This window comes from Rhinichthys klamathensis, unplaced genomic scaffold (assembly GCF_029890125.1).
Source record: "Rhinichthys klamathensis goyatoka isolate OS25496 unplaced genomic scaffold, OSU_Roscu_1.1 h1tg000433l_1, whole genome shotgun sequence".
Taxonomy (NCBI): Eukaryota; Metazoa; Chordata; class Actinopteri; order Cypriniformes; family Leuciscidae; genus Rhinichthys; species Rhinichthys klamathensis.
Window position 1 is genome coordinate 663,183 of NW_026606929.1, and position 144,179 is coordinate 807,361.

Here is a 144,179-nt window from a genome sequence, read left to right on the forward strand (position 1 = left end):
AGGGAGTGGTAGGAACCTTGGGCACATATCCGGGCCGGGGTCTCAATATCACGCGAGAAAGGCCCGGCCCGAACTCTGGGCACGATTCGTCGACCGAAAAAGCCTGCAGATCCCCAACCCTCTTAAAAGAGGCCAATGCCAACAGGAGCGCTGTCTTAATGGACAAGATATTCAGCTCCACTGTCAGCAAGGGCTCAAAGGGAGGACTTTGAAGAGCTCTCAGTACCAGAGCTAGGTCCCAAGAGGGTACAGAGCGCAAAACACGAGGTGGATTTAACCTCCTAGCACCCTTGAGGAATCTGATGATCAGGTCGTGCTTCCCCACGGACTTACCTTCTACTACATCGTGATGTGCGGCTATTGCGGCAACATACACTTTGAGGGTGGAGGGAGACAGCCTTCGCTCCAACCCATCTTGTAGGAAGGAAAGCACGACTCTAATCGGGCAAGTTCGGGGGTCCTCCTGGTGAGAGGAACACCACTCGACGAATAGGTTCCACTTCAACGCATAGAGGCGCCTCGTAGAGGGGGCTCTAGCAGAAGTGATGGTGTTTACCACTGCCTGTGGTAGATCACCTAGAACCTCCGCGTCCCGTCCAGGGACCAGACATGGAGTTTCCAGAGGTCTGGACACGGGTGCCATAGAGTGCCCCGTCTCTGAGAAAGGAGGTCCTTCCTCAGAGGAATCAGCCAAGGAGGGGCTGTCGTGAGGAGCATGAGTTCCGTGAACCAAGTCCTGGTGGGCCAATACGGCGCCACTAACAGGACCTGCTCCTCGTCCTCCCTGACCTTGCACAGTGTCTGTGCAAGAAGGCTCACTGGGGGAAACGCATACTTGCGCAGGCCCCGGGGCCAGCTGTGAGCCAGGGCGTCCGTGCCGAGGGTCCCCTCGGACAGGGAGTAAAACCACTGGCAATTTGTCGTGTCCGGAGAGGCAAACAGGTCTACCTGTGCGACTCCGAAAACACTCCAGATCAGCTGAACCGCCTGGGGATGGAGTCGCCATACTCCTGGCAGGGGAGGCAACCGTGAAAGCTCGTCCGCCACACGGTTGAGCTCCCCTGGAACATGAGTGGCACGAAGCGACCTCAGACGCTTCTGACTCCATAGGAGGAGGTGGGAGGCGAGTCGCGACATGCGGCGGGAGCGTAGACCACCTTGTCTGTTGATGTACGCAACGGTCGCAGTGCTGTCCGTACGGACCAGTACGTGCTTGTCTTTGAGAAGCCCCTTGAGGCGGCACAAAGCCAAGCGTACTGCTTGCAACCCTAGGCAGTTGATATGCCAATGCAGCTGGGGCCCCGTCCACAGACCCGAGACTGCATGCCCTTTGTACGTGGCCCCCCACCCCATGGCAGAGGCATCTGTGAAAACCACAGCATGCCTGGAAACCTGGACTAGGGGCACTCCGGCCCGTAGAAACGCAGGATCCGACCACGGGGAGAAGGTTTGGCGACAGTGCGGGGTTACTTTCACCCGGAACGTGCCGCTCTGCCACGCCCACCTCGGGACTCGATCGTGAAGCCAGTGCTGGAGCGGTCTCATATGTAACAGGCCGAGCGGCGTTACTGCGGCTGCGGCTGCCACATGCCCCAGGAGCCTCTGAAATTGTTTCAGTGGAACCGCTGTCCTGCCTCGAAAAGACCCGAGGCAGGTGAGCACTGACTGGACGCGCTCCTCCGTGAGGCGCGCAGTCTGGGCGACCTAGTCCAACTCCATACCGAGATAAGAGATCCTCTGCACGGGGCAGAGTTTGCTCTTGTCCCAGTTGACCTGAAGCCCCAACCGGCTGAGGTGCCGAAGCACCATGTCCCTGTGATCGCACAACACATCTCGCGAGAGCCAGAATGAGACAGTCGTCGAGATAGTTGAGAATGCGAACGCCTTGTTCTCTCATGGGAACAATGGCCGCCTCCGCGACTTTCGTGAAGACACGGGGCGACAGGGCCAGCCCGAAGAGTAGGACCTTGTACTGATACGCTCGACCCTCGAAAGCAAACCGTAGAAACGGTCTGTGACGAGGAAAAATCGAGACGTGAAAGTACGCGTCCTTCAGGTCGATCGCTGCAGACCAATCCTGGGGACGGATGCACTCGAAAATGCGCTTCTGCGTGAACATTTTGAAACGGGAGTTTGTGCAGGGCCCGATTCAAAACTCGCAGATCCAGGATTGGCCGTAACCCACCGCCTTTCTTGGGTACACTGAAGTAGGGGCTGTAAAACCCGGACCTCATCTCGGCAGGAGGGACCGGCTCGATCGCGTCCTTCGCCAGCAGGACATCGATCTCTTTCCGCAGGACAGGGACATCCACTGACCGCACACGGGTGAAGTGGATGCCCCTGAACCTGGGAGGCCGGCGTGCAAACTGAATTGCATAGCCGAACCGAATGGTGCGGACGAGCCATCGAGACGGACCCGGAAGCGCTAGCCAGGCTTCCAGGTACCGAGCCAATAAGCCCACCCGAACCACCGGCGTACCCGCGTAGGGGCAGCGAGGTTTGAAGGCCGGGACCCGGCTCCAGTGACAATGTAGCCACTGGAAGCGGGGTCTGGGCGCTCCACCGTGGGGCAGACGGCAGAGAGAGCTCGTAGGCTTTCTGCTGCGGGCTGCCCGGTGGCGAAGGGAGGGGGAGAGACGAAGAACGAGGCCCTGACTCCTCATGTCCTGGTCTCTGCGCCTCCGGGCCCAGCTGCAGACCGGAGCGACGCAGCCGAGGCTGCGTCACTGCTATCTGCAAGCTGGGTAGAGGGGAACGGGAGTGGTGCAGCTTGGGGGCGGCACGCACTGCCATCCTGACCCTCTCGGACGGAGGAAACTGGTCTTATTATACTGCCAGTCTCGACCGTGAGGGGAAACGAGGAACGAGGCCCGGGGGCATCGAGTCCTGGTTTCCCCTCACCCAGCGAGAGACGAGAGTGACAAGGCCGCAGCCCTCACTGCCATCTGAGCGCTGGGGCCCGTGAACGACTCAGAGGAAGTGGACTGCTCATGGGTACCGCTGATTACAGGATAACCAGCGGCGGAACAGAAACTAAATTCTCCACCCGGCCCTCCCCCGGGGGAAGGAGTGGTGATGACACGCACTCCCAAAGAGCAGAACGTCACAAACTCTGGGTCGCTCCTCTCAGGGTTGTTTCCCTTCCCTTTGCTGGGGGAAAACAAACTCCGAGCGGGCTGACTTTGAGGTGCTTCTGGACCACCAGTGTGGACATCGTCTAACCGAGGGCCAGCGCTGTGACTAATCACGGTCAGTCACTAAGCACAGCTCAACCCCGAGTTAGAACTACGCACGTGCAGTGGTAGTGAGAGAGGAAAAACTTCTGCAGATTTAGGCATGTTTGGCTTGCCATATTGGCACCAAAATGCTTCCATACTGCCAAAATTCTTCACACACATCCAGGCGCTTTAGAACAGCCCAGGAAAGTGTGGCCGTTAAGTCTGAATCTTCAGCATGAGAACACACCATTATAGTAGGAACTCAGCATCATTTTCAGAGTATAACCGCCCTCTCTCCGATGTAGCGATCGACATCTGTCCTCCCTGGGGCCCTGAATGAAATGCCTGGTCCCTCATGAGAAGGACCAGAAACCCATTCCAAAGCCTCGATGGCACACGGCACGCTGAGCTGCTCCAACCTTTACGAGAAAGGGGAGGCGAACAACGTGCCGACGTGGTCATGCACTCCTTAGAGAACATGAACCACCCACGAACGCAGTCTCAACACACTGATTAGGCATGTGAAACCGTGATCGTGGCCGTCAACCAGGCATGCAAGATAGTGAACGTGCCTGGTTGACGTGACAACCCGCGCTGTCAGCCGGCGCTCGACGGCACACGGCACGCTGAGCTGCTCCAACCTTTACGAGAAAGGGGAGGCGAACAACGTGCCGACTAGGGGTGTAAATCACAGTTAATCACGATACGATACGATATCGATTCTCTCAGCCAGCGATACGATATTTGCAGATACCTCAAAAAATTCTACGATTCGATTACGATTCGATTCGATTCAGGGCTATATCGATCGATTAATCGATATTTAGATATTATGTGCTAAGTGTACACAACCGGTTACGTTTATTAACTCACAATACATCCAAATATATATAACATGAAAGTTTAATTAAACTCTTTGAAAATTGCACACCCTCTCCCAATTGGGACATTTACAAGTAGTTTGTTACAAGTTAAAAAAAATGATATATGAAAATGAACAAGAACGCAGTTATCTGTTTTTGCAAATGAACTCTTCTGTTTCAGAGTTAAACAAAGCCAAGTATTTGCTATGATACATAATAAAACACTTGGTTAATCTTTGTAACACCAATCTCCTCAGCTGATATAGACGCCTGTCAAACTTTGTTGTTGTGATTAACGTACACGCAATACAGAGAGCCTTTCACTTACCACTAAACGTGCTGTTTTAGCAAGATTCCGTGACAAAGTTTCAGCTTTTATTTTACTTTTATGCCCCGAAGAAGATATCACGAGTTCATCAAGTTCGCTGAAATCCATCCTCGATCACTCGATCACAACTCCTCTCAGCTAGCGCGTCTTTTCAAAGTGACAAGCAGCCTTGTCACCTGACCTGAATACTGCGCACTGATTTGCTAAAACAAACTTTTCGGGGCTTGTTGTTTCTGCTGTGAACTCGCGATGACAGCGCGATGACATGAACTCGCGATGACAGTGGAAAATACTGGCTTTTGTGACAAAGGGTTCAGTCAATCTTGTCAGGCGTCTATTTCAGCGGAAAAAGTTTACGTGAGGATGTGGAGCGTGTCAAAATAAAGGTACCGTACATCGATATTTTATGTGTGGTATCGATGCATCGTATCGTTAGACGTTTGATCGATGCATCGATCCATATCGATGTATTGTTACACCCCTAGTGCCGACGTGGTCATGCATTCCTAAGAGAACATGAACCACCCACGAACATAGTCTCACACACTGATTAGGCATGTGAAACAATGAACGTGGCCGTCAAATAAGGACAGGAAACGATCGCATCCAGAAACACACAAGTGAAACGTCATCCTGAAAAGGACGCGATCTTCACTCGTGTTGCTCTTTCAGGAAGAAAGTACTCTCTCTATTGTGCTGAAGCACACAGGGACCCAACGCGGCAACACAGCGGGGAAACTGCAAGCCCGCTGTGCGCACTCAACCGTTTACCAGCTGTGAAAACAGCTTTTTGAATTAACAGCATATAGACGCAGCCGGCAGACAGGAAACCGCGCGGTCGCTGAAACGCCATCTCACCAACACAGAGAGATCCCCTCCCGAAACAGCAGACTCGTAGTTGTAAGAAAGATACATTTCTTAAAGCTCACTCACTCAGAGAGGACACAATCGGACGGCTCCGAAGCTAAAAGCATTGCGCAATGTTTACTTCCGCCCTTTATACCCGCGTTGGTAGGCGGGTCACGGAATGCAAACCTTGCATGCCAATTTTCATTGGCTCGTTTTAATTCACTCGAAGGCAATTGGTCTCCCTAGCGTGATCCCAATTCGTCAGGGAACTCCCCGACGACACGTCGGAGTTCCCAGGACGAAAGGGAACACGGGTTACAGGTTGCCTGGAACACGGCATAAGTTACCCATTATCAATCGCTGTTTACATTGAATGTAATAAAATCACAATCATTCTTGCGTTTCGATACTTCCCTGGTTATTTTTTGTCACTAAAATTAAGCTAGCCTACTTGTCCGGTCGGGCAAGTAAAATTATCTTTCACTTGCCCCTTCAAAAAATGTCGAGCCCTGAGTTCATTCATGATTTTTTGTCGTGCTGTAAAGCGGAACAGGTGATCGGTTCACAGCGATCTGAGTGACTGTCACGCTCACGCATCATTAGAGCGCCAAAAAAGATCACAACAGCTCGAAAGACGTCTATGCTCTCACTCCAGTCTATTTAGCACATTCCCATTTATTATTGTGAAAAGTGACTAGTTTGCAGGTATGTACGTAGGCCTACATATGATTATCCCATCCAAGGAGCACCTCAAGCAAACATTTTGAGTCCTGGAAGTGCTCCTCTACATACATTTGATAAACGCACATTATTATTATTATTTTTTAAGTGATCCATGAACAGGAGTTCTGTATGATGCATGTGTGAATATTATGTGTTTTTTCTGTAATGAGGAAGCAACTTTCAATCGCTTTACCCGAAGGCCCACCCCTAAACCAAACGCTCAGTGGATTAGAACAAAGGTAACAAAATACCCATCATGGTTTGAAAACGCCTCACTGATTGGGTAACACCCACTAGCATTAGCTTTCATGATTCTACAATCCACAACTAATCAATATTAGTTCAATGTCACAGTCACCACCCATGCTGTCAGCTTTCATCAAAACTTCAATGTTGATCTAGTGTAATGGGTCAAATATGTGTAACGTGAGGGTTCGGTATGTGGTGGTGGATCACTCGGATAATAAACAGCAGAATGGAGACAGATGACTTTCTCAAGTGATACTTTACTGAACACCGCTAACAACAACCACACTTCCTCGTTCGGACTTTTCACGTGACCCCGTAACCAAACAGAAGCAAGAACTTTCAAATATGAAATATTTCTAAACCTTACACATGTGTTTCCACTTGCTACATTTATTTTCATGTATATCCCCTTTAAATCACACTCTCCGCCCAGATCTGGTAGTAGGATGAACTGGTTCCGGTAGGGTCAATCCCCAGATAGCATGTAGTAATCGGCCCTAGCTCGGCATCGGCGTTTGTTAACTGGGCCGAGTGTGGCCCGCAGCTCACTCTGGCACATGCATTTTTGTTACAGCTGTAAACCACTGGGCCGATTCATGTTCACCGTATCTGGCTGTAGAGATCCGGGCCACTTCTGGAAATGACTCGGCTTATCAAGGATGGTTTTAATGAAGCAATAATTAACATACACATTAAATAAAAAAATTCACATAAATTCCTGAACGCATCTGATAATGTGCTATCTACTCGTCGAATGTCGTGAACTTGTCCAAAACAAAATCTGCAGTAAAACTTAAATTAAACTATAATAATAATATAGTGTTGTTTTGCACAGCATTCTTTAATATTTATAACCATAGCAAACAATTTGTTTTGTGATGAAGCATGCAGATCATTATTTACATATATTTTAAACATGTATGCGCGCACAGGTGACATCATCCCTCGCACAGCAGTGGGAGGGGTCTCATTGTACCTGTGGTGATCACCATGTTTTTGCAGTTTGGACAACTACAAAAAACAATGGATTATTTAGCAAGACATACGAAAACGGGATCATCTAAGAAAAAATGGGTAAGCATCGATGCACTTTTATTTTCTAGTATTTTATGTAGCAGACGCTCTGAAAGGGACTAAGTTAAAGGCCAGGTGAGACTGTAGCTAACCACATACAGCTGCTTGCGCAACTTGCATAGAAATTCTCCTACCACCTAAATCGCCGAATTAGTTATAAGATGTGATAAGATGTGCTCATTAATACCATACAAACAGTACAGTTCTTTTAAAATTTGTTTTTAAAATTATTCCAATCCAATAGTCATATGCAGAGAATGTTGTCACTCATTGGTTTTTAAAAGTAACTGGGTAAATGCCATATTCAAATAGCCTAGCCTATAGCATTTAGCTGAGCTCGAACAATGCATGGCAAATTTCAAATCTTGCATAATGAATAACGTATTTCCGTAGCCTATACTGATTGGACGAAAGTCATTGAATCGACGATAAAGGTGTAACGTACAAGATAAGAGATTCAGTTTCACAAAAGTTTGACAACATTTCGACGTTGGATTTCAATTCCAAAGGTAAGATTTTTACTACTCGATGCTGTTGGACTCGGACTCTTATTTTAAAACATTCACAATGTTAAATTGTAACAGTGATTAGTAGGCTAACTTTATTTTAGATAAAGTTATTTTAAGAAATGAAACTAAACAAATTAGTTTAAAGTACACATGAATTCAAAATTGACCATATTTACTTTATTAGCGCAAATTGTTGGTTTTGTGGTGACCAATTCATCCATGCAAGTCAATCCACACACAAAAAAAATGTGGCTTTGGAATCTTTAATCAAGATCTGAAAATGCTCCTCCCTGTGACATGTATTTATTATGTATTATATTGATTTTAACAAAGATAAACATTGTTTATGCATCTTTTTTTGACAGACCACAACAAGATCATTGCCAAGCTCAACACAGAAGAAGCCATTATATGTCATTAAGTATATGTATACTATACATATAAGTCATGGCTGAAAACTATGAGTTTTATACTATGAATTCTAACATTCAAAAAAGGCAAGGGCAAGTGTTGCTCAGATTTTTAAGTCTTTGCAAACTCATAACTCTAAGACTAGTAATGACACTCCTCATAATCAACAGTGTGAAACGAGGCCCTTTTCGCATACAGCATACACAAAAAGAAAGAACAGGTCTGTTTGTATTTTTACCACAGTTGTTTTTCATATTACTGGTGTAGGGCAATTCCAACGTTATGGACGTGACATTTGCAGTCAAAACTTGAAATATAAATTCTCAGTAAATGCATTTAATACCAGCCACTCCGTGAATAATAAAGACCTACCTGGACAACTTAAAAAGGGTATGGTTCATTTGGTAAACTTATATATTTTTTTCATAGTAAAGATGACCTTTGCATGAAATTGCCCTGTGGATAACCCCAAAATGAAAATTCTGCAACATCATGAGGGAATAGATTACAGAACTTTCATTTTGGGTAGCTATGTCTTGTATGTAAATTGTACATATATTGTATTCATTCGTGAATGCAAGTTTTGCTATGGCACTATTTTAATTTTATCCCCCATTTATCTGTTCAGGGGGAATAAAAGAAACCACTCAAGTGAGAGTGATGAAGATAATTTCTTTGCCAGCAAGAGACTGGAAAAAAACGGCAGAATTCAGGATCATTCAGAAGTTGTTGCTGCACCGCAAATACCGTCACCACCACTGACTATGGTAGACGTCCTGAGAACTCCATCCAGACACGCAAATGCTATTACAAGTCCCAACACCTCTAGGAATAATTTAAGTCCATGTACCAGTGCAGTTGGAGATGGGGACAGCCGTTGCTGAAGCCAGCACACGGCGGTCTTTCTCTGAATTTTTAGACCTGATTCCAGTTTCACTGGAGGGCCAGCCTCCATTAAAGAGGCAGCGCACTGACTGTGGGTTCCCGGGAGTCCGATTTTATTATGACAAGTGGCGTCTCTCCTAGTATGGCCAAAGGAAGGAATATCTTCTTGGCAAGTCTCCAAATCCATCAATACAGCATTGGCACCCAACTCGACATTAATTCACTGTGACAAATGACTTGCATGAGTAAAGTCTCGTCATTCTGTCTTTCAGGTTATTTCAGTCCCCGCAGGCCTTTAGCTGCAAAAGTGGCAAGGGTGATTGGCCAGGAGGGGTGGAATTGCCCCAAACCAGAGGAGATCATGAAGTTGTGGAAGCAGTCCTCCAAACAGAGGGTTGAGAGAGTTTCGCTAAGAAAACATTTCAGTTTTTTAAGGCCAGAAAATACAAAAATGTAAATTGTACCTTCTAACAGCCATTAACTGCACCAAGAACTGGAATTAAATCCTGAAACGTTTGTCTACATGCAAAGTATATTCAGTAACTCAAAATGTAATGTTTTCCTAATTACAGGAGTGGTTGCAACCCGAAACTTTTTTAAAGGTGACATTGTCTGTGATTATCATGGAAAGGTCATCACAGCTTCTGAAGGGAGAGCCATGATGGAGGACCTGCATGACGAGGCAGGGTACCTGTTTTTGTTTTAAATCAGCGGAAAAACGACTCTGTCTTGATGCACAGACATTCCCGTGCAAGTGTCACCCCCAAGCAGACACGTTTGGCCGCAGTATCAATCACTCTGCAAAGTCGGCAAATGTCAAACCGTTCAGCAGCACAATGAAGGTTGATGGAGAAGACCAGGAATGTAATTATTCAAACGTTAGTATACATACACGTTTTGGATTGTCTTTAGCATATTCTTTCATATCAACACAAAGGTGATTACATGGGTTATTCAAGAAACATCAAATAAAGGTAGTCATAATAACATGGCAAGATTGAATCGCGCCAGCTCCGGGTTGATTGCGGCAGTGTTGGCAAGTTAACGGCTGCCGCATCTGGGCCGATTGATTCGGGCCGGAATCGGCCAGTGGGTAAACAGGCATCCGGCACGAGTGCGGGAGACGGAAGCGGGCCGACGGGTAAGTCTCCGGCAGGTGAGAATCTAACCGGAACTGGCCCGAGTGTATTTTGCTATCTGGGTTAGATTCGCGCCAGCCAAGAGAGTGAATGGCTGCAAATGTGCACGAGGGTGATTGCTGAATCTGATCACCGCTTTTCTATGTTATTCAACAGAATAAAAATCCATCATAAAGCGCGATTTGGTGTCCATCGTGAATTAACACACAACACAACGCAGAGACAGCACTGTTACACTAGCATACTTTAAAGGTACACTGTGTAGTTTTTTAAGTATTTTAGCTAAAATCAATGTCTTTATTCATAAATATGTCCTCATTGGTGTAAAATTACCTCTGCCAATGATCTGACTTATCCTTGTAAGCGAAGAATTTCTTATCTTTAACTACATGGGACGGTGTCCTCCATGTCGTTCCGCCATCTTGAAAACCTATAATAGCAGAGATGGACCAAATGCACTAGCCTACCTAAACGCGTTTCCACTCTGAGCCAGCGTCACGTGACTAAAACCAGCTGAAACCAAACAGACAAGGAGGAGATCAGTGAGAGGCGCTTGTCACTGCTCCGGCAAATTTGAAAGGCTGCACTGCACGGTACTTCATAATGCAGGATCTACTTATGCCCAGCCACAGGAGAAGGAATCTTTGTTGCTAGTGATGGCAAAATGAGGCTTCCTGAACCACTGAGACCTCGCAGCCTATTGCTTCACCCAAAGGTTCATTACTCGAAGCTTCATTCAGCATTGCTCACTAGTGACACCTAGCTACTGTACAAATAAGTAACAGACAAATTAAAGCTGCAGTCCATAGCTTTTTTGGGTTCAAAATTATCCACAATACATATTTGAGAAAATACATAACCAGCCAGTGTTCAAAACTATCTGCTTGCCTTAGCTCGATTCAAAACGGTAAGCTTGTAATAATGTTTTTAATTCCAGTGGTACTGGTGGATTTCCGCGGGAGATTCGAGCATGTCTTTGCGTCATTACGTCACATCTGTACACATAAAGAAGAGTCTCGGCTAGTAGGCTATATTGCGTGTGAGGATGTTGGAGGTGGAGATTTATAGCCTTTTCTCACAGCACTTGATATATCATATATCAATTTGATGTTGGATCGTGAAAGGTTCAAACGACAATCACCAGTGACAACAGATTCACCCGCTGTAAAATGCAAAAGACTTCGTTCGGACTTCGGAGCGGCTACAGAAAAAAAGAGACCGCAACCGGACTCATGCGAAAACAAGGATACATATCGGAAGGACATTACATGTAGTCATGCAATGCTTGCTTACGTTCTTAACATTAACAATTTGAGAACAAAGTATAATTTGCACGGTTTTGCGTGATATAACTTACAAGCGATTGTTAGATTTAATCAGCACGATTTACTGCAATGTCAGAACCAGAACAAAAGTGGATGTTTCTTATTAGTTCAGATGACATTTTCTTTGGTGAAAATTCTTATGTTGTTCATACTTCCAAAAAGAATAATCTGTGATTCTGAATGCGAGTATCCACACCGGCGCGGTGACTGACAGCTGCACACTCTCCTCAAACATTGTATTCATCCGCGCTGTCGTGTCGAGGGTGTTGAAGTACAACTCACGTAAAGTTGATAATTCCGCGAATGACTGCAATTGCAGATTTCGAACAGAGATGGCGACAAAGAGGAAAAACGCCGGACTGCAGCTTTAATTAATTCTGAACCAATGACCTGAGCAGACTTATGATTGTTTCTGGTCTGTTTTGTGCTGTGAACTGTTACTAGTTTGAGTGCAGTGTTGTGCTTATGGGACTGGGGATAGAGGAGCAAACTGCAACACGGCAGTTTGGGGTGGGAGAAGGAAGGATTACAAAAGATTTTTATTGAGAAACAAAAAATATTTATAATGTAATAATAACACATATATATGACACTAACAACAATGCCAATTAGATTTCACTAACTCTCTGACTCTCTGACACTACTACAACTGCTTCTACTCCTGCAACACCCAGAAGGTGGCGCGAGTTTCGAACCCTCTTTATCCGGAAGCAACACTCAAGGTGTGTTCGACATCGGCTGCGACTGGATGTAACCAAAGCCCGTCTACGGAAAGCCTGGCCACTCCCTATTAAGTCCTATTGTACCGAATTTTGGTTGTAGTTTCACCGGAGTTCCACTGTGGGCGATCGTTCGAGTGCAAAATGAATGGGAGTCTATGGAGCTATATGGCTAAATTTGTCTCTTTCACCCGATTGCCGTTGAGAAATCTCAGATTTGATTCTAGGTTTTGCAAGTTCAACATGGGTTATAGGTCGAAAGTTGAATGAACGAGTACTTATGTCCTTTCGATTTCTTACAGGTTGAGTTGTTGTTCCCCATAACTAGGGGTGGAACGGTACATGTATTCGTACCGAACCGAAACGGTACGGGCGTCACGGTTCGGTGCACGAATTTACACGGAGAATACACGGTATAAAAATAAATAAAACTCGCGTGGAAATTAATTAATGTAATGCGGAACTACTGTTAGATACGCGGGTTCTTTAGGGACACATAATCTGTACCATCGGCTTAGCTCTGAACGCGCGTTCACTTCAAACGTTGGCTTTATACGCGCGTCCAATTCGCTTTGGACTAGCGTCGAACAAGACGCGATAGACGCGAATTTAACGCTCTATTCGCGTTTGGTGTGACCATATAATGAACAGGCTGTGATGTCAAGATTGCAATGCTGGAGTGTGTGTGTTTATGTGTGTGTGTGAGAGAGAGGCGCGGCCGCGATCGAACAGTGGAAACATAAAAAACATACTCCGTCATTTTGTTCATACAGATCATTAAACCTGCAAAGTGTTTACTTATATTTGTGTACACTCGCAATAAAACACAACATTGTCCTTTTGTCACACTGTAACCTACAACTGTCACCAAAATCACTCACTCACTCACTCACTCACTCACTCACTCACTCACTCACTCACTCACTCTCTCACTCTCTCACCCACACACACACACACACACACACACTGTTTTAAAAGCAAAACATATTTATCCAACTCCATTTCAAAACAGTCTGTGGGTCCCATCTTTTAGACATTCATCATATCGCATTGGTTTTCATCTCTTGTCCTCGGAGCACTAATCTTAAACATTCTACATTGATTAAAAAAGAAAATCGAATGCGTTTTTAATGGTAGTATTATTTTATACAGTAATCAATTATAATTCAGATGAGAATAATGTTACATTGTTAATTAATAATGTTAATTAAAATTAAGGAAAACAAATATATTGATCTGAAATATAGCAAATTAATTTTAAATTAATTCAGGTACAATTACCAAACATATCGCAAGGTCTTTTTGTCTTTTTATTAATTTAATTAATAAACTAATTATATAAAACTATTGTCAGTGCACTACAAATAAACTGGTTCTATGCCTTTATTAATAAAACGTATTTAAAAAATACAATGCCTTCTGCATTTTTGTTTTGCTTTTCCCTCCATTGTACCGAAATCGTACCGAACCGTGATGTCTGAACCGAGGTATGAACCGAACCGTGACTTCTGTGTACCGTTCCACCCCTACCCATAACACGCTAGCATTCTGCTAATCGGACGCTGATTGGTCAGTGAAGGCCTGATTACGACCAGAGACACCGCTTGATGGCATCGAGGCATCCGAAGTGGGACCAATGTTAAGGCGGACTTAACTCTTCTAACACATGTATTTACCTGTGTCAGCTGTGTTGTCGATGCCTCGAGAGAAAAGAAAGTGCAGAGCGCAAAAGCATACACATAATAAATACATAGACGCCCTATTGGCAATAAATACATAGACGCCCTATTGGCCGTTTTGGAACGTTGCTGCGATTGTGGAAAAAGCATTTTCTGTGATTGACCCGATTTTAGCAATAACAAAGATAACTGATGGATCCTTTTATCTATGGTAATACGATATGGTACAACTACAGTGCAATGCAAATAGTAAATAAGATAAAGTGAGAAGTAATAGTAAATAGTTTAGTCAATAAAATAAACAAACAGTATACAGCAAATAAAATAGTAATGAAAAGGCTATATAAAATATAGGCTATATAAAATAAACTGACACAACCCTGTCTATTTTTGTTAAATTTCTGTTTTATTGATCAGTAATAGCTAGCCTGGGAAAACCCAGACAACTTCCGGCAAATTTAGATTTGCTCTGAAAGTTAGTCTGGCAAAGAGCTCATTCAAACTCATTTCCAATCCGCCGAAATCAAGGCACCAATCAGAAACGTTGGGGCGGGCTTTACATGATGACGACAGCGCTGGGATTTTGAAGCAGATTTTGTAGCCTACATTACAAAGATGGAATCACTCGTTCGAATCACCTATCGCGTGTGTTTTAAGCGATTTGAACGTTTCCCTTTTGTTAAAAACTGAGCAAAGAACAACACTCGGAGATGTTTCTGCCGCTCTGCATACGTCATCTCCTTCATCGCTCTGATTGGGTTTAGGTCTATCCGCGACGTCCATTGGTGACGCCCCTCTGGAAATGATTTGTCTATGACGGTTTGCCAGACCATAACTCAGTTACAACTGAGAATGGTCTGGTTTTAACCAGGCTAATTAATAGCCATTATAACAGTATAAGTAGCCTAAAGGGTATAAGAAGTTATACAAGACAATAAATAAAGTAAACGATTCAGACAAACATACAGCAGGATACAACGTTAAAATAGCCTAAATATAAAGTTATGAAACTTAACTTTGCCCTCAGCCAAAACGATTTGCCAGGGTCGGGGAACAAATGATAGATTAATGAGACCAAAGATCGCCCGTTAGATATACACAAGACGAATTATATCTCATGTTTAACCACTAGACTAGAGACATCAGAGCCAGCGGCAAACGTCAGAATGACTAGCCGAGGTAAGGCTGTTCCAGACGGGGTACATGAGCGCTGAGCGCCCGGTGATCGCATGGAGCTCACAACTCCGAAAACGTCAGATACAATTTTTAAATAGGCGCTATTTTTATAAATAAATCACAGATTTGAGCTTTAAACAACTACATTGTCGACTGAAAAACTATTAAAACTACATATCGTGACATAACAGTGGTATTTTTAAATTTCGCGGCTTTTCTTGTCTGTCTATGCGCGAAAGCACCTAAGTGACTGAAGGATTGCCGTAAAGCAGGTCTCTGGTCGTACGATGTGTATGACGTCATTGACATTTTAAAAGACTTTTTAAAGCAAATAAGTGACTCTAAAAAATCTAACACCCAGTAATGTGTAATTTCTTTGCATCTCCTTTCGAATACAACATTCAAATTACTAGACAAAAAAATTATATCCTGAGAAAAGTGGATTTTTAGGGGTATATTTCCATAGACCTCTATTCATTCTGCACTCGTCCTGTGAGCACCCTCATATGGACCTAGAGTGGAATTGCAACCAGTTCAGAACCCGGAAGTTTAATGTGAGTGGGAGTTCCCCCCCATATTAGACATTCTTGCTGCGTCCCAATTCGCATAATATCTGTCCTAAATAGTATTCGAAAATAGAATTAGTACGTCCCAAATCGTAGTATGTTGAAATGAGTGTTCCAAAGAGACCCGGATGGTCTACTATATCCAGTCAGAATCCGAAGTGCAGATCGATGCACACTAATGGCTGATATTGCCCACAACCCATCGCGCGTTGGACGAGGATTCGGTTAGAACTACAAACACGAGTGAAAAGTGTTAAACAACTACAGACATGGAGGACGCGCGAGTTCGGCGGTTGTGTAGAGAGGTTTAGATAAAGGGGTTTAAGTGATTAATTTTCAGTATCTAACCTGACGAAAATTTATTTATTCAGTGTTGTCTACATTTTATTGCATCTGCAGCAGCATTGTGAACTTTTGTAAAGATACGTAAAGATACATTAACTTTTAAATGCATCATTACATTCAAATTGCAAACACATGAGGAGAGTTTCCGCATGGAAGACCCACGACTAACAGGATCGGCGTTCGTAGATCGACTGGTAGAGACTGTTTTTCAAAGATGGCTCCTGTCTGTATACGTGTGTTTAAAATATCTTCTTATTAAACTGTCTGGACACTGACAAAGTTCTCAATGCTTCGGTTTGAAGGTAGGGACCCTCATTATGCTACCGTGTTAGTGTGGGGCTATTTTGAGCCTTGTTAGTTAACAAGCGATTTTTATTTGTCATTTCTCTATGCCCAATATGCTAGCGTTATACTAGCTTTATAGGCTAAACTGTTTTTAGAGATAAAACTATTTGCATTCGATAATCATGAAAACAAATCTCAGATAACGGTTGACTAGGTAACAATGTGTAATTAGACCAAAGGTTCATTTTGCGCCGGCGTTCTTCTTTAAGTCTACCGTGTATGGTTACGTTTAAATGGCTTATACCCCAACTGTCAATGGAGAAATTGTATTGAATTATTACTTCCGGCACCGGCTGTGGGCGGGACTGTGATGCTCTATAGAGAGCCTAAGTCCCACCCCTTCCAGTCGATCACCATGGGACCTTATTTCGGAAAAATATTGTATGGTAGTCAAAGGTGAGAGACAACAAATATTTTGATCTCGTTTGAATTGTGCCCTGAATTACACATTTGATGTTTGGCAATTTAAAAGATACATTTTAAAGTCAAGAAAGTCGCAGTTTGATGTAAAACTGTTGAGGTATAAGACTGTGAAAATACGTAATTACAAAGACTACAAACCCAAAAGGTGCACATTTTCTCTTAATGAATGAATCTAACTTTACTGAAGCTAACGTCTGTCATGCTTTCTATAGTCTTACCACGTTATAATCGTAACGTTACGCTGTCATGCCTGAGTGTTTTGCACCAGACTGCACACATACGAGCAGCGGATCTTGCTCGTTGTTTCGCTTCCCGGGAGATGTAGTTCATTGAGAGATTTTCACATAGAACTAAATGTTACTCTTCTGTTTTATGACAAACTGCGGCTTTCTCGACTTTCATAATTATCTTTTAAATTGACAAACATCATATGTGTAATTCAGGGCACAGTTCAGACGGAATAAAAAGATAAGTTGTCTCTCGCCATTGACTACCATATTTTTTCCGAAATAAGGTCCCATGAGCCAGAAAGCGGAGGGGAGGGACTTAGGCTCTCTATAGATATTGAGAGAAAATGTGCGCCTTTTGGGGTTGTAGTCTTTGTAATTACGTATTTTCACAGTCTTATCCCAGGTAGCAAACAGACGTTGGGCCAACGTCAATATCGGTTGGTTACGTTGGCCCAACCTATACGACCGAAATACAACGTTGGGCCAACATTGGCATGGTCAGCTGCGATGGCCCAACCTATACGCCCGAAATACAACGTTGGGCCAACATTGGCATGGTCAGCTGCAATGGCCCACACTTCCCTCAAATAGAAGCATGCAGCATTTCATGTTTTACCATTCTTCCCAGTAAACATGGGGAAAAGAGTGTCTGGCTCCTTTTTATGACGTTGGTTCCAACCATAGGCCTACCATAAATGCATTTAATTAAATTATACTACTATTTTTCACAGACATCTTTTTACTTTAAGCTAGGGGTAAAAGCAATTTACACTTACCAGGAGTAGGCTAGGCTTTAGCAAAAATAACTATTGACTAATGTCAAAAGTTTTTTTTTTTTTTTTTTTTTTTTTTTTTTTTTGTGTGACTGCGTTTGTTATATTATGTGTGGGCATAGGCCATTAAATGTAATATTTGTAAATGCTGCATGCTTTTTACCTATGCTTTTAACGTGGTTTAATCAATGAATGGCCGTGCGCGTGAACTTTCGAGTCGCTTTCAAACACTACTGGAGCGGCGCAGAGTGCCATGGAAACGGCGCGGGACCACTGCGACTGACAAGCAGCAAAACTATCTCTTCTCGCTGTTGTTTTCACTGCTTTCAGGTGAGATTAGTCTCTAAAATCACACGAATAATACACACAACTGTTCTTGACACTTCTCTTACTTGTAATTGACACGCTTCTGTTGAATATTTACTTTATAGACATGGTTTAGTGTCTTCGGAAAAAGTCCGTTAGCATCTCAACCGTTTTCAGAAGAGGTAACGTTAGCAGCTAACGTTAAATTAAGCTAACTTAACTTTTTAACTCGGTTGAGCGTTTGTTTATGAAAGTTTGGGATTTTAATCACCTCTTATGTGTAGATGAGAGTTTTTGTAAAGATTTTACTTGGAAGTGAGCTAATTTATTTAACATCAACGTAAACATAAACGTGTGTACTTTTAATCGGTGACGTCACTTACATGGAGCTGCGCAATGGTAAACAAATATTGATAAAAAAAATGTTCTGTGATTTCAGCAGCAACAAAATAACCCCTCTAAAACAGGGAAAGCTCCACGAGCTCAACATTTCTGAAGACAGCTGCTGCCAGAGATGTAGAAAACACAGGTGAACCGAGGAAGCTCATTACATAACTTCATATCCATTTTGTCACAATATTTTTCACCTAGCCTATATCACGCATCTGTCATTTTCTTTTCTTTTTTTAATTTCTCAAATTTACATTTTTAATTTATTTTAAGAAGGTTTTGACATCCACAGGTAAGTGACACTGTATGAGCAATATTAAATGATTAGCAAACCTAAAAACACATTTATCCTAATTTATCCTGTTATCCTAATTAAAAAAAATATTTTCTTTATATTCTTTCTCTTTTCTGCATTTCCCCTCTGCTGTAATTTCTTTCCTTTTAATAAACCTGGCATTGTATAATAATATTGTTGGCTCTGTGACAAATGGTTCCTAGATCCTTCAATGTTGATGCCCTGCACCGTAGCAGATGAGTTGTTGTCCTGGGGCCGTATTCACAAAGAATTTTGTCTTACCACTAGGAGTACTCCTAAATCGCACTCAAATATTTTAGCTAGGAGTTTTCTCTTAAAAGTTATTCACAACGCCTTTCAGACCTACTCTTAGTAAGGAAAAATGACAACTCCTAAACTAAGAGTGAGTCTTCGTTGCTATAGATGACGTCACTTCTCATGCACGAGCTTCCTCGCAATGATCATGGTGATTGGTTGTTAGATGACAGGGCCATCATGCGGAGCATAACACAGACGCAACAAATCATGGAATTACGACATCTAAATATGTCTGTGTCCTACTGTCACGAACACACACAGGACGAGGGAAAATCCAAGTGCAGTAATTTATTAAGAGGGCAATCCAATATCGTTGTAATCCATGCAGAGGTCAAATATCCAGAGAAGCAATCCAAAAACAAGAACGGGTATAAACAGACAAGAAGTGTGGGGACACCAAACAACGACTCCGTGACACATAAAGACACAGACAGGGAATATATACACAAGATCTAACAAGGACTAACAAGAAACAGCTGGTTACAATGAACGGGGAACAGGTGAGTGCAATAACAGTGATGGGTACAGACTAGGATTGTGGGGAATGTAGTTCAAGAAGGGATGACACCGTGGGGAAGAGGACCTCTAGAGGATACCCGGGGAAACACACCCAGACACTGTGACATAACCCCCCCTCTACGGAGCGGCTACCAGACGCTCCACGACATTGTACAAGATAACACAAAACTTCAGGAGGGAGGTGGAACGGTGGAGGATCAGGGGGAGGGATGGTGGGCCAGGTCCATGAAGGGAAACAGGAACAGGGGGTGAGGGTTTAACCGGGAACCAGGGTGAAACAGAAAGTCCATCGGGCGGCCAGGGCGAAACAGAGAGTCCATCGGGCGGCCAGGGCGAAACAGACAGCCCATCGGGCGGCCAGGGCGGTGAAGGCCCCTCGGGCGGCCAGGGCGGAGACGGCCCATCGGGCGGCCAGGGCGGTGAAGGCCCCTCGGGCGGCCAGGGCGGTGAAGGCCCCTCGGGCGGCCAGGGCGGTGAAGGCCCCTCGGGCGGCCAGGGCGGAGACGGCCCCTCGGGCGGCCAGGGCGGTGAAGGCCCCTGCAGCCTGCACCAACTGCAGCAGGCACCGGCTCAGGAACTGCAGCAGGCACCGGCTCAGGAACTGCAGCAGGCACCGGCTCAGGAACTGCAGCAGGCACCGGCTCAGGAACTGCAGCAGGCACCGGCTCAGGAACTGCAGCAGGCACCGGCTCAGGAACTGCAGCAGGCACCGGCTCAGGAACTGCAGCAGGCACCGGCTCAGGAACTGCAGCAGGCACCGGCTCAGGTACTGCAGCAGGCACCGGCTCAGGAACTGCAGCAGGCACCGGCTCAGGAACTGCAGCAGGCACCGGCTCAGGTACTGCAGCAGGCACCGGCTCAGGAACTGCAGCAGGCACCGGCTCAGGAACTGCAGCAGGCACCGGCTCAGGTACTGCAGCAGGCACCGGCTCCGGCTCAGGAGCAGCAGCAGGCACCGGCTCAGGAACTGCAGCAGGCACCGGCTCAGGAACTGCAGCAGGCACCGGCTCAGGAACTGCAGCACTGGCTCCGGCTCGGGAACAGCAGACACTGGCATGTCCAGTATCCGAGCCAGACGCTCCAAATAATCCATCATAGCCCTCGTGGCCACGCTAATAGGCATCTCCTGATCTGTCTCAGACCGGGTAGATGTGTCGTGATCCGTCTCTGGCTGTGCAGACGGGACGTGAACAGTCTCTGGCTGGGCAGACGGGACGTGAACAGTCTCTGGCTGGGCAGACGGGACGTGAACAGTCTCTGGCTGGCCAGACGGGACGTGAACAGTCTCTGGCTGGGCAGACGGGACGTGAACAGTCTCTGACTGGGCAGACGGGACGTGAACAGTCTCTGACTGGGCAGACGGGACGGGAACAGTCTCTGACTGGGCAGACGCAGGTCTCCTCCTCCTCCGTCCTTTCTGACGGATGTGTGCCGACTCTGAACTGGACGAAACCATCGATGAAGTCCCAGCGCTCGATGAGACCCGTGGTGAAGCTTCAACTGTCCTGATTTCCTCATGCCTTTGTGCACATCTAGAAAAATACTCTAGTAAAGAGATCCCATTCTCTCTCTCTGCAGGAGAAAGTTCGCTACGTGGAATCCACATAGTGACTGGGGACGAGATTTACAAAAAAAATAAAAAATAAAAAATGAAAATTACTGCTGGATTTAAGTGACGGAGTCGTTCTGTCACGAACACACACAGGACGAGGGAAAATCCAAGTGCAGTAATTTATTAAGAGGGCAATCCAATATCGTTGTAATCCATGCAGAGGTCAAATATCCAGAGAAGCAATCCAAAAACAAGAACGGGTATAAACAGACAAGAAGTGTGGGGACACCAAACAACGACTCCGTGACACATAAAGACACAGACAGGGAATATATACACAAGATCTAACAAGGACTAACAAGAAACAGCTGGTTACAATGAACGGGGAACAGGTGAGTGCAATAACAGTGATGGGTACAGACTAGGATTGTGGGGAATGTATTCAATTCAATTCAATTCAAATTTATTTGTATAGCGCTTTTCACAATACATATTGTTTCAAAGCAGCTTTACAGAAAGTGCATTTCAGAAATGTACATAGAATAATATAGTTAGTTAATCATCATGTATTAATTTAGGGCATAACATATCGCCGGCGTTGAGTCGTCTCTTCACAGGCGTCGAGTCGTCTCTTCATAGGCGTCGAGTCGTCTCATCGCAGGTGTTGGAGCGTCTGAAGTCTCCGTGAGAGGCTGGATACAAACTGGAGCTGACGAACGCTATTTACCTCGGGACTAGCTGCCCGAGATAACAGCAGAAAAGCAGATGGGAAATAATTAGCGTAGCTGCTGTTCATAATATTAATGCAGTCGATCTGATTCAACAGTGGTATAAAAGGTAAGCATTATGTGAATGCTTGGCTGAAGAGATGCGTCTTTAATCTAGTTTTGAACTGGGAGAGCGAGTCTGAGCCACGAACAGTATCAGGAAGGCTATTCCAGAGTTTAGGAGCTAAATGTGAGAACGCCCTCCCTCCTTTAGTGGACTTAGATATCCTAGGAATGACCAGAAGCCTCGAATTTCGGGATCTTAAAGAACGCGATGGATTGTAGGGCGATAGAAGGTCCATTAAATACACAGGAGCTAAACCATTTAGGGCTTTATAGGTCAGTAGTAGTACTTTGTAATTGATACGGAACTTGATAGGTAACCAGTGCAGTGATGATAGAATCGGTGTTATATGATCATATTTTCTTGACCTAGTAAGAACTCTAGCGGCTGCATTTTGGACTAACTGTAGCTTGTTTATTGAAGATGCAGGACAACCAGCTAATAAAGCATTACAATAATCTAGTCTCGAGGTCATGAATGCATGAACTAACTTTTCTGCATCAGAAACAGATAGCATGTTACGTAATTTAGCAATGTTTCTAAGGTGGAAAAAGGCTGTTCTTGTAACATACGAAATATGATTTTCGAAAGACAAGTTGCGGTCTAGTATAACACCCAGGTCTTTTACTGTAGTCGATAAGGTAACAGGACATCCTTCTAAATTAAAGTTGTATTGTAAGAGATTTTGTGGGTAGTTTTTTGGACCAATAAGTAATACCTCAGTTTTATCTGGATTTAGTAGCAGGAAATTACACGTCATCCAGCATTTTATATCTTTAAGACATTCTGTCAATTTAGATAAGTTAGTGTATTCATCTGGTCGTGATGAAATATATAATTGAGTGTCATCAGCATAGCAGTGGAAATTAATTCCATGTTTTCTTATAATATTACCAAGTGGCAGCATATATATTGAGAATAGCAGAGGGCCTAACACCGATCCTTGCGGCACTCCATAGTCTACTGACGTTATCTTCGATTTTTCCCCATTTAAACAGACAAAATGGTAACGGTCCGATAAGTACGATCTGAACCAGCTTAATGCCTGTCCCTGAACACCAGTGTAGTTTTGTAGTCGATCCAGGAGTATTTTATGATCTATAGTGTCGAACGCAGCGCTAAGATCGAGCAGAACTAGTATTGAGATACAGCCTTGGTCAGAAGCTAAAAGTAAATCATTTGTAATTTTAACTAGCGCAGTTTCTGTGCTATGATGCGGTCTGAATCCTGACTGAAATTTTTCATATATCTCATTTTCTTGCAAGAAAGAACACAATTGAGCGGACACAATTTTTTCTAGTATTTTAGACATAAATGGAAGATTTGAAATGGGTCTGTAATTTGCTAAGTTATTTTGATCTAATTGCGGTTTCTTAATAAGAGGTTTTATTACTGCCAGCTTGAATATTTTTGGAACATGACCTAAAAATAAAGACGAGTTAATAATATTAAGAAGAGGCTCTTCCACTACAGGTAACACTTCTTTCAGAAGTTTAGTGGGTATTGGATCTAATAAACATGTTGTTGGTTTAGATGCAATGATAAGTTTATTTAGCTCTTCCTGTCCTACAGTTGTAAAGCGGTGTAGTTGTTCTTGAGGGACGATAATTGAGGCTGAATCACAAGACACCATAGAGGATTGTACATTTACAATTGTATTTCGGATGCTTTCTATTTTCTCATTGAAGTAATTCATAAAATCATTACAACTATACTGTAACGGAATATTTTGCTCTGGTGATGTCTGTTTATTTGTTAGTCTAGCCACGGTGTTAAATAAAAACCTTGGATTATTTTGGTTATTTTCTATTAGTTTGCGGAGATGCTCTGCCCTGGCTGCTTTTAGAGCCTTTTTATAACGTGACACACTGTCTTTCCACGCGATTCTAAAGACCTCTAAATTAGTTTGTTTCCATTTACGCTCTAAGTTACGAGTTTCTCTCTTGATAGCATGTGTAGTACTATTGTACCATGGTGCTTTAGTTTTCTCTCTAACCTTTTTCAATCTAATTGGTGCAACAATATCTAATGTACTAGAGAAAATGGTGCTCAAACTGCTGGTCATTTCCTCTAGTTCATCTGTTTGTTTGGGTTCACTGAGCAGCTGAGATAGATCAGGTAAGCTATTTGAGAATCTATCTATAGTGATTGGAAGGATTGTTCTGCCTGGTCGATAACGATAACGCGGCGCAACATGACAAATTTCAGCAGTGCGTATTATACAAGTTACCATGTGATGATCAGTGAGATCGTCACTTTGCGGTATAATATCTATATCGGTTGGATCGGTTCCATATGATATAATTAAGTCTAGTGTATGATTTAGACGATGAGTGGGACCACTGACGTTTTGCTTGACCCCAAAGGAATTTAATAAATCTGTAAACGCAGTCCCTAACGCATCATTTGTGTTATCTACGTGTATGTTAAAATCTCCAACAATTATTGCTTTATCGACATTGACCAATAGATCTGAGAGAAAGTCTGCAAACTCTTTTAGGAAATCAGTGTAGGGCCCTGGAGGTCTATATACAGTAGCCAAGGCTAGAGATAATAGGGATTTCTTTCTTACATCTAAGAGCGTAACATTTAGCACAAGTACTTCAAACGAATTAAACCTGTGACCTGTTTTCTGAGTAACATTAAGAATATCTCTATAGATTGTTGCAACACCGCCGCCACGACCGATCAGACGGGGCTCATGCTTATAACAATATCCTGACGGAGTAGACTCATTTAGACCGAAATACTCATTTGGTTTAAGCCAGGTTTCAGTAAGGCAAAGTACATCGAAGCTATTATCTGTGACCATTTCATTTACAATAACCGCCTTAGGTGTGAGCGATCTAATGTTTAGAAGACCTAGTTTTAGAAATTGTTTTTGTTCACTGATATTTAGATTTTCTGGTTTAATTACAATAAGATTTTTCCTAGATCCTACACTAGCTTTATTGTTTGGCCTCACTACACGAGGAATAGACACAGTTTCTATATAATGTTCTACACTACTTATATCAATTAAGTTGGGACAGCAAAGACTGTGAATTGGACTTTGACTTACTAGTCAGATGGTGTGCAACGTCTTGGAGATGTTGTCCGACAGCACAGCCGCTCCGATTCTGCTGGGGTGCAGGCCATCAGCACGGTAGAGCCTAGGTCGCTCCCAGAACAGATTCCAATTATTTACAAAGGGCAGTTTCTGTTCATTACACCATGACATTAATCATTCATTTAGAGCAAATAGTCTACTGAACCTTTCTTGTCCTAGTCGGTACGTGGGAAGCGGTCCAGACACGATGATCGTTGCCTCAGGCGCTGTGCTGCGTACCGCCTCGATCAGGCTCCTGTAGTCCTTCTTCAGAACCTCCGTCTGCCGCAGCCTGATGTCGTTCGTTCCCGCATGGAGGACAACGGCTCCGACGCGCTCGTCACCGTTCAGAATCTCGGGAACCTGTGCGGCGACATCAAGAACACGAGCACCAGGAAAGCAGTGAGTGCGCACCTTACCCTTACCTGAGGTAGCGCGGACATGACGGACCATGGAAGTGCCGATGATCACGGCGTCGTCGCGTTCCGACTCGTGAAGAGGGGAGAAGCGGTTCCGGGTGGAGATCTCGAAGACCGGGAGGGGCGGAGAGGTTCTTGCTCTGGTCCTGGCTCGTGTCTTCCGCTGTGGGATCACCCAGGGTCCATGGTGTTGTGTAGGTGCCGGAGTGAATGAAGCCAGAGATGATCGCGTCCTCCTGGGCAGAGAAACACACGGAGTAGAGGAAGTCGGAGTCAAAAAGTTACTAACCACTGACTTGTGAGCATCGGCGCGTGACGTTTCAAGCGCTGATCGCCGATCCCGCAGCTCGGCTTGCCTCTCCAGCAGACCACGGATCTGCTTCTCCACGGACTCCAGTTCCAATCGTACTGAGATCAGCTCGAATGTATCCTCACCTGCACTCAGAGGTAACGTTAGACACACATCCGATATGTTCGCCATTATAACAGATGAACAGTAAATTAACAGTGATACTACCAATATCACTACTAATTTAGGACTGGAATGCTGGATATAACCTGTATCCTTTCAGTGAAACGGGTGTAAAATCAGACGGTCAATAGGCGCGAGCCCACGCGTGAAATGCTAGCGGGCTAAAGGCTAGTAGCCGAGATTCGCAAAGTTGGATCTAAGTAGCGATATCAAAGCAATCCGATTGTTTTTTTATAGGGAATAGTATCGAGGATAGGTTCACACGATATAAAAATAGAAAGTGCTTGTTAATAAATGAGTGGTAAAGAAGAAAATCAAGGATTAATGAATCAATTCGACGGAGCTCTAAACACAAACAAACACCGCCCGCGCATGCGCGATGTAGTTTCAAGAAGGGATGACACCGTGGGGAAGAGGACCTCTAGAGGATACCCGGGGAAACACACCCAGACACTGTGACACCTACACAAAATAATAATAGTAATGACATCGAAATGCATATATAATGACATGTTTGTGCAGGCCCCAGTGAAGTGTAATTCTAAAAAGGCAGAGAGAGAGAGAGAAAAGTCGTGAATTCAATTAAATCAAGGTAATACCCTAATGAAAACCGCCACTTGCCTAATAATGAAAAAATGACACTTGCATTAACACTTGCTTGGTTAATTGACATCCTATTAGCCTAAATAGAAAAATAAACTTAAAGCAAGGAAATGTTGCTCCTATTGAAGTAATGTAATAGTTGATTTACGGTGGATTATGAACTTGCCAAAACTTAAAAGAAAGCCCAACTGGACGCAGGATCAGTTACTGCTGCTGGCCCAGTTGGTGGCTTGGTGCTCAAAAAAAGTAATAATGATACAAGTGAAATTCGGCACTGGGATATCAAGCAAAACTAAGCGTGAGAATGGGAGAGGATTTGTTCGCAGATCGATGCAGAATTTCCCGCTTGTGTCGCGGACCCCGGACGACTGCGAGAGGCGGTGGTGTGCGCTACAATCCTTTGTGAATAGGTCTAAGTGAGTTAGGAGTCCTCTCGACTTCTTTTAAGCTGTCCCAGACTTAGGTGCTACTTTTAGGGCTAAAATGCTTCGTGAATTACTCTTAGTGAAAAAAATTAGGAGTCCTAAAGTTAGGAGTGACACGCCCATTATTTTTAGGAGTTGCTCCTAAATTCGCCAGTTAGGAGCTACTTTTAGCCTTAAAATTCTTTGTGAATACGGCCCCGGATCATCATCTCTAAGACGCTATGAACCATTTGACTAGTAAATAAAACTTCAAACATACACTAATGTCAAACATACACTAATTGTGTTGGTACAAATTTTAATGTTTTTAAAGAAGTTTCTTGTGTTCACCAAGACAGCATTAAAAACAATAATATTGTGAAATAATATAATAATATTGCTAGCAAAAGTTGTCATAGGTGATATGTTTTAAAAAACATTCAAAACTTAGACATAAACTTTGAAATAGCAAAAGAGGAAACAACCCCTTACAGTTTCACATAATGTGTCATTGAATGAAATACAATGCAAGTCAATGAAAGAATGCCAATTAATCCACTAATCATACAGAACTCTACAAAATACACCTCAGTCAGATATGATCTTTCTGCTTACCCTTTCTCTGTTTAATTTTCTTTAATTTCATGCTGACAGATGCAGCCAAAAAACAAGGAGCAAAAGTGGTGGAAGCCGAGGAAAAAATAAAAACCTGGCTGAAGTATAGTGGAGACCGAAATGGAGGAAGAAAAAAAAGAGCAACAGAAAAAGGTACACAAGGCCTTTTTAAGGCTGATCAAATATGTTATTAATTATTATATATATTAATATATAAGTTGTAAGTAATTTACATTTTGATAATTACTATATTTTTTCTTTAACACAGAAAAGCAGATGCCTCCCCCTCAAGCAGATTCCAGCAGCTGTGAAAGTGAATGTAAGTGTCTTCCAATGATTGTTTTTTCTTCCTCTGTCTAAACCCTCCACTAAACAGAGGTGTATTTCATCTTTACTAGGCGTACACTGCATTAAGATGTATAATTAATTTGCTACCCCAACATGATGAAAATCTCTTGCAGGTGGGAAATACATACTACTGTTCCCCCATAAAACTATACACTCAACTACTAACACCATATTTTTTCAGTTACACAATATATACCTTAGGTCTAAAAAAACACACAAAAAAAAAAAACACACAACATACACTAAATCACTAAATTAATGGTTAAAATCCATAATGCACCAGAAAAGAAAATTATGGTATTTTAATGGGCATTTTGAGGTAAGTTCTAAGAGTCAAATGTGTAATTTTCAACGTTTGATATGTTGACTATGTCCTTTTCGCAAATGATCACATTCTGCTTTTCTGTTTGCTGTTTGTATATTTTACACAACACCCCAACTTTTTTTTCTGTTTTGGGTTGTGTAATTAAAATAGGACGACACATCTTAAATGTTCTAAAAAGTTGTTTGTATGTTTGTTGTTTTTTACAGGAGTGTATGCTGCTACTTCTCCTCCTCCGCTCCGTCTTCATCATCAGAGCCACACACAATCTCTAATTCGCTTCAAATCTGCAGAATACGGAAGAGAATCTGCACATTTTCTCAGTTTTCAGCAGGTTTTTTTTTTTTTTGCTCTTCTTCCGCATTTTCTTTGCCGCCTTTTTTGTGACTTTTTGGTTCCTTGTTGATTTCTTTGACTTTATGTTTTACTTTTTTTGCCGCTGCCTTTGGGTAGTTTTTTTTTCTACTTTTTTGTCGATCGACTCATCGTTGCAAATCCAGAATGAAAATCTGCAGAATGTATCTGTATAAAATGTCTATATAATGGACTGTGGAGATGTTTTAACCAATAAATAGGTTCATTTTTTATAAACAATTCAGTTTGTCTGTTGTGCCGTCTCTTAATGCAATTCAACACTGAATAGGCCATGCATGGCACAATCTTAAAATTTTAGTTTAAGGTAGGTAAAGCCTATTTATTTATTTATTTACTATTTATGAAGTTGGCAGATGGTTAAAATAGGCTATATTTTTAAATTTGTTTGAAGGTCTGCTGGTTGTCCAATGACATGGTTGGCCCAACGTTGGCCCAATGTTGTTTTAGTTGTTTTTAAGTTGGCAGAAGGTTGGTAAGGTATTTTTAGGTTGGCAGAAGGTCTGCTGGCCGTCCAATGACATGGTTGGCCCAACGTTGGCCCAATGTTGTTTTAGTGGCTTTTAGGTTGGCAGAAGGTCTGCTGGCCGTCCAATGACATGGTTGGCCCAACGTTGGCCCAACGGACAAAATTACGTTGGGCCAACGTCAGCACCCAACGTTGGCCCAACACAACAACAGACGTTGGGCCAACGTTGGGCCATCGTCTGTTTGCTACCTGGGATTCCTCAACAGTTTTACATCAAACTGCGACTTCATGACTTTAAAATGTATCTTTTAAATTGACAAACATCATATGTGTAATTCAGGGCACAATTCAAACGAGATCAAAATATTTGTTGTCTCTCGCCATTGACTACCATACAATATTTTTCCGAAATAAGGTCCCATGGTGGTCGACCGGAAAGGGAGGGACATAGGCTCTCTATTGTTGTTTTTAATGTAGAAATTAGTTATTCTAAAACTGTACATACATTTCTTTCATACTTTAGACTATATACAGTGAAATTCATTTATAAAAAACAAAACAAATTATAGCCTATATTATTCAGAAAGTAAAAAAAGAAGCAGGAACATACATATCCTATATTGGATATTAACATTCAGTAGTGTAAATCGCGGCAGCAGCTTCAGGTTGGTAGTCCAAGGCATTGTTGTTTATCTTTACTTCCGGGGTTCTTCCCACCGGAGCCTCGCTTTCGATTTCAAAATGGCGGCTGCGTGAAATCAGCGTATTCGTTTGAATGCAAAATACAATTTCACCGCTAGATGGCAGAAATTCCTACACAGTGTACCTTTCAAACTTGAAATGTCAATCTCAACCAAAATTATGGTTTGGATACACCTTGCTATCTAGGCATTTAGTTTTGATCACAGTCTGATCTGTATTATCTTAGAACTGTACATTTCTGACATATGGACATTACTTGGACAGTCACCTCTGATAACAGATTAGCCTACTCTAAATTGTAATGTGAACATGCATTTTCTGTAAAGATGCTTTGAAATGATATATGTATTTTGAAAAGCGCATTATACAAAAAACCGTGAATTGAATTGAGTCTCTGAATTGTACAAATCTTTAAAAAAAATTATATTAGGCTACTATAAAAAAGTTATTTTTTATGACTAAATCATCAAAGGACACTATCCTTCCGCAAACAGATCGTATATGTATATAAACGGTGCGGATTCATCAGGGCGTTGCTTCTCATAGCCTACATAACACCTGGTTTTAAATTTCACGTGCAACTTGTTTGGTTCTTTGTTCTCTTCCTCCTGTCAGGCATGTTTTTTCTATTGGCTATTTCTTGACTCTTTTGAGTTGACTCCTGAGGTTGGTTTCACCTTAACTCAGTTCTACAACAAATATTTCATTTTCAAGAGAATTCACACATTTTTATTTTGTTTACTACAGCCACACATTTTTATTTTGTTTACTACTTTCAATGAGTTAAAAATCCATACTGAATATTTATTTCACAGTATATATGCTCAAATAGTAAAATAGAGTTTCAATAGTCCTGTCCCTGTGAAGACTTTGGGGATTATTATAATGTTATCATGGACTAATGGCTTTGAGATTGTCAGAGAGTGTTTGCTATTTGAGCATTATTTTTACCTGTGCTCTTAGCCAGGTCCCCACCATGGTGTCTATTGGATTCTGACATCACAATGGCAACACACTCCTCCTTCCTTGTTCTAAATCTCTCTTGGTTTATTCCTCTCGCTTATCCAGTTTAGTCTATAACTTCGTGTCATTGTGGACACAAGTAATCCAGGAATAATGCCACACCATCAGAATCTTGTTTTTATGACTCTTGTAGTCTTTGGGATTGTACTGATTGGGTATGTAATTACTCTTTATTACTATTTGTTGGTTTGACTTTCTATTAGGTTTGTGAATTGATGTGATAATACCTCAGTATTAATGCAAACTTTTAATTAAGTGTCTAGAAGCACTTGAGTCATTTTTCAGAAGTTGAGAAAAGCTCTATGCAAAAGCTCTATGTTCTTTGTTCTCTTCCTCCTGTCAGGCATGTTTTTTCTATTGGCTATTTCTTGACTCTTTTGAGTTGACTCCTGAGGTTGGTTTCACCTTAACTCAGTTCTACAACAAATATTTCATTTTCAAGAGAATTCACGCATTTTTATTTTGTTTACTACATCCACACATTTTTATTTTGTTTACTACTTTCAATGAGTTAAAAATCCATACTGAATATTTATTTCACAGTATATATGCTCAAATAGTAAAATAGAGTTTTAATAGTCCTGTCCCTGTGAAGACTTTGGGGATTATTATAATGTTATCATGGACTAATGGCTTTGAGATTGTCAGAGAGTGTTTGCTATTTGAGCATTATTTTTACCTGTGCTCTTAGCCAGGTCCCCACCATGGTGTCTATTGGATTCTGAAATCACAATGGCAACACACTCCTCCTTCCTTGTTCTAAATCTCTCTTGGTTTATTCCTCTCGCTTAGCCAGTTTAGTCTATAACTTCGTGTCATTGTGGACACAAGTAATCCAGGAATAATGCCACACCATCAGAATCTTGTTTTTATGACTCTTGTAGTCTTTGGGATTGTACTGATTGGGTATGTAATTACTCTTTATTACTATTTGTTGGTTTGACTTTCTATTAGGTTTGTGAATTGATGTGATAATACCTCAGTATTAATGCAAACTTTTAATTAAGTGTCTAGAAGCACTTGAGTCATTTTTCAGAAGTTGAGAAAAGCTCTATGCAAAAGCTCTATGTTCTTTGTTCTCTTCCTCCTGTCAGGCATGTTTTTTCTATTGGCTATTTCTTGACTCTTTTGAGTTGACTCCTGAGGTTGGTTTCACCTTAACTCAGTTCTACAACAAATATTTCATTTTCAAGAGAATTCACACATTTTTATTTTGTTTACTACATCCACACATTTTTATTTTGTTTACTACTTTCAATGAGTTAAAAATCCATACTGAATATTTATTTAACAGTATATATGCTCAAATAGTAAAATAGAGTTTTAACAGTCCTGTCCCTGTGAAGACTTTGGGGATTATTATAATGTTATCATGGACTAATGGCTTTGAGATTGTCAGAGAGTGTTTGCTATTTGAGCATTATTTTTACCTGTGCTCTTAGCCAGGTCCCCACCATGGTGTCTATTGGATTCTGAAATCACAATGGCAACACACTCCTCCTTCCTTGTTCTAAATCTCTCTTGGTTTATTCCTCTCGCTTAGCCAGTTTAGTCTATAACTTCGTGTCATTGTGGACACAAGTAATCCAGGAATAATGCCACACCATCAGAATCTTGTTTTTATGACTCTTGTAGTCTTTGGGATTGTACTGATTGGGTATGTAATTACTCTTTATTACTATTTGTTGGTTTGACTTTCTATTAGGTTTGTGAATTGATGTGATAATACCTCAGTATTAATGCAAACTTTTAATTAAGTGTCTAGAAGCACTTGAGTCATTTTTCAGAAGTTGAGAAAAGCTCTATGCACAATATTAAATTGCATTTCTTTGAATTTGTTGAGACTGAAATATTCTAGTCTGATAATATCTTTCCAGACATTTTCGTCAATGTCACATTATAAGTTCTTACTCCATGCCTTCTGCAACAAAATCAGATGGTCTGCTTTGTGATGGCTTATCATAGAGTAAAATTGGGATATGACGTTTTTAACTTCAGTATCCTTAAGAAAAAATCTATCCAAAAAGAAATCAGAGCTATTCAGGGTAAGACTAGCATGTATAATCTGAACCAGAGCCGGACAGCAACGGAGTACATTTACTTGAGTACAGTACTTAAGTACAATTTTGAGGGATCTGTACTTTACTCGATTATCATTTTTGGGGATTACTCATGACTTTACTCAAGTACGTTTGAGAGGCAAATATTGTACTCTTTACTCCAATACATTTCTATCCATAACCGTGAGTACCCGAGTAAAAAAAAAAAAGAAAAAGAAAAATCTCGGAAACCCTCAATTTGTTGTTTCCCTCTCAAACGTGATTGGATTGTGCAGGTGCCACTGATTGGGACAGCCTATCAGCAATCACTTTCAGCTTTCCGCCAAAGTCAACTCCATGGTCAGATTTTATATTACACATTAATGTAAGCCTTAGCCAAGCATTTGGTTTGAAGTTCCATTTATGAGGGAAAAACAATGTTATGGACGTGTTCTCCGTTACGGACGTGAGCGCTCTGAAAGCGGCATAAAAAATGCTTTAAAACTTTCACAGAGACATCAAACAGAAAACACAAAACCTTTCTTTAACCTGAATTTCGTTTTGCATTAATTGTATCTTAATTTTAATCAATGTTTCATCAACCAATTGCCTGGGTTTAATAAATAAGAAGTAAATAGCAGACGATAGATAAGAAACGGAGGCGCTGGCACATGAACTGGATCTCGTCTCATAAATGAACCGAAACACAGTGTATAAGGTAGCCTACTTGCCTCTCACAGACATGTCTACTTTTAAACAGAAAAATTTAAAACGAAAGAAAACAGACTACAGACTGTTCTCTGCTTATGTAATCCGTATGAAATGTGCATTTCTCTCTGGCGCGTTCACTACTGAAGATCGCGAGTCAGCATCGTCAACTTCATCTAGCCGACACTGACAAAGAAAACACTTGTTAATTAACAAGTGTTTATTAATAAACAATTAAAATATCTCCTTGCTATATTTTACATATTCATAATCATTCCTTTTGCCGGTTCTTTGTGACAGCTTTTAGGTGCTTTATTGGCAGCGCCACCCTTACATGTGGTGTGTGTGTGTGGGTTGTCCCCGCATTTAAAGATGGGACCCCCCAAAAATTAAATTAAATTAAATAAAGCAACATGGTAAAAAGATGAAAATGACTTGATTTTACTTTCAATTCCTTTTACATTCTCCAAGGTATTAACATTAACATTTTTCATAACTCCATGTAGGACGTTTCTGTGCATAAATGTAAGCACTGTGGCAGTAGATTAGTAATGCAATATTTAGAAAATCTACTCTTGTACTCTTGATACTCAAGTACTTTTAAAAACAAGTACTTTAGTACTTTTACTTAAGTAGACATCTGAATGTAGTACTTTTACTTGTACTTGAGTAAAATTTACCAAGGCGTATCTATACTTTTACTCAAGTAACAAAGCTCTGTACTCTGTCCGCCTCTGATCTGAACGAAATGTTTATCTGCAAATATTTAAAGAAATCCTTTTTGGGGCTATTATGCTTTACATGTTCATCAAATGACATAAAAACACAATTATGGAATAAGTCATATATCCTGTATATTCCCACATCAATCTAGCTAACAAACTGAAAGAGCCCATACTAGTATGGTGAAAATTTATGTTACCAGTCATCCGTGAGCATGTATACATGCACACCACTAACTCACAAAAATCAGCTTACTGAAATAACCTGTTGGCTGAGTTTACATGCAAACCATCTCATTTACAAGCCTTTATCAATAGGCTACATCAGGCTGGCAGTGACATCAAAACGTACTCGGTTAGAGAGTAGGGAACGAGTATTGCGTAGCTAATACGCAGTGGGGAAACTCCTTTTCCTCTAAATAATAGGCTTGTTTGAGATGCGCCTTAAAAAGTGCAGGCAAGCCGGACAGTTCTCTCTTCTCGCAGTGGATCAGACACCTGTGAGATCAAAGGCAGATATTGCGGGATTCACACCCGTGCACGGTGTTGCTAATAAACTATATGTAATTTAAGTTCTGTTGCTTTTATATGAAAATAAATATAATGAACAAGACACCCAAAGTACTTTAATTCCATTTTAAATAGACATATGTGTTTATCAATCATTTTTTTTAATAAAGACATGTGTTTTTATTTAAAAAAAATAATAAAAAAATTACATCACATAACCCATATAGAGTTGCACTGTCAGAGAGTTTGGGAATATCCACACATAATTTATACACATAAAACATGATATCAGAGTTTTAAAATCAAACATTTTAAAAGAGAACAATACATCACGGTTGTTTAAACCAATGAGCATTAAGCTGTGTCGTCAGTAAGTCGTTTCCCATCATGCTTTTGATCAGCGCAGTCGGTGGAGAGCAACTGTGTGCGACTGCAGAATCAGACACATGCGCCTTGCGGTCGCGAAAGTTTTTTGACATACGTCGGCATGACATCAGAGCAAGGCGGACCGCACTCAGACACATTTCTAACCGCTATGCCTCTCGCGGTGATCACCGGTGATCGGTTCTGCCAGAGCCCATCTACGGAGAGCCTTAAAGTTGGCACTTCCTATTAGCCCCATTGTATTGTAGCGATTTTAGCTCAAATAAAGGGAATGTAATTTTAATAACTGGTCATGAATATGTCCAGTAATCGCCAGACCACAACTGGCCAACAAATAAGTCTAAAAATGAATTATGCTTCTTAAGAAATGTACCAAAAATGTATAAATAATAATAAAAAAATATACATACACTCTTTGTAGTGCAAATTAAAATGATAAAACTGCCACACAACTTCACAACTGGTAGCCTAAGTATTTTCTTCCTCACAAAAGTAAACAGTTTAACAAGAAGTGCTCCCAGAACCTTCCCAGAACGTTCCCTGCAGGATATTTTTTAGATTTTATTTGTATAACCATGTAAATGAATTAAAACGTTGCAGATGATACCAATAGGCTATATATTACTACATAACTATATAATGTTCGGACACACTCGGTCTCTCTCACGCACCGTTGAGCGTGCTCTCGGACACACTCGGTCTCTCTCGCGCACTGTCGAGCGCGCTCTCGGACACACTCTGTTTCTCTCGCGCACTGTCGAGCGCGCTCGTGGCGTTCGCTTTGCTTTTGTCTAGTCCGGTGCCTCATAAACACACCAACACACACCAGAGAAAAAACTTTGCAGGTCCTATGGCGGAGAGAGAGCCTACTCGGATGAAAACCGCTTCAGTGAGCTCAATTAGGCTATAGTAACGCCACATTTTATTGTCAGTAACGGTAACGGCGTTGTAACGGGGGAAACAGTAATTAGTTTGATTACTCGTTACTGAAAAAGATAACGCCGTTATTAACGCCATTTATTTATAATTCCCATCACTGGTTGGAGGCGTCTGTGAAAATGACTTTTCTCCTGGAGGCCACATCGATAATTACACCCGACTGGTACCAGTTCTGGGCTTTCCAAGGGACCAGAGCCTTCACACAGCGCTGGTTCACCATAATGTGCAGGCGGCCTGACAGCCATGCATGGGCGCATGTATGCAGTAGCCCCAGTTGGAGTACTGACGATGCGGCAGCCATGATACCGAGAATCCTCTGAAACTTCCTGAGGGGTGCGTGCGCACCTGCTCTGAAGGAGGCTATCAGCTGTTGGATGGAGAGAGCGCGCTCTGGTGTGAGCTGCGCTCTCATCGTTACAGAGTCTATAACTATGCCCAAAAAGATTACATTCTGGCTGGGTGCCTAATACATGGGGACCGGGGACCTGGGTGTTGTGTGTTTGAAACATACACTTTTTGTGCTTTATTTGGGTCGCTGTAAAAACAGCGTTTGTTTGTAGGGGCGCGTGCAGTGCAACATTGACTACATTGTGAAAAACTCCAGCCGCTTGAGCTGAACAGGGAGCTGTGTGTTTCAGATGAGCTCTTTTTGAGGCCGGTCCGGCTAGCGTGAGACTCAGACCCATCCTTGTATATACCCATCCTTCTCATATCCTTTCTCCGCTGCACCCTCGTGCAAGCTGAGTATGACGCACCATGACTGCGCGAATTCGTCGTGAACATCCGGGAAGAAGGGCGCTGGTTTGTGGTTTGGGCCCTGCTGACGCCCTGGCAGAAACCAACCATCCAGGCAGCTCCTCGGGTGAGGCCCATTCGAGACCGAGGTCTGAAACAGCCGCAGTGAGGATGCGCACAATTTCGGCATCTGAATTAGTCCTCGTGGCGTTAGCTGTAGCACTAGCACAGGACTGTGAGAGGGCGGGGTCCACTGAGCCCGACCACTCTTCCTCAGACGCAGCAATGGAGAGGCTGTCGTGTTCTTCATCCAATCCGCCGAATGCGACGAGGCCTGTCGCATGAGGGGAGGGGCGTTGGTCTGCCTGAGTGAACAGGACCGGAGAAGACTGTGATGGAGAAAGTGAAGCACGTGGAGACGTGGCCGGCGTGGGCTCGCTTAACTCCATGTGCTTGGGCTGCCGTTGGCTGCGGCACTTCTTTTTCCGTGGCTGAAGTAGCGCCGGGAGAATAGGAAGAGTGGTGTCGCCATCTTGGAAGAGAGCTAACCGCATCCGCAGAGTTGAGATGGGCAGGCTCTCGCAGTGAGAACAGCAGAGAGTGCAGCTTCAGGGTGGGCGGGTCCCATGCACCTGCCGCACTCCGCGTGCCCGTCATCCTCGTGTAGATGAGCTCCGCACGAGGTGCAAGAAGAACAAGGCATTTGAAACAACGCCTCATTAGAAATTTGCTCTTTTACAAAAAGCTGAGTGTCGCAGCGCGAGCACAACAGCAGCAGTAAAAGGATATATGTAGCGCTGTCTCGCCGGATGGCCACAGGAGAGCAGCGACAGAAGAGGAGCGACTTCCGGGTAAGCTGTTTTTAATGCTTTCTCGAGCTGATTCTGGCTTGGTTTGATGGCGAAAAGCTACGGTGAGGCCTCAGAGACGTGAAGTTTCGCTGAAGTTGAGTAAATCTGGTATTTTGGCCGAAATGAGCGATATTTATAGGCTTTGGCCACGCCCATTTAGGGGCGCTCTGACGCCAAGTCGGTTGATTGGTCGCGCGTTCAGAGGCGCTCGGCCATTGGATGTGCAGTTGCCGCAGCACAGTTTCCTGAAAACTGCAGTTGTCAAGCCCCTCCTGAAAAAGAGCAATCTGGATAAGACCATATTAAGCAACTATAGACCGATCTCAAATCTTCCTTTCATAGGCAAGATCATTGAAAAAGCTGTCTTCAATCAGCTGAACCAAATTCTTAAAGGGTAACTAAACACTGAAACAACTTTTTTTAGTTAATGATCTGTAAGAATGGAGCTTCATAAATGCTGTTCTTTGATTCGAGTACATTTTTTGACATTTGGGTATAAAGTGTTTTAATTTTCAAATATATGGTGTAAAAACGTATGAGTGCTGCCCTCTTCAGGTTAAACGGAAAGCTCCTGCAGTAGGGGTACTCTCTGACGTAGGATACTCTCTGACGTAACTCTGTCACGCCTATAAAAGCATCTGGTTCCGTCAAAACTAACTTACTGTAGCGAGTCAGGAGTTGGAGTATTGAAAACGATCAGGATAGTTTTACATTTGAAAATCAACAAACAACAAATAAAAAAAGCAGCTCTATGCACTTTTTAAGGCAAGATTCTATTCTGTGGCATTTCCTTCTGACCGTCGTCAATAGCAACGCATTATAAACACAGTGCAAATCCATGCATCACAACAGACACGCTCTCTCGTTTCATTCAAATACAATTTGCCGTCTTGCGTCTCCGTTTTTGATTGTATTGAAAATAAAATCAGAGTTAATTTATTGTTTACAGAGTTTGATAATATTGTTGTGATCATCTTGTCTGGACGATTGTTTTGTGCGCTGTACAAAATGGATTTATAAACAGGTAAGATTTAAAAAATTAATGCGAACTTTTCTTCGTGGAAGCTTCACGTTTATTTCAAGTGAGTGAGATAAAATATTTCAACTCAAAACAACATTTTGAAGTGTATTGCAGCGACTTTTTTGTGCATGTTCTGCAGACAGGGTGACCATCATCGATTAAGTTTCCCTCAGGACTTTTGTAAAAGCCAAAATATGACCACACACCTCAGATTTGGCCCTCTTAAAAGGCAGAAAAAATCAGATGAAGGTGGGGAAGAAAATACTTCAAATGACCGCTCTGTTGCAAAGCTACTTGCGTCACTCCAGTCGGTCTCCATTTTAGCGAGTTTGACAGCAGCTGTCAATCAATCCCTCACTGCGGTCTCAGTTCGTCCCCTCTATCTCCGCTGGGCTCTGCCCACTTTTCCAGCATTTTTCAAATATTGCCAGTGGGTGGAGTCAGGCTCTGACCAGGGATTTAGTTACCCTTTAAGCTCGAATGGATACTTTGACAATTTTCAATCTGGTTTCCGATCGCATCACAGCACAGAGACAGTAATAATAAACGATATTCGCTTAAATATTGATACAGGCAAATTATCAGTACTGGTACTACTCAACCTCAGTGCTGCATTTGACATTGTCAATCACAACATACTTCTGGAAAACTGGTTGGGGCTTTCTGGGATAGTCCTAAAATGGTTCAGGTCATACTTCGAAGGGAGAGGTTATTATGTGAGTTTAGGAGACCATAAGTCTGAGAGGACATCCATGACATGCGGAGTCCCTCAAGGTTCACCATAATGTGCAGGCGGCCTGACAGCCATGCATGGGCGCATGTATGCAGTAGCCCCAGTTGGAGTACTGACGATGCGGCAGCCATGATACCGAGAATCCTCTGAAACTTCCTGAGGGGTGCGTGCGCACCTGCTCTGAAGGAGGCTATCAGCTGTTGGATGGAGAGAGCGCGCTCTGGTGTGAGCTGCGCTCTCATCGTTACAGAGTCTATAACTATGCCCAAAAAGATTACATTCTGGCTGGGTGCCTAATACATGGGGACCGGGGACCTGGGTGTTGTGTGTTTGAAACATACACTTTTTGTGCTTTATTTGGGTCGCTGTAAAAACAGCGTTTGTTTGTAGGGGCGCGTGCAGTGCAACATTGACTACATTGTGAAAAACTCCAGCCGCTTGAGCTGAACAGGGAGCTGTGTGTTTCAGATGAGCTCTTTTTGAGGCCGGTCCGGCTAGCGTGAGACTCAGACCCATCCTTGTATATACCCATCCTTCTCATATCCTTTCTCCGCTGCACCCTCGTGCAAGCTGAGTATGACGCACCATGACTTCGCGAATTCGTCGTGAACATCCGGGAAGAAGGGCGCTGGTTTGTGGTTTGGGCCCTGCTGACGCCCTGGCAGAAACCAACCATCCAGGCAGCTCCTCGGGTGAGGCCCATTCGAGACCGAGGTCTGAAACAGCCGCAGTGAGGATGCGCACAATTTCGGCATCTGAATTAGTCCTCGTGGCGTTAGCTGTAGCACTAGCACAGGACTGTGAGAGGGCGGGGTCCACTGAGCCCGACCACTCTTCCTCAGACGCAGCAATGGAGAGGCTGTCGTGTTCTTCATCCAATCCGCCGAATGCGACGAGGCCTGTCGCATGAGGGGAGGGGCGTTGGTCTGCCTGAGTGAACAGGACCGGAGAAGACTGTGATGGAGAAAGTGAAGCACGTGGAGACGTGGCCGGCGTGGGCTCGCTTAACTCCATGTGCTTGGGCTGCCGTTGGCTGCGGCACTTCTTTTTCCGTGGCTGAAGTAGCGCCGGGAGAATAGGAAGAGTGGTGTCGCCATCTTGGAAGAGAGCTAACCGCATCCGCAGAGTTGAGATGGGCAGGCTCTCGCAGTGAGAACAGCAGAGAGTGCAGCTTCAGGGTGGGCGGGTCCCATGCACCTGCCGCACTCCGCGTGCCCGTCATCCTCGTGTAGATGAGCTCCGCACGAGGTGCAAGAAGAACAAGGCATTTGAAACAACGCCTCATTAGAAATTTGCTCTTTTACAAAAAGCTGAGTGTCGCAGCGCGAGCACAACAGCAGCAGTAAAAGGATATATGTAGCGCTGTCTCGCCGGATGGCCACAGGAGAGCAGCGACAGAAGAGGAGCGACTTCCGGGTAAGCTGTTTTTAATGCTTTCTCGAGCTGATTCTGGCTTGGTTTGATGGCGAAAAGCTACGGTGAGGCCTCAGAGACGTGAAGTTTCGCTGAAGTTGAGTAAATCTGGTATTTTGGCCGAAATGAGCGATATTTATAGGCTTTGGCCACGCCCATTTAGGGGCGCTCTGACGCCAAGTCGGTTGATTGGTCGCGCGTTCAGAGGCGCTCGGTCATTGGATGTGCAGTTGCCGCAGCACAGTTTCCTGAAAACTGCAGTTGTCAAGCCCCTCCTGAAAAAGAGCAATCTGGATAAGACCATATTAAGCAACTATAGACCGATCTCAAATCTTCCTTTCATAGGCAAGATCATTGAAAAAGCTGTCTTCAATCAGCTGAACCAAATTCTTAAAGGGTAACTAAACACTGAAACAACTTTTTTTAGTTAATGATCTGTAAGAATGGAGCTTCATAAATGCTGTTCTTTGATTCGAGTACATTTTTTGACATTTGGGTATAAAGTGTTTTAATTTTCAAATATATGGTGTAAAAACGTATGAGTGCTGCCCTCTTCAGGTTAAACGGAAAGCTCCTGCAGTAGGGGTACTCTCTGACGTAGGATACTCTCTGACGTAACTCTGTCACGCCTATAAAAGCATCTGGTTCCGTCAAAACTAACTTACTGTAGCGAGTCAGGAGTTGGAGTATTGAAAACGATCAGGATAGTTTTACATTTGAAAATCAACAAACAACAAATAAAAAAAGCAGCTCTATGCACTTTTTAAGGCAAGATTCTATTCTGTGGCATTTCCTTCTGACCGTCGTCAATAGCAACGCATTATAAACACAGTGCAAATCCATGCATCACAACAGACGCGCTCTCTCGTTTCATTCAAATACAATTTGCCGTCTTGCGTCTCCGTTTTTGATTGTTTTGAAAATAAAATCAGAGTTAATTTATTGTTTACAGAGTTTGATAATATTGTTGTGATCATCTTGTCTGGACGATTGTTTTGTGCGCTGTACAAAATGGATTTATAAACAGGTAAGATTTAAAACATTAATGCGAACTTTTCTTCGTGGAAGCTTCACGTTTATTTCAAGTGAGTGAGATAAAATATTTCAACTCAAAACAACATTTTGAAGTGTATTGCAGCGACTTTTTTGTGCATGTTCTGCAGACAGGGTGACCATCATCGATTAAGTTTCCCTCAGGACTTTTGTAAAAGCCAAAATATGACCACACACCTCAGATTTGGCCCTCTTAAAAGGCAGAAAAAATCAGATGAAGGTGGGGAAGAAAATACTTCAAATGACCGCTCTGTTGCAAAGCTACTTGCGTCACTCCAGTCGGTCTCCATTTTAGCGAGTTTGACAGCAGCTGTCAATCAATCCCTCACTGCGGTCTCAGTTCGTCCCCTCTATCTCCGCTGGGCTCTGCCCACTTTTCCAGCATTTTTCAAATATTGCCAGTGGGTGGAGTCAGGCTCTGACCAGGGATTTAGTTACCCTTTAAGCTCGAATGGATACTTTGACAATTTTCAATCTGGTTTCCGATCGCATCACAGCACAGAGACAGTAATAATAAACGATATTCGCTTAAATATTGATACAGGCAAATTATCAGTACTGGTACTACTCAACCTCAGTGCTGCATTTGACATTGTCAATCACAACATACTTCTGGAAAACTGGTTGGGGCTTTCTGGGATAGTCCTAAAATGGTTCAGGTCATACTTCGAAGGGAGAGGTTATTATGTGAGTTTAGGAGACCATAAGTCTGAGAGGACATCCATGACATGCGGAGTCCCTCAAGGCTCAATTCTTGCGCCACTCCTATTCAACCTGTATGCTCCCAATGAGCCAAATAACGAGAAAGAACCAAATTGCTTACCACAGCTATGCAGATGACACACAGCTCTACTTAGCCCTATCACCTAACGATTACAGCCCCATTGACTCCCTGTGCCAATGCATTGATGAAGTAAACAGTTGGATGTGCCAAAACTTTCTTCAGTTAAACAAAGACAAAACTGAAGTCATTGCGTTTGGAAACAAAGATGAAGTTCTCAAGGTGAATGCATATCTTCACTCTAGGGGTCAAACAACTATAAATAAAGTCAGGAATCTTGGTGTGTCTCCAGAGTCAGACCTAAGTTTCAGTAGTCATGTCAAAGCAATAACTAAATCAGCATACTATCATCTGAAAAATATTGCAAGAATTAGATGCTTTGTTTCCAGTCAAGACTTAGAGAAACTTGTGCATGCTTTCATCACCAGCAGGGTGGATTTTTGTAATGGACTCCTCACTGGCCTTCCTAAAAAGACCATAAGACAGTTGCAGCTCATACAGAACGCAGCTGCCAGGATTCTGAGGAGAACCAGAAAAAAATTAACATAGCACATCAGTCCTCATGTCTTTACACTGGCTCCCAGTTACATTTAGGATTGATTTTAAAGTATTATTACTGGTATATAAATCATTCAATTTGCTAGGACCTCAATATATTGCAGATATGCTCACTGAATATAAACCTAACAGATCACTCAGAATATTAGGATCACATCAGCTAGAAATACCAAGGGTTCACTCTAAGCATGGATAGTCTGCTTTTAGCTATTATGCCAGCCACAGCTGGAACCAGCTTCCAGAGGAGATCAGATGTGCTCCTACAGTAGTCACATTCAAATCCAGACTCAAAATACATCTGTTTAGCTGTGCATTTACTGAATGAGCACTGTGCCACTGTTCGTCCGACTGTTTGTACTGTATTTTTTTCTAAACTGTTTTAATTATTCTTATTTCTTTTGATTATTTTAATTTCTTCTATGTAAAGCACTTTGCATTACCATTGTGTATGAAATGTGCTATATAAATAAACTTGCCTTGCCTTGCCTAGATCCCTATCATTTAATCCCTTTCATTACCTATCATTTAGCTAACTCTTCCTCACACTCATCACATTGAAGAGTTAATTCTGCCCTCTTCCTATTGCCCTTTCCGTAAAATATTACTGTATTCATTTTCTGAAATCAAGGAAATCAATTTGTTATTTATACATAAATACAACTATTCTACAATAAACACATAAATAAAATGCATAATAAAATAAATAAATAACTGCAATCATATTGTTGATGCTACTATCTATATAAAGTCCCAATGGGGAAATACATTACTGTAATTCCACTGTGGTACAGCGTTGCCATATGGCAACATTGATATTTTCTCAATTTACAGTAAAACTATGTTAGACAAAGTTGATTTGTGAATAAAAATATCTAATTTACTTATCAAAGATGCTGCAAAAAAAATAGAAATGTGGTTAATAGAGCAATTTCTGGAGCACTTCAACAGGTGTCTTCCGTGTGAGGGTGACTGGGAAAGAGAGTTTCGGAGGGACATTCAAATGTCATGTGATTTAAAAACAGCACATCATTGGCTACCTTATGGCCTGCCCTTTTAATTCCCATAGTGCAATATATTGTTTTATTTTTCTGAATAAAAAGGAAATGAGTAGAAATTAATTGTTAAATTGTTCATTAAAAATCCCACATGGCACGTCATACCATAGAGGGTTAAATAAAGCAAAAAAAAAAAAAAAAAAAAAAAAACCATGACGAGTATTGCAACATGTCAGCGGCTTATATGCTATTATGAGCAGTTACAGATGCAGTACCGCTTCTTCTGCTTCTGGACGAGATGAGAGCACTTTTATCATTTTTTGGGTCAAGAAAGAATCTAAGTTTGCGGCTTACATTCCTGGGGCCCAGAATATAGGAGCAGACATTCTGCCGAGACAGGGGCTGAGGCCCGGGGAATGGAGGCTCCACCCCGAGGTGATGGAGCAGGTATGGAGGGTCTTTGGCCAGGCACAAGTAGATCTGTTTGCATCTCGAGAGATGTCTCACTGTCCACTTTGGTTCTCTGGATGCTATGGTACAGATGTGGCCGAGGCTACGTTTGTATGCTTTTCCCCCGATCGCTCTGCTCCCGGGAGTTCTGGAGAGAGTTCACAGGGACCAGGTTCGCCTACATCTTATAGCCCCGCGGTGGCCGGGCCGAGTATGGTTTTCCGATCTAGTGTCTCTCCTCGATGGCCCTCCACTGGAGTTACCCGTCAGGAGGGACCTTTTGTCCCAAGCAGGGGGCTCAATTGTTGAAAACAAACAAAACCTGTGAGCTTGGCCTCTGATGGGGCCCAGCTCATAGGGACAGGTCTCTCAACTGAGATTGTAGAGACCATTCTCCATTCCAGAGCTCCCTCCACGAAGAAACTTTATGCCTTGAAATGGGAGAGTATTCACTTCATGGTGTAGTGACAGTCAGTTGGACCCAGTTAACTGCCCGGTTGGTACAGTGCTGGAGTTCCTGCAGGAGCGGTACTCTGCAGGTTTATCCCCGTCCACTTTGAAGGTTTATGTGGCGGCCATAGGTGCTTACCACATTGTGGAATGTCTTTGGGTAAAGATCCGTTGGTATCTCATTTCCTTCATGGTACTCTGAGGGTGAAGCCTGCAGCTCGTACCAGGGTGCCTACATGGGATCTGGCCATATTCTTTCAAGGCCTTTCCCTGGCTCCCTTCGAGCCACTGGAGGAGGTTCCGGCTAAGTTCCTGACATTAAAAACTTTGTTCCTCCTCGCTATCACTTCTCTTAAAAGGATAGGAGATTTGCAAGCACTGTCGGTTGCACCCTCGTGCTTGGAATTTGCACCTGGCGTGGTTAAAGCGCTCCTTCATCCTAGACCAGGTTATGTTCCAAAGGTCCCCACCAATGTGGAATATAATAAATAATAATAAAATAATAATCTGCTATGCCTATGTCCACAGAGCTGCCCTGTGGCGTAAATCTGAATAGTTGTTTGTATGTTTTGGGCCCCCTAACAAAGGGTCCCCTGCATCTAAGCAGAGAATGAGGAAGTGGGTGGTCAAGGCTATCTCACTTGCTTATGGATCGGTCGGACAGCCTTCACCTATGGCTGTCCGTTCCGTTTCTACTAGGAGTATGGCAGCCTCCAAGGCCCTTGTGACAGGAGTTGCTCTTCAAGATGTTTGTGATGCGGCAGGGTGGTCCTCACCGCACATATTTGTAAAAACATAATATAAAATAAAACAACAACTTCAAAAACAAACATACCGGAGGGTCACGGGAAAACAGGAGATGTATACAAGACAATGATCCGACACAGACTGTCTTCTTCTTCTTCTTCTTCTTCTTCCTTGGTGTGTTAGGGCAGTTAGCATCCAAAAAGTTGCATTACTGCCATCTGCTGTTTATTATCACTTATTGTCACTTCATACTTATATTCGTCTTTCCATTCCAGTCCTCTTTAGAAAATAAAATAAATATTTATTTCCGTGTTCACTGTTCCCATATTCTAATATATTTTTTACATTATATTGTCCTATACCAATTTCTTGTAAATTATGTTTCAACTCTTGCCTTTCTTGTGTAAATTTCCTGCATGACATAACAATGTGACTGACTGTTTCCTCCTCTTGACATTCATTACATTGACCTGTGGGATGTTTTCCTGGTAACACTTTATTTTAAGGTGCTTGTAATAAGCAGTAATTAACAGTTAATAAGACACTTATAAGACCTTATAAGATGCATATAAGATGCATATAAGCATTAACTAATGATAATAAATAAATTAAATTAAATAATACATTTCTCAAGTATCAATACATTGCACTTTTAGAACAGCCGAACAAACATAAATGGTAACACAAACTCCCATTCACTTAAAAATTGACCTTCCCAAGAGGGAGTAGTTTCCCTGATCTCTTCAGGGCCTGGACCTTTAATTAACCCTTATATGAAGTAGTTAATGCTTATATGCATCTTATATGCATATTATATGCATCTTATAAGGTCTTATAAGTTTCTTATTAACTGTTAATTACTGCTTATTACAAGCACCTTAAAATAAAGTGTTACCGTTTTGCTAAAATACAAAGAGTTCCATTTAACTTACTATGTCCAATCCTAAGTCTTGTTAATACAACTCGCTTTTTCCTTCTATTTGACATCTCTCTTATAATACCTACTTTATTTTGAATCATGTATAGATGTCTTCCTTTACTTTCATGATCCCATTGGTATTGCCATATTTCCTTTACCTTTTTCCACACTAGACTCTTACCTTCTGATTTTGACTATTTAATTTCAATGTCAACACGCTCTTTTTTTTATGCCTTTTTTGCCAATCTATCAACTTTCTCATTTCCCTGTATGCCCACATGTGCTGGTATCCACATATATATAATATTTTTCCCTTGCCTACATACCCTTGAATTTATAAACAAGATTTCATATAATATTTCTTGATGACTACTAGCTTTTCCAGTCTTCATACTCATAAGAGCTGATACAGTTGTTTGCTTCGAGGTTGTAAGCTCCGCCTGAGCCTCGTATTTCTTTCTGTTTTGAGCCATCATTTATCTTTTACTATCATTTCTAGTTGTTTATACTACTAAATACAGCTTACCCAACATCTGAGATTAACCTTACATCTCTAGCTACCGTTATTGTTAACACAGCACGCTAACTCGCTAACGTTAGCCTTTTAACGTGCCACCCGTGCGATTTATTTATTTATTTTCTCTCGCGTGCCCGCGCCTTTGAGTTCATAAGTCCAGGTAAGTAAGAATCATTCAACAAACACGGTGAGTACTGTCTTCTTGTCCTGTTATTGTCCTGTTATTGTCACCTGTGTCACGTGTCATATGTTTAGTATAGCCTTCTCCGATGGCAATATAGGATTTCTATGTGATAAATGCAAGGAGACAGTCAGGCTAACAGAGAAGATTTCTGTACTAGAGACACGCATCCAAACTTTAATTGAGGATGGTAAGAATGCTAGATCTTTAGATAGTGTTTTGGATGCGCCTAGCATAGTGAACTCTTTACATGATTCGGTTCCGGCTGAAGTAGAGCCCGTGCAGCAGGGCAGATGGGTGACTGTGAGAGATCACCGCTCTAGTCGCGGATCAAAGAACCACTCTTCCGTTCCGATTCCCATAACAAATCGATTTGCCCCACTCAGTGAAACACCCACTGAGAATTCTGTTGATTGTGCCCTGGTAATTGGTGATTCGATCACACGGAACGTGAAAATAGAGACCCCAGCCACCATAGTCACATGTTTGCCGGGAGCCAGAGCGCCTGACATCAAAGCAAATTTAAAAGTGCTGGCTAATGCTAATCGTAAATTCTCTAAGATCATTATCAATGTCGGCACTAATGATGTTCGACTCCGCCAGTCGGACATCACCAAAATTAATATTAAAGAGGTGTGTGAACTCGCAAGTATGATGTCAGGCACTGTAATTTGCTCTGGCCCCCTTCCTGTTCGCAGGAGTGATGAGATAGTTAGTAGATTGGCCTCACTGAATCGCTGGCTGTCTGAGTGGTGTCCGCAAAATAATGTAGAATTCATAGACAATTGGAAAAGTTTTTGGGGCAAGCCTGACCTGTTGAAAAGAGATGGTATTCATCTCTCCTGGGATGGTGCTGCTCTTCTCTCTAGTAATTTGGCTCATAGTCTTAGAGCTAAAACATGACAATCTGGGGCTCAGGTCAGGAAGCAGACAGACTGGCTAAACCGACCGTCTGCTAGCGGCCTCACGTCACCAAGGTCAGATAAATCCCATCACATAGAGCCTCTTTCACCTAGATATCATCATATAGAGACTGTGTCTGTTCCCCGAATTTGGAAATCCAAAAAACGTCAGGTTAAAAATGTAATTGATGTTCAACAAATAAAAAACAGATATAATACAGATGAGCAAATGATAAAGCTTGGGTTGCTGAATATTCGATCCCTTACTCCAAAATCACTCATAGTTAATGATATGATTTCAGATTATAATCTAGATGTGCTGTGTTTGACAGAAACCTGGTTAAAACCAAATGATTATATTACTTTAAGTGAGTCAACCCCACAAGATTACAGTTATAAACATGAACCTCGTCTGAAAGGCAAAGGGGGAGGTGTTGCTGTAATTTATAGTAATATTTTCAAAACCACGGAAATCTAGTTTAAAATATACTTCTTTTGAAGTGTTGGTTCTTAATGTAAAAATATATAGTGTAAACGATAAATCACATTTGAGAATTCTGCTGGCTACTGTATACAGGCCACCAGGGCACCATAAAGATTTTATCAAAGAATTTGCTGACTTTCTATCAGAATTAGTATTGGCTGCAGATAAAGTACTAATTGTTGGTGATTTTAATATACATGTAGATAATGAAAAAGATGCATTGGGATTGGCATATAAAGATATTGTAAACTCAATTGGAGTTAGACAACACGTGTCAGGACCTACTCATTGTCGTAATCATACTCTAGATCTAATACTATCACATGGAATAGATATTGATGCCGTTGAAATTCTGCAGCAGAGCGATGACATCTCAGATCATTATCTAGTCTCATGTAAATTACATTTAGCCAAGGCTGCAAAGCCGACTCCGTGTTATAAATACGTTAGACCTATAACTTCTACCACTAAAGATTGCTTTATCAATAATCTTCCTAATCAGTTTAATCATCTCAGCATCCCAGATAGCTTAGAAGAACTCGATATTGCAACAGAAACTTTTAACTCTCTCTTTTCCAGCACTTTAGACGCAGTTGCTCCATTGCGCTTAAAGAAGATTAAAGAAGTCCAACTCCGGGGGGTTGGGCGAGACGATTGAGATGTGTTGACGGGGGGGATTGCGGGAGATTTTTAACGAATTTGCGGTATAACTAGTCGATCACGAGTGGCTCAACAGGTAGATCTGTAGATAAACTCATCTTTCAGGCATTTGACCGGCCGGGTTGACACTTCAGCGTGAGAAATCGGGAGTGTGGCGTGTGAGCGTGTGAAACCAATCAAATGCGTGTGTCTCACGGCCAATGCGTGAGAGTTGGCAGCAACATATTAAGAAGCTCATCCATATTTACTACATTAGCAAGATAATCCAAAGAAAGCAAATCACAGGCCTCATTTAATGCTGCCGAAAAATTATCCACAGAGGTTGGAGCAAAAAGACAAGTCATCTTAATTTATATAGCGCTTTTGACAATGTAGATTGTTCCAAAGCGGCTTTAGAAATTAATTTTTAAATTATTCGTTAAAAATCCCACCTGGCAACGCCATACCATAGAGGGTTAAATAAAGCAATAAAAAACAAAGAAGAGTATTACAACATGTCAGCGACTTATATGCTATTATGAGCAGTTGCAGATGCAGTACAGCTTCTGCACGAGATGAGAGCACTTATAATTTTTTGGGTCAAGAAAGGTCAAACTTTGGGTCTGAGTTTGCGATATAGCCTATTTCTTCCTCCCTTACAGCAAAACGCTCGCTCTGTCTGTGCTTAAATCCACAGCAAGGACGCGTTCCTGTCACATTGGGTGCAATAGGGCTAAAGAAACTATTTGCTTTTCACTCCTCCTAAAGTTCAAGATTGCAGAAAAAATATATGTTTGTATTGAACATTGATGGAGCAACAAACTTTGTGTGAAAATAAATCATAAAAGTGGTTCATTTTGTTTAAAAATCATATAAATGTATGAGGTGGCGAAGAGGGGCCTTTTACCTCACACTCAAGGCACACATTGATTCAAATACTTTAGATAAAAAAATATGTTTTTAATAATGTCTAAGTTAATACTTGTTCAAAACAATCACTTTATAGTAAGGTGTGTGCTATTTTCAGTTTATTTTAATAAATTAAATAATTCTTGTTAAATAAATATACTGTAATTAAAATATGTTAATATAAACATTTATTTTAAAAATACAGAAACAAAATTATTTTAAAAAAGTAAAGATTATGAAAGCATTGATGGAGATCCCATAATAATTTAATATAGATGTACAGTAGTAACAAAAAATATTTTTTATATTAATATCATATTTTTAAATATGATTGTTTCATTAGAAATAGGCTATGGGTATAATCTCTAAGGTGGACACAACTTAAAGCTGTAGTCCGCAGATTTTCCTCTTTGTCGCCATCTCTGTTCGAAATCTGCAATTGCAGTCATTCGCGGAATTATCAACTTTACGTGAGTTGTACTTCAACACCCTCGACACGGCACAGCGCGGATGAACACAGTGTTTGAGGAGAGTGTGCAGCTGTGAGTCACCGGCATTCAGAATCACAGTTTATTCTTTTGGAAATATGACCAACATAATCATTTTCACCGGAAAATGTCATCTGAACAAGTAACATCCACTTTTGTTCTGACATTGCAGTAAATCGCGCTGATTAAATCTAAAAATCGCTTATCATTTCACGCAAAACCGTGCAAATTATACTTTGTTCTCAAATTGTTAATGTTAACAACGTCACCATTGCGTGACTACATGTAATGTACTTCCGATATGTATTGTTTTCGCATGGTCCGGTTGCAGTCTCTTTTTTTCTGTAGCCACTCCGAAGTCCGAACAAAGTCTTTTGCATTTTACAGCGGGTGAATCTGTTGTCACTGGTGATTGTCGTTTGAACCTTTCACGATCCAACATCAAATTGATAAGTTTAATTATATCAAGTGCTGTGAGAAAAGGCTATACATCTCCACCTCCAACATCCTCACACGCAATATAGCCTACTAGCCGAGACTCTTCTTTATGTGTAGAGGTGTGACGTAATGACGCAAAGTCATGCTCGAATCTCCCGTGGAAATCCACCAGTACCACTGGAACTAAAAACATTATTACAAGCTTACCGTTTTGAATCGAGCTACGGCAACCAGATAGTTTTGAACACTGGCTGGTTATGTATTTTCTCAAATATGTATTTTGGATCATTTTTAACCCAAAAAAAGCTCCGGACTGCTGCTTTAATATATGATATTACCATCTGAATCTAACCATGTCATGTCAGCTAATGGAAAAGTCAGCCAGGGGTGCGTTTCCCATACAACGACGCAACTCGCTGCTTCACTACCATAGTACGATGCATTGTTGGTGAAATCAACTTGCTAGTCACGACCGTTTCCCGAAACCATATTGTCGCAAATGTTTTGTTTAATACTTTCTTAAAATTAGAATTAGTAGATTAAACAATCTACAGTGCAGTAACAAGTGTCTCTTTATTTCTACATGTGCTCAGTTTCTTCTGTATCTCTCATTGTATGTTACAACACACATCACATAGCACACAGTCACCTTTAGTGGTTTTCTCAGACAACAACATAACCTGATCTAATTACATCCCCCTTTCTTTAAAGAAAACATTAAACAGTAAACATAATGTTATTCTATGATATATCTAAATTTGCAATCAGTATTACATCTTAACTCAATGTTTGTATACACTTATTAAACTAATGATATACTTGTAAGGCCTGGCTCGATCGGCCCAATGGAGGCATCCGATCAGCGGGTGAAGGTCTCTGCGCGTTACTGTCTTTCGCAAAGGGATTTGATTAAATTAAATACATTTTCTCATGTATTATCTCGTTATTTCATCTGACTCCATAAATGAAAAGGTTTTTAATGATATACTGTATGTGCATCATTAAATGTGAGAGAATGTTTGACTATTCTTTTTAACTTTTTACTGGAAATAATGTCAGTCGATTAGAATAAAATCAAATATTTCCAATTTATTATGTCAGGTAAATGTATCATGCGAATTTCATAATCAATGCAAAGATAATCAATACAAAACATCAAATGCTCTGGAATAAAGAGAAGAGATGCGAACCCGACTTATAAGAAATACATGAAGCTGAGAGACTCGGCCACTCCCAGCCTCACGGGCTCATCTGAAGTACAGAAGGCCCTGAACCATTTGCTGCATTTCTTTATATAGATAGAAACTTCTTTCACATGGAAATATGTGCTAACAATGGTCATTTGCATTCGGAGGTTACACCTTTTGAGAACAGGAGGGTTTTACCATCCCACCCTCCTATGTAATCTCTAAACCCTTAACCTTATTACCTTTTGCAGAAATGGTAATTTCCAGCAAGGTCCTTTGTCTTCTCGAGGTGTGGTTGTTCCTCAACCAGTTTTTCCAGTCTTACAGCTCCCTCCTTGATCCGTTGGGTCAAATTCGGATGAACACTTACTGGGTCACAGTAAGACGTTTGTTGTTTGAGATGTAACTCAAAGAATGTCGTTGCAATGTGAGAATCTGTAGAAGCTCAGAGGGCTGTGTTCACCTGCAGAACACCTGGTCTCACCAGGTGTATATACAGTGCACAAGTGAACACACCCATGCTAAAGTTGACTAAAAAGAGGAATAAAAAATCATCTATTGGAAATTGATCTTAATGCCTTAAATGAAATAAAAAAGAGAAAAAACTCCAACCTTTAAGGACACCAATTTTCTTTGTGAATGAATAATGAATCGTAAATAAATAAATGTCCTTCCTTAAAATACAGGGTGCATAAGTCAGGACACATATGTTAAATTCCCATAGAGGCAGGCAGATTTTTTATTTTTAAAGGCCAGTTATTTCATGGATCCAGCATACTATGCATTCTGATAAAGTTCCCTTGGCCTTCGGAATTAAAATAGTCCCACACCATCACACACCTAGAGATTACTAGTACATTTACATTTACATTTATCTGACGCTTTTATCCAAAGCGACTTACAATTGCTATATATGTCAGAGGTCGCACGCCTCTGGAGCAACTAGGGGTTAAGTGTCTTGCTCAGGGACACATTGGTGTCTCACAGTGGATTCAAACCTGGGTCTCTCACACCAAAGGCATGTGTCTTATCCACTGCGCCATCACCACCCACAGTACTTAAGTACTTAATAGAATTATGGAATAGATACTAGTATCTAAAAAAATAAGTACTAGTAGCATGAAAATAGAGACTAGTAGGCTTAAATGATTAAATGTTAAACGGATTGCCATACGCGGATGCGGTACAGCTATCCGTTCCAGGTGCATATAGAGCAATGCAGAGATCGTTTACGCACCGAGTCTACTTTTGCTGTGCTGCACGCGCTGAATTAAAGTGACAGGGCATGGTTCGTGTTGAAAATGAACACAGATTGACATGACAATGAATTTAATTAAATACTACTATTTTTCACAATCATCTTTTTACTTTAAGACCGGGGTAAAGGAAGGAAAACTACACTTTACTTCAACAAGGACATAATGAACGACACTCATTCGTGGAGATGGAAAAACAAGTTATTTGTTACATGCAAGATTTATTATATAAATATTTAAATTATGCAAAAGAAAAGGTATGAGTCTGCTGTTTTTGTCAATTTTAAGTTTTAATTTAAAATGTTTGCGATTTTAATATAAGTACATGGTTAAATATTTGACCACTTGCTTGAGCAACTTAATATATAATCTAGAAGTAATGCATTGAATAATACGTTGTTTAAATTGTGTTTAAGAAATGCATTACTTTACACGGATACCTGTGTAGTATTATAAAATGAGTTTCCTTGACCTTGTAAACCACGGCTAGATCGGCCCAAAGTCCGGCATCCGATCAGCGGGTGAAGGTCTCTGCGTGTTACAGTCTTTTCTCGTGGCAAAGTATTTTTGATTAAATGCAATGCATTTCTCATATGTATTCTCTCATTATTTCTTCTGACTCCATAAATGAAAAGGTTTTTTAATGATATCTGTGCATCATTAAATATAAGCGAAAGTTTGACTATTACTATAATGAAATAATAATAAAGTCAGTTAGAATAATCAAATGTAAGAATTTATTATGTCAGGTAAATTTATCATTCCAATTTCATAATCAGTTCAAAGACAATCAATACAAAACATAAAATGCTCTGGAATAAAGATAGGATGAACCCGACATTTAAGAAATACATGAAGCTGCAGAGACTCGTCTGAAGTACAGAAAAGGGCCACGAGCTCCTTGCTGCATGTCATTATATAGGCTAACAATGGATATTTGCATTCAGAAGTTTACACCTTTTGGGGGTAGGACCATGTCTAGAGACCACATTCCTTTGTGTGCCAGTTATCCCTAAGCCCTTAAAAAACTTATTACCTTTTGTTTTACTTATTTGGAAATGAGACATTTGTACCAGTTGCACTGAGACATTTCGAATGATACTAAACATCTATAATACTCGATGATAATCATTCACATTAAACCATTTAGATTCTTGGGTGAGTTTGGGTGATCTTCGCATGGGGGATGAGGGGGAGTGTCACGACACACACACAAGACACGTAGGGGCTGTTTACACCTGGCCACTTCATGCGTTTTCTCAGATCGGATAGCTATCTGATTTATCAAAACGATTCCATTTACACCTGGTCACATAAATGTGTTTTTGCAAAACGGATATAAATCCGATCTTCAATTCCCGCGCTATAAGCAGATTTAATGGAGTGCACGTCACCGAAAGCAACAGATAAGCGCTGCATTTTATTGATCATCAGCTAATTTCAAAATCAAAGACCGCAATAAGAGAGAGCGGCAACAGCCCTGGTAAGATCATTTCGTTTCTTTACTTTTAATGAAGGTGATTAGTGTGTTAAGCGTCTGCGACTTACTTTCACTTTGATTTGCGATAGTTTGCACGTTGGCTTGATGAAGAGATCGATGCTCAGCTGCTCCTCTGCGGTAATGCGTGTTGCAGTAGCGACGTCATATCTGACTATAACATGACATATAGCCTATAACACGCTCTCACACGTTTATTTTTTAGGATTTTTGGGAGGAGTAAAATTTACATATGTGGTTTCAACAACCAGATGCATTTACACTTGTCCAGTTTCATCTGGAATGCGGCCCAGACCACCTCCTGAAGTGGTTTGAGCGATCGGATTTAAATCCGTCTCGAATGCGTTTCAGAGGGCATTTACACCTGGTCTTTTCACGATCGGATAGCTATCCGATCACAGAAAACGCATGAAGTGGCCAGGTGTAAACAGCCCCGTAGATCCAAGTGCAGTATATTTTAATGGGTAATCCGTACTCACAATCAGTCCAGGCAAAGGTCAAAATCCATACAAAGGCAATCCGAGAAACAAGAAACCGAACCAACATCCGAAGTGTGGGACATAAAACAAGGACTCCGTGACAAACACTAAGACAGACAGGGTATAAATACACAGACACCAATGATCTAGACAAGAACCAGCTGGGACAAATGATGACAGGGAACAGCTGAGTGTAATGAACCGTGATAAGTGCAGATGGGGATTATGGGGAATGTAGTTCCTAATGAGAATGACACCGTGGGGAAAGGAGACCTCAAGTGGACACCAGGGAACATAACACAACACTGTGACATAACCCCCCCTCTACGGAGCGGCTACCAGACGCTCCAAGACTAGACATCAACAACACAAGAGTCCAGGCGGGGGATGGAATGGTGGAGGACCAAGGGGAGGGATGGGGGACCAGGTCCATGGAGGGGAACAGAAACAGGGGGTGAGGGTTTAACCGGGAACCAGGGTGAAACAGAAAGTTCATCGGGCGGCCAGGGTGAAACAGAAAGTTCATCAGGCGGCCAGAGCGAAACAGAAAGTTCATCAGGCGGCCAGGGCGAAACAGACAGCCCCTCGGGCGACCAGGGCGGTGAAGACCCCTCGGGCGGCCAGGGCGAAACAGACAGCCCCTCGGGCGACCAGGGCGGTGAAGACCCCTCGGGCGGCCAGGGCGGTGAAGACCCCTCGGGCGGCCAGGGCGGTGAAGACCCCTCGGGCGGCCGTGGCGGTGAAGACCCCTCGGGCGGCCAGGGCGATGAAGACCCCTCGGGCGGCCAGGGCGGTGAAGACCCCTCGGGCGGCCAGGGCGGTGAAGACCCCTCGGGCGGCCAGGGCGGTGAAGACCCCTCGGGCGGCCAGGGCGGTGAAGACCCCTCGGGCGGCCAGGGCGGTGAAGACCCCTCGGGCGGCCAGGGCGGTGAAGACCCCTCGGGCGGCCAGGGCGGTGAAGACCCCTCGGGCGGCCAGGGCGGTGAAGACCCCTCGGGCGGCCAGGGCGGTGAAGACCCCTCGGGCGGCCGTGGCGGTGAAGACCCCTCGGGCGGCCGTGGCGGTGAAGACCCCTCGGGCGGCCGTGGCGGTGAGAACCCTTCGGGCGGCCGTGGCGGTGAGAACCCTTCGGGCGGCCGTGGCGGTGACTCCGGCTCAGGAACCGCGGACACCGGCTAAGGAACCGCGGACACCGGCTCAGGAACAGTGGACACCGGCTCAGGAACAGCGGACACCGGCTCAGGAACAGCGGACACCGGCTCAGGAACAGCGGACACCGGCTCAGGAACAGCGGACACCGGCTCAGGAACAGCCACAAGAACTGAAACAGATACAAGAACAGACACAAACACAGACACAAACACTGGGTCCGGAACCGACATGGGGTCCAGCTCTGGAACAGGCACTGGCTCTGCCTCTGGCTCTGGAACAGGGACAGGCACTGGCTCCGCCTCTGGGACAGGCACTGGCTCCGCCTCTGGGACAGGCACTGGCTCCGGCTCAGCAGATACTGACATGTCCAGGATCCGAGCCATACGTTCCAAATAGTCCATAAGTATACCCCCGGCTGCGAGAATGGGTCTCTCCTGATCCGTCTCTGGCTGGGCAGACGTGACGTGAACAGTCTCTGGCTGGGCAGACGTGACGTGAACAGTCTCTGGCTGGGCAGACGTGACGTGAACAGTGTCTGGCTGGGCAGACGTGACGTGAACAGTCTCTGCCTGGGCAGACGTGACGTGAACAGTCTCAGGATCGGCAGCAGGTTGTTCGGGAATGACCACCGGGGCGGTGGGGAGGTAAGAAGTCCTTCTCCTCCTCCTCCGTCCTTGATGGCGAGGTGCCGACTCAGTACTGGATGAGACCAGCGGCTCCGGATCAGGAACATGGCAAGGCGGAGGACGATGTCGTGGAATTTGTCGACCACCTCCTCCCCTGCAACCTCCCCGAGCTCCGGAGAACTTGGCCAGACGAGTCCCCTCGAACGACTCACCATCTCTAATGGACGTGGTCACTGGAGATCTTGCCGCCGCTTCCTATGACGGGCCCATAAAGCGAAACATTGAAAGATGTTTAACCGGGGCGCTTCCTCCCCGGTCTGTGAACCTCCTCTCTGTGGTCCCCTTCCTCCCCCATTCATAGGAGGAGGGTTACGGAATCCCGAACTGCTGGATCTATACATTTGTGACGGAGTCCTTCTGTCACGACACACACACAAGACACGTAGATCCAAGTGCAGTATATTTTAATGGGTAATCCGTACTCACAATCAGTCCAGGCAAAGGTCAAAATCCATACAAAGGCAATCCGAGAAACAAGAAACCGAACCAACATCCGAAGTGTGGGACATAAAACAAGGACTCCGTGACAAACACTAAGACAGACAGGGTATAAATACACAGACACCAATGATCTAGACAAGAACCAGCTGGGACAAATGATGACAGGGAACAGCTGAGTGTAATGAACCGTGATAAGTGCAGATGGGGATTATGGGGAATGTAGTTCCTAATGAGAATGACACCGTGGGGAAAGGAGACCAGGGGACATAACACACTCAAGTGGACACCAGGGAACATAACACAACACTGTGAGATTGGGAATGTAGATTAGGATGAGGGAGGTGAGACCTTCGTCTCAATAGTGCACGAGGGGGAGTTCAAATGTTAATTTTCAGCAAGGTCCTTTGTCCACTCGAGGAGTGGTAGTTCCTCAAGCAGTTTTTCCAGTCTTACAACCTTATTTGGCAGTAAAAATGTATTACTTGCTGACCAGATTATCTCAATTGAGGGTATAGAAGAAAAAAATAGTTTCCATTTCAGAATTGCTTTTGGGTGACAGATGATATCTTGATTAAGACACTTTCTGATGTAAGAGTTATTACACTTCATCCAAAATATTAACACCTCCTCCAAATAACAAGTTTAGGAGTCTGCCGGAACACTGAGTCTGAGTTGTAACTGATATGCGCTTGAACAAGCTGAAGCAATTTAATGGAGATGTTTTTAACAATATGGTAATCTCTACATGTAGATTCAATCCCCGAGAGAGCAAGAAATTGTTGATAAGTATAAATCTCACCATTACAATTTAGTAAGTCGGAAATAAAAATAATTCCCTTATCAAACCATTCTTTTATATATATACTTTTTCTTTTAGATAATACATGTTGGTTATTCCAGATTATACATGATGTGTGTGGGGAGAACTAAAGGCTATTTTCCATGCATCCAGTGATTGCTTGTGAAAATTTTATAATTTGATGGGAAGTTTACTACATTTGAAGTCACATGATAATAAAAAGTTCAACCCACCACAATTTTCAAAAAACAAATTGGGGATATAAAACCATTTAGAATTATTTTGGGCCAAGCAATGTTTTATCCAGTTGATTTTAAAAAATGGTATTAAGAGTACTGAAATCAAGAACGTTAAGCCCTCCCTCTGAAAGAGTTCTAATAGTCGTTTTTCGCTTTATATATTCAGTCCTGTTTTCCCAAATGAACTTAAATATGGCCCTGTCAATATCTGGGCACATGAGTTAACATACAAGGAGAGAGCAGGATATACCAGCCTCGAAATTCACTCAGCCTTGGAAAGCAAAACACGTCCATGGACAGGCTTCTCTGAGACCAGCAATTAAAAACCATTTTTGCTTTATGTAAACACGTAGAAAAATTATTTTCAACTCTTTCATGTGGACATTTATTGATTATAATGCCAAGATACCTAACCTTTTCTTTTACCTTAACTCCACATATATCTGGGATAGCATGATGAATTGTCATCTCTGATTTACTCTGATTAACAGAAAGGCCAGAGGCATGTGAAAAAAAGTTGTAATGCCTCTAATATAATGGGGATTTCTTTTATCCTTCAGGAAGATACATGTATCATCTGCCAGTTGACTGGTTAAAATAGTGTGGTCTGCTATTTGGATGCCTTCAATATTCGAACAATTCACTATAAAGGTTAAAGAAGCTCTGCAACCAGCAGAAACAAAAAAATAGGGCAGTTTTGCCTGATGCCTCTCTCAATGACAAACCGTGGTGAAGTCCCACTAGACAAGGATACATTCCTATTGATGTCTTTATACAGGGTCTGTACAGTTTTCATAAATTTTGGACCAAAGCCAAATCGTCCTAAAGCATCATACATAAAGGTATGCTCTAGTCCAGCGGTTTTCAATAGGTGAGGCCTCCTCCCCTGGGGGGCGCCAAAGAGCCACAGGGGAGGCGCGACACGCGAAGAAAAAATAACTGTATGCAGTCTATGTGCAGCTCTATTAATATCGCAGGGCTTAAAATATTCCGGCAACGCATGCGATACATTTTTTTATATGAGAGAGAGCGCTCTTATTCACGCAAATGCTTTTAAACCATTCACAAGACAAAAGAGAACGCGCTGTCAGTGAATGTCCTCCTGACACACACAGACACACAGACACACACACACACACACACACGCACGCATGACAGAAAGACGCGCGCCAGTATCGAGTTCTCTTTCGTGTCTGAACGAACAATAACCCACACATTTATGCCAAAATGTCCGTTTTGTCGAGTATCCTCACAAGAACAGTCTTAAATGAGTTAAATAAAATCTTAAATAGAAGTAAAGAGTAGTGAGAGAATGAGATGCGGCAGATCTTAGTGACAGCAGCCACTCATTCTCTCTGTCAGTAAAGTTAACCAAAGAACAAAGGTGAAAAGCTCTGAAAAGCTCTTGACTAAAGAACGCTTGTAGCTTTAATAAGGATTAATCTATATTTAATTTATGATTTATGTAGGGCTGGTCCGAATACCATTTTTTGAGCTTCGAAGCTTCGGTAGCCAATAATGAACATCGAATATTCGAAGCTTCGGAATCTCTATATATCTGTCTGTCCATTTGCATTTTGATTATTTCGAGAACCGTTCATCCAAACGACTTCACAAGGAGTGCAGTGTGTATTTGGTGCAATATAGATATAAACAGGCGAGACGCGACACGTTCAGAATTAATAAACTTTTAATAAACTAGGCTACAGAACAGTGCAAGCGGGAAGTGCGCGCGCCTCACGCGAACAGAGCTTATATGCTCCGAGAACGGACACTGCTAGTGATATAAAACACAAACAGGTCTGTTAACTTAAGCAATAGTCTTCTAATATTTTTCTCACTAACAAATTACTGACAAAGTAGGGTAGATTTAAATAAAGAAGCGGCGCGCCTCACGCGAGCAGGGCTTATATGTTCCGAGAATGGACACTGCATATAAAACACACACATGAGGTCTTTTAACTTAAGCAATATTTTGAATAAGGTATAGTCTTATAATATTCTCACTGACAAAGTCGGGTAGATTTAAATAAATAAAAACGAAATTTAAATAAATAAAAACGAAATTTAAATAAAGACAAACGAAAAATAAATGAACGAACTAATAGCCTAAATAAAGAACACGGTAGCATAACAATTTCAATAACAACATCACAAATTTCTATTAATATTTTGCAGTAGATTAATTTAGATTGATAATAACGGGTAAAAAGGATAATACATTTTGTTTCTATTATTCTATTTTCCACAATGTCAAAGCAACGCAGCTTACCCAAAACACAAGCTCAGGCATGCACTTCTGTGCATACAAACGCCGCTGTTCTGCGCTCTAGCCAGAGAATAGACCTACTCTATGGGATGATTTTAGTATCAAAATGATTAACACGTGCAAGCACACTTATCAATGAACTTGATACATGTTGCAGAAATGTTTTATCCATGCCTTTCAACTTGTGTGTGCAAAATTCAAAATTGAATGAATGTGAAGCAATTTGTACAAATAGAGACATTTTTGTGAATACAAATGTTTTCCTTTGTATTAGTGTATCATAATTTGCACATGCAACACAGAAGACGTGCATGTGTGGATCAGGTGACGCGCGTGCATTCATTGACTCGATTCATTGAGTCGATCCTATTTGATTCATTTGGATTTTGAGACTTTCATTTCGCGGGTTTCGCCTTGCACGATCCACACACAGCTGTCTGAGAAAAGCTGCTACCACTAGATGGCAGTATTCTGCTAAAACAGACAACGGCAGCATAATCAAGCGTTCTTCCGCATTTAAGACGCTTAATGAGAGTGATATTGAAGCACCAAATTTAGTACACAATAATATAGGCCTACCCTATTAATAAAGCATACTTTATAGAGGCAAACATTACGTCAGATTATGAACAACACCCATAGAAAACCATTATAAAACGCTTAACGTGCAATCGCGCGTTGCATGTTCAGTAAGGTGTATTGGCTACTGAGTTTAAATATCACCGTCTTACTGCATTGACGTTAAGCTTTTTCTTTATAATATGCTCTATGGGAGGAAAACTATATAGCCTACAGACAAGAGACTACATGAACGCAATGTACGGCGTTTCAAGTTAATAACATTTCCTTCCCGAGCCTGTTAAAAAGAAAAAGCTTAACATGAAATAAAAATTCTGCAGTTGCGTTTAACTTTGCATGTGAATGGGAGAGCAACCGGTCCGAGAGTGCAGTGAAGTAAGTTTTAGGTTTGATATTCGCCTCATTTTATAAAGGGACCATCTGCAAACTCCACTCACAGTCAAAAAAATATAAACGTCCAGTCATTCATTCAAATGAACATATTTCCAAGGTTATATTATAACCTTGGAAGTCTAGTGGGCAGACTGACTTAGCCTACTGTTACTGTACTATGTCCAGCCAATATCTCGATTGAACAGTAGCCTACAATTTTTTAATTTACTGTAAATTGTTTTTCTATTCATGTTCCAAAGGTTGTAGTACGTTCCTAGTGACAAGTCAGGTGAAATTTTACATTATTCACTTGTAGTAAGTCACCAAAAACCCGTTTGGTTAATTACAGTAATTTTTTTATAAAATAATAATTGTTTACTAAATAGGCTACATGAAGGGAGTTATTGGGGCAATTTCACCTGTAGTAAGCCAGTCTAGTCACTGAACATACTACAACCATTTTGAACATGAAAAAACCCTTTTGGTGAATTACAGTATTTTTCTGCAGAATACAGGCTACATGAAGGGAAGTATTGTCCAAATTTTACTTGTAAGTCAGTCTTACAGAAACCTTCTACGAGCTTTGGAATTTGAAAATGTCTGTTATTAAATTTAAAAAGTAATTTGAATTAAAACAAATTATACGTTTTAACCACTGATCTATATAGAATGACATTATAGATCAGTGGTTTTAACGCAGTTAGTGGAATTGGCAGACGTTCCCTTGTGCATCATGAGCTGTGGTTAGCGCGTCAAAGCATTCTCATGTAGAAATATGCAGCTACAGGCCCGCTACGCCAGTTGATTTTCAATTAATATTTCATGTCGATATACAATGGTTGCATATTGTTAAAACTCATCGTGCTATAGTAAGACTATAGCCTATGGCTTAAGGGTCAAGGGAAAACAAATGTAGCCTACTGCGAAAATCGTCTTTAATATTTAAAAACAGACATTTTCAAATTCCTGCTTGTATACTATGTACACAATGTGTAGTCAGATAAAAATAAGCATATAATATGAACGCAACTGCGAAATTTCACCTTTTTTTCAACAGGAAGGAAAATTGTATTAACTTGAAACGCCGTGCGTTGCGTTCATGTAGTCTCTTGTCTGTAGGCTATATAGTTTTCCTCCCATAGAGCATATTATAAAGAAAAAGCTTAACGTCAATGCAGTAAGACGGTGATATTTAAACTCAGTTGCCAATATACCGTAGGCTATTGAACATGCAACTAATGGTTTTCTATGGGTGTTGTTCATAATCTGATGTTATCTGTTTACCTCTATAAAGTATGCTTTATTAATAGGGTAGGCCTATATTATTGTGTACTAAATTTGGTGCTTCAATATCACTCTCTCATTAAGCGTCTTAAATGCGGAAGAACGCTTGATTATGCTGCCGTTGTCTGTTTTAGCAGAATACTGCCATCTAGTGGTAGCAGCTTTTCTCAGACAGCTGTGTGTGGATCGTGCAAGGCGAAACCCGCGAAATGAAAGTCTCAAAATCCAAATGAATCAAATAGGATCGACTCAATGAATCGAGTCAATGAATGCACGCGCGTCACCTGATCCACACATGCACGTCTTCTGTGTTGCATGTGCAAATTATGATACACTAATACAAAGGAAAACATTTGTATTCACAAAAATGTCTCTATTTGTACAAATTGCTTCACATTCATTCAATTTTGAATTTTGCACACACAAGTTGAAAGGCATGGATAAAACATTTCTGCAACATGTATCAAGTTCATTGATAAGTGTGCTTGCACGTGTTAATCATTTTGATACTAAAATCATCCCATACTACTCCCGTTGCAGGAACACTTTTAGTAGTCCAAGAAGCAGCAAATATATTTATTAAGTAGGTATAACGAAGTTATATGTTAAGTATTATATTTCACCAGATTCTATAGTGTAAAACATATTCAAGCGCGAATGAGAACCGTTTCGAGGGGGTTGCCAGGTGTGCAAAAAACACAAAAAAAAAACGAATATTCGAATATCACATTTTCAAATCGAATACCAACCCACCGAACGAATATTCGAATATTTGGGTCCAGCCCTCATACTGTTAGTCAGAAAAGGTACAGGTAAATATGTAATTTATTATGGGTTTAAGTGAGGATTGTTTTAAAGGGTCATGAAACCCTAAACCAAATTTTCTGAGATTTTATCAGAGGTATGTGTGTAGAACACCATTGAAGACAATGTTAGCATCTGTTAGATTTAGTAGTAGGGTGAAAATGGTTAAATTTTAGTTCCCTTTCGTAGTCACTCCGAGTTACGTCGGATGACGGAGAATGGGGGTTTCGCCAGAAAGCCTATCATCTTCGAGTATTAAAAAACGAGCCTATGGCAATGAAATGCCATGGGTCTGCGGAATTTGCATAATGTATCTCCGCCCCACCGCCTGGGTATTTAAGGAGAGACACCTGCAACAGCAGATCATGTTTTCGCTTCGGAGCCAAGAGCATCTCTTCACTCCACAAGCCAAATTCTGAGTTTTCTCAGTGACTACATCTCTTCGAGACGAGCGAACTCTCCGGTGTTGGTGTGACGGCGGTATCCAGCAAGTTTCACATTGCCTGCGAGCTGAGCAGTGGTCTGCCAGTCTGTGTGTTCTCCCTGGTCGACTCGCTTCAACATCCGCGGAGTTTTTCCTCTCACTAAAGAGCTGCACGCGGCACGTCTTTTTAAAGACGCGTCTTTCTAAAGACGATCTGCCCATGTTTTTCTGAGTGTGGTATTCTGATAGGTTCAGCTGATGGGCGCGAGCGCTGTTTTGAGTGTTTGAGCTTTGATCGCGCTCAGACAGCGCTCGTGGGTGTGTCACGTTCTCTCACTGGGAACGTGACCATCGCAATGTAACGGTCGAGACTCGATGAGCTCAGTGAGTGAGAGTCCCCTCATCCACACCCCGATCTATTTTTCTCCACGTGAGAATACTTCGGCTGGTGGCCAGGGTGACCTAAGACGGCAGGTTTGGAACTAAACCGACGAAAAATTCCTCGGTCCACACCCCGTCTTTCACATTGCAACCTGCGTGGTCCCAGGTGAGTTCGCCGGCCCGCCCGCGGGCCCGCGGTCTCATTCGGTCCCCCGGCTGATGAAATCATGTATCACCGCATCACAAGGTGAGCTGGAGTCCTCTAGAGATGATGGCTCGTCTGTGCTGCCGTCCTCGGATGTGCTAGCATAACGAGTTTGATCCAGAGTGCACAGCTATGCTTCCCGGGCTGCCGCGAGTATCGGGCTTGTGTGGAACCTTCTGCCATGTCCCGAGCACTTAAGGCTGTTGATTGGTTTTTGGGGGTGGCGAACCCAAATCCTTTCTACCCGGACGTGCATGAAGAGATCATGAGATCGTGGAACTCTCCTTGACTTTTCGCGACTGCTCAGTGGCCTCTTCCGCCTTCTCTGCCCTTGTAGAGGCCGCGGCCTAGGGTGCACTGGGGTTCCCCCTGTGGAGTGTTCTGTGGCAACACTTATGTGTCCCCACAGCGCCTCCACCTGGCGTGGCGACTCTTAAGCACCCCTCCAATGCCTGTAGGTTCTTGTCTACTCCGGTGGCGGGGACCTATAGAGCTGCGGGGCAGGCTGCCACCTCACTGCGTGTTATTGCCATCCTCCTGGGTGTTCAATGACATGCACGAGGGTAGGGCTGATTCAGGGCTCATCCTTGAGCTGCCTGCCTTCACCGACCTTGCTCTCCGAGCGACGTAGGTGACCGCACGCTCCCTGAGTCAGGTGATGTCCACATAGGTGGTCAGACACCTCTGGCTAACCTGGTTGATGTGCGCGAGGCTGAGTGATTTCGTTTCCTCAACTCCCCCATATCCCAGGCTGGCCTCTTCGGCGGCGCGGTCGAGGACTTTGCCCAACAGTTCTCGGCCGCCCAGAAGTGGACTGTGGCTATTTTGTCTGACCCCGCGGCTTTGCTGCCTCCAGCTGCCGGCTCAGACGCCTCAGCCCGCTTGCTGCCGAATGCGCCCTCCTGCGACTTCCGCCCCCTCCCGCCCGGCCCCCAGCAGCACCGGGCCACGCCGTGGAGGTGGTCGCAGGAAGGCGCCCCTGCCCGTACCGGTCCCGCAGCCCCGCCAAGGCCAGGCTTGTGGCGCTCCCGTTACGGGCAGCTCAGATGTGGGTTGCAGTTCTTCAGGGAGTGGTTGCAGGGCCACTCCTTCCCCCGGTGGAAGGCTGGGGGAGAATCTTTCTAAACCAAAGAGCTGCATCCCATCTCTGAGCCCTCAGAGGGCCGGACGACAGTGCGCGACGCTCCCGGGCCTTGCCGCTCTCGTCCCCCTCTGTCTCTGAGGGCGCGGATGACAGTGTGTGCTGTCTCCGGACCACACCACTCTCGTCCCCCTCTGTCGCCAGACCCCTGGCAGAGCAGACCCCCGTGGAACGCTGGTCCTTCCCTGGTCTCCTCTGTCAGGACGGGGAGCATGACCGTGCCCCCGCACCGGGCCGCTATGCCACCCACGCCTGGGCCGGTCACTCCGCTTCGCTGCCCCTCCGGGGGGACGTCTGTCGTTCGGATGTTTCCGCTGGTTCAGTTCTTGGGAGCTTGGTTAGAGCTTCCCTACCTGTCCCGCTGGGTCGCCCGAACTATCAGGTAGGCTATGCGATCCAATTCGCACGGTCTCCTCCCCGCTTCAGGGGAGTCCGTTTACTTTGGTCGGTGGCAATGCCCCGATCATGAGAGCGGAGGTTGCCACCCTGCTGGCGAAGGGTGCAATCGAGACTGTCCCTCCAGCCGGAATGAGGTCAGGGTTTTACAGCCCGTACTTCATTGTCCCCAAGAAGACCGGTGGGTTACGGCCAATCCTGGATCTGCGCGTCTTGAGCCGCTCCCTTCACAGGCTGCCGTTCAGGATGCTCACGACCAAACGCATTTTCGAATGCGTGCGGCCACAGGATTGGTTTGCAGCGATAGACCTGAAGGACGCCTACTTTCATGTCTCCATTTTACCTCGACACAGACCGTTTCTTCGGTTTCCTTTCGAGGGGCAGGCATACCAGTACGCAGTTCTCCCATTCGGGTTGGCTCTGTCTCCTCGCGTCTTTACGAAGGTCGTCGAGGCAGCCCTTGTTCCCCTGCGTGAACACGGGGTTCGCATCCTGAATTACCTCGACGACTGGCTAATATTAGCTCACTCTCGAGTCCAGGTTTGCGAACACAGAGACCTAGTGCTCCGGCACCTAGCCCGTCTGGGCCTTCGGGTCAACTGGGAGAAGAGCAAACTTTGCCCCGTGCAGAGGATCTCTTTTCTCGGTATGGAGATAGACTCGGTCGCCATGTCCGCGCAGCTTACGAGCGAGTGCGCGCGCACACTCACTGCTGACTTGTCTTCGACAGTTCGAGGGCAAGAGTGCGGTCCCACTGAAACTTTTTCAGAGGTTCCTGGGGCATATGGCATCCGCAGCCGCGGCAACGCCACTCGGATTGCTTCATATGAGACCGCTTCAGCTGTGGCTTCGCGATCGGGTCCCGAGGTGGGCATGGCATCGCGGTACGCTCAGAGTTCCAATAACTCTGACCTGCCGTCAGTCCTTCACCCCGTGGCGGAACCTCAGCTTTCTACGGGCCGGAGCTCCCCTAGAACGAGTTTCCAGGCATGTTGTTGTCTCCACAGATGCCTCTGCCACGGGCTGGGGCGCCATGTGCAATGGACATGCAGCCGCGGGCTCCTGGACAGGACCCCAGCGCCTCATGCATGTCAATTGCCTCGAGTTGCTGGCAGTACGCCTTGCCCTGCACCGCTTCCACGCGCTGCTCCAGGGTCAACACGTAGTTGTCCGTTCGGACAATACCGCGACAGTAGCGTACATCAACCATCAGGGTGGTCTACGCTCTCGCCGTATGTCGCAACTCGCACGCCACCTCCTCTTATGGAGTCAGACGCACCTGAGGTCCCTTCGTGCTATTTACATTCCAGGAGAGCGGAACCTTGCAGCCGACGAGCTGTCACGGCTCTGGCCAACCTCTGGCGAATGGCGACTCCATCCCCAGTCGGTCCAGCTGATATGGGACTAGTTCGGGGACGCACAGATAGATCTGTTTGCCTCCCACGACTCATCCCATTGCGCCCTGTATTACTCCCTGACCGAGGGCACGCTCGGCACGGATGCACTGGCGCACCGCTGGCCGCAGGGCCTACGCAAGTATGCGTTTCCCCCAGTGAGCCTTCTCGCACGTACTCTGTGCAAGATCAAGGAGGACGAGGAGCAGGTCATTTTGGTCGCCCCGTACTGGCCCACCAAGACCTGGTTCTCCGAACTGATACTCCTCGCGACAGCACCTCCTTGGCCAATTCCTCTGAGGAAGGACCTCCTTTCTCAGAGACGGGACACCCTATGGCACCCTCGTCCCGATCTTTGGAGACTCCACGTGTGGCTCCTGGACGGGACGAGGCAGGTTTGAGTACCCTGCCACCTGCGGTGGCGGCTACCATCACTTCCGCTAGAGCGTTGTCCACGAGACACGTCTACGCGTTGAAGTGGAACCTCTTTGTCAACTGGTGCTCTTCTCGGCGAGAAGACCCCAGGAGATGCTCGATCGGTGTCGTGCTTTCCTTTCTGCAAGACGGGCTGGAGCGAAGGCTGTCTCCCTCCACCCTGAAGGTGTATGTGGCCGCTATCGCCGCTTATCACGATGCAGTTGAAGGTAAGTCTCTGGAAAAGCACGACCTGATCATCAGGTTCCTGAGAGGAGCGAGGAGACTGAATCCTCCTCGCCCTCCTCTCGTACCCTCTTGGGACCTCTCAGTGGTCTTATATGCCCTCCCTTTGAGCCTCTGCAATCAGTGGAGATTAAGTTCCTGTCAATGAAGACCGCGCTCCTGGTTGCACTGGCCTCCATCAAGAGGGTGGGGGATCTGCACGCACTCTCCGTTGACAAAGCGTGCCTGGAATTCGGGCCGGCCTGCTCTCACGTGATCCTGAGACCCCGGCCTGGATATGTGCCCAAGGTTCCCACCACTCCCTTCCGGGACCAGGTGGTGAACCTGCAAGCGCTGCCCCTGGAGGAGGCACACCCAGCCTTGGCACTGCTCTGTCCAGTACGCGCCCTCCGTGCTTACGTAGACTGGACGCAGTGTTTCAGGACCTCAGACCAGCTCTTTGTCTGTTATGGTGGGAAGCTGAAGGGAAAGGCTCTCTCCAAGCAAATGTTATCCCACTGGATAGCAGACGCTATTGCTTTGGCATACCAGCAGCAAGGTCGACCGTGCCTTGGTGTGACCGCCCACTCCACCCGGAGTGTGGCGTCCTCTTGGGCTTTAGCGCGTGGCGCCTCGCTAACAGACATCTGCAGAGCTGCAGGCTGGGCGACACCCAACACATTCGCCAGATTTTACAATCTCCGAGTGGAGCCAGTCTCCGCCCATGTACTGTCTTTTTCAAGCTAACATGGGAGCCGTTAGGTGTCTCGCTTGCTCGCCATTCCAATCCACGGACTGGATACGTGCGATATTTCCTCAGGTAGCCTTCCTCTCTGAAACCCTGAGTTCCTCCAGCACTGTTGACGCTGGCGCCAGTGTCTATTGCATGTGCGTCGGCTAGGTGCCTCCGTGTGCATGGTTCCTCCTCTGAGTAACCCCCACATGTGTATTTCCACTGTAAGCCTCTTTGAGCATGTGTCTTTCCCTCGGCAAGCCACCTTGCCACTCCTGGAGTTGAAAGTTGCCACCCCACGGGCTGGTCACTCCAGTGTTCCTCCATATGAAGCCCCCTCGGCCATATGTGTATTCTTAAGTCCTCCCTATGGGTAGGCATGCTGCGGCATATCTCCCCTGAGATATGCTTCCCAGTGTACCTTGGTATTCCTGTGTTAAGTAGGACTCCTTCGTCCGTGCCTATATCACGACAGGGAGGTCAGACTTCGCAGGGCACTGGAAGACAGCTGTGAAGGTGGCATGATTACACGGGGACCCTCATTCTCCGTCATCCGACGTAACTCGGAGTGACTTCGACGTTACGTCTCCCTGCCACTTCCGCTGTACCGCTGGGTAGACGCCTGAGTTCAGTCTCGGCTCCTCAGCGAAGACATGATCTGCTGTTGCAGGTGTCTCTCCTTAAATACCCACGCGGTGGGGCGGAGATACATTATGTAAATTCCGCAGACCCATGGCATTTCATTGCCATAGGCTCGTTTTTTAATACTCGAAGATGATAGGCTTTCTGGCGAAACCCCCATTCTCCGTCATCCGACGTAACGTCTCCGTTCCCTACTCAGGGAACGAGGGTTACATCCGTAACCGAGACGTTTCTTTCCGCTATTTTCGTCTTCCGGGTTTAAAACCTTCATCGCAGGCTGTGACGTGGCAGAGCACAGTATAGTGCGTTGAAGACTCATCGGTGTCTCAAAATTATTAATGAGACTGAGTTTTCATATCCTATGAGAAGACACGGTCTCTTAATTATTCATGACACCACGTGGATCTTTCCAATGACAGACATGTCAAACTGTGATATTGCGTAGTAGATGAGAGAGGCAATCATGGGACGCACGCAAGTGTTTGTTTTCGTGGTGCAAAAGTCCAAGTGGGTTGAATATGTTTCCCCGCGATGCTGCCCGAGCTAGACTCTGGCTCCGGGCGGTTGGTTTTAACTTGGTTTTAAAGATTACATCTAAACGTGTGTGCCGCAAACATTTTTGAGCTGTGAGAATTGGAGAATGGACTTCGCCTTGTTGACAACCAATGCAGGTTGCGTCTTGCGAGTGATGCGGTACCAAGTCCCGAGGACTTTTCTATCCCTTCAGAGGTGTGTGTGTGTGTGTGTCTAAAATGAGAAGTCATCCACCTCCACAGAGCCATCTTTATTATGGGGGTTCAGGGGGCGCGTAGATCTAGGCTATCCACGGAATGTTTTTTTTTAAGCGGAAAATTTATAATTTTCAAATATATGTATAGTGTCTATAAACATCTATATATTTTATAATGACATTATAATTATACATGTAGCCTACATTAATATGTTCTCAATAGAATTACGATTACTGTAGGCTAATATAGCAGGGCATTCAGTTACTTTTGAAAGTACAATAATAAAGTGTCGTATTTCATAAGACTTTAACTTTGCCAGCTATAAAAAAAAAATCTAGCATTTCCTCACGTTTTACCACTGCTTTTAGTGACAGTCGATATGCATGGGATACTGGCGATGACAGTGATTGCCATACCACACCCCTTCTCACAGCCATCCACGCCCATTTAAGTTGCATTTTTCAAAAAGATTAGCTAGACTTGAGCTGAAAGAGGGGGGTTTCATGACCCTTTAAGCTAACTTAAATTAAAAGTTGTTATATTTTTTGAAGCCTAATAAATGTTTAAAATTTTTGGGAAAATCATTTTCATTGAGACATCAGTAGCTATCAGTGATACTGGCCTTCATTCATAAAAAGATGCCATAAAACAATTCAGACTCAGGACTTTAGCCCCTGATATCGGTAATTGTGTGTGCATGCATTATTAGCTTTAAAATGCATTGTTTCCTTGTCCCAAGTCAACAAAAGTCAGCATTAAGGGAGGAGTCAGAACCCATCAAAAAACTTAGGAAATATGATCCTGAGTAGTCGTGTGTGTCAGTGGCGCCTCCAGAAATTTTTCATAGGGGTGGCCAGATGGGGCCACTTAAAATCTTGGGGTGGCACACCAAAACTATAAACCATAATTTCAGAATTTTATTCTACTGTTGTAGTAAACCGGCCTGTAGAAAACTATCAGAAAGACTTAAGGAAACTCCTACTGATATACTTTGGTTTATTGTGTTATATTCAATGTTAGCTTACTAATGATATTAGTAGGGCCCTACTAATATATATTATATTATATATAATGATATATATTATGTATATATATGATATATATATATATATATATATATGATATATATATATATATATATATATATATAAGGGCCCTTGCCCCGTGGCACATTTCCAGATACTTACATAATTGTGATGAATTTAATCCTTTTTAAGTTATTATTTTGCAGTGTAAGATTACAGTTAACACCTTTAAATATTACATAAATGTACTATGATTGTTTTAATAAAGTGTATAAATCAGCAGCAAAAAGTAATTCTTGAAAAAATCTGCACAGTAATTTTATAAAATCTAAATATGTTAATAAAAACAAATTACTATTAGTCCTCTTATAAAATTCAATCAGGCAATCATACATTTCACAATTTTATATTGATATATTAATGTCAAGAATTCAGAAGTGCATATATAGCCTACACTACAAAGAAATAATATACAATTAAATTATGCTTATTTCAAATGTATTGAGCAGGCTAGGTATAACAAAATATATTGGCTTTTAATAATATTTCAGTGAGCAAACCCATGATAACATGAAAAACAGAGCGCACACAGCGTGTATGCGCATCACGGGTGCAGAATGATGTGCTCAAAGCAACATGGTGACTCTATGTGTGCAGCGCTGCATAAGTGCGTATTTAAAAGTTCACGTCACAAAGCGAAGAAATGTCGAGCGCACAAATCCTAGTGCGATTTGTCCCTTTGTTTCAGTTTTATATTCCAGTTATTGTGCGTTTGATGCCGATTCATAGTCCTTGTGATGTGTGTGTGATGATCTAGCAAGCACACGGTAGTGAGTCGTTTAAAAACAACAAACTCCAACAAAATAAAGTAATTTTATGCAAATCTATAGCCTTTTATCTACAGATCATGCATTATAATGTGAATATATAATTTGTAGAGAGTTTTACCGTGCATCCAAGAGGCGCGCGCGCTGTTTGAATATGAATGGAGAATGATTGACAGCCGCAGAGGAGGGAAAACGAGTTTCCGTATACTTTAATGATGTAAATAGACTTCTGTCCCTCACATAAAGCTATGGAATGACTTCAAATGACTTTGTCACCCAAACTGACGTAAAAAAAGCGGGAGGCGCCGAAAAGCGCGTTGTTTGCATCCCTGCTTGTCAAAACGTGGCAAAGACACATCAAAAAGCTGCTGTAACAGTAGCTATACTGTAACCATTTGGCACTTAAAAAGCACGTCACGACACATAATGCCCCGTCTTCTTTTACTAAAGAATATTTTTGACTTATTTATGAAATGCATAACTGATGCTACTAAAATTTATTCTCGCCGTTGGGGTGGCCGTGGCCCCTGGCGGCGCCATTGGTTGGGGTGGCCAGGAGTCGGCCACGCCATTGGTGTGTGTGTGTGTGTGTGTGTGTGTGTTCGTGTTCTGCAAGGAGGTGCTAGCAAATGATAGCATGAGACCATGCAAACTTCGGCGTCACATTGAAACTATGCACACAAATTTAGTGAACAAGCCAGTTGACTGTTTTGAGAGGAAGCGTGATGATTTGCAGTCACAAAAAAAGCATAGTAGGGTTGTTTGGCACTATTAACATGAAGACGACAGAAGCATCTTATTATGTCACGTATGAGGCAAACGCAAACCCCATAACATCGGCGAAACACTGCTACTCATTGCATTACACATGTTAAGCATGTTTTGTTGACTTGTGGTTAGGCCTACTGATGTTCAGTGATTTTAAAAGTAAGTAGCCTCAATTAGGCCTGCATAAAGTTGGAAATGATTTGATGTTGCAAAGAATAGTTTATGAATGCACTTTTAAAAAAGTTGTGGAAATAAAATGTCTTCAAATACAATATTAAAAAATATTTACATTTTATCAGTTTTTATTGAAACTCATCATTGCCTGGAACACACAAAAGATGGCATTTACTGCAGAGGCGTGTGTGGGTTAGGGCAGGCGGGCGGGATTTTGGGGAAGAGGGGGCTCGGCTGTCCTAACCTACTGTAAGGGGAGGCTCACATTCACCCAATTTGAAAACCCCTGCTCTAGTCTACTGTATCAAATGCCTTGTAGAAATCTAAGAAAAAGATAAGTGCATCATCCTTAACCAACTCAGAGTAGGCCTAATCTAAAAGATCTTAACCGAGACAAATATTATTTGAAATGTGTCGACCTTTCATGAAGCCAGATTGTGTGAGTGAGAACTTCTTGCATGGCGTTTCACTTTCAACAACAGGTCGTTTATCAATCATAAAGATAACTAGATCAATGTTGTTTCAATGTTGTTGCCATCAACATAACGTCAGGTTTCATCGATATGGTAATGGTGATTTAACATTTATTTTGCATTGAAATTTCAGTATCAACCATAATGATGATTCAGATGGAAAATCAATATTTATGTTGGCTTGCTGTCTGAGTTCATTAGTTTTAGCTCCAGCCCTCTCCGTTTTGTCGGTGTAGCACTTGTCTGAATTATTAGCAGTAATTTAGTAGATTTCCTTTTTTACTTTAGTTTTATAATACAAATAAGGTTTGAATTCCGTCAGAAGAATTAGGGATCGCTAAGGAGACAGCGGGTTAACATGAGAAGTACCCGACAGACACAAGATTGAATTAGAAATATAATTGGTTTTACTTGAAAGAAAAAATAGAAAATTTATAAATGTAAATTACAAGATCACATAAACAATAAACAATAAAATTGACAATGAAAATTTCCACCACGAGTGCACTCTTGTCGGTGTTCTCAAATATATACCCACATAAGTAGTAAACAGAGAATAAACAAATAGGACACAACAAACGAGAGAATAATCTCTCTCTCAAGACCTTCGAGTATCTCTCGTAAAAGTTCCAATGTCTCTCAAATCTGGGTTGTGGTTGACCATAAACCCTCAAAAAGAAAATAGTTCTTAAATGTCAAATTTGTCGTGCTTCAACGAGTAGCACTGGAAACTCAAGGAAAGGATATCGGCCTCCTCTCCACGAAGTGATGTCTTCTGCCTTTCTCTAAACTTTGTTGGCTCACCATCAAACACAGAATCTACAGGATGTCACAGAAGGTCGTGCAGTCATCATGTCTCCACGAAATCAAGCAGAAAAAAAAAGAAAAGAAAAAACAAAGGAGAGAGAAAAAACCTGGCCTGATCACAGACCAGAACATTCATTTAGTACATTTCAAAATAAGTTCCACATTAAAGATCCAGAATAATATCTAATACACAGTTACAATTACCATTTCTTCATGAAATAATATAATCACATTCGTTTACCTCTGAATCAATAGCTCTTTTTCTTATACAGACATGTGGCCAACAATGGCGACGGTGAACTCTGAAATGAACAAATAATAACCCCGCGGTTCACTATAACCGCTCAAACTGAAGTAATCACATAACCAGTAACATACAAATATCTTTTTCACAGAATTGATTGATTAATTATTTACCTTTGTGATCGATCTTTTTCGTTTGCTCTCACACAGCGCACCTCAACTACAGACGTGCGCGATCAGAAAATGGCGTCGGTGAACTGCAATGTATAATGAGCACGCGGTTCACTTTAGACATTTATGACTACTCGGATCAAAATACAATCTTTACGAGAAAAACCCAGTCCACAGCAACTAATTTACGGTTTAGTAGCAGTAATTTTATCTTATTATGAGGTAATACAGTCTTTGTATCATTAATTATATGATACTAACTCACCAAGTAGAATGTATTCCTCAATTCAGTCGGCTTCTTATTCAGAATGAATCAAACTAATTAATTCTCAAGGTTTCTCGTATTATTTCAAAGATTTTCAATCAAAGATTTATAAAAACGGATCACGACGATCAGATTGCGTCTGCTCTTCTCAATCAAGCTCGTCTCTTCTGTCATCGCGCATGCTCGTTGACGCCCATGGCGCAAATGACAAAGAGCTCTCATTGGTTGATCACTAAGCTTTTATCTAAAATGAATTCGCAAATATATTTATTTTATATTCGTAACTTTTTACATCTCTTATCGACTTTTATTAAGGGAACAGGACATCACTAAATTGTGTATAAATTAAATAATTACTTTTATTTAACCTGTGTTACATCGGCAACTGAATCAACTTTGGTGGTGAGTTGGGATATCAGGGTCGAATTGGATGCAACAGACCTTTCAATTTCCAGTAACTTCTCTATGAAATCATCTTGCTTTTTTCCCAGCCTCTCAATCGCCTTCAGGCTATCATTTTGTATATCCGTATTTAAGGGCTCAGATACCTGCCGTCGTATCTTCGGGAGAGGGATGTTGGTCGGGGTGTCTGAAGATGGTAAACAATCCATACTTAAATCCTCTTCGACCCCTGTGGCTGAGTTTAGCATAACCATGCACACGCTTCACACTTTCCGCCATTCCTTCCATTTGTCTCAGGTTATGTTTCGGCAGCGTGAGTTTCAATCAACGCATTCGGCAGGCCGCGGCACACTTTCAATTCTAACAGTGCCAAAAGGCAAATATTCTCAATTCCTGCTTAAAAACGTTGTAGAATCATTCAAAACATAAATACACTTGCAGAAGTAACGCAACAAATCAAGGAAGGAAAAAATAGATTGTTTTGCACAAAGTTTATGCGAGACAGAAACGGTTCAGCTACACAGACGCCATCTTGGCGCGAACCTCTACATCAGTAGTTTTTGAGCATTTCTCCGCATTATTCATAAGAATGGACTCTTTTAACCCAATCACTGCACGCATGAGGTCGCATTACAGCGGATAATTCAAACGTCACAAAAGACCATTTCAGCGCTGTTCCTTCACCTCTGCCTGCCCTATACCTCAGCGTTGCGTTTGGACACGTACTGTACATGGATGTTTCCTCAGCACAGTAGCACAAAAGTGTTGCTTCATTTTCTTCATGATGCTGTCAGAAGTATGCATATTATGGAAAATATGACTGTAACAGGGTCATTGACAAATAAAGCTTAAAAAATGTGGGGTTTTTTATCTTTTCAAAACTGATGTAATGCAATTTTTGAGTCATGCATTATGAGTAATGCATTATCATGTTTACTGTCATTACCTTGTCAATTCATACTAAAAGAGCAATGTGTGCAGTTGTGCCACCCTGACATTTGAGAATATACAAATTGCTGGACAACAGTTTTCCAATTATCTTAACAGCTTTAAAACTACTGATATTTATCAAATTTGTTTATATGAAAGGTTTTAAACCTAAAATGATGGCATAGTATTTAGTTTATAATTTTTTATTATTTAATAAATATTTGTATTTATTTAAAGGTGCCCTAGAATGTGAAATTGAATTTATTTTGGCATAGTTAAATAACAAGAGTTCAGTACATGGACATGACACAAAGTGAGTCTCAAACACCATTGTTTTCTCCTTCTTATTTAAATCTCGTTTTTGAAAAACACCCCTGAAAAATAGGCGAATCTCCACATAACACTGACTGTGACGCAACAGTCGGGATCATTAATATGTACGCCTCCAAACATTTGCATATGCCAGCCCATGTTCAATGACAGCCGAAGCATAGCAGTTGCTCAGTGTTTGGAGGTACACATTAACACAAAAGTATTCTTTAGTTCCTTCATCCGAAACAATGGCTTAATTTTATTTTCTCTGGAAATGCGCCGACACATATTCCCAAAGTTGTGTATGGTCCAAACATTTCACCGACGACTGTTTCCTCAACTTGGGTAAGGAGCTAGAAATGTGTCTTTATTATATGTGAGAAAATAAATAATAATAATAATAATAATAAATTTTATTTGTATTGCACTTTACATTTTAGCAATCTCAAAGTGCTACAGAGCATATAGTAATATAATTAAAAACTCAAAATCAATAATAAGCTTAAAGGAGTAGGGGGGGGGGGGGGGGTCTCTAAAAATACATTTATGATCTGATCATTTATGATTTATGAAATGATCTGAGAGAGAGAAAAAAGTTTGAGAGAAAAAGTTATCACACTGATAGCAAAAAAGCATTTCATGAGAGAAAAAATAATATTTGAGAGAAAAAGTTTTCATACCAATAGCAAAAAATAATATTTGAGACTAAAAAAAGTTTTGAGAGAAAGTATTTTCTCATAGAACATAAACAAATATAAATTTGAATTTTTTTTTATTATTTCTGAGAGAAAAAATCTCTCAAAATACTTTGAAAAAAATCTGAAATATATATTTTTTGCTATCAGTGTGAAAACATTTTCTCTAAAAAAAAAGTGCTTCTCTCAAAACGCTTTTCTTTGCTCTCGATGCAATTTTTTGCTCTCGTGCCAGGATTTTGCTTTAGCTGTGAAAATTGTGTCATGGGCGGGACCACGTTCTTTTTTTCCTATTGGAACGTTCCTATTGGCCAGTCGGTTTGAGCATCGTCTTGTCTTGGGAGTCGAACTGAATCATTACACCATTGTTCGCGTTCGGTTCACCTAGATAGATGCTGCCTCTGCCTTAGAGTTTAGATTCTCTGCCCGAGCCCGAGCCGATATTTCCCGTCACTATCCTCGGGTCGGGCCGGGCCTTTGATCTAGAGACGTGCACTCCCGAGTCCCAACGCAAAAGAGTGCGGCGCGGGACTAGATTTGATGGCCGAGTGCGAGCGCGGGCGCGGGCGGTAATGCTCTCTGTGTGTGAGGGTTCAGGGAGAATAAAACGATTCGTGGGACTCCCGCAAACTAGAAATATCTATGGATAAAACATATAAAAACGAATACATTTTTATTCATCTGTTGCAGAAAAGCAACAAGAACAACTAAAACAAATTACAAATGATTTACAGGCCAGTTTTATAACATGTTTGCAGCGTTGAGCGATGTAGCCAATCACAGACATATGTGTTGATTTCTTGAACGCAATGGCCAATCACAAGCATTCAAGATAGACTTCCCTCAGCGCTCAAAACAGACTTTTTGTTCAGAGCTGAATTCTGTATGCTGGCAAATCCTCTAATTATAACAAACAAAGTGTATATATTATGAAAGATTCATTGTGCAGTCAGCTTCATTGATAATAACAGAGATGTGTGAGATCGCGGTGAACTGATGTCAGCTTTAGGAATTTTTAAGGGAGCGCACTTTGCGCGCATTCAGTCATCCCAAACAATGCACGCAGTCAAGGCCGGACTTACCATTGGGCTTGACTGGGCTGCAGCCCATGGGCCCCGCCCAGTAGGGGGCCCCCTCCCTTACCCGTTTTCGTTCATTTGTTTTGTTCAGTTAAAGGCACACTGCGGAACTTTTGGCCACTAGTGGCGCTCGACCTGTAACTTTCACGTCTAGCGTCCCTAGAGGCCACAAGCTCCGCAGAACTGTCGCAAAAGTCAACAAAAAGTCAACCGGTCCGCCCATAGACAGTGGGTCAGCTTCCCGTGTCTTTAGATTGTGTGTGCTTGCAGTGTTTGAGGCGGGCAGCCTGGCCGCGCTCGATTCCCTTATAGCAGTCTGCTGAGAGAGAGCGAGCGGCTTAGTGCTAACATGTCTGTGAGTGAATGTGGGCGCGGGACGGCGGGCCGGGCACATTTACTGCACTAAAATCACCGTCGGCCTGAGCTGACTGTAACTTATGTGTGTTGGTTTCGTTTTACAGAAACCGTGGGACATGTTGTGTGTAGTGTTTGTGGGCACTGAGTCGTGGGAACGTTCACTACATTTAATGTACATTTGACATGAGTCGATTTTATTTGTGCGAGCCCTGCACTGTGGCGGGCTGTGTTTGTGTGTAGAAATGAACAATGGGCTGTGGGCATTTTATTACACTCATAGCACCATCGGCTGTGGCCGGAATACCAGAAAATACTACACTGCTTATTTGATTTATCTGTGTCACCTTGGAAACGGCATTTGTGTGCAGGCAAGCGTTAGCATCGGTCGGGCACCCATCCTCCTCCTGTAGCTCACGCCAGCGAGCGAACGCTGGACCAATGGTGATCCTCGTCCTGGCTTTTCATTTGTCACTATGCCTTTTTCTTTTTTTTAGTGTCCTCTGACAAAACCTTTGCCTTCTTCCTTGTAGCTGTTGGTTCGGCCATGACGAAAACATACAGACGGCAATCAAACGCGAGTTGAGCACTCACGTCAGAATCTGAGGAAGTTGTGGGTGGTGGGGGAAGTGACGTATGCCGTAAAGCGGTCGAATTTTGTAGTTCTTTTTGTGCTCTGGTTCCGACCCGAACCCCGAAGTTACATAGTGCTAGGAAAAGCGATACAGACACCTTCAGGCTTCGGCAGACGTGTCATTCAACCTATTGTAAGTCGATGTACCATCTCAATGGGTTTTGGTAATATATTATAAAGGGTTGAAAAGTTCCACAGTGTGCCTTTAAACTTGTATATGCCAGATATCCCGAAATTATTAGCCGTATTTCCACTGTCTGGCCATGTGCAAGCGAGGGCTATAATCAGCCCAAAGTAGTGACTTGAGTGCTTGAAAACAAAATCCAATACACTATAGTGCGCGCGCACGTGCCGAACGCGTCTTTCCGCACTCACGGAGTAGAAAGGCTATAGTTTGAAAGACGGAGGGAAGCACGGAATAAAATACCCGGGCCTTAATATCCTCCGACTGAGAGCTTCGAGGCTATAATCAAACGGCGCAACCTGATATTTATCACAAAGAATAACACGCGTGTTAATCTGCATCTGCTCCATTGCGATCGGCTTAAACAGCTTCAATTGGGCTTTTAGTCCAAAAGAGCGCACATTTAGAAAAATCTTGATAAATTCTCATATGTTCACGTCTCGTTGCTTTAAAGAGAATGATAATTTCTATTTATTTTTTTCCACAAAATTATGTGCTCTGGAGAATTTGTGAGCGCTCTCCACTGCCATCACAATATAGGAATATGTCATCAAAATGATTTAAAAAAAAACACAAAAAAAAACATTTAGGCCTAACGAGTTCCCGTTTAATATATTTAAAACACGAGCCTATGATATGTGAGTTATCACACCAGCAAGAGCGCTGATTTTCCGAACATCTGCACAATCGCAAATGTGGCATCAGTTCAATCAAAGAAAACAGAACAAACGCCTCCGAGTAACACGTGTTTTGTTCCTCAAAAAAATCTTAATTTTTGACAGAATCAGACAAGTAAATGATTCAATTAGGCTACCCATTCATACACATACAGTCGTTTGCTAGGTTAAACGAATTAGGATTTTTGAACGAATCGGTTGAATCAATTGGATCCTTTATTATTCAAAGAAGGATCCAACTCCCTCATTAAGATGGAGACTTGCCGCCACCTACTGGCGGTGTTAGTTTGATAGTTAAAATGGTTTCATAGTTAATTTTCTCAATCATTTCATATTTCTACATTTAAATTTTTGCATTTAAAACATTAATCTCTTAACATAATTTATGCAATTATAATTTGCTGTGTAAATCCATAGGCTACATGCCATGTCTAAACAGCCTGTGTCAATCCAAAAATGGATTTTATTGATACCAACTTCCTTTTATTTGGTCACAATAAGCCATACACAGTGTCTTTGCATTCTGATTGAATTTGTTGACTAAATTTAAGAATCTGACAGATAGCTATGACAATGAATTAAAAAAATACTGGTTTCTCTTGGCTTTATTATTAGAGTTTTGATCTTATCTCAACCTAGAGGGCACATCCTGCATTATATTGTATTATAATGACTATTTAAAATTAGCCTACTGCTACGTTCACACCGGACGCGAAAAGCGCGTCAGGCGCGAGTGATTTCAATGTTAAGTCAATGCAAAGACGCGTTACGCGCGTAAAAAATTCCTGCGGCGCGAATGAGGCGTAGAGCGCGGCGCGGTAGACGCGAATACGCCTCATTCGCGCGTCAAGTTCGCGCGAATTAAGCGTCTGGCGCGTTAGGCGCGTTACGCGCGAATGATTTAGTTAGTGCTATTTGTGCATTCACGCGTTTGACGCGAATTCGCGTCTGCCGCCCGAGTTGAAAAATCTGAACTTCTGCGCCGCGTAAACCAATCAGGAGCCTGCTTGCTGCTGTCATGTGGTGAAGTGACAGTTTATAATGTTATTTTATGTTTGGCCTCAATAAACTATTTTGTAATATGACAAAAATACTTGGTGTGCAAAGCAAATCTTTCACATAAAAACTCGATTTCAATATATGAGAGATAATCATTTTGTATTGAATGCTATTTATTCCATATCTATTCTATGAAACATTATTATTCTAATGTAAAGACAACAAACACAATTTAGTGTATAAAAACTTTTTAAAAAATCACAGGACAGGTTTCACTTTTGGAGGCTCCATTTATTATCAAAACAAAAATAAATGACAGATTAGGTGTGTGCGGGCGAGGGTGAACCTCGCGCCGGGCTGTAGAGCGCAGGCTCGACAGGCATAGACCACTCGAGGCCGAGGCCTTATACGGCCTACGCTGTCCTCGTCAGCGTCCTCACCGTTAGGTCCACCAAACCTAGCTCCTGGCAAATTGTGAAACTCCTGAAACCCTCCGGAGGGTCTGGTGGACCCGAGTACAGCGACGATGTCCCCTACGCAGCTGTTTCTGCTCTCCAGAGCATATACCAGCGGTGACTCTCTCGAATAATGCTAAAACTAATGCTCGATAAACATCTAAAAAGATGGCCGCCAAAGGGTGCCGCCTCTGACGCGCGTAAATTTCGCTTCAAACTTTTGTTTTTACGCGCGTCAATTTCGCAATTGACACGCGAATTAACACAAAGTGGTCAAGCGTCAAACTAGACGCGGTAGACGCGAATTTGACGCGCTATTCGCGTCCGGTGTGAACGTAGCATACCACTAAACTTTGCCTATAGGCATATTGCATATTAATTGTTCTAGGAACCTCAAAGCATATTTAAATTTTTGTGTAATTTGTGCTACTCCATAATGATGTTTGTAGCGTATAGGGCCCAAACATAAACTCAAGCCCAGGGGCCCCCAGCCCCCTAAGTCCTGCCCTGCACGCAGTAGCCGGTTTGATTTTATGTTATAACAGGGGTTTGTGTGTTAATGCTTTAATAACACATAATTTATCAGGATCATTTATGCTGATGTGTATGATGGCCACACGTAGGCTAACTTGAAAGTATTTGGAGGTGCAGAACAGAGGAGGACGAGGAGGAGAGAAAGTAACATAGAAAGTAGTTGAGAACGAAAGTTATAACGACCCACGTATTAAAATGGTCGGTTTAAATCGGGCTCGGGCTCATAATTATAGTTAATGTGTCGGGCCGGGCTCGGACACAACGTGCACGGGCTTGGGTAGGGTCGGGCTTGATTTTTTGGGCCCGATCTAAGCTCTAATGTTAAGTTGAGCACGGACACTCCAATGTTTGGGTAAAATGATGACACACACAACTGGATGTTAGCTGGCTGAGCAAATTCAGCATCACTGAAGATTAAACATTAAAAATAGCACTCATATTCATGAATGAATGTGTATTAATTTATATTATTAGCTTGCTAATCGCTAGTAAAGCTAATTATTAATTAGCCATCATGCTAGGTAAACTTGCATGAGTGCTCTTTTTTTAATGTTTAATCTTTAGTGATGCTGAACTTGCTCAGCCAGCTACCCATCGAGGCAGAGGAGGCATCTATCTAGGTGAACCGAACGCGAACAATGGTATAATGATTCAGTTCAACTCCCAAGACAAGATGATGCTCACCCGACTGGCCAATAGCAACGTGGCCCCGCCCATGACACAATTTTCACAGCTAAAGCAAAATCCTGACAGAAGAGCAAAAAATTGCATCGAGAGCAAAGAAAAGCGTTTTGAGAGAAACACTTTTTTTTTTTTTTGAGAAAATGTTTTCACACTGATAGCAAAAAATATATATTTAAGATTTTTTTTAAAGTATTTTGAGAGTTTTTTTTTCTCAGAAATAATTTTAAAAATTTCAAATTTATATTTTTTTTATGTTCTATGAGAAAACACTTTCAACTTTTTTTCTCTCAAATATTATTTTTTCTCTCATGAAATGCTTTTTTGCTATCAGTGTGATAACTTTTTCTCTCAAACTTTTTTTTCTTCTCTCAGATCATTTATTTTTTCGCACGTAATAAAGACTAATTTCTAGCTCCATACTTGGGCCAATACAGAGCTGGCCTCGATGAACGTCTGAAAATAAATCGGTCAAGCTACAAAGCAACAATTTCTGATGTGTAGCCCTGGTGTAGCCTAATTGTTCAAGTTCAGACAGGTAAGTTAATCTTTCTCTCAAAATCGTTCAATACTGTTTATGCATCAAGTCAAGCCAGTGACTAAAATCAACTTCACATCGTTTATTTTTGTAGGATGAAAACTTCAAACCCTGAGGGGGTTTATGCCCGCCTAGCACTATGTTGATATTTTGGCTTCTGGAATGGTCAATTTTCATAGCAGAGTGAAGAGAGTCATATTTCTGGATTCTATAGACTCTCAGCTACAATGTGGATGCATTTACAATACACTTCTTAAGACACTTGTATGTCTTCTGCTGTGATATATCACCAAGAAATACAAAAACAAAAGTTCAATTTTTTTGTTTTTATTATAGAAAAATATTAAACCATAGATGATTAAGGGATTTTACAACAAATATTGATTCGTCAAAGGCTTTAGAAAAAAAATAAAAAAAAATGGGTGAAAAAATATAAAGAAACAAATGAACTATTTACATTTTTGTGACTGTAGTCACCATACTTTTTGTTTTGTTTTGAAAAACACAGCAATTATAAGAAAATGTAAAGGGAACACAAATATTAATTTTGAATTGAATATTGTCTACACATCCAAAAACAACCTCTAGATGTCACTGTGCACTGCATTTGCACATCAGTCCATCCTGGGCGCGGGCGCGTTCAGAGTCCTGGGTTGCGCAATGATGCAATCGGCTGTTCTGGGGCTGTTCTAAAACACACAATGTGGTAAATAAAGATTAGCTATTCATCATCATGCGTGTATTTTTCCATCCAAGTCATAGAACTTCTAACTACAATAATCTAACTATTATTACAGGAGCGTTCATCATTACGCACCGAGTATACAATGTCTTCCAAACACCCTCCTATGTAGACAAATAGTACAGGCCTTAGAATAAGGCTTATTTCTGAAAAGCTACAATAAAATTTCCCTAAAAAAACATTACAATAAAATAGACAAGCAAAGTAAACGAAATAGCTTGCAAATGAAGAGGGACTAGCTGCTAGCAGCTAAGTTACATGCGGCCAAAACGCGCACATTACTTGATGGCGCACATTATTTGATTAGCCTACTGCTCCGTTATTTCTGAAAAGCTAAAATAATTTTGCTAAAAAAACTGATACAATATATATTAGAAAAGACATTATCAGCAATATTGCATTCATTACTTACTCCTCAAATGGATCGATTCCGTCCAGAACTTGATCATCTTCATCCGAATCAAATCGATCTGGATCAGATCCGTTCTGACTCTCATCGCTCTCGGCAAAAATCATTTCAGCAGCTTGCTCGGCAGTGAATCCGTTTGGCCATGTTTTCTTTGAAAAGAATCTAGTACAAATACGTGTATCTCCAAATGTGTTGTGTTCAAAGACCGTTGCGAATCCCACGTGGGATTGATTCCAAACCCCTCCCCTTTTTTACGTTCCTGAAAACGTCATTTTTTGTTTTTGGTCTGTGATTGGTTCACACACAGGTCTGTCATTGGTTCACACACAGGTCTGTCATTGGTTCACACACAGATCTGTCATTGGTTCACACACACACACCCACAACAGATCTTTATAACAATAGATAGGATTAAGTACAATTTCTCCGTTTTGCGGTAAAATGCTATAGATTTGCACTCAAATACGGAAGGCTTTTCATTCGCGGAAGTCAACAAAGTCAGGGTCCTTTTACGCAGACGAATGTCAGCTTTTTAATAAAAAAAAAAGTAAGTTAATACCTTGATCCATTCCGAAGTTATTAATAGATTTGTAAGGGGAGTGCATCTTGACGCTCTAGAGCGTCAATCGGGTTTGAAGGGTTAAATTGTGAATAAATTATATACAGAAAGCATCAAAGAACAATTTTTCCACACTGCTCGAGTTTATCTGGACAACTTTCGTTATGAAATCAATGACGTACGTTACACTGCACAACTAAGCTTTGCATTGGTGAAAGCATTTAGAGAGAGTGCAGAAACTGCGTTGCAATGATAAGATCTTCATTCTCGCGATCAACAGACTGTCATCTGATTGCTCAATGCTCATCACGGCAACATTTTATGTGATGGGAAATTGGGAATAGATCTAAATACTTTAAAAACATCTCACGATTCGTTAATCTCGATAGCTGTAATAGTAAAAACGTATAATAGCTGTAGTAAAACTAAGTATTCGAGAGAGTTTCACATGTAATGCGTAGCTATTTCATATGCAAGCATGTCAGCCAATCACAGCAGTGGGCGGTTGCACTGAATCCCACAGCAGACACGGCCCTTCAAACAGAGCGTTCAAATCAGAGGCTAAAATCAGGCTAGGAAGAATGCCTTTTATTTCTAAAAATTATGACTATTTTTGATCTAAAAAAAATACTAACATTATAAGGGCAACCCAGGAAACATTATAAAATAATAAAATAACCCCATTCTAGGGCACCTTTAATAGTTTTCTTATTCTGTACATTTGTTCTGACAGTTGCACCGCCTGACATTTTGGGGATTAAAGATCAAAACTTAAAATAATATGTATTATTATTTAAATGTACTAAAAATGAATTTAAACTTAACAGGTTTTATAGAATAAAGTGATATATGTCATGAATTTATCAAATTATTTTAAAAGGAAATAATGCACTTGGACACAAAAATATGCACGTCATGTCATTGACCCAACAATAGTATGTAATGTAACAACATGCTCTAAACATGAACCAGCTGTATGCGCACATATTTAATCATGACTTCTTAAAATGAAATATATTTCTCTCCTCATGAAGTAATGTCTTTTTTCACAGGTTCATTTACATAAGCACCAACCAGAACAGGTGAGTTTAGTACAGACATATCCACTACAAAAACAGTGCAGATGCAGATGTGTTTTACGCTTGATTTATTTATATATATATAAATAAATAAAAACTTTTTTTTTTACTGTTTTAGTTGCAAACAACAGATGATAGAAAAAGTATTCAGAAAGTAAGTAATGATGTAATGCATACATACATCTGATCTCTCTCTTCAACACACACACAAAAAACTAATAAACACATGCGCACTTTGTACTTACTTACTATGTATATTCTTATGTACACCAAAGCGCACACCATCATAATTCAAATGAGTATTAGATTGATTCTGTTATTATCAGGTCAGAAGAGAAGCTTGAGAACTTTGGATTGCGCTCATCTCCGGGGTCTGTAAAACTTTATTTATGCTCTGATTATACTTGGTATCTTTGTTATGGACACACAATCAAAAGGAATAATTAGGAATAAATAAATAAAACTTTCTTTCTTTTCTCAAAAGAGTTTCTTTTTTCTTAGCAAGTTTCTTGGGAGTAAAAAAAAAAGTCAAATCTTGTTCAAGTAAACAGACTCTCATCCAATGAGCTGATAAATGTGAATTTGATCGGTAGTTACTGACTACTGCTCAGTTCAGAAACATTCTTGGTTCATGGCTGTTTTTATGGCTCTGATCAGATGACCAGATGAAATGTAATTTGTCTTACAGGTTTCTGTACAACCAACCCAGCGCCTTGATAGGGTGAGTATTATATTTTTAGTATTAACTTGTTTTTGCCCATTTCCACCCATGAATGGAATGATAACAGTGCTGTGTATGTTTTGTGTTTTTAATACAGTCGGACAGATGTTGTCTCTATGACACCATGGTTATCCCCAATCATTTGGGAAGGAACCTTTGACCCAACACTGATTGATTCTATCTACAAACAACATAATCTCACCATAGCGACCACTGTCTTCGCTTTGGGAAAGTGAGCTCCTCATGATTCCTCTCATGTTTCAATATTTCTAATTCCTATCCCCTCCTCTGTATTTCTTTCTTTGTTTATGAAAATAGAAATGAGTAAAGGATAAAGTGATAAGCTAACCATGATATATCTCGCTGTGCCTGTTTGTTAGATACACACGTTTCCTCAAAGATTTTCTGGAGTCAGCGGAGGAGCATTACTTTGTTGGATTTCGAGTGCATTACTACTTGTTTACGGATCAACCAGAAGCAGTTCCTGAAGTAAAGATGGGTGAAAATCATCATTTGACAGTTCGGAGGGTTCCGAGTTTGGACCGATGGCAGGACATAAGTATGGGCAGGATGGAAATACTTGAAAAACTAATAAAGAACGAACTGGCCAATGAAGCTGACTATATTTTTTGCCTGGACGTGGATACAAAGTTCTATGGCCGCTGGGGGGCGGAGTCTTTGGGTCGCCTGGTCGCTGTGATACATCCTTGGTTCTTTGATTATCCAAGAGATCAGTTCTCATATGAGCGTAGACCAGAGTCTCAGGCATTCATTCCAGCTGGGGAAGGTGATTATTATTACACTGCTGCTGCATTTGGTGGCTCATTGGATGATGTACATCATCTCACCAAAACCTGCTGGGAACAGCTGAACATTGATGCTGCAAACTCCATTGAGGCGATATGGCACGAGGAGTCTCACTTGAACAAGTATTTCCTTTATAACAAACCCAGTAAACTTCTCTCTCCTGAATATCTGTGGCGGGACATCAATGCTGGTGTGGGCCAAGTGAAAATAATTCGCTTCTCTCATGTAGCTAAAAACAATGCAGAAGTTCGCCCAAACGTGTAGCAGCTGTTGCCAGCATTCAGCTGACATGCTGTGTTCTCAATGGCCTACCGAAAGACATTGAGAATCTCAAGTCTTGCCACAAGTAATAGTGATATGAGGGAAGTTGATTTCTGCCACCAATATCGACATGAGCATAATGTTGGTATGTGGCACCATGAACAAAATCTGCCTAAATCTTGTTGAACTGATATAAACGTATCTTTCTACAGAACTCTTCAGTTTATTGTGCAATCAAAAAAAAAATCAAACCTCTTTTTTAAAAGGATTTGAGGGAGGAGGTTTAGCTACAGTAAACTGATCTGAAGCTGAACCAATTGTGAACTTGAAAGAAATTTAAATTTCTTTTCTGGGTACTACTGCATAAATATAATATAAATTTACTTTTCAGCATGATCTCATTAATATTCATAGTTATTTGCATGCAAGGTTGCACCTGCATTTTGGGGAGGCCTAAATCTAAAGACAAATTTTCATATTCATATTCTTTATATAAATATACTATTAATTATTTGAATATACATTTATTGAAATGTAATATTATAAATATACAATTATAACATAAATAAACTCTTTACTATATATTTTGAGCCATTGACATTAACATTATACAGTATATACAGTAGACCACCTATATATATATATATAAATAATGGGTAGATAAATGTACAGTGACAATTAAGAATGCTGATTTTTGTTAAATAAAAGCGACGAGACTGAACATATTTGATGTCAATAATTAAATATGTTAATAATGTCTGCAAATGTACAAAGTCTATGCAAATGTACAAAAATGTATGCGTTCTATTTTGTTTATGAATACTGACATTACTAATGGATCACATGGCATTTTTTTGAGGTTGATGGGTTTTTGGATGTTACTAGCAAATTCTGAATATATGTATACTTTTGTTTGTTTGATTGTTTGTTTTAAGAAAAGCACATGTTTGCATATTGGTAATCAGGCAAATAAATAAAAAATAATAATAATAATAATAATATTTGGGATAACAAATATGAGCATTGATTGTTTGTTCTATTGATGGCCTCTTTAAAGAAAATATACCTAGGCTATACTATTCTGACCAATTGCGTAGCTTGAGCAAAGGCTTAAGAGATAGTGTACAATTTGAAAAACTCCAGAAAGCAGTCTTCATAACTTTAGTTACATTACTGGTGATTGTTCTTCTCAATATTTTTTTTTTTTAACTACTAACAAGAGGAGAAAATATGTATGAGTATTATCATAAACGTTGTGTCACTTTTTGATTTATGATGTGATTTATGGCCGTATGTCGGTACAGGGTTTTGTGCCTGTCACCCCATGACTGACATGTGTCAGTCACGACTGTCGTAGTGTTCTTGTATCAAGTAAACAGTGTTTCTGATTTACGACGCGTGTGCTGGCGGCAGCGTGTCTAGTCAGCTTGGCTCCGCAATGTGGTGGCATCCGGGAGGGGATATTTAAGGTGTTTGGCCATATGTTTCCGTGCTCTATTGTATCTTTAGGTATTGGCTATAGGTGTTATAAATGTGTGTTAATTATGTCGGCGGCTGCGGGTCTCGCCGGAGTTCACACTTATGCCACTTTTCAAAACCGTATAAAGCCATGTAGCGCAACAACGCTTAAACTGATCTGACCAGCGCTGCATCACGCGTCTCTGGGTTTTTTTTTCTCCTCGTTCTCAAACGTGAGTGCAAGAAAGATGGATGCCTGTCTTAACAGTAAGTTTTGTTTAATTTATTTAGTAATATTATTACGAAGCTTTATCTGTTTATAATATGAGTCATTTGTTCTATTGCGTTACTTAAGGTTTCTCTGCGCTGCAGGTGGCGTCAGTCTCACAGCAGGGCTTATTGATGAAATTAATTTCCTGAATCAAGCTAGTGGTATGTATAATTACGTTTTATGTTTAAATGTTACATAGTGTATGTGTGTTGTGGATAACCGTGTTTTTGTTTGTTTTTGTTTCACAGGACCGGTGTTGTGCCGTGCAACTGCTGCGCCACTCAACACTGTCGCATCACGAGAGAGTGTGGGCACGCTTGTGCCCGGTAATTTTAAATGTTGCTACACTCTGTGTTTTAAAAGGGTGTTTTGGATGTGTAAAAATACCTTATCTTCTTTGTGTTTTTTTACCAGGGCCGAAACGGAAAACTATCACTGCGTTAGTACACACCTCCTCCGTGTGACAGCGCGAGCGCTAACGTTACGCCCCTTGGTAAGTGCCTTGTAATTCGACTTTATCAAACATTATATTAGTATATGCTGCTATGGTTTTGTTGATTTTATTTTAATGTGTATTTCCAGAAGGATTATCAAACGTAGTGAGTGCGGTTGGTAACGTTACGCCTGAATATACGAATGATAAGGGTAGCTTCAGTGGAATAACGGCAAAACCGAAAAATACGCTGAACGTAAAGCTACGGTTGACTCGCGGGCTTCGAGAGACGTGGATTTCGTACCATCGACATCTGCCCCGAAGAAACCAAGACGAGCAGCAGTTAAAAGTATGTAACAAACAAAAAGATGTTGGGTTGTTTGCGGCATATCTGCATCTGATTCAGATTCAACAGAAGAGTAGCCTACAATGTTTTTATTTGGCTGTATTGAGAGGTTAAGTGTAACGTCCCTATAAAAATGACTATGTGATAGTTTTTAGATGTGTGTTTGTGAACGTATACTGTGTCAATACGTTAGTTTAGTAATTAACATACGCATTTAATTGTTGAAAACCCTGACTCCAATGAACTGTGTGTAATGGTGCGTTCACACCGGACGCGAATAGCGCGTCAAATTCGCGTCTACCGCGTCTAGTTTGACACTTGACCACTTTGTGTTAATTCGCGCAAGAGTGAAACTGACGCGCGTAAAAACAAAAGTTTGAAGCAAAATTTACGCGCGTCAGAAGCGAAATCTGGAGGCGGCCATCTTTTTTAGATGTTTATCGAGCATTGGCATTAGCATTAATCGAGAGAGTCACCAGCCGTTTCTCAATGTCAAGGAAGGATCCTCGGAAGCCGGAATTTTGAGGATGCTACGTCATCGACATCCGTCGAAGGACTGTTCCAATGTCGAGGATCCTCAGAATTTCAACCAAGGACTGAGTCCTTCGTTCGGAAAATATCCCATACACAGGAAAGGATGCATATGTGTAGACTTCGCGCTCTTCGCGCTCTCAAATCGCCCACAATCCTATGCCCGCTTTGCTATCTTGTTAAAAAAATACACAATGTCGGACGTTAGCGGAGTCGGAGCAATAACGGGGCAATATGCTTTCAAATGTAAATATTTACGTTACCATACATTTGTTATAACCGTCATATAAGTAAAGTTTAACGTTTAAATGCCAGTACAAATTACTACCATATTGATATTACAAATTATACAAATACATACTAATTTAATACGTTATTATTGATGGCTAACTGAACCGGACCTGTCATTTTAACAATTGTTAGCTTGTTTGCTGTCACCGGCATTTCTTTTATAAATAACTACTTGTACAAAGTAGGCTAATGTAACGTTAATATTATACCATTCAGAGCGTTATTCATAGCTTTCTCGTCTTTTTTAGCAGGGACCAACGGACCTTTTCACTGACATAATGACGCAATCAGGGGCGGATTGGCCATCGGGAATACCGGGAACAATCCCGAACGGCCGGTCCATTTCAGGCCTAAGACCGGCCGGTGGTCAAAGAGCATTGTTTTTTTTTTTTTTTTTTTTTTTAATGATACGCGACAGGTGTAGCAGTCGATTCGGTTCCCTACCGGAATTCCTGTTCCCCCTGACAACGCATGCGTAGCAGTTGCAACGAAGCTCAGCTGGATGTACGGAAAGCGAAAAAGGCCAAAAGCATTGGCGCAACATTTAAATGTCTTGATACACTGTCTGCAGCATAATAAAATGGTTCTCGCACTCCAATCATATTTCTGTGAATTAATTTAATTAATTTAGCACTTGTTCATAGTTTTTGTATTATGTCTGAATATATTCAGTTGAATTGTGCCCATACAAATCGCCTTATGTGTCCATGTTGACATCCAAACTCAATGCCTCATATTATTGTCTTATTATTATTTATAAAGATTGCAAAACGTCAGAGATGACAGGTTTATGATATACAACTTTGTAAACAATATAAAAATATATTAACAACAAGTTCAATGTCACCAAAATACACACGTGTATTTGTGTATGAGAAAAATAGTTCCTCAGTTCCATTATAGTTCCATTATTGTCACAAGGGAAACACATTTTCAGGTGACACCTTTTGTTCCCTGTATGAAATAAAAATAATGAAATAAATATGAATAAAACCATATATTGCTATTACTACCTTTATTATTATTTTTGACATGCAAGATATAGGCTATGGGTGCAACATAACAGTCTAATCATAATTAATTCAATTTCAGAGGGCACTAATTAAATGAATAAATTACCCATATTAATAAATGGTGTTCTAAATTGGGGAGATGACCACACAACATTGTCTCCTGAATTTTTATTCTTGCTGGCACATTCCAACAATGGATCCAAAAATGTATGGGGAAATCATGAACTACAAAACTCAAGGCACATACCCATTTGCATTAAAAAGACCATAAATATGTAATTCTCAGACGTTCCTCCAATTTCCAAATTGATGGCAATTAATTCCAAATGATAATTATTCTACACAGTGGAGACAGCTCTAGATAACTCTACAGACAGGACTCAGGAGTGAGGTATAGTGATACAACAAGACTTGATACAAACAAAAAGCCCATACTTGTCCATGGACTATAGCCTTCTTATAATTAACTTGCCAGGAACTAGAACATCAAAAATAACCTATCCTGCAATTTCAGTTTAAATTAGCCTATTTCTTTCATTGGGCCTTTGTAAAGGGGCCATCTAAATTGTTGTTTAGATTTATTTTACTAAAGCTAATAAAGCTATTTCAATAGATGGCCAACTTTACTACCTCTCCTCAAAAAATGGAATATATGTGTTTCTTGCAATAAATAACAATATCAGTCTTTCAAAACAAGCATTATTTATTTTATAATATGAGACATTAAAAGCACCTGTGAAGTGATTGTGATTCAAATAGTCCTGCACTAGAGGCTTATCTGTATTTTACAGTCTATGGTATTAACCAGAGCCTTAATAAAACATCACATTGAAATTGGTAATACGTTTTAAATTTGAAAATAACCTGGATTGAATTGACAGATGGGAAAACTCAATTAGGGCTACAAGTTTCGGAAATAAAATACAATACTTTTTTAACCTTTTGGCTTCCCGTACATCTTGTTGTGCTTCTTGCTCGTCATAGATATGCTTGCTCGTATTCAGTTCTGATGGTACGCAGTGGTGGAGGAAGTACTGAATCTCAGTACTTAAGTAGAAGTACAAATAACATCTCGGTTACATATGGTAACCCTCGTTCCCTGAGGGAGGGAACGGAGACGTAGGTCAGACTGACCAATAGGAATCTCGCTAGAGAGGCCAATCTACTTCGAGTGAAACTAAAACAAGCCAATGCACATTGGCATGCAATCATTTGCATCAGCTGCGCGTCCTCGTCAGCGCGGGTATTTAACAGCAGCTGTTATGATTGCACACTAGTTTTTTGCTGAGGAGCCAAACCTGAAAAAGCTGGCCGCCCCAGCGGGCGGCAGCAGATGTGGCGACGGGACCTACGTCTCCGTTCCCTCCCTCAGGGAACGAGGGTTACCATATGTAACCGAGACGTTCCCTATCGGTCAGTCACTACAACGTAGGTCAGACTGACCAATAGGAATCCCTACCAAAGCGTCGCAGCTGCTGCACCCCATCCAGCGCCCCATGCAAGCCTCTACACCTTCTTGCCTAGAAGGACGATAGGAGGAGGCTACACACAGAGTGTATCTGTCACTGTTGTTCCGTAATAACCCATACAGTGAGATTATTGGATAACACTGGGAAGCGTGCCCTTCAGTTAGGAAGGGAGACGCTGCGGAAGCCACTTACTTCAAGGAGTTATGTGGGGAATACATATGGACTAGCCCGAAGGCTGTACTACATATGAGATAGTGGGTGACTTAGCCCAAGGGAAAGACACGGGCTTCCGTTAGGAGCAGCCGTGGAAAATATACACATATGGGATCCCCGTAGGGTCACACATATGGAACCCAGCCCAGATCCGGTTCTCAAGGATTCAGCGGATAAAGGCCTGGCACCTGGACGCTCCGCCATGTCCGGGCCGAGGGGTTTTTGGAGGACTCAACAGGTTTTTCACTCTGGAGCAATAAGGGTGCACAGTAGGGTGCAGCAAGCCGACAGAGCCGGGCCTCTCGGTGCTTCTACCCGTTTAGGGTGAGAACACGGGAGGAGACCGGCTCTACACGTAGGCTATAATATCTAGCGAACGTGTTAGGTGTCGCCCAGCCCGCAGCTCTACAGATATCTGTTAGTGAGGAGCCACGTGCCAGCGCCCAGGAGGATGCAACGCCTCTCGTGGAGTGTGCATGCAACCTGAGCGGGCAGGGCACGCCTTGAGCTTGGTAAGCCAAGGCGATGGCATCCACTATCCAGTGGGCCATCCTCTGCTTGGAGACAGCCTTTCCCCTCTGCTGGCCTCCGTAACAGACAAAGAGCTGGTCTGAGGTCCTGATGCTTTGAGTTCTGTCCACGTACATACGCAGAGCGCGAACGGGACAGAGCAAAGCCAGGGCTGGGTCTGCCTCCTCCAAAGGCAGCGCTTGCAGGTTCACTACCTGGTCTTTGAAGGGAGTGGTAGGAACCTTGGGCACATAGCCAGGCCGGGGTCTTAGTACCACATGGTTGTCACCCGGCCCGAACTCTAGGCACGATTCGTCGACCGAAAATGCGTGCAGGTCTCCTACCCTCTTGACAGAGGCCAGTGCAACCAGCAGCAAAGTCTTCATGGAAAGAAGCTTTAAGTCTACTGACTGCAGAGGCTCAAAGGGAACATCCTGAAGTGCTCGAAGCACCAGGGAAAGATCCCAAGAGGGTATGGAGGGGGGTCGAGGAGGATTTAATCGTCTCGCCCCCCTAAGAAACCTGACGACCAGGTCGTGCTTCCCCACTGTTTTGCCATCTATGTGGTCGTGATAAGCTGAAATAGCGGCAGCATGTACTTTGAGGGTGGAGGGAGACAGCCTTCGCTCCAACCCTTGCTGCAAGAAGGAAAGCACAGACCCTATCGAACATCTCCGGGGGTCTTCTCGGCGAGAAGAACACCACTCGACGAACAGGTTCCACTTCAGGGCGTAAACACGTCTCGTGGACGGCGCCCGTGCTGAAGTGATGGTGTTAAGTACCTCAGGGGGTAAGTCACCTAGAACCTCCGCGTCCCGTCCAGGGACCAGACATGGAGTTTCCAGAGGTCTGGACGCGGGTGCCATAGGGTGCCCCGTCTCTGAGTCAGAAGATCCTTCCTTAGAGGAATGGGCCAGGGAGGGACTGTTCCAAGGAGCATGAGTTCTGGGAACCAAGTCCGGGTGGGCCAATAGGGAGCCACCAGAAGGACCTGCTCCTCGTCCTCCCTGACTTTGCACAGTGTCTGTGCAAGTAGGCTCACTGGGGGAAACGCATATTTGCGGAGGCCCCGGGGCCAGCTGTGTGCCAGTGCGTCCGTGCCGAGTGTTCCCTCGGTCAGGGAGTAAAACAGCTGGCAGTGGGAGGTCTCTGAAGAGGCAAACAGGTCTACCTGAGCCTCTCCGAACTCTCTCCAGATCAGCTGAACCACCTGGGGGTGGAGTCGCCATTCTCCCGGAAGCACAGCTCGTGATAGCTCGTCGGCCACACGGTTGAGCACGCCAGGGACATACATGGCTCGAAGCGACCTCAGACGCTTCTGACTCCAGAGGAGGAGATGGCGGGCGAGTTGCGACATGCGACGGGAGCGTAGACCACCTTGTCGGTTGATGTACGCAACGGTCGCTGTATTGTCCGTACGGACCAGTACGTCCCTGCCCTGTAGCGACCTTTTCAAGCGGCTCAGAGCGAGATGTACTGCTAGCAACTCGAGGCAATTGATGTGCCAATGCAGTTGGGGAGCCGTCCACACCCCTGACACTGCATGCCCGTTGTACGTAGCACCCCAGCCGGTGGCGGAGGCATCTGTGAAAACCACAGCATGCCTGGAGACCTGTTCCAAGGGGACTCCTGCCCGAAGGAACGAGAGGTCTGACCACGGGCTGAAGGTCTGGCGGCAGGCCGGTGTGATTGCCACCCGGTGAGTGCCATGATGCCACGCCCATCTCGGGACTCGGCCGTGAAGCCAGTGCTGAAGCGGTCTCATATGAAGCAAGCCGAGCGGAGTTACCGCTGCTGCCGCCGCCATATGCCCCAGGAGCCTCTGAAAAAATTTCAGTGGGACCGCTGTCCTGCCTTTGAACGTGTTCAAGCAGTTCAGCACCGACTGAGCGCGCTGCTCTGTGAGGCGCGCTGTCTGTGCGACCGAATCCAACTCCATACCGAGAAAAGAGATCCTCTGCACAGGGGCGAGTTTGCTCTTTTCCCAGTTGACCTGAAGGCCCAACTGGCTGAGGTGCGTGAGCACGAGGTCCCTGTGTTCGCATAACTGATCTCGAGAGTGTGCTAGTATAAGCCAGTCGTCGAGATAGTTGAGGAGGCGAACGCCCTGTTCTCTCATGGGAACAAGGGCCCCCTCCGTGACTTTCGTGAAGACACGGGGAGACAGGGACAGCCCGAAGGGCAGGACCTTGTACTGATATGCTCGACCCTCGAACGCAAAGCGCAGAAACGGCCTGTGTCGAGGAAGAATCGAGACATGAAAGTACGCGTCCTTCAGGTCGATCGCTGCAAACCAATCTTGGGGACGGATGCATCCGAAAATGCGTCTCTGCGTGAGCATTTTGAACGGTAGCTTGTGAAAGCTCCGATTCAAAACTCGCAGATCCAAGATCGGTCGTAACCCACCACCTTTCTTGGGTACAATGAAGTAGGGACTGTAGTGCCCTGACCTCATATCGGCTGGAGGGACCGGCTCTATCGCGTCCTTCGCCAGTAGGACTGCGATCTCCGCACGCAAGACATGGGCATCGGCTGCTCTCACTGTAGTGGAGTGGATGGCCCGAAACTTGGGGGGACGCCGGGCGAACTGAATCGCATAGCCGAGCCTGATGGTCCGAATGAGCCAGCGAGACGGACTGGGGAGCGCTAACCAGGCTCTCAGAGACCGTGCAAGCGGGACCAAAGGGACTGTAGGCGTACCCGGAGTGGGGCAGCGAGGTGGAACACAGGGACGTGGCTCGGGAGGCTCTCTCTGGGAGGCGGCCCGTAGCAGGGTCTGTGTGTGCTGTGCAGCACTTACCTGGTTCCACGGGGCAGGAGGTGCAGGAGGCGGCTCGGTGGCGTTCTCGAACTGCACACTGCTGCTCACTGGCGACAGAGGAGGCGGATGAGAGTGGTGAGGATTCTGTCCCCCCACTGCTCTCCGGGTCCTCTTCGGACCCAGAGATGGTAGAAACTGCTCTTTTATTGAAAATTTGGGTACCGCTGGTTTTAAGGCCAGCGGCGGAACACAACAAAACGAAACACAGGATTTTCCACCCGGCCCTCTTCCGGGGGAGGGAGCGATGCGGTCATCGTCTCCTGGAGAGCAGTCCCTTCCATCTCCGGGGCGGCCTGCCTGCGACTGGCTCCACGGCGCCGTTTAGGTGGAGGCTGCTGCTGCAGCGCGGGAGCAGGGGCAGACGCAGGAGGACGCCCCCGGCGACGAGCAGACTGAGGAGCCGCAGGCGGTGGGTTGGAGGCAGCAGCTGACCGCCGCGGCAGGATATGCTTGATGGCCTCAGTCTGCTTTTGTACAGCCGAGAACTGCTGGGCGAAGTTCTCGACCGCGTCGCCGAAGAGGCCGGTCTGGGACACGGGGGAGTTGAGGAACCGGAGCTTCTCAGCCTCACTCATGTCTGCCAGACACAGCCAGAGATGGCGCTCCTGGACCACCAAGGTGGACATCGCATGACCCACTGACCGCGCGGTGACCTTCGTCGCACGAAGCGCGAGGTCCGTTGCGGCACGAAGTTCCTGGAGAACTTGTGGATCATGACCACCCTCGTGCAGGTCCTTCAGTGCCTTGGCCTGATGGACCTGCAGCAACGCCATGGCGTGCATGGCAGAGGCAGCTTCCCCACAGGCCTTGTAAGCCTCGTCGAATAGGTCCGACGAGTACCTACAGGCCCGGGAAGGAAGACACGGTTCTCCGCGCCGAGTGGAGTTAGGGCACAGTTGCATAGCAACGGCCCGTTCCACTGGCGGGATGCGCGTGTATCCCTTAGCTGCCCCGCCATCAAGGGTGGTGAGGGAGGAGAAGCCACCGGAACGGTTTCTGGCAGTAAAAGGTGCCGTCCACGTTCCCGTAAGCTCCTCATGCACTTCCGGGAAGAAAGGCACTGGGGTGGGCGCGCCACCCCGAGATACCAATCATCCAACCTCGAGGGTTCGGGACACGGTGGAGGATTCCACACGAGCCCGACCCCGTTGGCGGCCCGGGAGAGCATGGTCATCATCTCCGGGTCCGTCTCAGGCACCGCTGGCACCCCCGAAGGAGGCAGCGGTGCCGAGTCGTCGTCCGCAGAGAGGTCTGACCCACCCTCCGATGCAGCGATCGACATCTGGTCACTGGGAGCCCCAAAGGAGACAACCGGTACACACCTCGAGGATGGTCCAGCTTTCTCCAATGGAAGCTCAACTGGCTGCGGAGCATGAGAGGGGTGAGGGCTCCTAGGGGGTTGGTTCCCCGAAGGAGACGCGCTCACCGTGATCCTCAGGTCACCCGCGCCCCCGCCCGAAGCAACCCTCTGAGGAGGATTGGAACGAGGCAGAGGCACGGGGACTCCGCCCCTTTGCAGGAACAGGAGTCTCGACCGTAGCTCCGCGATGGTCATCTTCCCACAATGGGTACATGACTCATCCACAAACGCTGCCTCAGCGTGTTCAATGCCCAGACACACGAGGCAGCGCTTGTGACCATCCTGTGAGCCCAGGTAACGACCGCATCCAGAAACACACAGATAGAAAGTCATCTTTTTTTCTTTTTCTTTTTTTAAAGACGCTGTCTATCTGTGTAAGCTCTTTTAGGGACTACTCTCACTGGTGCTGAAGCACGCAGGGGAACAGTCACTGCGAACACAGACGGGAATGTGCACCCGTCTGTGCGCTGTCTCTCTCTCTCGCTGGCAGGTCTTACCGGCTGTGAGAACAGCCTTTGAGCGCTGAACTGCGCACCTTACCAGCTGTTAAAACAGCTTTTTTGAATTTGCTCAAAAAAACAAAACAAAAAAGACAGACAGAAGAGAGAGGACACAAGACTGCTCGCGCTGCCGTGCTGTAACGCCCGCACCGAACAAGGAGAGATCCAACGAAGGCTTGCCAAGTTTCACACTCTGTAGGATTACCATGAAGCGTTTGGCTCCGAAGCAAAAAGCTAGTGTGCAATCATAACAGCTGTTGTTAAATACCCGCGCTGACGAGGACGCGCAGCTGATGCAAATGATTGCATGCCAATGTGCATTGGCTTGTTTTAGTTTCACTCGAAGTAGATTGGCCTCTCTAGCGAGATTCCTATTGGTCAGTCTGACCTACGTTGTAGTGACTGACCGATAGGGAACCAGAGACATATTTACTTTAGTAAAAGTAGAAGTACCACAATGACAACCCTACTTAAGTAAAAAGTAAAAAGTACCTGATTTTAAATGTACTTTAAGTATTAAAAGTAAAAGTACTTGCATAACAATTTATTCTCTTAATGTCTATATTCTAATGATTAATAAAACAGTTAATTCTAACTCATTCAACCTAATACTCATATAATGATGTTCAATATGATGGAAAAGCAGTTATATTTTAAGTTTGTCACCATTTCTGATCAAGCTTACTATATAGCCTACCCTTACTATATACGGTATATATATATATATATATATATATAAACTAGGGCTGTCAAATGATTAATCACATCCAAAATAAAAGTTTGTGTTTACATAATATATGTGGGTGCACTGTGTATAATTATTTTGTATATATATATAAATACACATACATATTATTATATATAAAATATTTATATTTATATATAATATAAATTATATATACATCTATATACAGTATATACATGAAAATATTTCTTAAATATATACAAGCATGTGTGTGTATTTATATATATAAAATAATTATACACAGTGCACCCACATATATTATGTAAACAAAAACTTTTATTTTAGATGTGATTAATCACGATTAATCATTTGACAGCCCTAATATAAACACATATGTTAAAACGCCGTATATGACGGCGTTTGGCTGTAAATGCGATTCATTTATGGCGTAATTCTGAACCTCTTGGCTTACCATACTAATCCTAACAAAACGTATAATACACACATCACTACTAAACCTAACTTTCTTTTATTGTCTATGAAACCTACCAATGCGTTTCCTATGCATGTAAAAAATAATTTTCGCGTATAAATTAAACGATAAACACACTGCGTGCTATATAGACGCATTTAGTGTGACCGGGTTGATATATCTATGGCAACCAAACTTCACTGGTGAGACAGAAACGTGCGACGAACGGACGGTCAGGATGACGTTTTGGCAGGGGAAAAATTGATCAGAAAATGTAACGAAAATGTAACAGAACGTTGTAGAAATGTAGTGGAGTAGAAAGTAATTGCTGCAAAATGTAACGAAGTAAAAGTAAAAAGTATGCACTATTGATTCTACTTAAGTAAAGTACAGATACGTGAAAAAATTACTTAAGTAAAGTAACGAAGTATTTGTACTTCGTTACATTCCACCACTGATGGTACGTATGGTAACTCGGCAACTACGCATGACTTGTAGTATGATTGCGTAAAGGGAACAGGAATTCCGGTAGGGAACAGAATCGACTGCTTCACCGGCCTAACCGGCCGCTCAGATGCAGCAGATCGCTGTGTGTGTGTGTGTGTGTGTGTGATTCAGACTGGGCCAAACCAATACTTTCAATCTGAGGGGGGATACGAGCGGCCCCTCCCAACTTGGACTGATCCTCGTTTTTCCTGACATCCGATTGGCTCAAACTAGGCGCCGATCAAAGGAGTTTGCTTTTGGTCATGTTTGGCGGGTTTGTGTGAATGCAATGCAACAGAGACGGACGGTAAAAATGGCGAAAAGAAGAAAAGAAGAGAAAGAAATGGGTGGGGCAAAAAAATAAGAATTAAAAAGAAAAGATTTTTGGCACAAAAGGCCGCTAAATGGGCCAAATTAACAGACCTTTTCCGTAGTGGAAAGAGTGCTGGGGCAGCCGGAGGTGCAGATGAGGAAGAAGGACCCAGCAGCATAGACAGGACAGGTGCACGATTAGGGATACATTAGTGATTTATTATACACTGAAATTGTTTATTTGCATTTAAATATAGGCATTTATTACGTGGCTTGGTAGAATTCCTATTCTACCAAGCCATTTTCTATGACTATTTGACTATTTTCTTTAGTGGAAGCAATACAATCGTTTTTAAATAAATAAACTGCTTTTTAAATCAATATTTTGTGTGAAATTATTGATTTATTTGGTAGATAGCCATGTAATAAGCGGGATAATGTATAGTGAGGCAGCTGATACAAACGCTATAACAACCGCCTCGCTATACATTATCCCTTACATAGATTATATATTTATAGATATATTATAAACAGCAGTTTGCAGTTTGTCGTCACACACAGACAACATCCTTCTATAAGCAAGGAATCTGTATGTCTGTATATGTATATTTGTTAGTATTTGTAACTATTTTATCACTCCGACTGACTGTACACGACATGCTGGTAGTTAGCATTAGCAGTATACTGTGACTTATGTTTTCGAGATTAGGTTTTGCTGACCTGGTTGTGTTCAGTGCAGTGGTGACTTGCTTATACAACCTGAAGAGGCAAGTGTCATCCTAAAATTTCTTGAAGGTCTTCAGTGTAATCTGATTCTCTATATACCATAAAAACACTATTAGAATTAAAATAACTGCAAAAAATCCTTCTGCTCGTGCACCTAGGGCACTCGCGTAAAAGGCCTCTCCATCTTAAAGTCCCAGGCTGAATTTCAGTCCCAGTACGTCCCTGGACGCAATGACGTGCACTTGCTAGCCTGTTCCATTTACGTGTTCTCCGAATGCTAAAGAGGAGCCTCGCCTAGCCTCTGAAGGAAATGACTTGGAAGGACGAGTCCTGCCAAGGAAGTATCCTTGACATTGAGAAACACCTACCGCTCGTATTTGCTCTGGAGAGCAGAAACAGCTGCGTAGGGTACATCGTCGCTGTACTCGGATCCACCAGACCCTCCGGAGGGTTTCAGGAGTTTCACCATTTGTTCCAGGAGCTAGGTTTGGTGGACCTAACGGTGAGGACGCTGACGAGGACAGCGTAGGCCGTGTAAAGCCTCGGCCTCGAGTGGTCGCTGCCTGACGAGCCCGCGCTCTACAGCCCGGCGCGAGGTTCACCCTCGCCCGCACATTTATTTGATAATAAATGGAGCCAGCCTCCAAAAGTGAAACCTGTCCTGTGATTTTATTTATTTATTATACACTAAGTGTTTGTTGTTTTTACATTAAAATAATAATGTTTCATATAATCTAAAATAGATATGGAATAAATAGCATTCAATACAAAATGAGTAATATCTCTCATATATTAAAATCGAGTTTTTATGTGAAAGATTTGCTTTGTTGTGCTTTAGAACCACACCAGACATTTTAGTAATATTACAAAATAATTTAATAAAATAATATAAACTTTCACTTCACCACGTGACAGCAGCAAGCAGGCTCCTGATTGGTTAACGCGGCGCGAATTGACGCAGAAGTTCAAATTTTTCAACCCGGGCGGCAGACGCGAATTCGCGTCAAACGCGTGAATCAGGGATGGAAATTAGCACCCGCCACCAGCCAAATGCGGGTGATTTTGTGTTGTGGCGGGTAAACTCGCTTCACCTACCGGCCACCGTGGCAGGTAAATAAAAATAGCATACTGTTTCACCCGGACGGCGGACACTTTTAGAGGAGGCATACCTTCAAACAAAATGTGGCGTTACATCGCAGGCGTAGAGGTCTGCAGAGAAAACATCATGGTGCGTTCACACCAGACGAGAATAGAGCGTCTGGCGCGAGTGATTTCATTGTTAAGTCAATGCAAAGACGCGTTACGCGCGTAAAAAATTCCTGCGGCGCGAATGAGGTGTAGAGCGCGCTGTGGTAGATGCGAATACGCCTCATTCGCGCGGCAAGTTCGAGCGTCTGACGCTTTCCGCGCGCATGATTTTATTGAGTGCTTTTGTGCATTGACGCGTTTGACGCGAATTCGCGTCTGCCGCCCGAGTTGAAAAATCTGAACTTTAGCGTCAATTCGCGCCGCGTTAACCAATCAGGAGCCTAGCTGCTGTCACGTGGTGAAGTATCTGGATGCTTCAATAAATAATTTTGTACTAAATGCCTGATGTGGTTCTAATGCACAACAAAGCAAATATTTTATCACATAAAACTTGATTTCAATATAAGAGACATATTCATTTTGTATTGAATGCTATTTATTCCATTTCATATCTAGATTATATTAAATATTATTCTAATGTAAAGGCAACCAACATACTATAGCTCATAAATCCGTGTCTATAGAGTGTTGTGTGAGAGAGAAAAAAAATCACAGGACAGGTTAATTACTTTTGGAGGCTGGCTCAATTTATCATCAAAACAAAAATAAATGACAGATTAGGTGGATGAGGCTGAGGGTGAGAGAAAGAGAAAATGTCAGTATTTCATTGAGACTTGAGATTAAATGAACTGCTTAAGTATTCTTGTAGTAATAATTTTCACATGCAGTTACACATTGTCGGTTAAAAACAAGAAAGTGGCTGGTAAAAACATTGAGTGGCTGGTAGATTTTGAAATCCACCACCAACAGTGGCCGGTGGACAAAAAAGTTAATTTCCATCCCTGGCGTGAATGCACAAATAGCACCAGAGCCGGACAGTAACGGAGTACATTTACTTGAGTACAGTACTTAAGTACAATTTTGAGGGATCTGTACTTTACTCGAGTATAATTTTTGGGGAGTACTCATGACTTTACTCAAGTACATTTGAGAGGCAAATATTGTACTCTTTACTCCCAATACATTTCTATCCATAACCGTGAGTACCCGAGTAAAAAAAAAAAAAAAAAAATCTCGGAAACCCTCAATTTGTTGTTTCCCTCTCAAACGTGAATGGATTGTGCAGGCGCCACTGATTGGGACAGCCTATCAGCAATCACTTTCAGCTTTCCGCCAAAGTCAACTCCATGGTCAGATTTTATATTACACATTAATGTAAGCCAAGCATTTGGTTAGATGTTCTTGAGTATGTGGTGTGTTTAACACAGTCAGGTTCAAATGTGGCAGTGGCGTAGCCACGAGGGATTTCTGATTTCTTAAAAAAAAAACCTTTAGGAGGCAAAATATATTTTTACTGATTATGTGAATTACACTGCGCAAACCAAAGTAGGCTACTACCCTGCGAATGAAGTCTCCACAGTACATAAAATATTAATTTTGTTTTATTTTATTTTTCGGGTTTGCATTTATGAGGAAAAAACAATGTTATGGACGTGTTCTCCGTTACGGACGTGAGCGCTCTGAAAGCGGCATAAAAAATGCTTTAAAACTTTCACAGAGACATCAAAAAGAAAACACAAAACCTTTCTTTAACCTGAATTTCGTTTTGCATTAATTGTATCTTAATTTTAATCAATGTTTCATCAACCAGTTGCCTGGGTTTAATAAATAAGAAGTAAATAGCAGACGATAGATAAGAAACGGAGGCGCCGGCACGTGAACTGGATCTCGTCTCATAAATGAACCGAAACTCAGTGTATAAGGTAGCCTACTTGCCTCTCACAGACATGTCTACTTTTAAACAGAAAAATTCAAAACGAAAGAAAACAGACTACAGACTGCTCTCTGCTTATGTAATCCGTATGAAATGTGCATTTCTCTCTGGCGCGTTCACTACTGAAGATCGCGAGTCAGCATCGTCAACTTCATCTAGCCGACACTGACAAAGAAAACACTTGTTTATTAACAAGTGTTTATTAATAAACAATTAAAATATCTCCTTGCTATATTTTACATATTCATAATCATTCCTTTTGCCGGATCGTTGCGATCCAACCAGAACACAACGTGCGATACGCATTTTGATCGCTGGCTTGTCCACATGCAGATAAAACGATAGCTGGAATTGACATCTCTACTTTAAGTAAAAAGCCTTAGATTTCCAACTAAAAGTAGCATGTTCAGCAGTAAAGCGTAAGTCTGTTTGACAAAGAAACCTCATCTCAGCAGCTTGTAAACTGCACCGATATCTATTCTGCTTTGCTTAAAAGAAATCCAAATTGTAGTATGACTAAACCTGTGTCTAACAAAGAAAGCTCAGGACAGAGTTATATCTAGGTAGACCTGGGTGACGCTCCCCTGTCTACAACTGTAAAGGCCTTACAAATTATTGTTAGATTGATGTAATTCACCTAAATTTTAGCTGCATCTACAAGCCGAGAGCTACCTAGCGATCAAAACTGTTTACTCGCTGAAAAGTCAGCATTCGTGCACGAGAGGGACGTAACTATATATGCTTAGACAAGCTTTGACTTACAGCAAATCTATTACCTTACTCTGTAAACAAATAGAATAAGTTGCGTAAGATAAAGAGAAGAGTTCCATGAGTAAAATTAGCTAACGCCAAAACGCATCTGCATTTTACTTAATGTAACACCGAGTCCTAGAAAGACTTAAAATATAGGTGCATCCTGTTAACCCGTTTAAACATGCATAATTCATGTAAAATGTACAGACATTTTTCAGGGACTGTTGAATTGTCTGACATGCGCTGGTTCCCATGACAACAACCTGTCACAGGAAGTGCTAACTTGTGATGTCACTTTGTAAACAAACCAGCCTAGGAAGCTAAACTAACCTAACCTGGCGTCCATCCAGCTTATGCTAAGCTAAATAATAACTTCTACAGTTAGCAGTTAGCATCATTTACTTGAACCCTTAATCACCGCTTGTGCTCACACAATGCAACGTATTCTAGAATACTTTCCTTAACATCGGTTAGGGTTTCTAATTATTCACTTTCCGTGTTTCAATTCCTCTTAGCTAAAGTTTACCTTCCCTAGTTCAGGCATAGTCCTTACTAACTGTCGGAGGATAACTTCGCAGATAACCTGTTAATTAAACTTAAGTTTAACTACATGTAAACTGTGTAGCTAGAGAAGAATTCATATAGCAATAGGGATTTTCATCGGCAGGTGACTAACCCTTTGATGGGACACACACGGTGTGGTCTGGAACACGCAACCGCCGTGACCCACTATGACGTGTTGACCCAGGTAAATCCAAAGTTTAGTCACTAAGGCCACTGATTATTCTCGCCTTAAGATCATTCCCGTAGTTTTGATCACTTTTATTTCTTTTCGCTTTAAATTTTTTTTTTTTTGCTCTTCGTTAATTCTTTAATTTCTTTGACTTTAAAAATAATAGCACTCAGCTATTCCCTTGGCTATTCGATCATCTATATGATTTACTTTTATTTCCTCTCTTATTCAAATGTGGTTCCAGTCCCCATAGGGCCCAGAAAGGAAACAGAGACACCTATACTTGTGATTGTGTTTATTTTCAACAAGCGCACTCATTTTTGTGACCCTGAAACACAAGTATTTCAGCACTTTACTAGGGCACAACTATACTCCAGAGAATTGATAATAAGCATTATTCAAATAGGACAGCTGTCCTTTTTCCCCCTATCATTCACTTCGTCAAGCCGTAGTGAACCATGACTATGCCCTTTTCAGGACATACTCTCGGAACCACATAAAGTCTTGGCCTCCTAACATCCACAGCTAAGATAAGGATACAAGACACACTTCACTAGCTAGCCACACGTGAAACACCTAGCTTTATGCTACATACCTAGTAAACCCGTTAAACCGTGGTTCTGAACTTTTAGGGTAATGGATTAGTCTCTCCCCACAAGTGTGACAAAAGTCACAGAGCCCCTGCTTCACCTGACCTTAACCTTTCAGCTTACCAAAGACTATGACAAAACAATGGACACTATGAGAAACCACCTCTAACCCCTCCAACCACCCACGGACGCCGTCTGCACAAACCGACAACCGGTGCCCCAGACAACCTACGTCAACAAGCACATGCTGGGTGCACTAAACAACATTCAGCGTTCTGCACCTGATGCCATCACCGCGCCACAGCTTGTGATGCCACAGTGCAAAAGGGGGGTAATGCCAATGTATGCCGCTGCACGCCGCAGCACCAGAGACACTTGCAAGACACCGAAGCAAGTGGCATACCGGCGTTCTCAAAATGCCAATGTATGCCGCTGCACGCCGCAGCACCAGAGACACTTGCAAGACACCGAAGCAAGTGGCATACCGGCGTTCTCAAAGTGAAAAGACTGTCCTAGCCAAAAGGACGAGACTCGCTGAAATTTTTCCTCCCTTTCTCTCTTTCTCTCTCCCTTTCACTTTTACCAGGATGCTGCTGTGCCTCCAGACAACCAGAGGGCAACCGCAATCGGACATATCACCAGGTCTGGCACCAGGACTCCTTTTCTGCCGGACCCGCACTCAGAAAGTGAATGTGCCACCTGATCCTCACAACGCCTACAGAACACACTACCCCAGCGTAACAACACAATACAGCTGGGTAGGTGCCGATGGACAAAGGACTCCCGCACTCACGCTGAGACCGTGGTTGAACACATGCTCAAGCAACTTGAGAAAATGACTGTCACGCTAGCGGAGCCAGGTGGCCACAACCACCGCCGCACTGCCGTCAGAACTCTGTTTAACACTTGTATGTCCAGCATGAATGCAGCAAACCTCGCCAACGTGGGACGGCATGTAGCCGAAATTCAGACTGAGATTCCACAGATAAAAGAGCACTCACAACAGAGTGCATCCCTGCAGACCATCGACAAGACACTAAAGGGAACTGTGGTAACTTTCAACACTCACAGCGTTGAACCCCATGCACTCCAACACTCACTCCATGAAACAGCTGTTTACTGGCTTCCAGAATGACTTTGCTCAAACTCAGCTGGTAACAGCCCTGATGACAAACCTGCTGTAGGGGGTGAACTCCTCCATCGACAGCCTCGCCGTGGGTAGAATTCCACCGCACCTGATACCCTTAAGCCTCGTGAAAACCGTGCTGGCGTCCGCCATCACCACGCCAACTGACTCTTTACAAATACACCTTTCCTACTCTCTGGGTAGTGCCATCCCTCTCTGCGTCGACTACAAGCCTTTGGGGGGGTTTCTCTTGAACTTGCCCATCATAGAGTCAAGCCGAATCTACCGGCTCAAGAACATTGTCAAGGTCAGATTTTGAAAAGTAACATTCACATCAAGATCCACACGCCGGACGGGGTTGACTGCAACGACAGCAACACAAAGCCGTCCTAAGCTCCGAACCCGTACGTGTGCACATTGACCAAAGAAATTCACTATCTCTGCCCTAACAAGCCTTTCCTCAGAGACAATACTGACGGAATCTGCGGGCTGCAGATCAGCGACACCCGCTGCCCTGCCGAAGCCAAGCCACGCACTCAAGGCATCAAGACCCAAGCAGAGAGTGTAAGTGACAGGCGGCTCGCTAACACTCCTGTGCGCACAGCTGCACTCACTTACGACCAGAATGACACTGACACCTGTGTCACCTCGCTCCACTAGAGCCTGTGAATCCAAGCACCGAAAAGTGCCATCCTTCACCTTGACGACCTGGCATGGTACCATCTTCCATGCAAAGAGTACGAATTAAAACTGGAAATCCCATCCTTCTCCAGGAACCACACTTTCACCCTAACTCCAGAACGGGAGTTGTGGTTTGCGAAAGGGGGGTGATCCCAGCTAATTGACATTGCTCCTATCGACACAGCCCTCCAAGCTCTGTCTCGACTACCCATTCTGACTACCTCACCTGTTGTCCAAGCCTGGACCGCAGCCGACACTGCACTGTGTACCTCTATGGTAGTCAGACACACCCTGACACTGGGCTTGACCTTCATCCTATACAGGAGACTCAACGAGATACAAACATCTTCAGCCAAGCTCACGAAAGGTTTCGGACGAAACCCGCAAAAAGGGGGTGCCAAGTCAGAGACCAGGCCAGAGGCAGCTTCGAACCTCATAGAGCTGAATCCTCAGCCTTAACAGCAACCTGCTACCCGATCATCATGATTCACCTGTCATCCGTCCATTGTGATGATTGTGTCCGATGATGTCCACACCGGGACTTCATCGGACAAAAAGGGGGACTGTAAGGACTGGGCTAAAAGGGTGAATCTGAAAGGACTAAATACATCCTGCTAAAGACCCAAAAAGCCTGGAATGTAAATTTACACACACACACACCCACACACACACACGCATCCCCCACAAGTGAAGCCTGCTCAGGACAGAGCGTGGAGTCCAGTTACGAGACATTTTTATGGCTGACTTGAATGTGATTCCAAAGAGAAAGAAACTTCTTTTCTTTAAAAGACATTTAACCAGATATATTCGATGTGTTTTTATGTGTGTCCATTTGCCCATGTCACATTGTAATGACTATAATTTTTCCCTATAAAATACCCTAGCTGTATTTTAATGTAAATGTTTACCTATAACAGTCGTGTTTGATATCGTAAAAATGCCCTGGACTTGACTCAGCCAGATATATGTATGAACACACCGTAAAAGGTATGATTATGTGCATAACACATCTCTGTAGTAGAAATGACCATTCCTAACACAGGTCATAATTTAATTAGACAAGCAGTCTGACAAGACAAAGAGAAATAAAACCCAAAGTCCCGCCTGTAACCTTCCAACCCTCTAATTGGCCAAGCCAACAGGAAGAGGCTGGATTTCTCCAAAAGTGATAAATGACGCTTCCCCCCTCCGCTCGCTCTCTTCCTCCCTTGTCCTCGTGTCATAATGTAACGTCTCGCCTCCGGGCGAGCTCTTCGCCTTTCTTTTATTTGTTTCTAGTTTAGTTTGTGTTTTTCAGTTGTAGATAAGTCTCTGTGTTTAATTCCAATCGACGATTGAAAAGAAAACCCCGTGACATATCTCTTCAGCAAATCCATCTACAAGGGACCTTTAAACGAGCGCGCGCTCGCTTTGAAGGAGAAACACGCGCACTTGACCGCGTGACGCGCCGGACCGAGCAAAGCACGCGCTTCTTCGCCAGCCATGCAAAGATGTAACGTTAACTCCGCGTGATTTCCCCGTAGAGATCTTTATTTCCCTTTGGAAATGTTACACTAAAGACTTTAAACCTCCGTTCAACACGCGCGCCAAGCAGCCCACGTGACGCTTCCTCACACACAAAGGATTCAGCTCACGCGGCCAGACAGGGCCGTACAGGAATGCCTCGACATACAGAGAGACCATAACATAACTTGTGCAAGTATAATCTCTTTATAGAGCTTCTAAGAAGTTTTAAGATGATGTTTCGTGTTGTAATCGGAGAGGTGAATGTCTTCCTGCCAATGAAATTCTCCCAATTTTCTCTGTTCTCTCTCTCCCCATCCCCTTTCCTCTCTCTCTTACTCGCTCACGCGTGTAAGTTATCCATTGTCCAAACTTTACGCATTTCTCGTTCATTGATGTCTTATTGTATTGTTCATTGATGTCTATGTGTTTGTAAATACATATATCCCGTGTAACCGTAGTAAATACATAAGTAGTCATGCCTCTATTAAATTAATTATATATTCATTTGATTGATGTGCTGTCTCTTTGCTCAATTTCAAGTCCCTTAAGTGCAAAAGGTCTTATGCTACATGCTTACTAAAATTAAAAATACCTTAAAGAGTATGTGTTGTGTTTATAGGGCGGGAAACCCAATTCTTCTGGCCAGAGAATTGCGTTTCCTGAAATCCTATAAAGTAAGATGATATTGTTGATCCCACAAATATTATCCTGACAATTGAGCTAATTCATTTTACCTGTTTGTGAAACATGGTCCGTGTAATTAACTGCAATCAACTTGTGGTTAATTTCAGGGATTCACATGCACGCATGCAGGTAGAATGGCAGATCCTCCCTTATCGGGAGATTTATTAACATGTAAGACTGATCTAATCCAAACATGTATGAATAATTATTAATTACCAATTATTAATTATGATATGCAAATTCCCCACGGATTAGATCCGCCCTGAATCCTTACAATATTATTGATCTGCCTTACTTAAGGTGGACGCTGACGCAATTTCTTTTAGAAACAAACTTTGTTATATTGTTTTCATGTTATCACTGTGAAGCGCTTTGATACAATCTGTATTGTAAAAAGCGCTATATAAATAAAGGTGACTTGACTTGACTTGACTTAAACATATCTGTCATTTTGCAATTGAATCTTCTGATTATTTCCTAATAGACAAAGGTCAACCGAGAGAAATGTAAGAAAAGAATACCGCGAAATTCAGTGCGGTCAATATGACCGTCTATGGCCGAAATAGGTAAATATGTTCATTTGTTTTTTTTTTTGCCTTATGTGTAATTTATATTAAAAACATTTTAAATGAAAATACAGACACTTTTAGGAAAAGTCAGATACCAGCAGGATTTTATTTATTTTTTCAACAAAGTTATTGCAGATATAAAATTCAAAACGGTCAAAATGACCGCCGTGGCCGTTCTAGTGTTAACAAGATTCTTAATGTAATTGATGCCACACAACAACAGCAGGGTATTTGGTTTAACCCTTTATCGGGCGAGGAACCATATTTGGTAACTTAATCGCGCATTCAAACTGACTCTCCCCTGCCTGTTTGCGTTGTCGTATGAGCGCATATATTTCTCCAAGCCAATCAGCGAAGATCAGGCTACGTCACTGATAGTCACACCATGGCATCTGACCAATCAGAAGTTGCGCGGAGCATTTCAAATTTCAGTGTCGTTCCGGATATTGGAAAGTGAGGTTATGCGCTACTACCTACTCCCACATCAGCGCTAATAACTTCAAAACAAAAAATGGTAAGTTGATGAAACTCACACATTCTATGGTTGAATAGTTGTGCAACATGTTGAGATAGGTGTTGTTTGCATAGATTTCTTGAAAGTAGTGATATTTGTGGTAGAGTTCTCAACGGGTCGGGTCGGCCCGACAAACCCGACGGGACCCGCGGGTTCGGGCCGGGTTCGGGTCGAAAATATTTGCAAATGACTCGGGTCGGGTCGGACCTCGGGCTTAATCTTTTGAATTGTACAGTGAAAGAAAAAAAAACATTTATTATTCATCGCTGCTGTTCACTGTAAAGAAAGTCTGGCTGCTGCGTGCAACGTGCATCGCGACGCGAGGGCAGACCTGACGCCGCTGCGTGCACGCCTTTAGCCCGGAGAAGAAGATGGAGTTGGTGAAAAGTAAACTTGCTGCAGGTGAAATCACCGTTGCTCAGGGGCGGCGCGACACGTTGTGTGATTATCTCGGCAGTTTAGGACATCGCACAAGATTTGCGTCAATACAGAAAACATTTAATCACTGGATAGTTTTTTTCGTTTATTGAAATGTGGTTTATGTCAGCTGGATGGGCGGAATGTGTGAGACGTGAGAGTGCGCGCGCGCGCGGCCGGGGCTCTCTCTCTCTCTGCGTCAAGCGCAGCAGTCATAGAATACATTCTATTCTACATACATCACTCACCGATCAAAAGGGTGGCGTCGGGCCGCGGGTCGGGTTCGGGCAGATAATTCATGTTGATGTGTCGGGTTACATCGGGTCCGGGCTTTAAAAGCCACGGGCCGGGTCGGGTCGGGTTGTAATTTTCAGGCCCGTTGAGAACTCTAATTTGTGGCATGAAAAATGGTGAGACCATATTTGATCATACGCCCTGTTCACGTAAGATTAGCGCAAGTGATAGGAAGACCATATTTAGACATACGCCCTATGCGTATAGAAAAGCCGTACTAGGGAATACTAGCCGTACTAGCCGTACACATATTGAAATATGTGTGGTTTTGGTCAGTTTTATGACCTTTATAACAGTTTTTAATACTTATAATGATATTTTGCACTTCTTATTATATATTTACATATATTATGACAGACCAGTCCAATGTTACTCACTTATTTTTCTTATTATTTATATTTCAGTAGATCTGCACTTCACGGTTACTCAACAAATAACTCAAACTGGGCTTGATATTGACTCAAAAATGTACTCTCTGTTCTTTGCAGCTATCTACGCGAATCTTTTACAGCAAGAGGGAGACAGTTGTGCCAGCCCACCCTAGCATCAGTGATGATGAGGGCTCTGAGGAGGAAGATGATGATGTGCCAGACCCTGACTTCCTCCCACCCACCCACATCAGTGATATAGGCCCCTCTGCCAAGAGGTTTAATTTAATTTAATTTAAAATGTCCCTAATAATAATTTAAAATGTTCCTAAATAAATATGTTTATGTTTGTAACGAGTTTATGTGTTTTTATTATATTTTTATATATACACTTTTTAAGGGAAAAAAAATCACCCTAGACTGGCGAGGAACCATATGTGGTAACTTCATTGCCCTTGATTTCCAAGCAAAAATTTTTTTATTTTTTTTTAAACTCACAAATGTTTAGAAGTCTTATAATATCCTCCAATAACACTCTATGGTTGAAATTTAGAATTTCCAAGTATTTCAATGAGTGCCCACAAATCATAGCCACACAGCGCTTGCTTAGTGGAGCTGTCCAAAAAAAGTAGGCAGAGATCAAGGCCTTACGACAGAAGTGTTAAAACAGGTCGTAATCACGCTTAAAAAGAAACTTGGGTGAGTTGTAAACTATTTTATTGTATTTGATTTTTTATTTGATTTTTTGTCACACACTGTGTGTAACTTTACCATAACTGCATATTTGTTGAACAGTCTTTTCGCTTTATGTACACTGGGGTTTATTCTCCATAGCTATTTTAAATGTACACCTAGCAGAGATTTAAATAAAAGGGATTGTTTTAAAAATGCCTAAACGTTGTCGGGAACCAGATGGTTTTGATCAGGGTGCGGTAGGAAGGTTTAGACGCAACGATGACCTTGAGGTACCCCTCGAACAGTGCAGTAACAAAGAAACATTGCTTTATTTAATTCGGACAGTGGAGGATATGAATAGGTCCGAGTCTACTACTGACACATTACTAGAATTATTAAACACTGTGAGATCGATGTCAGATGGGGATCCTGAGCCAAATATTGATTTTGAACATTTTGTAAATACCCAAAACACGGGAGAGGTGGCAGAACCTCCTCCAGAACCAAATGTTGATTTTGAACATTTTGTATCTTCTCACCAGACAGGGGATGGGTCATGTACCCACCCACATCGCACACTCAATTCTGCTGCCCCCAACATGGGTCTCACTGATAGCGATATAGAATCACTTGTAAGAGAGGGTGGCGATGTGAGTGGGTACACCGTACTGCTACGAAATCGGTTCAATGGTCTGGAAATCCATAGAATTATAAATCTGCTGGAGATACCTTCTACAGATTTCTCGGCCTACGCAATATTTTTACATGATACGCTTTCTGAAATTGTAGCATTCTCCAGACTGTTAGGTGGTGATGATAGTTTAATCAGCATCACCTTGAGGGGTCCGAGTCTGACATCTGATGTTAGTACACTTTTGTCAGGTAGCAAATGTAGATGTATTTTTAAACGATCTTGAAAAAATATGCAGAGCAATTCTGACGTACAGTTTGATGAGAGATTGAATTTAAGAGTGCCGATAGCTAGAAGTTAACGTGGTGGTGCTTATCGAAAGATACGCGATCTTGCCCACAATGAAGTGATTGCCAAAAACAGACTTAATCTGTTCTGTCCTACGAACATTTCAAACAACCTTTATTTCGCAATCTGCCTGGCACATTTCCTAAACCCCCAGAAACCACACGTAGAGCTAGAGGCTGTAGCATCTTCATTGCAGGCGTCAGTTGGATATTCTGATCAACACAAGATAGCTTTTAATGACATCAGACAGTTTGAACGCATGCTGAAGGTTAAAATAGTTGTCTTCTATCGGTCTGATACAGGTGTTTTGGAGAGGTATACAAACACCGATGATCCGCATCCTAAAACAGTATTTTTGTACCTGCATGACAATCATTATTTTATGATTAAAAATCTACGCGCGTTTATTGGCACACCATACGTGTGTGAGTTTTGCTACCGGGGCTTCACATGTAGGAGAGATCACAGATGTCGGTACAGATGTCGTTAGACCTATAACTTCTGCCACTAAAGATTGCTTTATCAATAATCTTCCTAATCAGTTTCATCATCTCAGCATCCCAGATAGCTTAGAAGAACTCGATATTGCAACAGAAACTTTTAACTCTCTCTTTTCCAGCACTTTAGACGCAGTTGCTCCATTGCGCTTAAAGAAGATTAAAGAAAATAGTCCAACTCCGTGGTACAACGAGCACACCCAGGCCCTTAAGAGAGCAACCAGAAAAATGGAGTGTAGTGTTTTGAATTTTGTGACCGTTCCAGCAAACTTTGTCATCCTTCTTGAATTTATTATTTATTTCTATTGTATTTTTTTTTGTTTCTTTGCTCATATGCTGTTCATATTCTGTATAGAATATGGGAGAAATGTTCGTTTTTGTTTTAAAATAGTGTATTGAGTTTTATGACTGAGTGACGTCATTTCCACTTGCTGTGTCCTCCAATCGCGTCTAGCTCAAAGCTTAGAACAGCTTTGGATTTGAGCGAGACAGGTATGTGTAAATGAGCTCTGAAGTAAAGTCTTAATATATAATACATTAAGTTGAAATTTTGATCAATACCAGTGGATGACATGTTTTAATGCTGAGTTGAGTCACTTAATGTGCTTGAATGTCGTTATTTTTGTGTATAATCCAAGTTTTGTGTTAATGAGGTCTTATTGCGTTGGTTCAAATTGCCGCCCGCGCGCCATTTTGAACGGCGGGTTTCTACAGTTATATAATTCTCAAATATAGTTAAAAAGGGTGGATTATGTTTCTAGAATATATTGCAGTTATCCATGTCAATGTATATCGTTTTTATCCGTCGAAAAATGTGTATTTGTAGTTTAAGTGTGTACTTGAAATAGTGATGCAGATGCAGTTACGGTGTTAATGGGGGCAGGGTTTTTTCTTTCTATCTTTTCGCACTTCTCACAGAGACTACAGAACTGAGTGTGAGAGTGTGATGTTAATTCCTGTCCTGTCTTTAATAAACCGCAGGTATGTCATATTGTAACAAACATTATTACCACTATACGATCGGATGTCATTGTGATGTTAGATTGAGACCTATTTTCATGTATTTTCAGGGTATTGAGTAATATATATGTATATTTATATACATAAGAGTATTTTATATGCATTTATTATTACATTTATTATATTATATCTATTTACCTGATTGAGTGTGTTTAAGATGTGTTGTACGTAATTTGTGATGCATGTTGTAAAAGAATGTTTATTAGTAAATGTTATTTAGAACAGCTTTGGATTTGAGCGAGACAGAGACTACAGAACTGAGTGTGATGTTAATTCCTGTCCTGTCTTTAATAAACCGCAGACGTAATCCCCCTGAAGAGCCTGGTGTCGGCGATTCATTTGTGGTGCTGAGTGAAGTCCGCTACAAATTTGGTGCCGTGACCCGGATTTCAAGAGATCAGCCATCGCAGATCGCCGGGAGAAACTTCCGCTGACATCACCTTTACGAAGAACCTTGGGGAGCAGATAAGCAGTTAAACTTAAACATGGACCGTTACAGTTACACACACACTAGATCACATGAAGAGTTGCAAGATGCAGATGTTGACCATGTGAATGTTACCCCTTTGAATGTTGTTCCAAGATTACCAAGGGTTTCAACTGGGATGGGGCGGGGGGCATTATTGAATAGTATGCTAGAGCATGACATGATTGCTACTCCAGTGCATCCACCCACTAAGAACACAAGTCAGTCAGGCATAAAAGGTGACTCACCAGGCTCTTATAGTGAAAGCCAGGGTTGTGTAGGGGGGGACCAACCAAACCAATGGCAGACTATGGCAGACCTAATGAAGCAGTTAGGCAGTGAAATAGGTGACCAGATTGCTGCCAGCTTGTCATCTGCAGGGCAGAATACCCAGAAAGAAAATGCCCAACAGTCCTCAGCCCAGCCACCTGACTGGTCAAAGCTCAACTTAGTCATTAAGCATCAGGATATCAAAGAACCTCCGACATTTAGAGGTGACAAAACTGACAGATGCACTGTTGGTGAATGGGAGGAATTGATGCAGACATATTTGAACAAGAAGGGATTCAATGTGTCAGAACAAGGCCAGGAAATTCTTGATAGACTGATGGGCCGTGCTAAAGATGTTGTGAGGACCAGCATACGTAACAACACCCTGATTAATTTGAGTAAAGACCCAGATGTTATCTTCTCTATTCTGAGACAGCACTTTGGGGATGCGATTTCCTCGACTACCCCTTTGAGGGATTTCTACGAGACCTTACCCAGACGATCAGAAAGTGGGTTAGATTACTGTTCTAACCCAGATTACTCACGTTTGATGGCCGAGAATTTGTGGCTGAAGGCCCTGATTGTGTGGAGCGTCTCGTTAAAAAATTCAGACAGCCTTGTTACAGTAATTACACATGGATAGCTCATAATTCATCAGGCTTTGACAATTTCATAATTTTTGAATTCTTTACTAAGATGGGGATTGCCCCTAAAATTACGATGCGAGGCTGTCGTCTAATCTTAATGTATGATTGTACATTCAAGCACAGGGTTCCTGCGGGGTCTTAAAAAGCCTTAAAAGCATTGAATTTATGAATTTGGAAATAATACCTTAAAAAGTCTTTAAAAAGTCTTACATTTTGATGTCTGGGTCTTAAAATTGGGCTGTATGTCAGTGTATTTCATTGACGAATATAATGACAAAAACTTTTCTTCAACGACATTCTTCACTGACAAAAACGAGACGCTAGTAAATAAAACCTAGTTTTGAATGACAAAAACTATGACGAACATCATTGACTTTTTCAATAAAAACTAGATGAAAATGTTAGTGTCGATCTTTGAAGTGATCCAGTCAGAACTGATGTCCTGCGTGTGTGCTAGATGCACACATTTGTACTGTAACGTGCTGATCTACCCCGCGGTCTCATAAAATGTAAAAAAGGTAAACCAACCACGCACCAACCCGAAGCGTGCAGCCGTGCAGACACGATACAGCGCGCGAGTACTGAACTGATGAGCTCTCTTTCGTGTCTAAATGGACAAATACACACAACATTATGTCTAAATGTCCGGTTTGGACAGTATTCATGTAAACTATGTCGGTTATGTTAAACAGTTGTATCGGGTGTGCATCAGTGCAATCGTATCCACATGTCATTGGACATGTCTTAAAGTCCAAAGTCCCATTGGCCGATGTCTTATAGTGACAGTGGCAATAAACAATGCGGTCTGTGTCATTAATTTTGATCAAGCAACAAAATAAAAAGAGAAAAGCATTCACTGTTTGTTAATAGCTTTAATAAGGATTAATTATATTTAATTCATACAAATAATTGTCTACTTGAAAGAATAAAGGATGATGTATGTAAGTTGTTATAAAGAATGCATATGTCATTTATTGAAAAGAAGACTGTGTTTTACTTTAGGAAAAGTGGTTTTATTTAATTTTAAGATATTTTTTTAAGTCACAGTAGTTGAATCTGTATCTGTATTGCATGTTCAAACTTAAAAATCATTCATATTAATAGGTTAATATTATATGTTTTCTCTGGGAGTGTATGGGTTTGGAAATTTTAGAGAAATTCTAAATTAACGCATTAAAATGTACCTAAAACCATTATATTTTAGTCGACTAAATCTACTGTAGATTTAGTTTACGGTAGATTTAGAAAATCTAAAAAAAACTAAAATCAAAAATCACTAAAATCTCATTGTATTTCGTCAACTAAAACTAGACTAAAACTAAAACAATTCAGATGACTAAAATATGGCTAAAATTAGTTTTAGTCATATTTTTAGTCAAAAGACTGAGACTAAAACTAAATCAAAATTAACACTGCTGTATGTAACTTCTCTGTATTGTATTTTTCCTCAAAAGTTTCATTTGTCAACCACGATTATTATGATTTTTGATGTTTATTGTTCAGGGGTCTCTCAGTTCCCCATATTCCCAGCATGGAATAAGTAGCTAGCTAATGTTAAAACACAACTTAACATTGTTCGGCAAACTTTCTTGTGGCCTACTGAAATGTTTTTATTTTTCACACCTGCTTGGCTTATCATCTTTTACCCATTCCACATTTGAAAAATAAATGAACACAAGTTGAAAGAATTTGTTTTTCTTTGCTGGTAGGGACGTGAAATAGGTATTAATTTTTTATATAAATGGTCTTAAAAAGGTCTTAAAAAGACTTGAATTTAACTTGAAGAAACCTGTAGGAACCCTGCAAGCAGCGTTTCATCGATTCGTACTCATTCATACCCATGCGTTTAGCAAACACACCTGCTGCATTTAATCTGACTAATGCAGAGAAGGGGTATTTTCCACACCACTTTAGCCGCGTTGAAAACGACTCCTACATAGGCCCGTATCCTGACAAGAAATTTTACGGGTACGCAACAATGTCGAACTAAGACAGGGCAGCGTTTGATGATTGGTACAGCACCACCTCTGACAAAGTGTTTGATTTTAAAAAAGAACTTGCGATTTATGGTAAAAACGACGTTGTTTTACTGAGGGAGGCGTGCATGAAATACCGGGATGAATTCATTCTGTGTACAGGCCTTGATCCGTTTAATTACACCACTTTGGCTGCGACGTGTATGGCTACATATAAAACGCACTACATCCCAAAAGACACAGTAGCTCTGACACATAACAATGCTTATACCAACCAGAACAAAACATATTCGAACATTAGGGCTGCAACGATTAGTCGACGTTGTCGACAACGTCGACAATAAAAATTTGTCGACAAATATCTTTGTTGTCGAGTAGTCGTTTGATCTCACGTGACCTAATGTAAGGGCCTGCAATATCGCGATTTGACCGCTACGGCGCTGTAGCGCTAGTGTAGTGCAGCCCTTATGCTATTGCGGTAGAAGAAAACACAGCGCGAATTATGACAGTGCAAACGAATCCGAACTAGCAAGGTTTAGGTTTATGAAAGTTTCACAAAACTTCAAATCAAGAATGCTGTCGTGTGCAATAATTGCAAGGCGCAACTTGCTTTTCTCCCGTGAAAAAGCACAACATGCATGTTGGAGTGCAAGAGGAAACATCCCGGCAAAAGAGGAGCCGGTGAGAAGTGAGTGTTCTCCAGCTGGAGCTAACTAACCAGCGGCAAATCTCTCTTTATTAGAGAATGCAATACTACTAATAATAGTAATAATATTATCAATAGTAATATAATTACAGTAATGTGATGACTTATTTTGCATAGAATAAAGCTTGATCGAGCTTAGGAGTCAGGGCTGTTTTTATTATTGTAACACTATTAGTATATTAGGTATTATTATAGTCTTATCACTTGCCTGTATTTTGTTCAATAATCATGAAGACTTACAAAACGAGATGTTATATCCTTCCTATGATATAGGAAGAATATCATGGCAGTTACTTTATCATACTATAAATTAAAAGGTGAATTAGAACGTCTCTGTCAGCTCAATTGTCATGTAAAAAAAGATTGTAATTTTATACTTATAATAATTGTTTGCAGATTAATATTTTACCATTCTTTGTGACCTGAAGTTAATGTCCCTTTTTCTGTTTCAGTTCTAAGAAAAGCAGTGGGCCTATTAAACAATGCTTAGAGAGCATTTGAGTGTGATTTGAGTTGGACCGAAATCTGAAAACTTAAAGAGAATGACCTGTTTAGTTGGCTCAAAGTTCATTAAAACAACTATTTCAAAAGCTGAAGTGATTTTCTTTTTTTATATTATAGTTAGATAATATGTATAGAATATGTTAGATATGTATAACTCAATGTTTTAACTAATTGGAAAAGCTGAATAATCGTTCCAAACTTACTGATTAGTCCGCGAAATAATCGACGATTAGTCGATTAATCGTTCTAATAATCGTTAGATTAATCGATTATCAAAATAATCGTTTGTTGCAGCCCTATCGAACATTTCAATTGAATGGATCGAATTCATCCGAAAATCACGGGGCATAGATATTCAACATGCTTTAAACACCGGTGAGGTGTCATTTGGGAAATACTATGTGGATGGCTTCTATGACGATGGCCACATGAAAAAGGCATTCGAATTTCTTGGCTGTTTTTTTCACGGTTGCGAACGTTGTTATAACCCCAACGACCTAAACCCTTTATCAAAAGTGCCTTATGGCGTTTTGAGAAGACAATGCGACGACAAGATTGAAATTTTGGAGCGTGCGTACGGTCTTCAGGTCGAGGTGATTTGGGAATGTGATTGGATACGCGCTAAACAGAGTGATGTTGCAGTGCTGGATTTCATGTCCACATACAAACACTCTGAAAGATTGAAACCACGTGATGCTCTTTTTGGCGGAAGAACTAACGCGTTAAAACTTTACCACAAAGTCGCGGAGGGCGAACGCATTAGGTACGTTGACTTTACATCACTTTACCCCTATTGTCAGGCTCGAAAATGCTACCCAATTGACCATCCTGAAATAATATACAAGGATTTTCAAAACATTGAAGATTATTACGGCCTCGTCAAGGCAACCGTCCTCCCACCGCGGAAGTTGCTTCACCCTGTACTGCCTTATAGGACAGGGGGTAAGTTAATGTTTCCACTCTGTAGGACATCTGCTGAACATCAGAATCAGACACAGGCGTGTATGCATACTAATGAGGAAAGATCCATTCATGGGACCTGGGTTAGTATTGAGCTAATAAAAGCTATTGAGAAGGGTTATGTAATAATAATAATAATAACTTATACTTATATAGCGCCTTTCACGAGACCCAAGGACGCTTTACATATAGCTACATAAGGAATAAAGAATAAGGAAAAGAATATAATAAAATAAAATAAGTAATAATAATTAATCAGTCCAGGTTAAATGCCTTTGTAAAAAGGTGGGTTTTTAGAAGGTTTTTGAAAATGTCCAGAGAGGGAGCGTTTCGGATGTCTGCAGGAATGGAATTCCAGAGGGTAGGGGCTGCGACGCTGAAGGCTCTGTCCCCAAAAGTCCGCAGTCTTGTGTGGGGGACAGAGAGCAGGCCCTTGTCAATGGACCGCAGGTTCCGTGAGGGGATATAGGGATGGAGAAGGTCCAGTAGATACCGGGGGGCAGTGGCATGTAGAGATTTATACGTGAGGAGCAGGATTTTGTAAGTGATGCGAAATTTGACCGGGAGCCAGTGTAGCTGGGTGAGGATTGGTGTAATGTGTTGCCAAGACCTAGTGTGCGTTAGAACCCTGGCAGCCGAGTTCTGGACGTATTGTAGTCTTTCAAGAATCTTACTGGGTACCCCATACAGGACACCATTGCAATAGTCCAAGCGAGAGGTGATGAAGGCGTGAATGAGTGACTCAGCCACAGGGTCTGAGAGTAATGGTCGTAGTCTGGAAATGTTTTTGAGGTGGTAGAAAGCAGATTTAGTAATGAGTTTGATGTGTGACTGAAAGGAGAGAGTGGAGTCCAAAATGACACCAAGGTTGCGGACTTCCTTGGAAGGAGAGATGGAGCAATCATCCACTTTGAGGAGTAGACCACCTACCCTCGAAAGTAGCGGCTTGGGAGCCACAACAAATAGCTCTGTTTTGCTGCTGTTCAGCTTGAGTAAGTTAGATGACATCCAGGTTTTTATTTCATTCAGACAGTCAATAAGCGATGGTGGAGGGAGCTGAGTGGATGGTTTGGTGCTGATATACAGCTGTGTGTCATCAGCATAACAGTGGAAACTAAGACCATGGTGACGTATTATCTGGCCAAGGGGCATCATGTAAATGGTAAAAAGGAGGGGCCCAAGCACAGAGCCTTGAGGCACGCCTTGTTTGACTGGGGCCGGGGGTGAACTGCAGTTTCTAAAAGTAACAAACTGTTCCCTATTTGAGAGATATGACTGGAGCCAGGAGAGTGCTGAGCCGGTGAGGCCAACACATTCAGATAGACGTTTAAGAAGGATAGCATGGGACACTGTGTCAAAGGCTGCTGAGAGATCTAAAAGGATGAGGATGCTAATATGTCCAGAATCAGCGGCGATGAGGAGGTCATTGACGATTTTGATAAGGGTAGTCTCAGTGCTGTGATGGGCTCTGAAGCCAGATTGAAAGGGTTCATAGAGATCATAGAGGGACATGTGATGATGGAGTTGGGCAGCAACTGCTCTTTCAAGGATTTTACTCATAAAGGGAAGGTTGGAGATCGGACGGTAGTTATTAAGGTCAGCCGGGTCCAAACTGGGCTTTTTGAGAATAGGGGTAACTACAGCTGTTTTGAAGCCAGAGGGTACCAAGCCAGATACCAGAGACTTGTTTATGATATCGACCATAATGGGACAGAGAGTAGGGAGGCATGCCTTGACCAGAATACTTGGCATGGGGTCCAGTGAGCACGTGGAGATATTGGCTCCGGTAACCAACTTAGCGACTTGAGCCGCATCCAGAATGGAAAAGGATGAGAGGCAGTGCTGTGGCAAACATGTAGCAGGGAAATTGGCGCCATCACGAGTGTGAGTTATGGGAGGGTGATCATGAGGAGGCGTCAGTTGTTGGTGGATAGAGTCCACTTTTGCCTGAAAGAAATCCAGAAAAGTAGAGCCAATATTAGGAGTGTCAAAGGGACAGGGGGCATCATGAGGACGGAGCAGCCGGTTTATGGTGGAGAAGAGCTTTCTGGGTTGCTTTTGCTGGTTACCAATGAGAGTTGAGTAGTAGTGTGTTTTGGCCTTGGAGAGAGCTTCTTTATAAGACCTCACATGGTCTTTAAAGGCCTCAAGGTGGACAGTGAGGCCCGATTTTTTATAGAGCCTTTCCAGCTGGCGACCAGTGGCCTTCATGGAACGAAGTTGGGTAGTGAACCAGGGGGCAGGACGGGAGAAGGAGACAGTTCGGGTCTTAAGGGGAGCAAGAGAGTCCAGGCTGAGAGACAACGCTGTATTATAATGTGTGACTAAGCTATCCACCCCAGGTTCTGGGGGATCTGTGGCCAAGTGGGTCCCTACAGTTCTGGATAGTGATGATGTATTAACAGACTTGATGTTCCGAAAAGTGATGGTACGTTTGAGGTGTTGCCTGGGCAAAAGGACTGGAACATAGAAGAGGACGGCACTATGATCAGAGATAGCTAGATCAATGCATTGCAGCTGGGAGGGAGTGACACCAATGGAGCAGACCAGATCCAGTGTATGACCTTTGGTGTGAGTGGGACCTTTAACATGCTGAATGATGTTGAGGCAGTCCAACAGTGACAGGAATTCAGCAGCAAAAGGACAGCTGCTAGAGTCGACATGAATATTGAAGTCCCCGAGCAGAAGTGTGGAAGGAGACATGGAACAGACGGAAATGAGTAGCTCTGATAGCTCGGCCATGAAGATGGTTGTTGTTTTTGGTGGGCGATAAACAAGGACCACCTGAAGCTGAGCAGGCCCAGCCAATGTAAAACAAAGACACTCAAATGAGGTGATGTTAGGCACTGCAAGTTCTTTCACTGGGATGTCAGCTCGATGTATAACAGCCAGACCACCACCACGGCCCGTCGAACGAGGCTTCTGGATGTACACATAGCCTGCTGGGGTGGCTTGGTTGAGTGTCATGAAATCCTGCTGATTTTGCCAAGTTTCTGTTAAGCAGAGAAAATCCATGTTTCTGTCATTAATGATGTCATGTACGAGTAGTGCTTTATTGTTTAGGGAACGAGTGTTCAATAACATGAACATTGCAGGCCTGTTAATAAGTGCTAAGGCAGGCAGTGTAGAAGAAGCAATATCAACACAAACCAGAGACCTTAGGTTTAGATTGACGGAGCCCACATGAGGTTTGTTGTGATAACGTCGTTTCACTGCGACAGAGCGTCTGTCCGAAAGAACAGTGGGTATAACATGATCTATGTAAACAAACTTACATCGGGAGCTTCTATGTACATAGCGGGGGCGACGCAAGAGTTTGAGTGATTTGATGGTATCAAGGCAGTTTGGTAAGATGTTACAGAAGAGATTCAGAAGTTCCAGGGAGGAGTATTTAATTAACGACATGTTGGTACGAGGAAGCACCAGCTAGCTTCGCCACAGCGGCCGGAGAGGATGCATCCAACACTCGACCACAGAGACAAGAGAGAACAGTCAATAGTCCGGGTTTCGTGACACAGAGCTATCCAATCCGAGGAACCAGGAAATATAATCCAAGATCCAAAATTGTCCTTCCGTGGTGGATCACCAGCCCGAGCAAACACCCAACAGCCAGCCGACATGAGTGAGTAACGTTAGACAAGCCGTAGTTGCGCCGCGCAAACAGTTGGCAATACAGATATTTGCAGATCCAAAACACACATTATCCTAGTTGCCTGATCGTCAAACACAGAGAAGCATGATAACTCAAGTTTGGTAGAACGAAAGAAAGAAAAGAAAACTACGATAAGTGAAGCGGCGACAGACACGCCAGCGTCCTCACTTCTCGCGAGCCTGTAGTAGGGGTGTGACGAGATCTCGTGCCACGAGATCTCGCGAGACTAAATATGACGAGATTTCTCGTCGAGTGAAAAATCTGTCTCGCGATATCGCCATGAATATTTCACCGCTACACTCACATTCGCCTAAACTATCGTTTTGTTGTTTTTATATAAAAAAAATAAAAACCATTATAAACTAATGTGAAAGTCTGCTCTGCTCATCCAGCACGAGTTGCTGTTGCAATCAGTGCAGCACGAATCCCAGTTCACTGATCGCGTGACGATGGCGGAGCGGAGGATTCGTTGCGCAACAGACTAAACGTCTGATAAATGTCTTATCTTCAAGAATATGCGCGCTCAGCACCGCTGCTCCCTATACGCGCGGTAACGAGTTTGTAAGTGAAAGTAAAACACAAGCTCCCTGATGTGCATTGCGCACAAATTAGGCTGCATACATACAATAGTCCGTCTCCCAATACCCATCTCTGGACTGTTTATTTGCGGCTATGGTCTCTGTTTGCACTGTGAATATTGAGAGAGCACTGTAACGTATAAAGGACAACAGACAAGGGAGGCTCCGTTTCTGAACTTATAATCGGAACGCTGTAGAGACAAACGCACCAGCCTCGTTTCTCTCTACCCGGCCTTTTCCGAACTCACTGCATTAACCCTATAACTGCCGGTGCAAAATAAAACAGCAATTTCACAACAATTATAAAGAGTCTGTGTGCTAACTTTGATTATGGTTGCACTTATGGTTTGCACTTAATAAGACTAAGAGAAAACTGTTATTTATTTTTGTTATTTATACTGTTTTTATTTCTCTGTTAAATGTATGTAAAGGAGTTCAGTTAGGAGGTCACACACAGCCTCAATCAGAAGTTCTGAAAGCTCTTACATGTACAGTAAGGTCTGAAGAGACTCATGTGAAATCATACAGAAGAAAAGCCAGTCAATAAAAACCTTTTACAGTGCTTGAATATTGTTTTCTTTCAATGCATTTGATAATTCATACTCATAAAGTAGACCTGAAATGACATGCATTAGAAGATTATTAGTTAAAACATTGAAAAATGCACCTGCATACTATTTTTCCAGTCATGAATTTTGTCATTGAGGATTTCTGAAAAATTGTGCAAAAATCTCGTCTCGTCTCGTTCTCGTGAACCCAATCTCGTGTCTCGTCTCGTCTCGTGAGATAAGCGTCTCGTCACACCCCTATTATGTAGTGACAAAAATTGATGAGGTCTGGCATTTCCCCCAACGATCTGAAACATTGTTTTGTGATTATGTTAAAACATTTTTACAGTTCAAACAGGAGAGTTCGGGGTTTCCAAAAGATGTTGTGACCGACGCTGACAAAGAATCTTATGTAAAAGATTACTTTGAGAAAGAGGGGATTAAGCTTAATCTGGACAAGATCGAGTTTAATGCTGCCCGCAGATCAATCATGAAGCTCCTGCTGAATTCACTTTGGGGAAGGTTCTCTATGAACAAACATTTGCCGACAACCGAAATACTCACAGTCCCTGAACAGTTTGCCCGTCACATTTTTGGCACCGAGTATGACATCAAACATTTCTCATTTGTGTCAGACACTGTAGCAATTGTTCAGTGGTCTTACGCTGATGGGAAAGGGGCCCAGACTCGTGACATCTCGGTGCTTTTACAACAGCCCATGCGCGGTTAGAGCTTAATGATCTTATGGACAGGTTGGGTGATAGACTGCTTTATTGCGACAGACACCGATTCTGTTATATTCACATCTAAAGATGGTGAATATGAACCACCGCTAGGCCCATACCTTGGTGAGCTTACTGATGAAATAGGGGGCGGGGACTTTATAGTGGAATTTTCTTCAAGTGGTCCCAAAAGTTATGCGTTTCTTACTGCTAAGGGCGATGTCTGTATGACGGCCAAAGGTATCACATTGAATGCTGTGAACTTTGAGGCCATTAGGCTAGACTCGTTAATCGAACTTGTTGATTAGTATGTGCGGGTAAGGGACGACGACAATTACATTCTCGCACACACCGATAGAATAGTGCGAAACAAAAAGCAGTTCACATTACACAACAAGTCAGTTGTGAAAAAATTCAAAGTCGTGTACAACAAGCGTGTATTGCTATCTGATCTAACAACAATAACATATGGCTTCTGACAACGCTTTTGGTCATCGAGGGGTGCTAGACCCAGATGGTTTTGATTTCAGATTACAACATCCATTTTCAAGTGGGCCTTCTAGCTCAGGAAAAACATTTTTTGTAAAAATGTTGTTGGAAACAAGGTTATTATAGTTTTGCTTTTTTTAATTAGTTTTTATTTATATATCGTTTTCAATTTTGCTTTGAATTTAAGTTTAGTTTTAGTTAGTTTCATTAATGGTATTGTTAGTTTTAGTTTAGTTTTTATTTTACAAACACATTTCTATTTAGTTTTTATTTTATTTAGTTTCAGTTTTAGTTTTAATAATTATAGTTTAGCAGAGCTAACAGAACACTTCCAGTGTAGACCAAAGCGAGACGATTAATTTCAGTAAAGTTTAATGTTTGCCCAGATTACAGTTAACTCTTGTGCAGACATCTTAATAATCCAAATAAAATAATGGTTTGAGATTGAACAAAGCACCAAATAAATAGAACTTAAAAGTAGAAAAGAAAAAAAATATGAAAAATTCAGACAAACTAATTCATATTAAAGATTAAATCTTGTTAAACATAGTTTACTTTTTTCAGCTGTACATGTAGCAGAGTGGCCACTGGAACATAACAAAAAACAGCTCAGTTCATCTGACTACAGCCAACACAACCTGCTGTGAAGCCAGTGTAATTAAATAATAAGTATCTATGCAGTGTGTGAGTGTGCACTGTGTACATGTCTTTATATCCTGGTGGGGACCTGAATGCACACAGATGCATGGGGACTCGTGTCACTTTGGGACCTATGGGTACACAAGCTTATAAATCATACAGAATGCGTTTTTTTTTTTTTTTTGAAAATGTAAAAATGGAGAAAGTTGTGTGTGAGGTGGGTAAGTTTAGGGGTCTGTGTAGTGTGTGTGTGTGTGTGTGTGTGTGTGATGGGTGGGTTAGTGTAAGGAGACAGAATATACTGTTTGTACAGTATAAAAAAACCATTACGTCTATGGAGAGTCCCCACAAATATAGTGGACCAGACTGTCTCTCTCTGTGTGTGTGTGTGTGTGTGTGTGTGTGTGTGTGTGTGTGTGTGTGTGTGTGTGTGTGTGTGTGTGTGTGTGTGTGTGTGTGTCTGTGTATGTCTGTGTGTCTGTGTGTGTGTGTGTGTGTGCGCGTGCTTGTTGGTGTGTCGTGTCCTGTTTTCCTAGAATCCCTACATTGTCAACGTTAATGAAAACATGATATCTCAAACATACAGAAGTACATTAAAGGTTTTTTTGTGCTTGACGGACTTGTTAGCTGTTGCACCCGCGCATTGCAAACAGCATTCTAAAAACGCTGCGCTCAAGTTAAAAGAAGTTCAACTTGCGTCTCATTACTAGGGTTGGGTACCGAAACTCGGTGCCAATAGGGAACCGGTTCCGACGTAAACGGTAGTAACCAGACCGAATAAGAACGACAATTTCGGTGCCTGATTTCGGTGCCTGACTTAATTAGGCACACACACACATGCACAGTCTCTTCTGTCTCGCATGTGCGCTCTTGCTCGCAAGGTTTGGCTGCATTTCACGTGTAAAATTATGCGTCAGAACGCCCTCTGGGTGTGCTGATAGTCTGAATCCCATATAGAATCAAGCCAACTCATTGGCTAATGGCGCGGGCGCCGCCTCGACGCACTTACGTCGTCATATTATGTTGGCGCGCGCGCGCCATCTGCTCCTCAGATTTCTCTGCCTAAAAAGGAAGCTGGTCGGAGCTTGGCAGCGTCTCGTTCCCTATTGAGAGAACATACAAGAGATGTTCTCTTTCATAGGTTCACTCAACGCTGCGTAGCTAAGAAGCAGTGGATTTGTATTTGTAGGCTGCTGTATCACGTGCCGTTTGAACTGACGCGCTACAGCGATCTGTCACATTTCAAAGAGCCAAAACGTTATTTATTGTGTGAATCTCGTAAAAATATTGACAGAATCTGACAGCTGTGGATTTGTTCCAAATCAAAAGTAACCTTCTCTGTCTTGTCTGTCGGTGTCCTCTTTGTCCGCGATTTTTCTTTGCGTGAGAAAATGGATGTGTGGCGTGAGAGCGTGTGAAAAGGGTCAATTTCGTGAGTCTCACGGTCAATGCGTGAGAGTTGGCAGCTCTGCCTGCTAGTAATCTCTATTAATCTCCAGTATTATTACATTGTTTGATACAATATTGTTTTATTTGATATTATGTAAATGTGTAAAATGTAATTTACATTTTTTTATTTTATATTGGTTTTATTATTACCATATGTTACTTGTATTTATATTGTTTAAATATTTAAGTTAATATTGTGTCCAGTTTGGCCCTGTAAATAAAAGGGTATTATTTTTTGATAAAGTGTGTGCGGTTTCGTTTTCTTAAGTACCGTTTCAAGAACCGTTTAAGCACCGGAACCGTTTAAAAAATACCGAGTAGGTACTGGTATCGGATAAAACCCAACCGATACCCAACCCTACTCATTACCTTGTGTTATTTCCCATTCCACTGCCACAAACGCATCCTTTATGAACAGCCGATGTGTTCTACGATGTGTTCTACGTTACGGTCCTTCATTGAGCACGTCACGACACGCGGTTAATCGCCTCAGCAACTTCACACGGGTGAAGCGCCAGGCATTTCCCTAAACAGCCAGGTCAGATTTTCCGCCAAAGTAAAGAGCTTATTAATTACGAAAACGATTATTTATTTTTGCTCATTATTATTTTATTTCAGTTAGTTTTTCAGTAACTGTTGTTAGTTTCGTTTCGTTTTAGTTTTTCGTTTATTATGAATTTTTAATTTTATTTCAGTTTACGAAAATGTTAGCCAATAGTTTTAGTCTTAGTTTCAGTTTTCGTTTACGAAAATAACATTGGTTGGAAAATGCTGAAAGTGTAATTTCTAAAAATATTGAAAACATTGTATATATCTATGATTGCTGGCAGCCTTTATATGATGATTTGTTGAAACTGTATGATATTAAATTTATTGAAGGTATACCTCAGACTCTGAATGACGATCGTTTGTTCCCCACCAACAAGACAAATTTTGTGATATTGGATGATGTTATGAAAGATGCTAGTAGTAATTCAGAAGTTGAACGTTTGTTTACGAATTATGTATATCACAGAAGCTTGAGTGCCGTGTACATTGTACAAAACTTGTTTTTTCAAGGTAAATCCAGCAGGACCATCAGTTTGAACACTAATTATTTGGTTTTGTTTAAAAACCCCAGAGACAATACCCAAATGAATGTGTTAGCGCGTCAGATGTACCCCAGAAACACAAAATACTTTATGGACTGTTATGAAAATGCGACCAGCATTCCTTGATTGACTTTAAAGCGAAAACACCAGAACAGTACCGTCTCAGAACAGATATACTGTCACAATATCCAGTTGTGTACATTCAGAAAAGAAAACACTGATGTCGTTAGAGAGAGAGAGAGAGATTTGAAAAAAAAAATGTCTGCAAGACTTTTAAGAAACTTACCTCTTTTAAAATTGTTATTAAAAGCCACCCCTAAACAAAGACGTGTTATTTTAGAGGCAGCCACAGACGAACTCATTGTGACATTGTGTGAAGTAGCTCTCAACGTAGTCCATGGTACTATTGCACTTACACCACAACAATATCAGAAACTGAAGAGAATAAGAAGCGAGATCAAAATTGTTGCAGATAAAACGATAGACGTAAAAGACGGTTGATCAACCAGCAAGGAGGATTTTTATTACCGTTATTATCTGTAGCAATTCCGTTTTTAACAAGTTTGATTACGTCTAAATAAGTTTGGTAATGGAGTATGCTGAGAAGATGTTTTTAGTTCCACAACACCAGCTGGATAAACTGAAATCTTCTAGTACACGCGAGTCTATACAGCACGTTGTGGAGAACGACTTGGACATGACTATAAGAAATATTCTGCAAAGGACTGATCTGGATCACCATGAAAAAGCTAAGATGTACACTGATGTTTTGCAGAGGTTTTTAACACTATCTAGACAAGGGGATAGAGAATCTGCCACATTAACATTAAGTCTTCCACCACATGGCAGCTTTGAAAAAGAAGACACACCATCAAGAGGACATGTGAGTGATCATAGCGATTTAAGTGATTTTGCCGATGAGATTTTTAGGGCTGTAGTCAACCAAAGAAATCCTTAGTCGACCAAAGTCTTGTCCTGCACAATGATTAGTCGACTAAAAAAAAAAAAAAAAAAAAAAAGATGCTATGCGATGTTTTGATTGAAATTTTTTTAACAATTGTCATAGAGCATTTATAAAACAACAACGAAAAAACATCCAAAATACATAAAACTATAATAATAATACAATTCTTTGAAAATTAACTGCTTTTAACTGCAAAAAGTGAGGAGCACTGTCCTAGGTCTATAGTAACAGTCACAATCGCGCACCTGCACCACACGCTACTATAAAAAATATAACTGCTATCTGCCACAATGAAAAATCCTAACAAAAGCTCTCGTTTATACAGGCTGTATATTCTTCTTTACTTTCAAAGCTATGGGTTAACTTTTGTCCAGCCGATCTAGGCGTTTTAAAACAAACACACACAAAAACCCAAAGAGCCAAAAAAACAATCCTAATAATAATAGGTTGTATTGTATAGGTTTATTTTCGTTTTGTTACATTATTTAGGCTATTTTCAAATGCGTCAAGTGTACAAATAAAAACAAAAACATATCAAGAAAACACAATCTATTGAGTCAGCATGATAAAGCCGTTAAAGGGACTGCTCACGTCTTTTGCGCGCTCAAGTTCGATTTCAAATGTAGGCGCGCGGTGTGCGCGCTCATGATGGAAGCAACGCGGTCGCGGTGAGACCTTTATACATTCTATGGGTGCGACCCGCTCTTTTTTTCCAAGTGCGTCCACGCCGCATAGAGATAAAAACATATAGTGTATAAAAACATAAAAACCGAAACAAGTAGCGTTCTAACTGAATGAATACAGCTGAACTACCTATATCCCTTACTGAGCACGAAGCAGCAGCGCAGCCAGGCGTGTGAACCGAGTGTTCTGTGTGTGTGCGCTAAACTCTGGCGCTGTTACAAAATAGCCTAAATTAAAGCATTTAAAGTTGGGGATAAACCATAGGCTAATTATATTTAGAATACAGTAATATTTAACTGCTTATAAAGGAATAATTATCAAGGAGTAAATCATGGAAAATTTCTTTCTATTGGTAAAAAAAAAAAAAAATGCAACTGGTCGACCAATAAGAATGTCAGTCGACCAAGACGGCATCGACCGATTAGTCGACTAAACGACTAAAGTTGACAGCCCTAGAGATTTTAAAGAATATACCACAGAGGAGTGTGAAAAATGTTCGTTACATTTTAGATAAAATGTCTAAAACTAAAGATATCACTTCATGGACCGAGTCGGGGGAGTTTGTATTTAAAGGCAGGACAATCCCTGGCTCACACAAGCTTGACTTAGTTAAAAGCATTACAGCTCCGCAGAAGATTGCTGACGAGCGGAGACCCAGTGGTTGGTACGAGTTTCTGGAGGCTTTTGCTAGTTTAAATATGCCATACTCTGTGGTACCAAACCACCATGTCAGAGATACAATTAATTCTTTCAAATCCAAATCAACCCCGACTATAAACGACTCGTCTAAGAAGAGTAAAAAACAGAAAATGTATCCGACCACCCCAACACAATCAAAATATTTAGAAGACCTCGTATTCAATTCACCAACTCTTGACAAGAGTCAGTGGATAAATTTTTAATCTCGCTGTTTGTATGTATTGTTTATTTATGTATTATTATTACATTATTATTATTTTTTTTGAGAAGTTATGATCTGTAATATTAAATGTTATGCATGTGTAATAAAAGATGGTTAAAGAAAACACATTTCTGCTCTGTAGTTTTTTTTTCTTTTTTTATTGTAAAAAAATATTAAGCATGAGACAAAAACGTTTCACCAATTTGCACACATTGTATACATTTGAAAACATTATCATTACATTGAGATTGTTTTAGTTTTTTCACAAATGCTGACACCTTTTTGTCATTTTTAATAAAATCGTTGGTATACATTTTCAACACATAACCATAATCAAACCCCTTTGCCATGTGGTAGAGAAAGAACACACAATTTTGACCACATGTGTCTGATGAAAAATCTTGGACTTGCACAGTTGAATGTTGTACTTCGCTAGAATTGACATTTAAAAAGGTGTTGATTATGGGTGGAAAACCTGGGTAATCTGGTTTATTACCAACGCTGTCGAAAAAACAACCTACACGATCCTCATTTATGTAGATGGCCAACCAGTGTTCTCCTGGGAGTCCTGAAGGATGTGTATTGATTAAAACCATCGCTGGTAGTTTTCTTAAAGGGGTTTTAGGTAGATAGTTACAAGGTAGCACTCCAAGAAAATAAGTATTGCATGAAACCTTATTCATGACAGCCGTAAGCTGTACAGTGTTCATTTTATCGTATCAATAGTAATCAACCAGGACCTGTCGGCGATTTGACACTTGAATCAAGCTGTCAAATAATGAGTAAACAATTAAGTTAATCGTCCGTGGTAGCGGCTGCCTAAAGCGGGCTTCTAGTCTAATATTACCGCTTTTGACAAGCGATACATGCTGACCACACTCTTCATCCGGTGTGAAATTGAATGCGTAGAGTGTATAGCCGTGCAGAAAATCCTCCCTATCAATACATAGAGCCTGGTTTTTAAGATGCCTTCCAGAAGCCAATACTAACTGATAAAACTCCCGCACTGCAGAGCCATTTTCATATTCTGGTTGCAGAGGCTTGGCAGGGTACTATTGTCCGTCGACATAAACGGCAAGAAATTCTAAATCATAGTTTTTAAATGCAAATGGGTTTTTATTATAAGCCCCCACAAACGCATCATTATCAACCATACCTATAACCATAGATTTTGGCAGTGTTCCTAGAAATAAGTTTTCTTGATTGCAGACGCGCGAGCCGGCGGGTATTGAGAAGTTTTTCAGACACACTCTGTCAATGGGGTACTTGGCAGTGGTTGAGAGTAGAGCTTGTGCATGACCCAGTCTCACGGCTGGTGACAGACACTTTTTCACAAATAGCGATGCAGACACAATGTTCAGTTTATAAGCTGTAGCATTACTCCTCATCAGACAGAATTCATCTTTACCCCTTGTCATGCGAATTCTAATGTCTAATCCGTTAAGCAAAAGTTTCCCTTGAAAGAAGATATCACTGTGAACAGGTCAAGTCAAGTCAAGTCATCTTCATTTATATAGCGCTTTTAACAATGGAGATTTTTTCAAAGCAGCTTTACAGAGATAAACATACAATTTACGGTAACAGAGATTGTTTTGGCTTTATAGCGATTTTGAATAATGTTATTTCGGCTAAAGTTTGTTTTGATTGATTCACTTCCAGCAAAATTATCATTTGTTATTACATTAGGGGCCACTAAGACGACGGCGTTCTCTCTAAACAGACTTTAAACGCGAACCTGTGACCTGATGGCGTTCACATGCGCATTAAAAATTGATTCTATAGTTATATTCGTTTGAATATGTGTGCGCAGGTTTGTAATTTCCCTACAAACCATGCCTAAATAAACTACTTGTCTTGCCTATAAATTTGATACAGAATTTTATTTTATCACTTTGGGGTACGCAAAACGGATTTTCAACAACGCTTTATCTGTAGAGTGGGAAAGGGATCCTCCATAGGGAGAGGATAGTTGACACTTCAGCACTGCATTGTCATCGGGTCCAGGCGAAACTCCTTCGTCAGATCTGGATACGCCCTGGATCCGGCAGCCTGCAGGAAAACCTCGGGATAAACAAAGACACTAAAGTTAGCGTAGATGCCATTCTTCTTATGATGTAACGAGTACATCAGGATTTAAGGGAAGTGTTCCCAGTTCCGGCTGACCTAATCTATGCAGCCTAAGATTGAATTATCAAAGTCTATAATGTATTATGTGTATGCTAGGTCAAAGAGATGTGTTTTTAGTCTAGCTTTGAACTGACAGAGTGTGTCTGCTTCCCGAACAATGGTAGGAAGACTGTTCCAAAGTTCCAAAGTTTTGGTGCTAAATAGGAAAAGGATCTACCGCCAGCAGTCGATTTAGATATTCTAGGTATTATCAAAGTCCTTTTAGGCAAGTCATGCCACTCGGCCGCCATCTTGGCAACGCCTCCGGGCAGCTATTTCGGACTAACAAGACCAGGCTCCTATCTAAATGAATGGGCAGATAGTCAGAACTGCACTTTTCACTGGTCACAGGGACATAAAAACTGCATGTATAGAAACAGCAGTAAAATTTTATAAAAATCGCTGAAAAAGTTTCATGACTTTACCCCAAAATAAGGTTTAAAACGCTTTTCCCCCCACAGGTTATACTTACTACGCATGCGCAAGGGTTCACGACACACCAACTTCATTTACGCCTATCCAGAATGCCGGTGTTGTGCCCATAGACATAATAAATACATAGACGCCCTATTGGCCGCTGGAGCGTACGTCAACGGCGCCGCCATGTTGGGGATGGCAACTTTCCCATACCTCTCATACCGGGAATTGAGAAAAATGCCTGTTTTGTGCGCTGTTTGGGGCTGTACACATCGCCACACAATTGAAAACAGCTTTCAAGGAATTACCTTTCACAAGCAAGACTGAACGTTTGTTTTTGGTTGTATTTGGTCATGATTTAATTAGTAATAGTAACGTTCAGAGGATACATTTAAAAATACTACTGGTATTGTGTCACGAAATGTAGTTTAAATAGTTTTTCAGTCGACAATGTAGTTGTTTAAAGCTCAAATATGTGGTTTGTTTATAAAGATAGCACCTATTTAAAAATTTGATCTGACGTTTTCGGAGTTGTAAGATGCGCTCAGCGCTCGTCTACCCCGCCTGGAACAGCCGTACCTCGGCCAGTGCTTCTGAAGTGTTGCCGCTGACTCGGATGTCTGTAGTCTAGTGGTTAAACATGAAATATAATTCGTCTTGTGTATATCTAACGGGCGATCTTTGGTCTCATTAATCTATAAATGGTTCCCTAGTAAATCGTTTTGGCTGAGGGCAAAGTGAAGTTTCATAACTTTATATTTAGGCTATTTTAACGTTGTATCCTGCTGTATGTTTGACTGAAGCTATCTGTTATACTGATCAATAAAACTGAAATTTAACAAAAAGAGTTAAATATTAAAGTCACTATTTAACTTATTTTTTATTGTGTATATTCTGTAATTGATATTTCTTATTCTATTGCTATTATTATAGTATTATTAATAAACTATGCTATTATCAATATTTTTATGATTGTATTATTGTACTTACGATATTATATAATTATACTAATCATTACTATTTTATTTGCTGTATACTATTTGTTTATTTTATTGACTAAACTATTTACTATTACTTCTCACTTTATGTTATATTTACTATTTGCATTGCACTGTAGTTGTACCATAACGTATTATTATAAAGGATCCATCAGTTATCTTTGTTTATTGCTAAAAATCTGGTCAATCACAGAAAATGCTTTTTCCACAATAAGAAAACGTCTCAGGTTACGTATGTAACCCTGGTTCCCTGAGAGGGAACGAGACGCTGCGTTTGAGACGCGGTGGGAACGCTCTGCGTGATTGCGTCATGAAGCACGTGTAAAATCAGTCCAATGGAAGCCCGATACGTCATGGGTGACGTCATAGACCAGGAAACTATAAAGCACCCTTGAAAACAGACCGCGACAGCTTCTGAAAAAGTCTGAAGCAAGTCGATCAGGGCATGCAGGAAGTATGGCAGGCAAACGCAGCGTCTCGTTCCCTCTCAGGGAACCAGGGTTACATACGTAACCTGAGACGTTCCCTTTCAAGGGAACTTCGAGCTGCGTTTGAGACGCGGTGGGAACCCCATACCCACTACGCCATAGTGACAAATGCCCGTTCTGTGTGAAGTCCTTGCGCACACTAAGAAGCAAGCAACCTCGCCCCAGGAGTGGAGAGGTCAAGGTCATAAAACCTGACAAATGTATGTGGAGAGGACCAACCTGCCGCATTACAAATGTCAAGAAGGGAAACACCCGAAATTAAGGCCGTAGAGGCCGCCATACTCCTTGTAGAATGGGCCCGTACAGCCATAGGTGAAGGCTGACCGGCCGCTTCATAAGCCAATGATATAGCCTCGACTATCCATTTGCTCATAACCTGTTTAGATGCAGGGCACCCTCTTCTGAGTGACCCAAAACATACAACTAACTGCTCTGACTTACGCCACAGGGCAGCTCTGTGAACGTAGGCATCCAATGCCCGAACTGGACATAACAGGTTCAGTTGTTCCTGATCTGGGGTATTAAAAGGTGGAGGATAAAAGGCCTGCAACACTATTGGGCCCCCAACATTAACTGGGACCTTAGGAATATAACCCGGTCTAAGGTATAGAAATGCTTTCACCATACCAGGTGCAAATTCCAGACATGACGGAGCAACCGACAGGGCATGCAAATCTCCAATTCTCTTGATAGATGAAATAGCAAGGAGAAATAAAGCTTTCAAAGTGAGGAATTTTTCTGAAACCTCTTCAATAGGCTCGAAGGGAGCCAGAGCCAGACCCTCAAGTACAATGGCTAAATCCCAAGCCGGTGCTCTAGAGTGCAGTGCAGGTCTCAACCTCAATGTACCACGGAGAAAACGAGTAATCAGAGGATCTCTCCCAAAAGAAGTACCCCCCAGAGGGGTATGATAGGCCGAAATAGCCGCCACATAAACTTTTAAGGTGGAAGGAGATAATCCAGCAGAGAAACGGTCTTGCAGAAAATCGAGAACTGAACCAACAGGGCAGTTAACAGGATCTAACTGACGCTCACCACACCAGGTGGAGAATAATTTCCATTTCAGTGCATACAGTCTTCTCGTGGAAGGAGCTCTGGAATGGAGAATGTCTCAACGACCTCAGTCGAGAGACTGGATTCTATGAGCCTGGCCCCCTCAGAGGCCAGGCCCACAGTTTCCACAACTCCGGTCGAGGGTGAAATATCGTGCCCCCTGCCTGGGACAGCAGGTCCCTCCTGAACGGAATATCCATGGGAGAGCCGTCCAGAAGAGACAAAGTCCGAGAACCAAACTCGAGTCGGCCAGTATGGGGCTACTAGTAGCAGATGAGCCCCTTCCCGGCGAACCCTCTCCAGAACCTCCGGGAGCATAGATATCGGGGGAAATGCGTACAGGTGCAGCCTCGGCCACACCTGCACCATCGCATCCAGTCCGAGAAGAGCTGGCTGCGTGAGGGGGAACCATATAGAGCAATGCGTTGTACAAACGATGTGAAAGGTCGACTTGACTTTAGTTAGACCAAAGTTCTCCCTAAGAAGCTCCACCACCTCGGGGTGAAGTCTCCAATCCCCTGGGCCTCAGCCCCTGCCTCAACAGGATATCTGCTCTGATATACGAGACCATCAGTGTGTTGTCCGCCATTCGCCGAGCAACCACTCATGATCGCCCCCACTTGTGAGGGAAGCATCCGTCGATAGCAATATGCGTCGACAAGAAGCCCCCAACACTGGGCCTGGGCGAGGAACCAAGGTTCTTCCACATGACCGAAGCACGAAGGCATAGCCGCGTGACCTTGATCATGCGAAAACGTATTTCCCCTCGGAGAAAACCCCTTGGTCCTGAGCCACCACTGCAGGGGTCTCATGAACAGAAGGCCAAAAGTAATACGTTGGACGCAACTGCCATGAGACCCACCCGTCTGAAACTGTTTCACAGTGAGTGACTGGCCTAGATATACCCCATTACGGCTGTAAGAATTGCTACACCCAGAAAAGTGGTCCTCAGAGCACACTCTTCTTGGCGTTGAGAGGCAACCCCAACATCCTTAATGAGACAGAACGACATCTCGATGCCGAACTGCCATAAACTCAGATTGAGCTAGGAGCAACCAATCATTGATGTAGTATAATACGCGAATGCCCTGGAGTCTCAGAAGAGCCAGAGCTGCATCCACGCATACTGTAAAGGTGTGGGGTAATAAACCTAGGCCGAATGGAAGAACCCGATAATGGTATCCTTCGCCCCCGAAAGCAAACCTCGGGAACCTCCCTCATCCTCTTTCGGAAACAATGAAGTAATGGCTGTCTGCTGGGAGGAGGAACCCCTTCTACAGCTCCTTTTGCAGAAGTGACAGTACTTCCTGCTCCATAACCAAAGCCTGCTCGGGGTCCACCAATGAGAGGAGGGACCCCTAGAAATCTGGGCGAACGAGAACCGCTGAAACCCTTTTCTATAGTGTGCAGGACCCACTGAGAAATATGTGGCAGTAGTTTCCACGCTGTCAGAAATTTACTAGGGGAACCAGTCTCTCAAGACTGGCCTCTGGATTTGTTTGAACAGTCACTACGGCGCCCTGAAGCGGCGAACCGGCAGGGAACAACCGAACTGACCATTCTACGACCCTCCTCGGAGGATCGTATGGGGATGCTGACACCTCGGTGCCCTGAACGGCGAACCGGCAGGGAACAACCGAACTGGCAGCGCTGCAACCCTCCTCAAAGAGTTGCACCCCAGAGGAAAAACGATTTCTCAAAACCGTCCCTTGGTTGAACAGTCACTACGGTGCCCTGAAGCGGCGAACCGGCAGGGAACAACCGAACTGACCGCTCTACGATCCTCCTCGGAGGATCGTATGGGGACGCTGACACCTCGGTGCCCTGAACGGCGAACCGGCAGGGAACAACCGAACTGGCAGCGCTGCGACCCTCCTCAGAGAGTCGCACCCCAGAGGTCGCCGAGGAGAAACGATTTCTCAAAACCGTCCCTGCCCCGGAGGAGCCCTCAGAAGCCTGATAGCCTCGTTTTCTTGCGACAGGACTTCTTGTCTAAGCTTTATTAGAGATGATGACAGTCCTCAGATCTTGCCTACCTCTAACTAGCTTAGTTCCTACGACCCTCCTCGGAGGATCGTTGAAAAAAGCAGGCACTTCGGCGCCCTGAAACGGCGAACCGGCAGGGAAACCAAACTGACTGCTCTTCTTTTTTCTTATTTGAAGGCTCGTTTGGGGACACTGACACCTTGGTGCCCTGAAACGGCGAACCGGCAGGGAAACCGAACTGGCAGTACTGCGACCCTCCTCAGAGAGTCGCACCCCAAGCCGTCTCAGGAACATTAGATTGGTGAGGAAGAAACCTCTGGAACGCCGCTGAATGGTTTATTTCTTAGTTTTCTTGAAAGCGGAGCGTCCAGAAGAACAGACATAATTATATCTTTATTTTCCTTTATCTTTATATCAGAAAAAACTTATATATATACATATATATCACTCTGCGGCCACCAGCAGGAAACAACCGAACTGGCAGCGCTGCGACCCTCCTCAGAGAGTCGCCCCTCCCATTCATCCATGTCCTTATATACTCTACCCACCAGCGCTGCCTAATAAAAATGTATTCATTATTAAGATGGCTGGTGGGTAACGTCGGGGTTAATAACGATAACGCCGACTCGGGAGAGAGAAAGCTCGCAAGCGTCTCTTTAACCCGAGGCAATGTCATACTATGATACTTTATACCCAAACATTACTATAGTCAGACATCTGGGGATTAAACACATAAAATACAAACCGGTTTATTCCACAATCTCGACACCTCAGTGTGGAGATAGGGAAAAACCACAGTCCCCGACGAGGAGGCTGAGATACAGAGTTTTCCTGTTTTAAGATACAGTTCATCTAACAAACTCTTCTTTATTTTCAATCTCATAATGTTCAACTGGCCAGTAAATATTTAACTGGCAACAGCACTAGATAAAACCTCCTTTTTTTCTTTAAAAAAGCTCCTCTTTATTCAACAGAGTTATGAGCTGGAAAATTTATTCACTGAAAACTCAAACATCTGCCTTTTTATAAAGATTTGTATTTGTTTTGTTCTCTTTCTTATTAAACAAAACACTAACGATACCAATTCCTCGGAACTGGAAATCGCAGCACACTAGATCTGGCATGTGAAAGCTGAGAAAGGGCGGAGCCCGTCCCAACCCCCGCTGTCAGATCCGTTTTCGAACCCCGAAATACGAGCCGTCTCCGAGCCTCGGCAACAGAGAGACCCGCTCGGGGAACGCGAACCGAAACGTCCTCCTCGAAGAACGCCCGGCGGGAGCGGAGCGTCCTCACGGACAGCTTCTCGCAATGCACAGTCAGATCCCTCGAGAAATGACTGTTGCATGCTCCACTCCCAAACAGCAACAAAAAGCTGATGTGTGTCCCCACCCGTGATGTAACGAGGGCAGGGAACAACACAACGTCTATAATATTGCTTTGCTCGCCATAATGATAGATAGTGATATATATATTGGGCTTGACAAACAACAATAAATAGACAAGGACAGAATCACAGAGAGCGCTTGCCGAAGACAACAGAAGCTGTCGCGGTCTGTTTTCAAGGGTGCTTTATAGTTTCCTGGTCTATGACGTCACCCATGACGTATCGGGCTTCCATTGGACTGATTTTACACGTGCTTCATGACGCAATCACGCAGAGCGTTCCCACCGCGTCTCAAACGCAGCTCGAAGTTCCCTTGAAAGGGAACTTAAATTATATCTCAGTATGGGGGTCTTCACCATTCTTATCCAAGAATAAAAAGCCAGATACATGACAAGCCTGAGCTTAATTGACCATTCTTTATTAAAAAAAATATTTTACAAGTCTAACTATCGAGATTTTAAATAACTAGAGATGGAACTTTTTGTACACCACATACAAACCACTGAAATCGGTTGATAAATGTAAAAACAGTTTGTTTTTATCCAGAAAAAACGCAGCTCCCCCGTTTACTTACATTTGTTCACAGCGCAGTCTTGCCCTCCGCAAAATGGCGGACCCGTTGACGTATCGCAGCAACGTTCCAAAGCGGCCAATAGGGCGTCTATGTATTTATTATGTCTATGGTAGTGCCGAGCACTTAAACAAATGCTCAATGTCATTTTTTTTTTATCACTGTGTACAGTACAATATTTTGAATTATAATTTTCTTGTGTCTTGTTCTTCTTGTGTCTCACTTTTTATTTGCTTTGTGTGTACCCCTGAAATGGACAGATTTTTTTGTAATCTCATTGTATTAACGTTATGTGTTCTGTAAAATAAAATAATTTTTTTAAAACACTTGAAGAAATGCTGTGCTTATTTACGTTAGGGATACAATCAGCATTTAACGTTACCATCTATATTTACACAACGCACACATACCCTGCATATTAATTCTGCCGCATTTTCAAACAGTAACGTTTTTTTTTTGCGGACAAAATAACGTTACATTTCTAAAGTTACTCCATAACATGTAAAATATAGGTACAAATGCCACGTTTATGTGCCTTCTATGGGTGCAATAACAGAGTGGGATGT

General features: G+C 42.5%; 1 protein-coding gene and 1 long non-coding RNA gene across 2 annotated transcripts; both read left to right on the forward strand.

Moving 5' to 3' along the window:
* The first annotated feature begins 27,660 nt into the window (after positions 1–27,660).
* LOC130071224 (uncharacterized) lies at positions 27,661–28,576 on the forward strand. Its single transcript, XR_008803982.1, has 3 exons — positions 27,661–27,794; positions 27,910–27,960; positions 28,524–28,576. It is a non-coding gene; the product is annotated as an uncharacterized LOC130071224 (long non-coding RNA).
* A 3,852-nt stretch (positions 28,577–32,428) lies between these two features.
* Positions 32,429–89,230, forward strand: LOC130071223 (globoside alpha-1,3-N-acetylgalactosaminyltransferase 1-like). Its single transcript, XM_056235912.1, has 7 exons — positions 32,429–32,534; positions 87,164–87,193; positions 87,309–87,344; positions 87,517–87,561; positions 87,879–87,911; positions 88,009–88,143; positions 88,292–89,230. The coding sequence occupies exons 1-7, from the start codon at positions 32,473–32,475 to the stop codon at positions 88,980–88,982; spliced, it is 1,032 nt and encodes a 343-aa protein (XP_056091887.1). The 5' UTR covers positions 32,429–32,472; the 3' UTR covers positions 88,983–89,230.
* The last annotated feature ends 54,949 nt before the right edge of the window (positions 89,231–144,179 follow it).

What these genes read in the sequence shown, in the direction of transcription:
- LOC130071223 (XM_056235912.1), top strand. Translation starts at nt 32,473, where the DNA reads ATGCCACACCATCAGAATCTTGTTTTTATGACTCTTGTAGTCTTTGGG. An exon ending in TTTGGGATTGTACTGATTGG is followed by an intron (nt 32,535 to 87,163) that starts GTATGTAATTAC and finishes CTTTTTTCACAG; the next exon opens with GTTCATTTACATAAGCACCA. An exon ending in GGATTGCGCTCATCTCCGGG is followed by an intron (nt 87,562 to 87,878) that starts GTCTGTAAAACT and finishes TTTGTCTTACAG; the next exon opens with GTTTCTGTACAACCAACCCA.